The sequence below is a fragment of the Homo sapiens genome, chromosome 18, assembly GCF_000001405.40.
Source record: "Homo sapiens chromosome 18, GRCh38.p14 Primary Assembly".
NCBI lineage: Eukaryota > Metazoa > Chordata > Mammalia > Primates > Hominidae > Homo > Homo sapiens.
Genome location: NC_000018.10, coordinates 41,470,638 through 41,614,816, shown reverse-complemented (window position 1 = coordinate 41,614,816; position 144,179 = coordinate 41,470,638). Strand labels below are relative to the sequence as shown.

The window sequence follows — 144,179 nt, the reverse complement described above, 5'->3', positions numbered from 1 at the left end:
GACTAGAAGTAAGATCAAAACTTAGATCCCCAGGTCCCATTTAGGTTAGATAATTGCTGGTAATGATTTTTGGTACAGGTTCCACTAGAGTAGGTAAAATTAGATCATCAAAAACATAGGGCAATGGGTTATAATCCAAGCAAGACATCTATTTTACAGAGATTTAAAACAAATGGGAAGGTCTCCCAACAAGCTGGAGAAACACCAGGTTGGAGAAGACAAGCAGATGACATGTAAAGTTTCGGTGGATGAGGTGATTGGCAGGCAGGCAGCCAGCACCAGGACATCATTTCTTGGTAGTTAGTGAATCCCAGATCCCTAGGCTACAGGTTCACATGGTTACTCCTGGGAGTGTTGGGAATTATGCAGAGCCACAGCCCTAAAGGATTCAGAGGTATGGGTATATAATAATGACTGGGATCCAATGATCTGACTGAGGCATATCATTGAATAGCAACCTTAAAACAAGGTTAGAATTATCACTAGATATGGGAGCAAGATTGTGTTTCTGGGGAGGAGCAGTGATGGGAGGATGAAGAGATGTGGTTGTCAAGACTGGGACTAGGCAAGACCCCATACCACCTCCTCTCACTCTGTTTTTACAGTCTTGAGGCAGTGAGAATCTCCAACCAAAAGAACTCTGACCAAGGGGAAAGTAATTTCCAGAGGAGGAGGGGGAGAGTGAATGGCACCTAGAAGCCAATGAAAGATGTGTTAGGATCCAGCCTGGAGGAGCCAACTCTAGGAAATGGCATCAGAGAAGAATAGGCTGGGACAGTCCACTGCCATCAACTTCCTGTCCTTCCTCGTAATGCATGCCTCCAACAATTCCTAAGTAATGTGCTTTGTCTTCCTTTCCCTCATTTTTAATTATTTTCTTCTGTTCTTTAGCTTTCTCCATTCTGAGAGTCATATTATAGCTAAATCACAGCAGTTCGCTGTTCTTTTCTTCCTGCCTCATGGCAACCATTTACCTTTCCTTGCACATCTTTGGCCTGACTTCTTCACCACTGACTCACTGACTCCATTACTTATCCTTGAATTGCACCCCCCAGCTTAGGCATTTCAAAATTCAGGGGATGTGGAAAACATGATCTCCACTCAAGTGCAAATGGGCATAATCGTACAAGCCCAGTTGTCTTACAGGCTGTTCTGAAAATCCAGTGAAATATAGATGGGAAAGTTCTCCATAAAATGGAAAGTGCTTTACAAATCTAAGAATGTTTCTCTGGTAAAAATTATTTAGTTAATCAGTGAGTGTTTCCACTTTGCTCTGCATATGGAGACCTCATCATGGACTTGATTTGCTCTGGCCCAGAGGGAGCTTCTCAGCTCCTCTGGAAGGAATCACTCTCCTCCTGGAGCTGCTGACAGAGCCTCAGCTGCAACGGTGGTAGCAGGTGGTGCTCTGATAACGTCGGCTCCAGTTGAGGTACAGGAAAACAGAGCAGCTGAAGACCAAAATCTGAGAGATAACAGGAAATGAAAAATGAAGCAAAGTTATATCTTCTGTTCCCTCATAAAGGCTCCTGTGACAAATGGAATCACAGGCATTACGCAAACTGCCTTGCTGAGCTTCCAAAAGCCTGAGCTATCTTGACGGCAAATATCTGTCCTCTGGTTATCTGTGGGAAAATAATAGGCAAATGATGTATGTATGCATGTGTGTGTGTGTGTGTGTGTGTGTGTGTGTGTTTGCATGTGTGTGTGTTTATGTGTGTGTGAAACAGAGAGAGAGAGGAAGCGTGCAGTTAATCACCAAATACAACTACTAGCTACAGCCTGAAAAAATATCAATCTATATCTCTGTGCTGAAATTTAAATATTTAAATATTTGTTTCATTACCTCATTGCTGAGATAGTGCTACTAACACATGGTAACATTTCCTAAGTTAGTTGTTTGAGTGAAATACAAAAAACTGTGGTATGAATTCAACCACAGGGCCATAAAAGCACACTTTCATTTTTTAACGTCCATTGTGAAGGTAGACACTTTTAATTAAAGATGCTAATATCTAGCATTTTGAAGAACTCTGTGAACTATACTTCATCCATACATTTGATAGCTAACATTAAGTTTGAAATTAATCTTTTCTATCCATATGTATTAATAGAAATATAAATACATAAATGTATAGCCAAGAAAAAATAAACTCTCTGGCTTTCAATTTATTTGAAGGTAAATCATGAAGCAGTTGTATTCTTGAAAGATGCTAGGTGTTCAACTAATATTTGCTAAGTAAATGAATGAAAGTATTCTTAGAAGGGTATGTATGGTGTCAAAGTAAATTCTGTGTGCCTCTTGCCATATGTGTAGGCCAGAATAAATCAAATCAAAATGATGATTTAGAATTTTGAAAGAGAAGTAATTTAGATAGGTCATCATATATAATAAGCAGACTGCTTCTTGATGGGAGGTAGTGGAGGGAAATGGAGGATGCTCTTCCATGCCCTTGCCAGGGGAGTGAGGAGAGTCACCATCAGATCTCTTCAAGCACCATTTAGTAAACTGCTTACCCAGCTGGATGTAAACTTAAATCGACATACAGGAATTTGCATTATGGAATACTTCCAAAATAGCCTATGTATACATTTATTCACTCTACAGCATAGAGAACCTACCTGTGTCTCTGCAGGCACAACTTCACCTGAGCTCTGTGAAGCAACTGAAATATGTGTGTTATTCCATTTTTTTAGTGGTTTATTATGGACTTTCCATCATTGTCTGAACTAGAGCCTATGAGCAGAGGTACCACTGGAGGGGCTGGAAAAACAGGCTGTAACAATTTGGAAAGCAATCTTTAGGTTGAATGAAATTCTGACATCTTTGTGGGGATTTAATAAACCTAAAGAGTTATTTCTCCAAACTAGTTAATCCCTAATTTATCTGCAATTATAAAAGCAAACAAATGTATACAAAAACGGATTATCTCATTTATATGTTTTTAATTTTTTAAGCTCCTTTATTTCCTTTTTGAAAATAGACATACAATACAATTTTAAAGGTGTTAAGCAAGTACCTTACCTTAGACAAGATCATACACCCATTTTACCTGCATGGAGAGAAAAGGTTGTTATTCCAAGAAAAATTATTAGGATGATGTTTCACAGAGCATTAGTGTACCAGTGTAAAATTCTTGAAGACAGACACTTGAAAAACCACTTGATACTGTGTCCACTTACACAATCAAATAAAATAATGTATTTGGCTGAATGACACAAATGATATTGTCTTTACCTAATAGCACAAAATTTATCTTTACAATTCTTAGAAGCTGTGCCCTTCATCTTACATGTAGGTCTGTAAATGCACCTGAGATTTGCAACCTGATGGGAGAAGAAAAAAGGAAAGTTCCTAAGAGAGGCCTCATAGAAAGTTGAGAAGAATACATTCTCATTGGTTATACTCTAGAAAAAATGAAATAAGCCGTCAGTGTGTCCCCAAAGAAACAAAGTGCTTCAGGTATCTGAGAGATGGGAGCCTTTTCAGATTCTGCTCAGGATACAAGTCTTTACTTCCTGAAGAGTTAGTTAGAATGTCTGGGCACTATTGATCTTACAGTAAAAGACTTGACGTCATCTGTAGAGATCTCTGTCTGAATCTATCTTACATTTTTTCTCTTGGGCACTGTCCACAAGGTGTGATCTTCAGTACCAAAATCACCTGAGTATTTCTTATAATGCAATGCCAAACAGACAACTGTGGAGTTAGAATCTTTGGGTACAAAGTTCACCAATCAAAACTTTAAATAAACTTTTAAATGATATTTGAATACATTGGAGTTTGAGACCACTTCTCCAATAGCTTCAAAAGTGAATCTGGGTTTTGATAGGATCTGAACTTGTTTCCAACAATGTAGGCAGTTGAGGAAACAGGACTGTAATACCTCACTGGGAGATAATCCTTTACAAGAGCAGATGGACCTATATTTTTTCAAGTAGGCTGAATGGTGGTTCCAAAAAAGATATGTCCACATCCTACTCCCTAGAACCTGTGAATACCTCATATGGCAAAATAGGTAATTAAGTTGAGGTCTTGAGATGATGATATTAGCTGAATTATTCAGGTGGGTCCTAATGCCATCACAGGCGTCATTCTAAGAGAGAGGCAAGAGGGGAACACAGAAACACAGAGGAGAAGGTGACATGAACGCTGAGCTGGGCGCGATGTGGCCACAAGCCAAGGAATGCAGATAGCCACCCAAAGCTGGAAGATGCAAGAACTGGATTCTTCCTTAGTGTCTCCAGAGGACGTGCAGTCCTGCTTATATCTTGATTGCAGGCTTCTTGACTCCAGAGGTGTGAGAGACTCTATTTATGCCTTAAGCTACGTAGTTTGTGGTAATTTGTTATGGCAGCCACAGAAAACTAATACACTCTTTCTGCTATTTAAACAAAACAAAGACTTCCTCAAAGCTCACATTTTAATAAAAATATCATTAAGCACTTGTCTCTCCAGTAATACAGTGGGCACATGAATCTCAAAGCATGTTCCTGGCCTCACAAATTTTATAAATTTGTTTCTTTGGCTACTGTCAGTCATCCCCATTTAAACACAGTTCCCAAAATGTGGGATATCTTGCCTTTTCTACCTAGGACAGGACCTGACACATAGTAGGTCCTTATAAATTTTAGCTGTATGAATAAATGAAGCAAATGAATTAATGCTTACTTACACATTATAAAATGTGGGGAATAAGAGGAGGAAACATAAATTAATATACTACAGTGGTTAAGATTTTGTTAGTTTTGAATCCTAGAGCTTTGTTTATAAATTATGTTGTCTTTGAGTAAGTTATTTCACATCTCTGCCTTAATTTTTTTATATAATGCATTACTTATAGGTTTGTTAAAAATATTAAATAGGATAATCAATTTAAAGTACTTAGTTGTGTATTGGCTGCACAATGTACAGTTAACTATTACTGTCATGTTATATATGATGGTGAAGGAAGACTTCCAAGGAGGCAATGATTATAGCTCAATGGATGAAAAAGGCAGCCATTTAGAAGAGATATCCAGTTGAGAAAATGGCAGATGTGGAGATCTTAAAGAAGAATTGCATATTTGGGAAACTGGGTGGAGGGCTCCATGAATGAAACACTTAAGATAAAGTGGAAGGTAGCATGAAATAAGATTTGGACAATAAAAAGGATAGCGTGGGTCATGATAGAGAATTTGCATTTGATTCAAAGTGGAATGGGAAATTATTGGAAAGCTTTTGATCTTGAGAGTGACATGATACAATTAATATTGTTTTAAAGAGCAACTTTAAAATATGTGTGGAGAAAATGTGTATTTGAAATACCGCAAAGGAATTGGGAGACCTGTGAGATGGTTCTTATGGTAGCTCTGGGAGAAGTGATGGTGTCTGGGATGAGGATACTGGGTGAGGAAATAAGGAAAGCTCAAAGGATTTAATGTATAGTTTTGTGGAAGGAAGATCAGATGTAAATTCAGAGGGGGGCGGGATGAGGAATGCCACACTCTAAGATTTCTGGCTTGAGAAAATGTGTGGATAGTGATGCCATTTACTGAGATGGGAAAGACTGGGGAAAGAACAATTTTTAGGATAAAACGAAAAATTCTGTCTCAAACACGTTAAGTAGGCAGCAGGATATATGGGTGTGAAACAGAGAAGCCCATACTGAGGATGTAAATTTGGGAAGTATCAAAATATAAATGTCAATTAAAACTGTGAGAATAAAGGAAGAGGGTCTAGAAAAAATAGAAAAGGGGGGTGAAGTGCCAAAGGAACTCCAACACTCTTCTCTTAGGGAGAGGAGGAGAAAACTATAAAAGATAGACAGAACAGCTAGGGAGGAGGGAGGAAAACAATGGGAGGATGATGTCTTGAAGGTCAAGAGAGAAAAAACACAGGAATAAGGAGCTGTGTTCAATGCTGCCACCATAAGGAGCAGTTTCAGTGGAATCAGGGAGAGAAGTCACGCTGGAGTGGATTATAAAATGAAAAAGAGCTCAAAAAAATGGAGACATGACCAGGTGTGATGGCTCACACCTGTAGTTCCAACATTTTTGGAGGTTGAAGTTGAAGTATCAGTTGAGTCCCAGAGTTCAAGTCCACCTTGGGCAACATATGGAGACCCTGTCTTTATGGAAAAAAAAAAAAAAAAAAAAAAAAAAGGGAAAAAATTAGCCAGGCATGGTGGTGCATGCCTGTAGTTCCAGCTACTTGGGAGACTGGGCTGGGAGGGTTACTTGAGCCCATGAGTTCGAGGCTGCAGTGGCTATGATCAATGATTGTGCCACCACACTCCAGCCTGGGTGACAGAGTGAAGCCCTGTCTCTAAAAATCATAAAAAAGAAGTAGAGACAGCATGTCAGACAATTCTTTTCACAGGTTTAGCTGAGAAGAAAAGCAAAGAAAATGTACTGTAGTTTGTAGGAAACTCTAAAGTTATGGGAGGCAGATTTTATTTAATTTTAATTTTATTTTTATTTTTATTTTATTTATTTATTTATTTTTTTTTTTTTGAGACGGAGTCTCGCTCTGTCGCCCAGGCCGGACTGCGGACTGCAGTGGCGCAATCTCGGCTCACTGCAAGCTCCGCTTCCCGGGTTCACGCCATTCTCCTGCCTCAGCCTCCCGAGTAGCTGGGACTACAGGCGCCTGCCACCGCGCCCGGCTAATTTTTTGTATTTTTAGTAGAGACGGGGTTTCACCTTGTTAGCCAGGATGGTCTCGATCTCCTGACCTCATGATCCACCCGCCTCGGCCTCCCAAAGTGCTGGGATTACAGGCGTGAGCCACCGCGCCCGGCCTAATTTTATTTTTAAATGTACGAAGGATTATCTTTATGTGCCCCATACCCCCACCCCACCCCCACACACACACCCAGAGGTGGTGAAGAAGGCAGGGAAAATATGAACAATTTGGTGAAAAGAGAGAAGTTGATGTAGGAGAGAAAGGGGGCAATTGAGAAAGCAAAGCCCTTGAGAAGGTGAGGGGATTTGTGATGCAGAGCACATATGACGAGTCCCCTTGGTAGAGGAGAGAAACTTAATCACCTGAGTTAGAGGAAAAAAATGGCGAGAAGAATATTTATGTAGGAAGGTTGAAAGATTTGGATGTGGGAATGTATGAAAATTCCAGGCTGATGGACCCTAATTTGCTCAACAAAATATAGGGGAGGTTAAAAATAAGAGAGAAATACAAAATAATCTCTCTTTTTCTTTTCTTTTCTTCTTTTCTCTGTCTCTCTCTCTCTTTCTCTCATTTTTTTAAAAAGAGATTAGGTTTTGCTCTGTTACCGAGGCTGGACTGCAGTGGCATGATCACAGCTCACTGCAGCCTTAAACTCCTGGGCTCAAGAGATCCTCCTGCCTCCTGAGTAGCTGGGGCTATAGGCATGTACCACCATGTCCCGCTAATTGTTTCTTTAGTTTTTGTAGAGATGATGTCTCACTATGTTGCCCAGGTGGTCTCCAACTGATGGCTTCAAGCAGTCCTCCCACTTCTCCCTCCCAAGTAGCAAAGAAATCTTTGATGAGAATGAAAGAGTGAGCATTGTAGAGCAGTGAGAATGGCAGATGAGGATGGATATGTGTTTGAAGTTGGTTATCATGATTTCATAGTGAATTGTCTTTCAAGTTATATGACTTATGAGAGTAAAAGGGGAGAGAAGACCATTCAGTTTATCTAGGGTTGGGATTTGGGGAGAAAAATGTGAATTAGGGAAAAAGAAGTGATGGAGTTGGGGCTGTTTGCAAGGAGGTCAGCACAATGAGGAACGATGGACTCTAGGAAGTTTTGGGGGAAAGTAGAAACAGGACGGGTCAGACAGAAAGAAAGCCAAGAGATCAGAAAACTGAATAAAGCAGACTTATTGTTTTTAAGGAACAGTTCAACAGGTGAGTTAGTTTATCAGGAAAGCAGGATATTCCAGGTTGTGATTTAGAAGATTGTTGCCATTTTTGTTGATGACCACTTTTTCTAAGGCCCGATGACCCTCTTTTACTGCTGCCTCTTATACAGGCTGATATGGTTTGGCTGTGTCCTCACCCAAATCTCATCTTGAATTGTAGCTCCCATAATCCTCACCTGTACTGAGAGAAGCCTGGTGGGAGATAATTTAATCATGGGGACAGTTGCCCTCATGCTGTTCTCATGATAGTGAGTTCTCATAAGATCTGATGGTTTTATAAGGGACTTTTCCCCCTTTTGCTTGGCACTTTTCCTTGTTGCCACCCTGTGAAGAAGGTCATGTTTGCTTTCCCCTTTGCCATGTTTGTAAGTTTTCTGAGGCCTCCTCAGCCATGCTGAACTATGAGCCAATTAAACCTCCTTCCTTTATAAATTACCTAGTCTTGGGTGTGTCTTTATTAGCACTATGAGATCGGACTAATACAGATGGTCCCAGGTGTTTGAGGTTTGAGGGGCATCTCTTACAGATTTCATGATGCCGCATTAGAACTTACTGTGCAACCTCCAATGGATGATTCACAATTGCCATCTGACCAGGAGAATATCCCAGAGCCACTTCCTTGGGAAAATGCAAAGGCTACTGGATAAACCATCAACAGAGTCCTCAAGATAGTCTTGAAGGAAGTCTGGTCAAGCATAGAAAATAGAACTTTTATTTTCACTTTCTACCAGCATCACACAAGTGGCTATCACATAGTTGCATCTCTGATCAGGGGAGAATGTTTGTGTAGAGAGTTAGAGTCAATTATGGTTGTGCACGGTCAACATGTTTTCTGCTTCTGGACCTACCTTTATTTCACAGATTGTTTCAGAAATATCCTACCCAAGTCTTCTCCCATCGCCATTTTCTGGCCTTTCCCTTAATTCTCTGGTTCCCAAAACATGCTGTCCACATCCAGGGATAATGCTTGCCTATACATTTCAGAAGAGGGTCTCATTGTCCTGAAAGACCATCCCTCTTCAGTCATTCAGAAGAAACCCATTGCTTGACATTGAATGCAATTTAGTCATATTGGAGCGGAATGGGAGTGGGCTCCAGGCAGAGGAAATGTCTTAAATAAAGCAGAAAGGTGAGAATGGGTAGAGTTAACATGAAAAACTAATGAAATCTCAGAGGTTGGGGTTTCGCATGGGGGCACTATGTGACAAAGGTCTAGTGCGATTGGTTGGAGAGAAATTTTACAGTACCTCGTAAAACTTATAGAGGTCTTATGCTTTATTCTAAGGGTGACAGGAAGCCCCTCCAATTTTCTCTACAAACATCACAAGGAAAAGTGAGGAAGAATTGTCTTACAGTGTCACTTGATACTTTGCTTTTAAATAAAGGCAGCTAAAAAAAAACTGAGATAGAATTTTGACCCATTTATAAAGCTATTCTACCCTTCCTCCCCCCATTCTTCTCATTTCCTCCTTCCACTTTCTCTCCCTTCCCTTTCTTTTCTTTTCTTTTCTTTTCTCTTTTCTTTTCTTTTCTTTTCTTTTCTTTTCTTTTCTTTTCTTTCTCCCTCCGGCTTTCCTTCTCTCTTTCTCTCTGTCTCTCTTTTGTCTTACCTTCTTTCTCCTGCACCACACCAACCCTTCTTTCCTTTTATTCTTTATCACTGCCAGCTACTAAATATCAACCTTCCCCGCCTCCATGGGGAATGTGAGCGGCTGCTCTCTGCTGTCCCCAGAGCCTCAGTGTCCATTCCTCTTTCCCTGCTGACTGAAGTCTGCGTTTTATCGGCCCTGCTATTCTTGGCAAAGAGGCCAATAAAATGGAGATAACAAGTCCCAAATCCCAGTCTGCAGGGAAGCTTTGCCTTGTCAATGAGAGATTAAAAAATAATGGCTGGGTCCTCAGCAATGCTGTCTGCAGCCAACTTTTAAAAGTCCAGATCAGACCATCTGGGCTTTTCTTCTTTATTTTTAAGGCTTTGTTTTCTTTCTTTCCTTTTTCTTTTTCTCTAATCCTCCATAAGGTCTTGAATTTACCTCATTAAGTTGTATGGTTTGGAAATGAAAAGGAAAAAGTAGGTACATGGTTCTTGACTCCTGAATTCAATCATCGAAGAGTCCCCTTTGAGGTCATCAGATTTCAATTAGATTGCACTTTGTCAAAAGCAAATAGAGTAGTTATGTCTTAGAGTTCAAACCTTATGAAAGCTACCTGTTCCCCAGTTCCTTTCCAAGGGCTTGACAGAGGGGTACACACCTGCTGGCCATTTTCCCCACTGTGAATCTAAATTTCTCCAGGGTGCCAGGTCTCATTATTAGCATTTTCTACCCAACCATTTACTCTCTGGATGGGTGAATGCCATCTCCTTTAACAATGCCTGTACCCTTCACTTACGCAGGTGCGTAGAGGATGGCAAATCCTAGAACACATTTCCATAAGCATTTCTATTTCTTTTTGAATTCTTAAAGTTATAAGCTCTGAAAGAGACAGTTGCTCTGTCATCCAGGCTGGAGAGCAGTGGTGCAGTCATGGCTCACTGCAGCCTCAACCTCAACCACCTGGGTTCAAGTGATCCTCCTGCCTCAGCCTCCTGAGAAGCTGAGACTACAGGCATACACCACCACTCCCAGCTAATTTTAAAATTTCGTATAGAAATGGGATCTTGCTATGTTTTCCAGGCTGATCTCAAACTCCTGGGCTCAAATGATCCCTCCTGTCTCAGCTTCCCAAAGTGCTGGGATTACACGCATGAGCAACCAAAACTGGCCTAGGTTTTATTTTTTAATGACTAATCCTCCTGATATGAGTTCAAGAAGAAATAGGGTAGGTGAAAGAAACATTTTCTTATTTGGGGATGAGGATATTAAGGTCTATTTCTTTGCATTGACCAAAAGTCCAGATACACAGATCCTTACTCTCTTTCAGGGCCTAGATTCCTGTCCTTCCCTTTCCTCTCAATTGGTGTAGCCAGGCACAGAGACACAAATACCTACAGAGGCTAGGCAAGAAACAAGAATGATTTAGGAAGGTGGGATCGGACAGCATGAAAGAGTAGTGGAGACTATGGCCAATAGGATACTCTAAGCTTGGCTAATGAGCTGCCACCACCACTCAGCTCCTCTGTGACCATGCAAGATGGCAGACCCCAGCATGAGGCCAGAGCCCCCAAAGTTTTCAAGAGAAGTTAAAAATTCTTGATCAATAGGTGAAATCTCCCAAGTTTTAAATATTCATTTTTTATTTTTAAAACATCATACAGGCTAAACAAAACATGTGTGAATGAGATTTACAGGCTACCATTTTATGATCTTTGATATAGAGCAATACTGATAACCATTCACTGTGTCATTCAGTCACTTATATTATTATTTAAATATTTCATATAGTAAAATTTTCTGTCCCATTTCTAAGTTTCTTAAGGCAGGAAGTGTGTTTTTTCCTTTATACTCTTTAGACTTTTGTTGTAGGATTTTGTATGATTGGACCTAGGACTGATTCCCTGTTTTAAAAAATGTGAAATTAGATGCCTGGAATATACCAGTTTGTATTTGATATTTGTATGGTACATTGAAGGACAGAAAGATGGTGAGATATGGTTTTCCATAGCATCTGACTTTCTCTTGCTTTGTGAATTTTGAAAATTCAGCTCCTAAATATCGCCTGTTTCCAACCAAAGCTCCTTTAAGAGGCATTCCAATGAGTACAAGTTCTGATTTCTTGTCTTGCGGGTCTTCAGGCTTCTATGGCATACTTTCCACTATTGTTTCATAGAACAGCACTTTCCTAGAGCTGTGGTCATTGGGATCTTCCAAAAATCTATTTCATATTCCCAGGCTCATCTTTTTAAGCCCGAGGTGGAATACAGGAAGCTATATCTGGAAAAAGCTCCCTAGGTGATTTTGATGCACCTCTGGTGAGTTGAAAGACAACTGCCCTGATGTACAAACCACAGAGTGGCTTTACCTCCCTCCATTTCCTGCCTTCACTCTGAACTTTTAAACCCTGCTAAATACATTTGTATGCAATAGGATAGTTTAATAATTCAAATAGTAAATAAGACAACATGGGCAGCCTGTGCATGTGTGTGTGTGTGTGTGTGTGTGTGTGTGTGTGTGCATGCGTATACTTTGAATTATTTTCTGGGTCTCAGTCACCTGACAACAGAAATCTGAACATTATATATATATATATATATATTCTTCTTTTCTTCAATTAAGGAAATTAGAATTTGCTTTCCTCCACGCTTGTTTGAGACCTGTTCATTTTTTCCAGGCTCAGCCCTGTTGCTATTTCCACTGCATATCCCGGGTAGCATTATTTTCTGTCTCTTTTGATCTTCTATATCTCTCCTCATTGCTATCCCTCATCCTGCTTTATATCATCAACTATGCCAATTACTTTGCAAGTCGTTTGGGACACATGGAATGTCTTCTAAGTTACTGACATGTCTCTCCCTGCGTTTAACAAAGTGTTTGGCATTATGCAAAATACTCACTAAATACTTGATTGGTGAATGTTTGTATATGATTTTTCTCTTCCCTCCCAAATATGCAGAGACAGCCCATAGTTGCTCACAGGTGCCCGATACGTACTATGAAGACACATCTCCAAGTCACTGGGAAATGGAGATGAGCAGAATTTTTTATGTTCTTTATAAAGAGCTGTGGGGTGCATGACGTTGTGTTACATGGTGAGTCAGCAGCACTGCCCTTGGAACTGAAGTCTCCCAACTTTTAGTTCCATGCTGTTTCCTTATTGCTGGTTATACAAACAATGGCTCTAGTATCAGACTCTCTGGTTCAAATCCTGGCTCCACTATCTTTTTACTTTGAACATTTTACATCTCCTTTCTGTGCCACGGTTTTCTCTTCAGCAAAACATGGCTTGAAAAGTTTCTTATAGAATTTTAGGAAGGATTAAATAAGTTGATGCATATAAAGTGTATAGCATAGAGCCTAGCACTTAGTAAGCACTCAATCAGTGCTTTCCTGGCTTTATCATGCTGTTAGCCAAATTCCCAGTCTCTGAAGTTTCTTCTTTTATTATTATCTCTAACCCTGGGTTCTATCTCAATGCAACTTTCCCTGACAATTCCAAAGCTTAAAATGATAACTGATTACCCCAGAGAGGAAGCCAGATTTCATGGGGTTAAAAGGGTTTAGCCATCAGGATTAGGTGTCCTGAATTAAGTGGCTAATAATGAGGGAGAACGATTCGGGGAAGGGATACCCTTGCTAAAACATTAGACAAGGCTGGCCGCGATGGCTCCATGCCTGTAATCCTAGCACTTTGGGATGCCGAGGCAGGCAGAGCTCTTGAGGTCAGGAGTTTGAGACCAGCCTGACCAACATGGTGCAACCCAGTCTCTACTAAAAATACAAAATCTGCCAGGCGTGGTGGCCCATGCCTGTAATCCCAGCTGCTCGGGAGGCTGAGGTTCAAGAATCGCTTGAACCTGGAAGGTAGAGGTTACAGTGAGCTGAGATTGTGCCACTGCACTCCAGCCTGGGCAACAAGAGTGAAACTTTATTTCAACAAAACAAAACAAAACAAAAACAATTAGACAAAGAGAATGAAATGCAAGATCCAACAGAGACATTGATCAAGTTTAGGGGTCACGTTAAGCAGAAGGGCGGCATATCAAGCCAGGTCAAAGATCAAGATCTCAGATAAATAAAGGAGCTGTATAGACTCAGCAGTCTTCACCTAACCCCTGTGGTCATTCCCTAGTGGGACCACACCCAGAGAACCTCAGAAGGGTCAGATGCGTGGTTTGCTCTGCAGTCTGGTCAATTGTTCCCACAGAAACCTGCCTGTATTGTCAGTACTTATTTAGTAACTGTTAACTTGCTAAATAGTGGCCTCAAGAGTTAAACATTTCCATTGCATGAAAATACAATTCAAACTTTCTCTCATGGCATATAAGACTATATATAGGCCTTGCCTAAATCACTGAAACTCATGTCATGTTGCTTCTTCACAGACAATGCTCTTGTCAGATGTGTGGTTGCCCAGTTCTGGAGCATGCCAACCTCATTGCAACCTCACAGCCCAGCCCTTGCTTCTCTCTGCTGGAGCTCACCCTTCACTATTGCAGTATTTCTGTTTAAACATCTAAAGTAGTTAAAGCCCTCTCCTGGCTGCCAATTTTTTTTTTTTATTTCAATGCCTTCTTTGTTTCTATTATGCAATTGTATTCTGATTTGTAAATATATATATTTTTAATTTGTCTCTTCACATTTATTTTTCAGGTCATCATACTATAATAGAAACCCTGTAACTACAAGCATAGGATCTGTTTTCTTCACCATTGTACTTCCAGGGTCTAGCCTAGCTCTTCGTGCTTATTTATTTATTTATTTATTTATTTATTTTTTGAGACAGAGTTTTGCCCTGTTGCCCAGGCTGGAGTGCATTGGTATGATCCCTGCTGACTGCAGCCTCTGCCTCCCGGGTTCAAGCTATTCTCCTGTCTCAGCCTCCCAAGCAGCTGGGACCACAGGCACGCACCACCACACCCAGCTAATTTTTGTATTTCTTTTTTTAGTAAAGATGGGATTTCACTATTTTGGCCAGGCTGGTCTCGAACTCCTGGCCTCAAGTGATCTGCCTGCCTCGGGCTTCCAAAGTGCTGAGATTACAAGCATGAGCCACTGTCCCTGGCCTGTGTGCTCAATTTTTAATGAAGAGTAAATGAATGAATAATTTGCTCTTCTTTCATCAAGACTGGAAATATAAGCATTGTGTCAGCCAGGAAGCTAAAGAGAAACCATTCAGCTCCAAATCTTAACTACTTTGCCTATTCTAGCTGGCCTGTTTATGATGCACAGACAGTTAGCTGAAGATATCAGCTTTGTTTAAGGGAACACATCCAAGTAAGGCAGAATGAAAAGAGTATTTCTCTTAAAAAAAAAAAAAGCCTAAGAATAAAATAAATATTTTAGAAGAAATGGTAGCAAATTATCTCAATGTTCAACTTTAAAGATCCCTGAAGATCTTTCCCCCTTTGCTAATGGATTAACTCTAATGGCCCACCATAATGTGATAGCAGCAAACTTGTTGGGTGGTAAATATCCAGCCTTCTTTTCTAAAGACACCAGGGGAAGGAAATCATGATCTGAAATGGAGCCGGCAGTTACACTTGCCAGGCTAAGTTTTACAAGGGCCGTCAGGCCTTCTGCTTCAGGGCAGAAGCTGGTCACCAGCTGGGCTCAGTAGAGATTGCTCCAAGCCCCCTGCTCTGACATTGCACAATTATGTGCATTTCAGTAAGGACTTTTACTTTTTTTTTTTTTTTAATACTATTCCACACTGGCTACTCTCAGAGGCAAGATCCTGGGCTGGATGGGCCATTGGTCCGGTTCCACTGGGGCAGTTCTTGTGCCTTGATGGTCTTAAACAACCTTGCTGAGAGATAAATGTGATTCCAAGAGGATTTTGAGATAAATTCCCACAGCTATGAAGATAAAAACATTTGACTCCAGTTTTGATGTAAGCAGCAGCCCCAAATATTTAAAGTCATTTGCTTCATTTATTTTCTCAACTGGATCAGCACATTCTAAAGGATATGACCTGCTTGCCCTAAAGTAATTTTTTTGTTTGGTCTCAGAGAATCTTTACCAAGGTCCTGCAAGAAAATTCCTCTGTAGAAGTGGCCATAGTTAAATTTTCTTCTTTTGTATTTTTATTTTACCCATGAATCTGCTCCCTCCTCCAAATTGTACTGTGTGTTTAAGTTCAAATATCCCTCTGAACACATGATTCTCAGGACGTGCTGATTAATGTGAAAACTAGCATGGAAAAACTAGCTTTTCATTGAATTTTTTTTTTTTTGAGGTGGAGTCTCACTCTGTCGCCCAGGCTGGAGTGCAATGGCAACCTCACTGCAACCTCTGTCTCCAGGGTTCAAGCAATTCTCCTGCCTCAGCCTCCCAAGTAGCTGGGATTACAGGCACCTGCCATCATGCCCGGATAATTTTTGTATTTCTGTATAGACGGGGTTTCACCATGTTGCCCAGGCTAGTCACCTGACCTCGGGTGATCCACCCACCTCAGACTCCCAAAGTGCTGGGATTACAGGCATGAGCCACCATGCCTGGCCCATTTTTATTAGGCAGTTGAGGCCTAAGTGATAACATATTATTAAAATAAACTATAAAAGGTAATTAGTTCTGGATAATCCTGCTTTGAGATCCTAGGTTAATTCAGCAAAATGTGTTGGGTACCTCCTATATGCTAGTGCCAGCAGTGTCTACTACCAGAGATGAGATGTTATTCTAATGTCAAAAGACAGTCATCCACACCTGGATGAAACATACATTCACAGAAAAATGTATACAAAATCATTCATGGCAGCATTATGTAGAATAGCCAGAAAAGGAAATAACTCAAATGTCCATCTAATGAAAAATGGTTGAATAAAATGTGATATATATGTCCAAAAGGAATATTATTTGGCAAAAGAAAAAAATGAAGTACTGTTATGTGCTACAGCATGATGAACCTTGAAAATGTAATGCTAAGTGAAAGAAGTCAGACACAAAGGCACATATTGTATAATTCTGTTTATATAAAATGTCCAGAATAGTCAATCTCATAGTAATAGAAAGTAGGTTAGTGGTTGCCAGGCGCTGAGGGGAAGGAGAATGGTGACTGCTAATGGGTACAGAGTTTCTTTTGAGGAGATAGGAATGTACTGAAATTAAATAGTGATGATGCTTGTACAACTTTGTGAATATACTAAAACCCACTGAATTGTACACTTTAAAAGGGTGAATTTTATGGTAGTATGTAAATTACATCTCAATAAAACTGTTATAAACAATAGGAGAGTCAGTAAGCAAGGAAATAGATAACAGACACATTAGGCAGAGAAATGAGCTCCATTTAACCAGATGGAAAATGACCTAGAGGGAGGTGCTGTTTTAGATTGGCGGGAGGGGTCAGGGAAGGTCTCTCTAAGGAGATAACATTGATAAGAGTCCTGAATGAAGGAAAAGATTTTGCTGTGTGAAAATTCTAGGGCAGATGCATTAGAAAGAAGAAACACGTTTAGCCTATTTGATTCCTGCAAGAAAGCCAGCGTGGCTGGAGAAGAGTGAAGAGGAGAGAGAGAATGATTCAAAATATTCAAAATCCATCTGGAGATGTAGGCAGAGGTCATTCAAATAGAGCCTTGTAGGACATGCTAGGGAGTGTTTCTTTTATTTTAATAAATATATATAAACCACTGGTGAGTTTTAAGCAGTCATGGGATATGAACTTATTTACATTATTTAAAAAATAACAATGTCTGGCTGTGTAGAACAGATTACATGGATTATGAAAGCAGAGATGAGTTAGGATTTATTGCCATATTCTGCAATCAGAGGTGAGGTTGTTGAGGCTAACTTGGGAGCAGGGAAGCCAGAGGTGGATAGATTTGAAAATGTTTGGAGGTGGAGCTGGTAAGACTGAAATAGATTTATGATTCAAAAAGCTATTGGGTGTAATAGAATACTAAGCATATATCCACAAAAATCTGCACAAGATGTTTATAGCACACTATTGCTACTGGCACCAAATGAGAAACTACCCAAACATTCATCAACACTAGCATGACTAACTGCATTATAGGGTATTCACACAATGGAATACTATACCAGCAATGAGAATAAAAGGTGGTGGTGAAGAGTGACAAAAAAAAAAGGGGGAATAAAAGAAGACATCAGAATTCACTCAATATTATTTCATGGGTACACCTTTTGAAAACTGGCTGAGCTAATGCACAATGTTAGAATACGGGTTGCATTTGCACTTGCTGGGATGGTGACAGGAAGAAGGCAAAAAGATGAGCTTCTAGGGTGCTGGTAATGTTTATTCTTTTTTTAACTTGGGTACTAGTTACAGGGGTTGTTCTATTGGAAATTCATCAAGTTGGACACCTGATTTTTTACTTTTATCTATGTGTGTCATTCATCAATATAAAGTTAAATATGGGACCAAGTTGACATATTAGTGTTTGTTACGGACTCATAGACACTTCTGCTTCTGGACTCAAAAGGTACCTGAACTGATATGAATTCATAGCATGTGGAAAATATTGGAGCGTCTGGCTGACATTACCTAATTTTGGTATGACAATAGGATGTGACTACCAATAACCAGTATATCCGCCCCAGCCATCCTGGTCATCTTCTTTGGTACATGTGTTTCAAGGCTTGGGGACCATTTTGTGGATATTTTATAAAAACTCTGATGTGTGAGTGGAATTTTAAATGGCTCAATACCTTTATTTATTAATCTATGCATTAATTTATTTTCTTCTTTCATTCATTTAACAAACAACAATTAGTAATAAATGAGTCTCTAAGATATGTGATGCTATCTTTGTGCTGTGGAGACAGAGATGATTAAGGCATTGCCCTGAATCTCAGCAGAGTCCTGTTTTAATAGGGGTGAGACAGGTAAGTGGATAACTATAATACACAGTGGTGGAGAATAATAAAAATCTGGTGTTGATGCTAATTTGAGATCACAAAGTAATGGTATCTAAATAATTTGAGGCCCTTTTGTCTTCTATAACTCTAGATTTTATATTTGACCTAACTCTGGGTTCAGAAAATGGGCCAACTATTATCCCACTTTACAGATTGAAAACTTTTGAACAAAGAGTGAAAAAATCATCCAAGGACACCAAGCACAGCCAGTGGTTTTTCTCAAAGCTTTTGTCTTATAGTCCTTGCTCCTCTCTGGAGACCAGGAAGCCTTCCCTATAACCCTGAGCACATCATTATCTCCTTGGAAACAAATACACACACACACACACGAAAACCTCTATTGATTGTTTTATCAGTTTCTAGAAGATAAGAATTGGTGCTGACAGTAATTCAAAGTATTAGTGCTTTGTGAGGCAATTCATTGTGCTTGTGGCAAGGCAGTGCTTAGGGAACCCAGGGATTCAGTGAGTTTTATTGTAAACTCTTGGAGTCAATGCAGTGTCCTGTTCTTTATTGGAAACAGATCAGGGCTTTTGGCATTATAAACTATTGCATGCAGTGGAGGTATAGTTTGAGATTCCAATTCCATTTATTATTAAATAAAATAGGAAAGAAATTATGGGTAAGATTGACAACAGCTCTGGGTTTTAAAGCTGCTTGTGTTTGGTATGTATCTTAGAATATTACTACTTTTCTTACTGGAGTCCTAGTGAATTTTTTATCTTCGAGAACAATACTTTTCATATGCTTTCTTAGTTGAGAAACTTTCATCAAACAAATTATAGTAAGAAGTAGAATCATCAACAGGATGGTGAAGTAGAGGTGAAGTGGATGATGAGAAGTCTCTCCTAGAGTTTCATCCTCCCACAGTGGACAAAAAAGTGATAGGAAGGGGCTTCAGAGAAACTGCTAGGGTTTATGAAGCTCAATTCTGAAATCACTGTAAATGTCGTAGATGAACAACAATTTTAAATTTTCTTGGAACTACAAACTTCTCTCTATTAATTCTATATGTTTCATTTGTTCAGTTTATGGAGTCCCAAAGCACTTTCACATACTTTATACTATTAGCTAACTTTTAAAATAGCACATTGATAAATACTTTATACACATTATCTCATTTTATCTGTCTTGGTCTCAGCTGCCCGGGTAGGAGATGATGCCTCAAACCAGGATAGGCTTAGGGCAAAGCCACTGCTCTCCATTCAGTTGCCTTCTATGCCCGCCCTCACAGGCAAAAAGGAAACTCAGGGCACCATTCCACAGGCTGACCCTGTTCCCTCTGACTTACCCTATCATGTTGCTGAGTAGATCTGATAATGGCCATTATAAGTTATTCAGGTTTCCTGATGATCTCTTGCCAGAGCCCCATATACAGGGTGGGGCCCAAGTTGCCTGGCCTCAAAATCATTCTCCTGGAATCAAGCAGCTCGCCTCTTCCCTGGGGAGGAATCCCAGGAGGGGGAGAGCTGATCAAAGGGTTTAACCCTGCTCTTCCTCTTCTCTTCCTTTCACCATCCCCTCTCCCAAAGACACAAGCTTCCCTGGGCCCATGTTCCTATCCCGGAAGGGCTCGCCTTTCACAGGCTCCAGTATCCTGTGCCAGCTGTTACACCAGAGACAACACAACTGAGGAATTCTTGCCAGGAGGCCTTTCCTTCTCCCTCTTCCACTGTGGCTGCTGTGGCCTTCCCTCTCCTTTGACTCTCTGTGCTCCACAGACGTCTAGCTTTCCTAGGAACCTGGCCAGTGATTCTCAAACTGTAATATAAAACCATCACTTATGGAGTGTGTTACAAATGTTGATGACAGGGTGTTCCCATAAAGGGAACACCAGGTTGGAGTGCAGTGGCACAATCATAACTCACTGCAGCCTGGAACTCCCAGGCTTAAGCGATCCTCCTATCTCAGCTTCCTGAGTAGCTGGGACTACAGGTGTCTGCCACCACACCTGACTAATTTTTTTTTTTTTTTTTTTTTTTTATAGAGATGAGGTCTCACAATATTGCCCAGGCTGGTCTCAAGTCCCTGGACTCAAGTGACCCTCCTGCGTTGACCTCCCAAAGTGCTGTTATTACAAGCATGAGCCACGGTGCCCAGCCACCACCAGGTGATTCTTATGTAAATGTTTTTAGGGACACACTTTGAGAAATACTGTTAGGCCCTAAAGAGCCATTGCCATTACATCTATAAATAGCTCTCTCTTTTTTTCTTGTTTGTTTTTTTAATGGAATTTTATTGAATGATGTTATTAACAGAAAAGTATAAACAAACACTGAATTTCATCTAAGAAAAAATAGCCAATTCTGTAAGTGAATTTATATCATACCACTAGACTCACCATTCCAATTTTTGTATTTGGTCCAGGGAGTTGAGATAATTTGATATAATTTATTAAATAATTTCCTTTCTCCTCTCTTCTCTTTGGTGCTATGTAGATGAATTTCATATTTTGGAGCAATCTCGGACTACTTTATAGACAATGTACAAACTAGCACTTTACAGCCTGTGGTTTAACTGTACAAAAAGTATCTTCCATAAGAACAAGTCAAAGTACAGAACAGATTGTAACATTGCACAACTGGGAGGAGGCTCCTGATCAGAATCTAAACCTTCTCTATTAACCACTTCTTCAAATTTGAACATAGACCTAGACCAGCACGTCACCTGGCAATTTGGTTAAATATGTTGACTTGATTTTTAAAGTAGGAAATATAAATCGAATTCAGCTTTCTCTTCTTTAACCAAATGTATGTACTGGAAAAAGGAAAGCTATTCTATGAAGAAGAATAATCATCATAATTAAGGAAATGACCAGATCTTAACATTGTTGCCATGTCTAAATACTTTGGAGTAGAACTCTAAAATCTGAGTGTGCTTGGGTTCACATCCATTCATTGTCATATTCTAAGAGGTTACCAGAAGAAATGTACCCTGTAGCTGCTGCTCAGAGTGACTCACTCTGCTAATAACATAGGAGGATCAAAATTTCAGCCTTAGATTGGAATTTACCCTGTGCTCACACTGTATGTTCTTTTGCCAGAAGTTGGAAAGGCTAAAATTACCATAAGCTTAGTGGATACCATTAAATCCATTGCATTTCTTGTAGATAGAATGTCTTGAAACCATCCAATAGAGCCATAGGAAATTTCCACTGTAAGCAGAGTCTGCAGCTGAGGAACAGTGTTTGCTGAAGTTTTGGTACAGGATCAAGTGTACCTTAACATTCTGCTCCTTAGCCAAATTGCCTGCATTTTCATAAATATCAAGGTAGTGTTGAAAGTGCATTTGATAAGAACTTAGATCCAGAAGGAGTCCATATCCTGCCACTTAGGAAATACGATCTTGAGAACAATTACGTCTGTACTTTAAGACTTCTTTAGAATAGCAGTATTTAAGATAATTGAGTTTTGATTCAATGGAACTAGATTCAAGTGACAATTTCTGCCACCTACTGCCTGTGTGATCTTTAGAAAGTAGCTCAAATTCTTAAAGCTATAGTTTTCTCCTTCATAAAATGGGAATAATAATAGTAGCTACATCACAGCACTGTTGAAATTATTAAGTTAGTTAATATTATCATGTACTCAAAAGATTGCCTAAGAGAGTGCCTAACATAGTGTAATTTTCTATGAAAGTTAGCTAGTGGTGGCTCTTATTTCAATGGTTATTTCTTCCTCTGTTAACCTGGGATAGTAATACCTTCTTGCTTAATTTCTTTCTTAGTTTATATAAGTAAACAATTACAGAAATAAATGGTTTCTGGAAACTAAAGCACTGTATCCTTTTTTTTTCGTTTTAGTATTATTAATATTGAATCTGCTTAGTAGGAGTAGCTTTGTTGCAGATGCTATAGGGCTCTCAAAGACAGATGCACTCATTAGCTCTTCAGTTACACTGGGGCCCAGAACAAAAATATACTGAATACCCAGAAAACAATGGCAAGGGAACATATGACATAAGAATGGCACATAGGTGAATGTCTACATGCTACTGGTGCTAAAGGAACTCACTGTGATCCAAAGCGTATCAGAATGATGTTCTTGGGATGAGGAAAAGGCATGACAGGAGGTCTCAAGACAGACACACAGAAAATAACTAATGCTTCTTATAGGGATTGCTAGAATCCATCTTCTTGGCCTATCCCGGGTCCTGGTGGCAAAATTGTGACATCACTGTCTTAGGGCTTTCCCCCAAAGTTGTTCTCTTTTTTTTTTTTTTTTTCAAGACAGAGTCTCACTCTGTCGCCCAGGTTGTAGTGCAGTGCAGTAGCGCTATCTCGGCTCATGCAACCTTCACCTTCCAGGTTCAAGCGATTCTCCTGCCTCAGCCTCAGGAGTAGCTGAGATTACAGGTGTTTGCCACCACACCCAGCTAATGTTTGTATTTTTAGTAGACATGGGGTTTTACCATGTTGGCCAGGCTGGTCTCGAATTCCTGACCTCAAGTGATCCATCTGCTTTGGCTTCCCAAAATGCTGGGACTACAGGCGTGAGCCACTGCACCTGGCCCAAAGGTGTTCTCTTTTTGTTGGCCCAACCTCCCTGAATCCTCTTACTTTGATGCTTAGAGGGAGTTACCTCGCATTACTAGGAGTTAGTGTGGTGTATCTGGGAGTATTCACAATTTAGACAGTTATCTTTGGGTAAAAAAATTCCAAGGACTGAATAGTTTATAATAACATTTTAGGAAACAATAATAAACAGCACAGAGTATTTTATTGATGCCGTTCAAAATCATAGGCATCCAGTGAGAAATGTGTTGCTAAGGCCACCTTTCCTTAGAATGGAAAGAAAATAAGAACAGGAAGCTTTAGCACTAAGTGGGATTTTACTTTGGGGCCTTTTCTTATTAGTAATCAATAAAGAAGGCAAAATAAGGTTAAAGTTACTCTGTTAAACACACACACACACACACACACACACACACACACACTCACACACACAAAACTGTCATGTAAACTCCAGAAAGCCTTTAGCCATGTGACTCATTGCATTCTGCCTCAGTCAGAATTCATTTTCTTCCGCACCTATATTTGATTTCAATTAAAAAGAAGACAGCTTGCTTAGTCTTTCCCACAAACTGATATGGTGTATACCTGAGTGAACGGGACAATTTTCCTTATAAATTATGTATAAAAATCCTCAACTGCCGCCTCTCTCTTAGAGACTCAAAAGAAAATTCAATTTCTTTTAGCTTAGTTTTTCATGGTTCTTGGGATATTCATTTCAGATTTTCCACTCATTTTTATAAATGTCTTATTTATTCAAGCTCTTCATAGAGGGAAGTAGTGCTGTGCATTGCTGACTTTATTACTCTGGACAGGTTACAATATCTTCTCAGAAGCCAACACACTAATTGATTTTAAAGTTTCTGTAAATGTTGGGAGGACTTCTTGCCACACACTTAAGATGGGGAAGTGTGCATTCTGGGAAGTCTTTCTGGCCTCTGCTGAGTGGTGGGATGTTCTGATTCTAGTCTGTTCTCCATCCTTCATCCTGTGAGTATCTCTGGGTCTTAGCTGGTGTCAGCTATAACATGGTAACTCCTTAACTGCTGGAGCAAGGGATCCCAATACCTCTTTTAGTCCTATAGTATAAACTTTGTTCTAGAAAATGCTTCTGTGGTTCTGTGGAACTCTTTTAGATGTCCATCATGACTCTGTTCATAGCGTTCCTTGACAGACATGCTTTAGTCAGAAAGTTCAGCCACTAAAGTCAGAGATAAGAAGTGTAGCAAATTTCTATCCTTAGCCTGGTGATCAAGTGTCCTTAACCATGATTCCAGGTCATGAGATACTTGAGCAACCTGGAGGAGGGGAGGAACCTTGGGTGGTTGGAGGGCTCTTGTCATGAACATGGGGAACCATACATAGCTCAGTACTTACTGGCCTCTCTTTACCTTAGTCTGTGGTCATAACTGACTTTGCTTCTATTTTCCTCATCACAATACCTTATTTTATTATATTTTCTCCCATTACCAAGCTCCTTAAACATTTTTTAAAACATTCTTATAATTAAGACCCTTTCCTGTTTTTCTTTTCAATATGTTTTAATTTTTTAGGAATTTATGAGATTGATCTTTATATTCGGATGAGTGACAATCTTTGGCTCTGCTATTGCCTAGGTCTCCAGATCTTCTAAACATTTCCAGTCTCAAACATTCATCTTGGGTGACCACTACCACTATTTTTCACTTCAGGACCTTTCATATTTGAACTTCACTGCTACTTAGACCCAAGCCCAATGGAGATGCTGTGCTCCATCTCTATATACATTTTTGGTCTAGAGGTTTCAGAAAACATGACTGATAATTTCACCAAGGTAGCCATGTTATGAATTCCTTTGCTTCCACCTACAACCCTCCGCAAAAACAAACAGATGTAGAGTAGTGGAAATTGAAATACATGTAAATAAGTCTCAGAGAAAATTAAAAATCTGTTCAGTGTGACATTGTTTTTGCCTTTCATGAGAGACGACTCATAATCGTCTTAGCTTACTGGCTAAGAGTCTTTTGTAAACTGCTCAAAATGGAACAAGAGGAAAAGAAACTAATGTAGGGTCTGTGGGGCCAACCTTTCTCTACTGTCAGAATGCCGTAGAGGAAGGGAGAACTGGACGCTGTGCAGATGACCCCAACTTCCGGTCATCAAGTGGGAAACAGCAGGAAGCTGAGCGGAAAGGGAGCCACTCTGCAATCCCTTGAGCACTGATGTTCTCTCATTCTTTTACCTTCTGGTGCTCACTGTGTGGAGAAATTCTGCAGTTATATTCCATAGATTCAGAAGTATGATTCCATATGTCTAAGTCTGTGAATATAAACAGAGTCATAAAAAGAAAACGGGTTATTCTCTTTCCTATGAATGAAAGGAAGAGAAGAAACAATGGGAAATTCAGCATGGAGGCAGTTCGGTCATGTTTCAGGGAAGATTTTCTTGGCAGTGGGGATTTCATGGTGTGAAACCGGGTCTTGCAAGAGCTTTTGGAAAACAACAGAGTACATGGTTCTTCTGCCGGAAGCACTTCATATTTAAAGTCGCTGAAGGCAGAAAAGTAGAGAGATGGATTTCCAAGTGAAGGGCACATCATCTGCAGGCACAAGCAACAGGAACATCACAAACAAAAGCCAGCTCCTGGAATATTCCATTTTGATGGGACCGTCTTTTCTTCTGTTTGTGAGGTTCTATACAGTCTTTCCCGGGTATTGACATGCAAATAATAGTATTTTTAAAAGATTTCTTGGATTTGAATTTGTAAGATTCTCAGAAACAGCCAATGATGAATTATACCCTATTAAAAAAAGAATCCAATGAGACATGCAACTGATATTTGAGGTTAGATGCAGGCCCATTTTGGTTTGCAGGGCCCTCTTCCACAGGGACGCTGTCACAAGGCTCTAGCTTAAACATCTTCCAGCCATTTCCCCAAGTTTCAGCTTCTGTAACATCTCTGATGGATGCATTTTGACTGGAGCAGGAGGCTCAGCAGCATAATGGCACTAACATTTCTCTGCCGCCTTTTGAGTTATAGCTCGGTGGGCTTGCCCTTTCCTATTTCATGGATTTGCTTTCTCCGTTTGTTCTTACTTGATTAGGAAATTGCTGTACACAGAACTTCTCCCTGTCCATAAATATCACCCAAGTTACACAGCATGGGGAGAGAGCTGCTATTGTTTGGTTCACTGACTTTGGGACTTTTTGCAAATTAAAGGATTTGAAAGGATCTAATATGGCTATACTGTCAGATAAATCGTTAGGGTCAAGTTCCCCCTTGGGGATTTTCATTTAAGTTAGTGTAATAGGAGGTGGACTCAGGCATCCAAGGACAGAAATTAGTCCTCTGTTAGTAACCAGATGCCACAGTGTGGGGGATGAACCTCATTTTTGGGTGTGCAACCTTGCTTTGTATTTCAGGATTTCAAATTGTTATGCTCTACTGTGCAACATGGTTTCACTTCCTAGAGGAGTTTAGAAAAGGAATTGCTGTTTGTAGTGGCACTCTGTCATGTGTTTCCTTACTGAAAGATAGCAGGCTTTTGAGATGTAGTTGGATTTCACAGTGATATTTGGAATGGATGAAATTTAGTGAGTCTAATGAAAAAAATGTGTTGCATGTCGTCTGTATTCTCAGGTATGTATTAGGTTTTTTGAAGATGGAAAACATCTCTCTCTCTGAAAGAAAGTTAAAATTTAGTTAGAAACAAAATCATACACACAGGAAACCACAAAGAAGGCAGAAGTATCCACAGAAGTGCTTATCTATATGGTCACAGATGGAAGGGATCACAGGAACACAAGAAACAACACAATTAGGCTGGGGAAGTGGACCCTAAGGAATTAATCATATTTTACACATTTTCTGGCTGATTGGTAGACCATATATTATAGGAAAATAACATTATCCAATCTCTGCAAGCTTTTTTTAATGTATCCTTGACACTAGAACCATTTGAATTTCTCCAGAAATTATATCTTTTCTACAAAAGCTTTTTCTGGAGAAATTTAAATAATTCAATGATCTCTCCTTCCTGAGTATATGATTAGTTTTGAAAAACATACATTTAGGCCTTTGTTTCAGTAAGATAATATGTGCAAAATGTTTTGGAAGACTATTTGATTCCTACCAAATTTTTGTAGCCTTTCTGTTATAATTGATCATTTTCTGCTTGGTACATTATTGATTGTGGCATCATTTTTGTCTATGTTATCAACGCCTATTTATGTTGTTTCTACTAATAGGCCAGTACTTCGCTACTTATAAGGAGGCACACAAAAAAGGCAAAAAAAAAAAAAAAAAAAAAAAAATGTAACCCCTGCTATCAAGGAGCTTGATGGGAATGAGAAAATAATAAATATGAAAATTGTAATAAGTACTTGGCTATTGGGATAAAGTAAAAAGGGCTCTTGGAGACAACAGAAAATAGTAAAAGTTAGAACAGTTAGACAATGAGAAAATTAGGACTTGAGTTGGACTTTGAAATGCTGGTAGAATTTGAGAGGCAGAAAGGATATGACGTGTGTCTCCAGGTGTTGGAAGAACAGCTGGACCTGTCAACAATAATCATTAAGGATCCAGAAGGTACACCAATGAGCATGAAGAAAATAAAAGGAAAAGGAAAAAGAACAGCATGAAAGAAACAAACATTTACTCTTTTGTTTTAACTCTAACAATTAGGAGTTAGGTAGTTATCCTTATTTTACAGAAGGAGCAAACTGTGGCACAAAAATAATAGTGGCAGAGTTGGTTTCATGCCTGAAACTCTATGGCTTCAAAACACTGCTTGCTGATCCCCCAACTCCTCATATTGCCTCCCAAGACATTTTACTGTGCTCTGGAGAATGAAAATCAAAGGTGGTCTCTGACTCAGAGAAATCTTTACTCATTCAACTTGAGAGAAAAGATGCAGACATGGAAAATGAACACACAGGCAACCCATCATGGTCACAACAGGAGGGAAGACAGAATCATGTGCTCAGGGGTCATCAAAAGAGGTGGGAATTGGGTTGGGCAGTAGGGATATGGAGCTTAAAGGATGACATAGGACCAGACTAGATTTTGACAGGTTTTATATCAGACTGAAACTGTGCCCAACACTGGAATTTACGAACCTTAGTAATCTAAGTGTCCTGTCCAAAACAGTAGGTCTTGGCCCCTGCTTCTGGTCTCCCAGTTATGAATCTCAGATAAAACCCAAACAAGTAAGTTTGGGTGTTGTGGAAGATGTGGTAAACTTAGGAAAAATGCACATGCGCAGAAAACAGAAGCTTGAGAGCCTGTTTATCTGTCCTAATCAGGTCTGGGAGAGGAGGGGAATTGCTGTAATGGAAATAAGTAAAATAGGCAGTTTTATGCCCTAAGTATTTATATCATCTATTAAAGATATTGCTATAGTCCCTTTTCAGTGATTTGCTGGGCAGTTAAATTCAGACTTCAGTTCAGTTTAACACCCTGAAGTGGTTGTTTTACACAATTTATGTCGCCAGGATTTCTTTTGAGCTTCAATCCGACCTTCACAGGGTGAGGAAGAGGCTGCAATCTGAGGCCAACTTTGGTCTAGCAGGACCCGTACAGGAAGCTCACTAGACCTGGTTTCTTCATATTGAAGTGTCAACCCCAAGCCTGGGGGCTGCCTTGTAAAGGTTGATTTATTTTGGAGTATTAGACTTGGTTGTGTGTTAATCTGTGAGCATCCACTGTTAGACAGCTTTCTATATGTATATATATATTTTCTCTACAGTTGGTATGTGAACTCACAAAGTTTGGCATCGCATCTTATATCAGATCAACTAGATTAGTTTTTGTTCTCATCGGGCATTCCACAAACAGTTGCTTGGTTTACCCTGTAAAGAGAGGAGAAGTGGAAAGTGGGAGAAAGAAGAAATGTTATGATATCCATGCTTAGATTTTCTTTTGTAATCAATATATTCTGCACATACTATACCACATCCTCCTTTCCTCTCCAAACGCAGGTACCATGCTAATTTCCTTCTATAAAACTTAATTCATATATTATCAATACACTTTTATAGCTTTCCACCTCTTCTCTCTGCCTAGACATTATTTTTCAGTTGTTGAAGATGCATGGACAGCCATTGCTCATGTCTACCTACCTACTCTCATTTCTATTAGGTGATTGCCCTTCCCCATCTCATGGATTATGAGAGGACTGTCACTCATATTACCTCACCACTCCTGGCCTCAGGGATGGGCATTTGATACTTGTGGCAACTCTGTCCATGGTACTCTGCCTACAAGGTGAGTTCCCAGCCATGCAGAGCCAATAGGTGTCCTACGGAGATTCCATTAGACAGACAGAAACCAGAGAGGAAAAATGCTTTGCCGCTGGGATACCAAATAGTGAGGACTGATAGAAACCAGAAGCTGGAAGTGGCCCTCTTTCTTCTGTGAAAAGAGTTGCCTGAGAAAGAAAATAAACTCCCAGGAAAGGAGTGCTGAGACCAGGTGGGAGACAGTGTGACACAAAATGAGAAAAACATTATTTGAGCATTTGGACTGAGGCATGCTTAAAATCAGCACTATACCTGGAGTTTTCATCAACCAATAAATTCCTGGTTTTGTTGGTTGACTGAAAGACTCCTGACCATTTCAAATGTCAGTGTCAAATTTCATCTGCCTTCTCTCTGTAGCCTTCCCTTACCCACTGCCCAGCTTATAAGGTTCCATTCCTTTTCTGGCTTGCTCTTTTGATGTAATTATTATCTATTTATATTGAATATGTTGGTGTTTTCTACATCGTCCTCAAGTTCTTGGACAGTGTTTTCTCAACTTGTCTCTGGCCTGGTTCCTGACATGGGACAGGGTTATATAATAAATGTCCAATAGAGATTTGGCTGCTTAAGTGGTTACGCCATTTCCTGAGAGTGAGGACTAGAAAAGTTAATACTAATTCTGGAGGGTGGGGCTCTGAAATTCTTTCTATGATATGAGGATGGCAAAATCTATCCCCTGTAAGCTCTGGGACATAAACTATGTGAGGCTGTATGATGACAATAGCAATGGTTCCTTACTTTGTATCTTGTGTTCTAGATTTCTTTTTCTCTCCTACACTTTTGCTAATGGGATTCAATGCCCATGACTTTATTATGTACCTAGATCAGATGAGAACACTCTGGTGGCATGCTTCACCCATGGTGACCAAACCCAGTCTCCTAATGGAGTTTTTTAAATCTGGTTCCAGTTGAATCACACTCAGATGAGGTGATTCTAAAATTTAAACATGAATAAAATAAAAACTTGACCCTGTAAACTTATTTGTTTATAATCTAAGGAAAATAATTTTGAAACAGGCATATATTTAGGAGAATATTACAATCTATGTTTGGAAGAGAATTAAAGGCAATAATAAATAAAGACAAAGGCAAGAAGTCCTTTAACAGTACAATCTGAACTGTTTAATTTATTTCTGGTTCATGCACCCTCTGTTTTGTGCATTGATTAATTTGTGTGCAGTTGCAGCTTCAAGTAGATGGTGATCTGCATAGGACAAGAGCCCTGTCTTAGGGTATGTATGCTCCATTGCTGTCTCCTTGCTGTGGTAAACACTCACTGAGTACCTAGCCCAGATCTAGGTATATAGTGGGGACTGGGTGGGGGGCTTGGTCCCAATACACATTTTTAAACTTGCATTTATGTATTTAAAAAAAAAGGGAAAGTTTGAATCAAAGCAATATGGCTGAGTTCTCTAAATTACCTGGGCATCTGTGTCTCTCTTTTCCACACATCCGGAATCTTTTACTTACCCTTTTGAAATGAATTTTTAAAATTCTCCTGTCTATCTCTGCTACATTGCAGGGTGAATGGACCTTAGTTCCCAGGTGGATCCGTGATACTACAGAAGCCCTTTCAATTCTGGTTCCATGTCCCCGGCAAGGTGCACTGTAATTCATCTCATATTTCCAGAAACATGCTTATCCAATGAGCAACCAAAGCTCTTCCTGGGAGCATCATCACATTTGAATGCTCCTTCATGCAAGGCGGATTCAATGGGATGGAAACCAATGTTGAGAATCAGGGTGCCATTCATTTCCTTCTGCCTCATATCCAGTCCAGAAACACCCACAGAGCTAATGCCTTACTTTACTTCCTCTATGCTATGATGCTTATTAATCTTTAAGTGCTAGATTTTGGAGGATAGAAGTGTTGCAGTGGTAGAGTTACCCAAGGTAATCCTGAGGACCTATAAATGAGGTCTTTCATTTGTTTTTCTTTTCCAGGCGGCTCTTGGAAAGACTTTTTAAAATGGTGGGTTGAAATGTCTCTCTTTTTTTGTTTACATCATTGATATATGTTGAACAGAAAGTGGGGCATGGACAAATGCTTTGGAGGCATTTAAAGGCCCCAGAAATGCAGACAGAACTATTTATATAATTCATAGGAAAAAGCAACAATATCATCTAGATTAATTCTTTTTAAGATGGAGTCTTGCTCTGTTGCCCAGAATGTAGTACAGTGGCATGATCTTGGCTCACTGCAACATCTGCGTCCTGGGTTCAAGCAATTCTCCTGCCTCAACCTCCAGAGTATCTGGGATTATAGGCACCCACTACCACGCCCAGCTAATTTTTGTATTTTTAGTAGAGATGGGGTTTCGCCATATTGGTCAGGCTGATCTCGAACTCCTGACCTGAAGTGATCTGCCTGCCTCGGCCTCCAAAAATGCTAGGATTACAGGCATGGGCCACTGCGCCTGACTAGATTAATTCCTTTTTATAATGCATTTTTACTTTTTAATGCATTTTTTTCACTGTAGTTCACCATCATTCTTCCATGTAGTTATATGTTTCAGTAATTTATCTTAAAATTTATTGTTTCAGAGTGCTATCAAGAATGTATATGAATTAGGAGTAATTGTTAGATTATTATATATTGATTAAAACACGAATAAAGAGGTAAGATGGTAAAATAATATAGCATAGTAAGATGGGGTCGAGTAAGTGGACTTTAAGTCAAAGAAGCCACACACAAAAGGCCACATGTTATATAATTTAATTTTTATGAAATGTCTAGAATAGTCAAATCTACAGAGATAGAAAGTAGACTGGCGATTGCCAGGGGCAGGGTGTGGGGAACCTCAGCCAATGAGTATGGAGTTTTCAGGAGGTGACGTATGTTTTAAAATTGATTGTGGTGTTGGTTGCAGAACTTTGTGAATATACTAAAAACCACTTTATTGTCCATGTTAAATAGGCAAAGTTAAGTAGGTAAAGTGTATGGTATGTGTACTAGTTTGTTAAGGCTGCTTTAATAAAATGATGCAGAATGAATGGCTTAAACAACAGAAATTAATTTTCTCACAGTTCTGGAGGCTGGAAGTCCAAAATCAAAGTGTCAACAGGGTTGGTTCCTTCTGAGGCTATGAGGAAAGGATCTGTTCCAGGCTTCTCTCCTTGCCTTGTAGATGGATATATTATTCCAGTATCTTCACATCCTCTTTCCTCTGTAGTTATGTGTGTCCAAATCACTTCTTCTTCTTCTTTTTTTTTTTTTTTTTTAGATGGAGTCTTGCTCTGCCACCCAGGCTGGAGTGCAGTGGTGTGAACTCAGCTCACTGCAACCTCTGCCTCCCGAGTTCAAGCGATTCTCCTGCCTCAGCCTCCTGAGTAGCTGGGGCTACATGTGGGTGCCACCACGCCCAGCTAATTTTTTGTATTTTTAGTAGAGACTGGGTTTCACCATGTTAGCCAGGATGGTCTCGATCTCCTGACATAGTGATCCGCCCACCTTGGCCTCTCAAAGTGCTGGGATTACAGGTGTGAACCACCACGCCTGGCATCTCTTCTTTTTATAAAGACACTAGTCATATTGAATTTTGGCTGTCCCTAATGACCTAAGTTTTAACTTAATCACCTCAGCAAATATCTTATCTCCAAATATGCTCACATTCTAAGGTACTAGGGGTTAGAACTTCAACACATGAATTTGGGAGGAAGGCACAATGAAGCCCAGAGCAGTGTGTGAATTACATCTCAATGAAGTTAGAAAGAAAGAGATGAAAGAAAGAAAGAAAGAAAGAAAGAAAGAAAGAAAGAAAGAAAGAAAGAAAGAAAGAAAGAAAAAAGAAAGGAAGGAAGGAAGGAAAACAAGAAAGAAAGAAAAAAGAAAGAAAGAAGGAAGGAAGGAAGGAAGGGAAAGAGGAAAGAAAGAAAAAGAGAGAAAGAGAGACAAGGAGGGATGTAGGGAAGAAGAAAAGAAGGAAGGAAGGAAAAGAAGGAAGGAAGGGAAGGAAAAAAGAAATTACAGATGTTTTCTTGTGGAAAAAAAAGAAGGAAAAGTAAAGAAAAACAAAAGAAAGAATAAAAGGGAAAGAACGCAAGCAAGGTGTGGAACCAGGCTTCTGGGGTTCAAATCCTGATCCTTTTAATGACTAGTGACATTGGGGATGTTATCAAGACTCTCTATGCCTTATTTTCTACAATAGTAAAATAATGGTAATATTAATATTAGCATCATAGGGTGATTGGGAGGATTAAATGAGTGAATACACATGTTTACAGTATTGCTTGGCACACAGGAAACATTGAGATTATTTTATGCACAATGATATGAAAAGGAAAGTCCGATGGCTAGGACATGGATGTACTTCTTTCCTGGTGGTTAGAAGTTGCTGCTTAGGAAGAGTACTTTTCTTAACCTACTGTTGAAGGACAGAAAATCTAATATCTTCCAAGACCAGTGTAGGGGTGGTAATGCTTTGGGACAATCTATTCATTTATTCAGTCCATATATATTGAGCATCTACTGAGTGAAGACTAAAGACTGCATTCATAACATTTTAAATAGCTTACATTTATAAGATGAGATACTGTACTATTAGTTTTATTTTCTTTTACTCATTAATATTGTTTTGGGATTTACTTTTCTCAGGTTTCAATGGAACACTTAAAGAGTGTTTTGTTTTGTTACAGATAATACGCATAAAGAGGAATCGTTTGTAGTTTTCTGCCTGCATATGTTTTTTAATTAAAATTTAAAAGTTCCTTTCTGATTCTTGACCAGAAGTTTTTCTCTTATGTCTACCAAGTCCTACTTCCTTCCCACAGAAGAACTATGAGGGTTAACAGGGAGGTTTGATATATAAAAACCTCAAGGCAGCCTCTTTGAGTTTACATTCATCAACTCCTTTCCTCAAAACCCAGAGCTATATAGTCCTCACTCTCTTTGTTACAGAAGACCTGCCGTTGTGGCATTGTGCCATTGTAGCATATAGATAAGCTGGCCTCTCCTCACTCCACAAAAGCCATCTGAATCCAGCTTAAAAGTTGAATTCAATTTCTCCTCATTTCCATATATCTTTCCTAAAAGCTTACTGCAAAAATGTCTCTTCTTTCCACCCTCATTTCTGACTCCGATTTTTATTTCAAACACACTCTTATTTCCTTTTTAACAAATTACTCCTAGGTCAAATTTCATAAGAACATATTTTTTGGAATTGTGAAAATGTATATAATGTGGCTACATATACTCTAAGATTTGATTTAAAGAGAATTTCTACTGGATGTTTGACACTATCTGATATTACTCCATACTTATATCTGTTATGTATGTATATATTTTCATTCATTAGTAAATATAAACTAAGTGTCTAATGCTTTGCTTGATATTAGTAGGGGAAGCGAAGGCACATAAAACACTTCCAACTCTTCAGGAGTTTACACTTCAGTAGGTAAAATATGAGAAATATATGTAGTATAGAAGGCAGGTGTGAGAGAGGTACCTTAAATGAGGGATACACACATTTATTTGGAACAAAAAAGAAAACCCGATTTTGTACACAGAATAAAAGCTTATTATGGACTGATCCATCTGATTGTACTTTTGTAAAAATCACTCCTACATCTTCTCTAATTTCCTATTATCTGGAGCATCATCATGGAAGTAATAGGGATGTTAAACCAAACTGTAGGTCTAATGAGAATAGAGATGAAATTATTCTATGGAGTAAAATAAATAAACTAAAATAAACCCGTCTCCTATAAGAGAATGCCCCAGCAGGTAGCTTACTAATGAAAACAATGATTTCCAAGGGGTTATGCATTTTGCAAGTTTTGGCAAAATGCTAGCTTCTCAGAGGGTTTTCATCCGAAGAAGCAAACAATATGATTAGATGACTCCTGCCTTGACTTCACCATCTGAACTTAAAAGAAATGATGAGGACAATTACCCACTCCCCTTGGCACCCCTCCCCAAAAGTGAAAACTTGGTTGGAGTGTGGCACAAGCTTGACATAACTAATTGGGGCAAATATTCAGCACAAGACATGGGAAATTAACCACCAAAGTCTCATTAGCATTAATGGGAATTGCACACAGCTAATTCCCTCCCCATTGTGCGAAATATTTACTTCATAATGTTTATCCTGACATTCTACAACTTCCAGCAGGAAGCAATGATTTAGGTGCATAGGGCTGAAAATTCTGTTGAGTTCTTTGTCAACTCCTTTTATCCTTGCTCATAGATTCAGAGGATGACCTCTGGGTGTCCTCATCAGCTGGACAGCAGCCATGTATATCTCTTAACCCCCACCCCCTTCATGCTCTTTGCTCCAACACTCCCACACAGATACACACTGCAAGAACACATATGGACTTTGTCTTGATATTTTTACCCAGAAGTCAGAATTCCAAACCCAAAATACGAGCCAACTGGAAGGATTGGCTTGCCTGGATTACAGAAATAGGATCTACCAGTACTCTTTCTGCCCCCCCTCTCCATTTTTCACAGACCACCCTACTGAAGTAAGAATGCCTCCTGGCCACAACCTGCCTAAACAATACCAAAGTATCTGTCTTTCTCATTGCAATGGTGTTTCAGGGATCTGTGGAGTGAAATTATCCAGATCTTTAATTTTTTAATTTACCATTTTCCCAGAAAGTGCAAAGACCTTAGATTTAACTCCGTTTACCCCCACCTGTGTGATAACAGTGTTTTGTATATGTGAGACTTCAGGCTACACCATGTTGTTGATGCTAACAATGTGATTTATGGCAAACACCTATTTTGGTATGCCTGAAATTTTGAGCTATATTGTATCCCTTTGGCTTCTGGAAGAACTGAAGACAGAGTGGCTAAGGGAACTTATACAGGCCTTCCATGCATACAGAATAATTTCAGTTACATGAATTTCAAAACTCAAATGAACCCAAATTATAGTATTCAGGGATGCATGCTTGGGAAAAATACTAGAAAAAATATACTAATATGATTACTTTTAAACCAGGCTAGTGGTTACTAGAAGAGGAGGGTAATGGTTGGAAGGGGTCAGAGAGGGCTTTCTTTACCTAGGAGGTGGTAACACATTAATTTTGTGATAAATCATTGATTATTGATAAATCTTATACACTTATTTGGATATTTATTTTTACAATAAAAATTTAAAATGCATACAGTGAAATGCATGGATTCATAGAATTCCCCCTTTCTAGATATTTTATGAAACATGCATTATGAGCATATTACTTTTTGTAACCAGGTATATGCCATATAGAGACTCTCTCTTCGTCTCTTTCCATGTTTGTATGTTATTCTTACATGAGGCAGTGGTGACAGGAACCATTTAATTGTTGAAATAATTATATTTTTAAAAATTATGGTTAAATCAATGGATAGAAACAAACATAAATGACAACTTTTATTCAGTTTTAGAAAAGTTAGTAACAGCAAATTTGTCTTGCCTGGTAGTGGGTTCACCAGAAGCATTAGATACCTCACCCTGCCTTGACTGAAGGAATCCCGCCTTTGCAATGATATGCTGCTTACCACTGTTTCTCTTCCAGATTAGTAAAGGGAGACTTGCTGGCTACAGCCCTGCCAGAAGCACTTATTCTGAAATTGCAATATGAGAAACTATGTCAACACACTGAAAACTTAGACTGGAAAAGGCTCATCTTATTAAAAACATGTTTTCCAACCTTGCTTGGGGGTTATCTAATGAAAAGTCTGACCTTTCACCTATCAGACCCTTGGTGGAATCTCTAGACGGAGTTTACTAAGAGAACACGCCTTCAGCAAGGCTGTGTTACTCAGTAGGCATCAGAATAAGAAGAACAATAATATTTATGCCCTGGCCTCATAAACTGTCTTTACTAAAAAACACCAAAAGACTTTTAAAATTCACTATCTCATCATTCCTCCTCTGGACTCTGGAAAGCAAAAATGGCTTGTTTACCTCATATTTACATGTAAGCAAGGAGAGTGTGGCTCCCAGCAGCCTGTGTGACAGTTTAGACCTTTGTTTAACTGGACTGTGTCACAATCTCCTCAGATAACTGGCAGCTCAGCTCTGAACCAGCCCTTAATGTAAAAGTACTATTTATTCATATATGTATGTATGTATGTATGTATGTGTGTGTGTGTATATATATATTTATATATATAAATATATATAAATATATATAAATATATATAAATATATATATAAATATATATAAATATATATATAAATATATATAAATATATATATAAATATATATATAAATATATATATAAATATATATATAAATATATATAAATATATATATAAATATATATATAAATATATATATCGATATATATATAAATATATATAAATATATATATAAATATATATATCAATATATATCGATATATATAAATATATATATCGATATATATATATGTATAAAACCAACTGTACCCACCTCAAGTTTTAGAAATAAAAAATTATCAAACAAATTAGTTACCGGCAAATGAATGAGAAAACCATTTTTTGCTAAAACACTTTCCAAATAGCTTAGGCCATGTGTTTCCCCTCAACAGTCCTTTGTTTTGACCATTCAGTTTCTGATCTTAAGTTGATGATCTTTCAGGGGGCACTTAAGCTCCATTCAACAAATTTGATTGCATCAGAACACCACACTGAACATTAAATGTCATACCCCCAACCTGTAGATAGCAATGGGGAAGGATTAGAAGATGAGTTCAAATTATAAAATTTCCAGTTTTCATTGTCTTTCTCTTCCAAACCGAGTGAAGAAAACTGCAGTCTCAGTATTGGAGGCAATCTGAGAATCAACCAAATCCCTTTCTTCCCTTCAAAGACCCCTCTGCAGCTCTCTCCTCTGACTTGGCGGCTGCCTCCTTTGTCTGCAGGAGGATACATGCTGCTTTATGAGCCACTAAAAGGATCAAAGTGACCCTGGGCTCATGGAAGATTTATATCATTCAAGCACACATTTATTAAAGGCAGGGATTTGATAAGTTCTTGACTATTCTAGATTAACTATTGCATCAGGTATGTTTGGACTTAACGAAATAAAATAGAAAATGTTGTCATTGACCTTTACACGTACCAGTTTCTACTATTTGATCTGAATTTGGATGATTTGTTACTTACTGTGATATACATTAAGGGTTATTCCTCATTCATCACTTCATATGTATTTCATGTATTGCACTGAAACACATGAGGTGATGAATGAGCAATATGTAATAAAGCATGTATGTATTTATTAAAGTGTGTAGACATGTGGGTGTTCAGACATTTATACATGAACTCTTGTTTATGATATACTAGAATCTAAGTTTTAGAATCAAATACCTGGAACTGGAAGAGAAATCTATTCAATTTTCAATAAATGCTGATCTTATTGTTATTTCACTGGAGACTACATTACCAGTATTCGCTTTTTATGTATTATGAAACTGATGAATAGAGAAGTACGATTATTTATCTAGGGGTTAGGATGTCCTCCCACTGATCTTCCAGGTAGTTTCTTAGGAACAACTGAACTAAAAATGTCCCAGATGATTCCGAGTATCCCTAAGTCAAAGCAGTTTCAGAAACGGGTGAATTAGTGTCTTCTCAGTAAAAGTGGACAGTAATCTGCTTACTAATTTCTAATCCTCCCCATACCTGGGAGCTAGGTCTATGAGCAACCCTTAGGTACCAAATTCATTCAGCAGAATGCCTTTCCCATATCTCTTTTCTGCTACTTGTTGTGTCTTCTGAGCAAGTGGATATGCAGATCAGTGGCAAAACTTGGCCATCATCAGTAGCTCTTGAAAGGGATCAGATCACCCTGCCAGAGAGGCTCTCTAATTGGAGAGTTATGGTAATGCAATTCCTCCCCACCTGCAAGGCAGCTCTTAGCACTCCAAGAAGTGCAGGAGAAAAGAAAGCCAGATTGATGGACAGCCAGTCCCAGCCCAACCTTGCCTGTGTTGGAAAGGCCGAGGTCAGTCATCTGGTGATCCCGTGGCTCCAAATTGGTATCAGTTGCAATCAGTGGTGTTTCAAGACTTTGCCAATTCATGGACTCTGTTGTATTCTTGAAATTTAGGCTCAAGATCTTTCTCAGATAACAAGGATGAAAACAAAAGAAAGGTCATGTTCCACTCAGGACCTGCTGAAGTTACAGTTTTTCTTTGAAATCACAAGGGGTATGAGTATAAGAGGAATTACTCAGGCCTGAGAAGAAAGTGAGACCTGGAAGTGTCCAGACACTTGGAGGGAGGGATTCAGGTCAGTTTTAAGTCGCACTTCTGCTACTGAATAGCTATGAACCAATATATTGAGGGGTCTCAGCTCAGTGGAGTTTCAAATACTAAATAGGCTTTGTTTTTCCAAATGCCGGTTGAATATCCTTCATCCGAAATGCTTGGAACCAAAAGTGTTTAGAATTTTGAATTTTTTTTGTATTTTGGAAAATTTGTATTACACCTACTGGTTGAGCATTCCTAATCTGATAATCCAAACATCAGAAATTTGAAATGCCTCATTGAGCTTCTCCTTTGAGTGTCGTGTTGGCACTCAAAATGTTTAAGATTTTGGAGCATTTCAGATTTCGAATTTTCACTTGAGTGGTACCCAACTTGTACTTCTTTCAACTCTTCTCTGTTTCAACTCCCTTCCCGCTGGGAAGCAGATTCCAAAACTTCATGGTCACTTTGTTATTAAAATTAAATCAGAGCCATTTTAATCCACAGTCTTGACTTTTTTCCCCCACCTTCCCATTAGTAGAGACTTGAACTGTGGCTCTGAGGGACTTTCCTTCTGAGCATGGTCTCCAATTTCATTTCTTGACCAACTCTGGGTCTACCTCTTTTTGGAGTGGGACCTGAGTAAAGGGAATGGAGAAACTGAGATCTTTCAAAGTTGGTCACATACTCAGAGGTGTGGATATCACAGCAGTCTCTCTATAGTTTGTTCTGTGTCTGTAAGTGGCTGTTTGTCTCCGCCAGTGAGGAGACTTATGCACAGATGGCTTATGAGTTTCCTTGGTGCAGGGTCCAGTTCACCCTAGCCCTCCCTATTACTGAATCTGTATCACAGAGTATTATCTTGTTTTTACTTTATTATGACAACGATCCATGTCCCCAGTAGCACTCCTGCTGGGTCTTAGTTTTGGTTGGCCTATGGCTCCCCGGGCAGCCCCACCACTCCCAACTTTTTGTTTTTTGAGATCTGCCTCCCTTTAGAATCAGCTCCAGGAACCACAGAGGAATTCTTTTGAATGCATTACAGGCAAATGGAAACTGGAATGGCACCCTCCACCCTCTTTTTTCCATCTTCAGACTGCTGCAGAAAAGAAGGCACAGGTTGTAATCCCAGCTACTAGGGAGGCTGAGGCAGGAGAATCACTTGAACCCAGGAGGCGTAGGATGTAGTGAGCTAAGATCGTACCATTGCACTCCAGACTGGGCAACAAGAGCAACACTCCATCACACACACAAAAAAGGCACAGCTTTCAATATTCACAGGCCCCAACATTTAAAGCTCTCCAGGAACTGATTCCCTAAATAGACTCCTTTTACTCTGCTCTTCAGCAATGCTAGAGTGAGCCTAGCATGTCACCAGGTTAGGGCTGAAGATGCACACCTCCCTTCTTAAAGTAAGCCATTCTCTATAGCTGATTCTCTCTACACTCCACATACTTCACTTTTTTGAGAGAAGCCACCGCTCTTGATTTAAATTGGGAAATACATCATATCAGAATAAATGTGCTAAGTATCTTCAGAAAAGTCTTTTAAAGGAGTAGTCCTAAGTTTTGCCTGCATCAAAATTCTCGGTTGACCTTATAAAATGAAGACTTCTGCTTAAGTCTCCAGATTAATCAAATCAGAATCTCTGTGTAGCACCTAAGATCTCCATTTTAACAAATCTTATACTAAGAAACTTTGTGGCATAAAGTTTTAAGTAAAAATTGTATAGTTAGGATACCAGTGCACAATTATTTTCCAACTTGAGAACAGGAAACATTGACCGTAGTCTCTCACATTGTATTAGAAACATTTTTGTGCCATTTAAAAAATACTTATGACTAATCAGGGTATATATATATATTACAAAAAATAAGAGTGACCTTTATTTTTTTAAATCTCACTTGCAATTGTTTTCATTACCTTTGTATGGCACTTGTTCTCTATTCTATTTCAATGATTTTTGGCTGTGATTTATTGCTTCCAGACTTGAGTCTCTTTGAATGCAAGAGTAATGCTTTCTTTTATGTATGTATTTAACCATCATTTGTGAAACTTTATAAGAAATTAAGTGATCTCTCTCTCTCTCTCTGTCTTTCTCTTTCTTGTTGTGTAATTATCAACTGAAAAATGAAAATCAAATTTTCTTATTTATTTTGCAAGACAAGCAAGAAGCCCTTTGAGTTCTTGATTTCTAGGGCTTTCTTGACCCTGACGGCAGTTACCAACATTTCTCTCATACATTTCTCATACAGTTACCAACATTTCTCTCTTACATTTCTATCTTTCTTTGTGTGTAATGTACATATGTACATACATGTATATACATATATATACATGTACATTTCTCTCTGTGTGTTTACATATATGTTTACATATATACATATATGTGTATATGTGTGTATATATGTATACATCTATGTATATATGTATATATGCATACATGTATATATGTATATATGTGTGCATGCATGCGTGTATACATGTGTATATATGTATATGCATACATATACAAATGTGTATACATATGTGTATATGTATATATGTATGTATATGTACATGTATTTATGCATATATACACGTGTATATATATGTATATATGTACATACACACAGAGAGATAAATGTACATGTATATATGTATAGACATATAAATACATATATGTATATATGTATATGCATATATGTATATATACATGTACATGTATATATCTGTATGTGTGTGTGCAAATATATTTATATATTTGCAACTCAAGTCAATTTGACTGCAAGCTTTCATCTGCCAAGTTTGGTGGGATCCATTAACAGCCATGTTCTATGCATCAGTTTTACTCTCTGAGGTCCTGATAGGACTGGGTGTTACAAAGTCTGGTAAATGAGGGAAATGTTCTGGTCATCAACCCAAGACCTACATACTGTATATTATGTACAATACATATTATACAAATATATATACACGTATACACACACAGAAAAGAAATTTTATATATATATTATGTATATTTCCCATATTTCCCACATATTTAAGCTGTCTGATGTTTTGCACTTTTTCTTGTAAGGTGGATTATTTTCCTTCTGCTTTTAATATTTTATTTATGAGGAGAATGCCAGTGACAAACTCTTTTAGCTATCGGTTCTCTGAAAATTTATTTACTTGGTCATCATTTCTGGGGCATTATTTGTTCCTCAATGGATATAGAATTATGAATTATTAGGATTTGTTTCACCACCTCGAAGATATCATTTCACTCTCTTTTGACTTTTCTCTGAGAGGGAGAGAGATCAGCTGTTGCTCCTTTGAAGGTAATAGAGTTTGTTTGGCTAGATATTTTAAGATTTTTCTTTTTCTTTTTTTATTTCTTTAACAGTTTACTATGATGTTTTTAGGGTTTATTTCTTTTACTTATCCTTATTGAGGTTTGTAGTAATTGTTGAATTTTATGTGATGTGTTTTTTTGTGTGTTTTTCAGTATTAGAAAATTCTCAGCTATTTTCTCCACAAGTGTTGCTTCTTGTCAATATTATTTCTCTTCTTCCAGGACTCAAGTTGAAAGCATGCATGCCTATCACTGTGTCTTCTATGTCTTTTGTGTTCTATGCTATATTTCCATTTTTTCACCACAGTTTAGTATAATCAAGGTATTTTCTCCTGAGTTATCTTTCATTGCTCTAAATCTCTATCCAACAAAGTCTAACCTTTTGTCAATGCAAATCTTTGAATTATTAATTTTATTATGGGTTTATGTGAAATCACATAAACAAGTAGGCTATGAATTTTATTTCAGTATAAAAATGATGCATTATAAAATATTTGTTACAAATATAATGTATTATTTTTTATAAATAGATGCGTTGGGTTTGATAAGGTTGAGAACCAACATTTAGGTAATTTTTGGAATGAATAAGTAGGGACTGGATTACTGGGGAGATATTAGAGTATCAGAGGAGAGTATGACTTTCTTAAGATTGAGAAAAAAAAACTGGTATTTATTTGTTTTACTAGAGGCATTTGGCCTGCTTACATGCAGCATTTACAGGGTGGAGCAGGTTATTGGATGGGAAATGCTTGGGTCTGATGAGTGCATATGGAGCATGATCACAAGTACTAGAATTATTAGAACAGTATAAGGGGGCCTATAGCCAGCCTTGCGGTGAGGGTTCCAGCTAGCAACAGAACCTTCAGTGAGTACTGAGAGCTTAGGGTGATGACCAGAGCATTTCCCCCATTTCCAAAACTTTGTAATCCCCATGGTCCTATGAGGACCTCAGAGAGTAAAATTGATGCATAGAACATGGCTGCTAATGGAGCTCACTAAACTTGGCAAATGAAAGCTTGAAGCCAAATTGAATTGAGTTGCAAAAATATATAAATGTAATGAAATGTTATAGAATTATTTGATTATTTGTGCCTGCTATATATCCAAACTGTATTTGGGAGGCATGCAGGAGGTATGTAAAATGTGCAGGAATTACCTCTTCTTTCAATGGAACCTAAAGTCCAGTAGGAAGCAGAACTGTCTCTCTTTCTCTCTCTCTCTCTCTCACACACACACACAGACACACACACACGTACACTTACCGTATACACACACTCCATGCAGTTAGTAAGAAACCAGCATGAAACATAGGATAGAGTTGAATATGGGTTGGTTATGGGAAAAAGAAAGCCTCAAGTTTACAAATTGGACTTTGATGTTGTGTTAAAATCCAGTTTGAAATCTTTGTCCAACACCTATGTCATGAGAAGAAAGTGCAGATAGACCTGTTTTTATTAATCTCTGTTTCTATTTCAACACACTTAGTACAGTAGATCCTGACTGAGGGATGAGTAAATGAATGCAGGACTCATCAGACTTCCCATGTTCATGTGGCATAAAGCAATGATCTCTGTTGTAATCTCCATGTTTTATTTAAATTAATAAAGGTAATGATCTAGAATCTTTTTCTTAACCGTAATCAAAGAAAACTTCAGATATTTATAATTGAGGCGAACAAGTAAAAAGGGAAGGAGGAGAATTTAGGCAGTATGGGCAGAAATCACCCCTAATGCCGGGAGAAAAAAACAAATCAAAAGAGAAAGCTTATACATTTATGAGGTTTTCTGGATGTCACACCTAGGCAAGTAATGCTGTATAAAATATTGAACAGCTCTAATGCTGACTGAGGAAATTTATGGAGTCTGAAGTACCTGTCTTAAATCATATCCACCACTTACCTCTGTTTCTCATCCTTTAACCAAGCTTCTCTGAGGCCTTAAGTTGTGCCTGTTTGTTTCTTTGGATTTTGTGCAAAGGCTAAAACGATAAAGAAATAAGGAACACTGGGGGAGAATATTAAATGAAGAAGAAGATAGTAGCCATGAGCAGATGTGTTCAAGCTGCTGTTGGCTAGAGCTGTTTATTTTGGATGCTGAGTTTGTTATCATATGAAGAGAAAGGTACTTTGTTCCTTCATTCCCTCCCATTTGACTCTTCCACTTATTCATTCAACAAATATTTACTTAGCAACACTTAGGCTGCAAATAATGTGCTGAAAGCCATGAGGACTGAAACTTATATAAAACATTCTCCAGCCTTCAAAATCTTTCATTGTATTTGGGAAAAATAAATATTTTATATGAGCAACTAATATATTAAGTTATTATAGATAGGTGCTTAATTAATTGAATTAAAGAAATACTAGAGAAAGAACTTCCTTTTATTCCTGACTTATTTTATTCATTCATTTACTAATTTCAGAATAAAACATATTTATTTATTCAGGAACTGTTATGCACCAGCCTTTACTTAGGCAGTGAAGACTGATTATTTCTAGGGATTCTCATTCTAGTGGAGAAGATTTTTAACAGATAATTGTATAATTTCAGTTAGTGACAAGGCTCTGAAAGAATGAAACTGACTTACCTAGTAGCTCTTGTTGATTGTCTCACATACATCTCAGAACTCATTTTTGCAAATAAGCTACTTCTTCATTTTTTTCCTAACTCATTTAACAATAGCTCTAGTGAGGGAATTTTCCAAGTCAGAAGCAGGGGTCATATGGTCCCCTTCCTCCTCTTTATCCTCCACCTGTAAATTCTGCCAAATCCTGCAAACCCTCTCTTGCCCAGAGGATACATAATTTCCTCTATTCCAAAACAGTCATTTTCTCATGTAGGAGATTTAAGAGTCAACAGGATGGAGATTTATTTTACATGAGACAATCAGTAAATGTATTTTCTGAAAAGGTAACATTGAACTGCAACCTATAACGTTCTTCAGGAAGAACATTCAGCACCTATAATGAAGGTTCTCCGAGAGGAATGAGTTTGGTAGGTCAAAGAGTGATGGAAGAGTAGAGTGTTAGGGGGTCATTCAGGCTGGTTAGTCTGTAGAGAAAGGCAGAGCCTGTTCATGGATTATGTAGGGTCTTGTAGACCAGAGGAAGGAATTTGGATTTGATTTCAAGTGCATGGGGAAGCCAGTAAAGGGCATTAAGAAGAATACAGAATTGGATTAGCCCTTTAACATGCACATTTTGCCAGCAGTGAGGATAGTGATTTGCAGAGAACAAAGAGAAGAAGCAGAAAGATAGGTCAGTTGGTAGTTCAGTAGAGATGGTGGTTGTTTGGATGAGAAAATGGCTTTGTTAGAATAGAAAAAAATATGTATCCTCTGGGCAAGGGAGAGTTTGCAGAATTTGGCATAGTTTCCAGGTGGGAGATAGAGGAGGAAGGAGATAATATGACCCCCACTTCTGGCTTGGACAGCTCCCTGGCTAGAGCTACTGTTAAATGAGTTAGGAAAAAATGAAGAATCAGTTTATTTGCAAAGATGAGTCCTGAGATATATGTGAGACATTCAACAAAAGCTACTAGGTCAGGAGCTTTATATACTTGCTTCAAATTTACCAGAAAGGTCTGATTTGAGATTTAAAATTTTTCCATGGTATAAGCATATCCATTGTATTAAAGTCATGGCAACTGAGTGCTCTTTTAGTAAGAAAGTGTAGCATGGTACAGTAGCTCGAGTCTGTAATCCCAGCACTTTGGGAAGTCAAGGTGGGAGGATCCCTTGAGCCCAGGAGTTTGAGACCAGCCTGGACAATACGATGAAACCCAATGTCTGCAAAAAGTACAAAACATTAGCAGGGCATGGTGGCACACAACTGTAGTCCCAGCTACTCGGGAGGCTGAGGTGGGAGGATTACTTGAGCCTGGGAGATAGAAGCTGCAGTGAGCCATGATTGTGCCACTGCACTATAGCCTGGATGGTGGGAGTGAGACTCTGTCTCCAAAAACAAAAGAAAAAAAAAAGGTGTAGAATAAAAAAACTAAACAACAACAACAAAAGCCAGAAGAGCCCAAAGAGAATGCATGAAGGAGAAGGAACTAGCAGAAGAGCCCAGGAGTTGCAGTGAGGAAAGAGAAAAAATGGAAGGCAGCTTTGTGGAAACTAAGAGAAAGAGCATCTTAAAGATAGAAGACATGCAGAGTATTGTTCCCTGGCCTTTGTGTTTGCTACTTTAAATCCTTGATAGACCCTTAGTTCCTTTTGCTCTTTTTGCTAAATGTCAGTCAATGAAGAGATCATTTGGGAGGCCAAGATGGGAGGATTACTTGAGGTCAGGAGTTTGAGATCAGCCTGGGCAACTTAGTGAGACTCCCATCTCTACAAAAATTCTTTAGAAATGGCTGGATGTGGTGGCACATACCTAAAATCCCAGCCTAGGGAAAAGAGCAAGACCCTTTCCCTAAAAATAGAAAAAGGAAAGAGAGTCATGTCAAAATATGGTGTTGCTGGGAGAACTTCTGCTGTGCTTCTTTAAGGTATCCAGGCAGACAGAGGATGTAAAGATGCACTGGGGTATGACAACCATAGAATAGAGTCTATCTGGATTTGGGAAGTTTCTATAGGCCTCTGGATCCATGACTCAGAGATTGTTTATTAAACTATTCTCTGTGATACTGTACTTCCAGAGCTGCTCTCTGCCTTCTCTCTGTCCTAGGGGCTGACCTCTACGAACTCATCAGTGGGCTTACTTGCCCATGGTTCCATGTTTGATTCATCCAATGGCAAGCCCTAGTGAGAAATTAGAGAATGGGTTTGAGATCATCATTCCCTTATCCCCTTTTGTGGTATTACCTGGGGTTAATTCCATTTCTCTAGCAGAAATCACAGCTGCTTTAAAGGAGTCCATCTCTGTACAACTCTCTTTGTCCAGGTCTGGCACTAGCTCCTTCCTCCATCTCTTCAGGCCTAGGAATGGTAACAGGACCATTGCTAGCCTTGGTGTCCTTTTGGTTTTCTTGTACCTGATCACCACTTTTGAAAATAATTTTTCTATTAAATCTTCCTCAATTTATTCTGACTTAAATGTGCCATCTATTACTAATTTGACATCAAACAAGACAGAAGTTATGATTCAACTGGGACAATCCAACATGAATGAAGCTTATGTCACAGATTCCAGGTAACATAGGAACTCAGAAAAGGGGAAGGGAGGTAAAGGTGGTAAGGTTTGGGAGGTCAGGAAAAGAAGGCTTGGGTGAAGGGTGAGCTGAAACTGAACACTAGGAGATGGTTGGTAGGGAGATGGTATTAAACAGATATGGAAAAAAAGGATCTGGCTTAATGGCAAGGAGACAAACAGGAGCATGAACAGCAGGTGGATTTAAGTGCACTATTTTAAGAAGTAAAATTTTAGGCCCATTCAAGATAACATTTCTAACCTGGCTTTTTCAGACTGCACAGACTGTGGTAAAATAAAATATTTATTTAATTTTATTTCCCAACCTCTAATCCTTTTCACTACATATAAGTTTATACTCCTGAGTAGAGTCAGGTAGTGGGGTTGAGGGAGGTGCTGCTATATAGCTTCAGGATGGTTCTGGTCACCAGAAACACCAAACAGGTGATTAGAGTTTGGGAAATTTCAGCTTCATGCCCTGACCTCCAGAGAGGAGAAGGGAGCTGGAGATTGGGTTATAAAAACTCTTAACAATGGAATTTAAGGAGTTTCTAGGTTGGTGAACATATTGAGGTGCTGAGAGGGTGGCATACCTAGAGAGGGAATGGCAGCTCTGTGCCCCCCAGCCCTATATTTTGCCCTATGTGTCTTTCCATTTGGTTGTTTCTGAGTTGTGTCCTTTATAATAAACCAGTAAACATAAGTAAAGCACTTCCCCAAATTCTGTGAGTCATTAGCGAACTACTGAACCTGTGGAAGGATCATGAGAACCCCCAAATTTGTAGTCAGCTGGGGGAAAGTATTGGTCACCTGGGCTTGTGGCTGGCAGTAAGGGCAGTGTTGTGGGACTTCTCTCTTAAACTTGTGGGACCTAACAGTAACTGACGTTATCTGACATTAGATAATGTCAGAATTAAATTGAATTATTGGACACCCAATTGGTGTTGGGGAATTGGTTGTTAATATTGGAAAAAGCCACACACCAAGACAAACCAATCACAACACCTTTCGGTTTGCAGCAAAGTACTCTGGATCGAAAACAGTCACAAGGCCCAATGGTGTGGAGTTTGCCCATGCATCTTCCCAGTGGCTCTTAATAAGAAATCCATTTCCAGAATCAGCAGCATGACCCAGCCTACATTACTCTGGTCAGGCCAGTTATGGTCCAGCCCTCCTTGGGACACCCTACAATGAAGGGACAAGACTGCCTTGTGGGTCAGTCACTGCATGGCACAGGAATACAGTAGGGAGTCTCTGGAAGTTTAATGAGGACAAACATTGCAAGTTTTCTCTCTTCTTTCTTTCTTTGTAAACTGAAAGGACTTTCACTAATGCTCCATAAAAACTGGTTTAATATACAGTTATTACAAAACTTCAGATTTTTGACAGATTAAGTGCTATTAAATCACCCTAGTGTGAAGGCACTAAAAGGTCACAAGATGAATTAGTTCAGGCCATCTTCTCTCAGTCTTCAGCAAGTAGCTTCTTTCAGAACTGCCTCCTCCCGCCAAGAAAAAGAAAGAAGAATAAGAGAAAAAAGAACTGAAAATTATGACCCTCTAAATGTCTTCAGGATGAGAGGTGGTGAAGAATGGCTCTGCCTTGTTATGGGAGGCAGGTGGGTTTTTATCAGCTTGGAGGACAATTTTCTACTTTATTTTTTCCCCTTTTGGTTGACTGTGATCCATAATGTTGCATTTTGCCCTTTAGGAAGGATTTTCCAGTTGACAGACTCAACAGCCATATCCTATCCCAGTGTTTGGGAAAAAAAGGCAGAAGAAAGGATGTCAACTGGATTCAATATTTTTAACAATACTGTCACAATTGTATTTTAGGATTTATTTTTTTCCTGTGTTTTTGCCAGAACTAAACCTCAAATTCATATAGCAGATTTCTTCTCTCATGAATGCAGTTTTGAAGGTTCTGATAAAAATTATGTATACATATATATGCATCCCATACTTTAAGGATTCCTGGTAAGAAGGAAGTATATGGGATACTGTTACTGAAGTGTGGCAGCACTGATCAAGGATTACTACAGCCATGGTAGTTGCTGTAATTTGAAAACAGTAGCAGTGTTTGTTTATTTATTTATTTATTTGTTTATTTTGCTTTTTCACTTGCCTTTTTCACTTGCCTGAATAATCCATTTACAGAAAAACATCAGAGAGAAAAAAAGAAACAAAAGCCAGTCTGAAGAAATGGTTACATTATTTTCTACAATGGCAATTTCAGAAGTTGTTTTTCTTCATGCAGGTAAAAATGATACACAATTTTAGGTTTTCTCTTTGTCTTTAACTAACCTAGCTGATCTCTCGGTCAGTCGGCATTCCTGTATGGGTCTAGGCAGGGCTCTGTTAACACTGAGGCCCTGGCTTAATAGCTTAGCAATAACTACACTGGTGGTTGTGGGAGACCTTCGGCATACTGTGATCATGCATACACGTTTCATAATTGACCTGCTCCCATTAGGCTGTCCACATTTAACAGTGATGATTCTAAGAAAGTCACAACTTAGAAGTGGTGAATCTAGTGCCCAGATCTGTGTCTTCTGATGTACTTAGTGATGCTCGACTGAATGGATTGCTCAGATTCTTCTTAATTTTTATTTCTTTTGCACTTAGTGTCCATGTAGTAACTGTTTCTCTGACATTACAGTGGGGGGGGGGGGGAATAACAGTGTCACATTTATTTACATGAGTTCTTCACTTTTTTTTTTTATTCTGAATGTCTTATCAATAACATAAGAGGTGAGACCATCTGAGGGTTTCTCTTCAAAGAAAGTTTCAGTGAGTAATTGTCCCTGATGGTGAGCTATAGCTATAGACTATTCCTTTTCTTCAAAGCATTGCTTTAGCCAGTTCAGTAAGAGAAGTTCAAGAAGTATAACTATCATTTTTTAACTTTGAACAAAAGTGGTTCAATGAAACCTAATATACTTAACCTTAATTATTTGGCCAAACCTTCAAGAACCATCAAAGAAAATTAAAGAGGATAAAGGAAAAATACAGAAGGCTGAAGAAATGTACTTATACTTGAGGCTTTATATCAATTTCATCTTCATTATTTGCTGTCAGTTCCCAGATATTCTTAAACCTCTGTTTTGACCTTGACTAGAATCTGAAGAGCAGCATCTTCTGGACCCAGGTAAGTGTGATCAAGTGTGTGGCCTGGAGGACACAGTGGGTTCAATGTGTCTGGCCTTCCCAGGGAGTTCTGACTGGTGAGGACAGGAGCCTCACAGAGGCCTCAGCTCTGCTCCTAGCTGCAGCATCCTTGGGATCTTGTCACAAGCAGAGTCCTCAGGACTCGCCCCTGTGGCTAGGGCCACGGGAGGACCTGTGCTGTAATTTCCTCTGCTCGGTGTTGACACTTGCTTCTGGATTCCTGCAGTGCTCACTCCTGGTGGGCTGTGCATTGTGACCTTTCTTCCTTACATTGTCGCAAAGGCAGAGAGATGAAGACCCTGCTGGGCTCAGTGACTGGATAGTACTTGCTACCAAAAGGAAGGCACCCTGCTTTACACATGGAAGACTTTCTTCTTTCATTTTTTTTTCTTTCTTCCATCAGAAATCCCCTTATTCCGTGTCTTCTCTTGCTGACTCCTAATGATGTTCTAAATCAGCTCAGATACCTCATCCAGGATCCCCACCTACCTGCCCTGGAGATTTCCTGCTTCCTACTTTGTCAGTGGGACTATCATTTCTGCAATGAACAGATCATGTCACTTATTTGGAGGTAGCGTTTTGTAGCAGGGAAGTCAATATATTTGGGTTCTAACTGGTTAGCTTTGTAATCCTTGAAAATTCACATTGTTCTCCTTGTGAAAAGTAAGCCCTCAACTAATAAAACACCTTAATACATTGTTAAAAACATAGACTCACACTTTTATCCTTGTATCACCTTTCCTTCAAATATTAACCCACAACCCAATTCTTCTATAATTCTTCTATTTAGCCTATCTTCTTCCAAATGCTTACATGTTCATAATTTGGATTTCTCAGTGGGCACTTACTTATATTAATTTACTTACAATTATTCTGTTATTGAAGTGTTCTATCTTTTCATTTGTGCTCTGAGCACAAATATAGGGTGTCAGAGTAGGGTGTCAGTTGTAAGCCTAAAACCTGGACTGTTTCTTGATGATAACAGGCGTATGATGAATGCTTGTTCTTGCTGTTAAACTCTACTTTTATCTTAGATATGCTTCCGATGCTCATTTCATTATAGTTTCCCTCAAGGAGATAATATCTATCTATTTTTACATGTGTCCTCTTTCTCAAATTGTGAATTATTCTTTGTATCTTTCCTAGTGCATAATCTGTTGCCTAGTCCTGAGTAAAGGATCAAATAAACTTGCTAATAAACTTATCTCCATGGGTTTTTGTTTCAAGCATCAAACAAGATAATGCTTGTGAAAGTGATTTGCAACAAAAGAAGTAAAATGTAAATGTATGGGATTAATTCTGTGATTCAATGAGCCCAGTCCCAGACCAGCGTGTGATTTGGTGGCGATGATTTAAATCTCATAGGTCAATATGCAACAAATCCTTCTTAGATGCACTCTCCTTTAAAATGCACAATATTACAGTGGTTTGTAATCTGAAGTTTCCTGGTTTTAAAAAAAGTACATTTTTAGTTGAGTGTGTGTCATGCTCTGGGGCCCTACACATCTAAATATTTAACAGGATTGCTTTATATGCTCTTTTGCTGATTTTGCCGATATGTGATTTGGTTTTTGCCCAGTGGGTCCCTGGGCTTTTCATCATCCAGTGCATATATTGGCTGCAGAGTGCCTGGGCAGCAAGAATAGAGGGGTTGCTGAGGCATCCAATGCAATCAGAATGTTATTTAGAAAAGCTGGCTTGCTAGCCAAGCCTTGCACGCATCTTTTATTACACTGTATCTTTGTGACATATTATTTCTGCTTCACAAGGTCACCTGACCCTGAATGGGACCTGTGGTCCATTAATAACACAGCTGGGTGATGGCTGCAGCATGAGTTAGGACTAGACACAGAGAAGGATGAGTCTTCAAAAGTCCCAGCTCACCTGGGCTGAGTTCTCACATTCCTTTTCTATTCCTTAGCTCCCCCTGTTCCCTGTTAATTGGTGTGCGAGGAGAGAAAGAATGGGCAGGGGATGGTATAATCAAAAGCTTCTTTCCATAATTGAGAAGGTGGGAGTGGGGTTGAGACTTATAAAAAGTAGGTAGAATCCGTTACTTGCCTGTGAATCCTAAGACAAGATTTCATGTCCTAGCCTCACCTCTGGTGCAAAGTTTGTTAGAGAGTGTTCCTTGTCCTCTTCATCTGGCTGTTTCTTCTCACTGGCCAGCTCTCAGCCCAAAGCTCAGAATTCAATGAAGCATGTATGTATTCTTGATGTTTGATTCCCATCTGTATTAGTCTATTTTTATGCTGGTATAAAAAACTGTCCAAGACTGGGTAATTTATAAAGGAAAGAGGTTTAATTGACTCACAGTTCAGCCTGGCTGGGGAGGCCTCAGGAAACTTAGAATCATGGTGGAAGGCAAAGGGGGAGCAAGTCACCTTCTTCACAAAGCAGCAGGAAGGAGAAGTGCCAAGCGAAGTGGGGAGAGCCCCTTATAAAACCATCAGATCTTGTGAGAACTCACTCACTATAATGAGAATAGCATGGGGGAAACAACATCCATGATTCAGTTACCTCCACCTGGTCTCTCCCTTGACATGTGGAGATTATGGGGATTACACGGATTATAATTCAAGATGAGATTTGGGTGGGGACATAAAGCCTAACCTATGGCAGTCTAAACAGGGGACAATTTATTCTTTGACTGTTCACTCAACGGGCATTATTCAGCATCTACTACGGGTCAGGCAATGTTTTTGTTGCTAAAAAAAACAGCATCAGACAAGACAGAGGTGGTCCTTCTCTCATGAAAATTATGTTCTAGTGGAGTCACACAGACATAATCCAAAAAATAGGTAAAGACCAAAACACAAAATATTAAGTAATGATAAATGCTATGATGAAAATATGGGAAGGTGAATAGAAGGTAATTTAGATGGGAGGTGGAGGGAGAGGACCCCTCTTAGGAAGAGACATTAAACTGAGAACTGAGTGACAGGTACCAACAACGTGAAGGTCCTCAGAATGTGGCTGGGAAAGGCGCTAGGCCCCAGTGAGTTTGCTCTGTTTTTGGAACAGTCTGAAGTTGTTTCTGGAAAGCAAAGGCTAGAGAGGGAGCATGCATTGAGGTCAAGTCAGAGAAGTGGGCAGCACCAGATTTCACACACATTTCTGGGTTAGAGTAACGAAATAGAATTTTATTTTATGGTAAAGAAAAGTTGCTGATGAACTGTAGCAGAGAGAGGACATGTTTTGATTTACATTATTTTAAAAATCACTTCTTATTTTTCTTTGTAGTTTTGCCACCCTTGTATATGCTTCTAAGCCAGATAGTTTTATCTTTTGACTTTTATGAATAGAATTGTATTGTACAAGTATTTTGGTGTGTTGTCTGTTCAACATTAGGTTTGTGAGAAAAAATAGGGGGAATTATTTGATATGTCAGGATAGTGGTTACCTTTATCAGGAAAGGAAAGAGTGGCATGGGAACTTTTGAGGTGCTGTAAAAGACTTACTGTATTTTCTTAACTGGAGTTGCAGTTACAATGGTGCTTGTTTCATATCTACATGCTAAATAGCATAATAGGTGTATAAATATTTCTGAATGTGTTTTCCAAATAAATATCCTGAAAATCACTACATTTAGTAACTTTTTCAGCCAAGTTTAAATATGAAATTAAAAACAATTTTCCAGGAAGGACTAATTATCCTTCCTCTCACAGTATGCTTATCAGAGAAACAAAGAGGAAAGATAGAGAAAGGAGAAAGGTTTCTAATTGGTTGGCAGATGTGCAGAAAGTTTAGGTGTGGTGTAGGGGACAAAACCCTGAGACACAGTGACAATTATGCTGAGAAGTCAGGAGAACATGGACTCAGCCTTAGCTTGGTCACTAGCTAGCTTAGTGACTTGAACAACTCATCTCCTCCTTCTGAGCTGTTTCAACATTTCTGAATGGAGAGATGACCTGTCACATTGCTTGGCACTTGGTAGGTAATGAATACACATTTGTCTACTTGGATACCTTGATTCTAATAGACCCAAACACTAAATTCCTCTCCACATATCCAGCCTCTAGATTCATTTACTCAGCAGTCTAGGCTGGGATACCTCACTTTTAGTGCATTTCGTTTCTACCTCAAGAATAACAGTTATTACAATCTGACCTGATAATCAACTGTGTACACATCCACAAAATCCCAATAACCCAGCACAGCCATCTGCTCATGCTCAGCAAATAATTTCTAATGCAAGGGCCCTCTCTTTCAGAAGTAAAGATTCTATTAGGTGAGTTCAGCTGAAATAAAAGTAAATATCATTGATACATGCTTATTGCTTATTTTCATACATATATGAAAATATATATGAAATATGAATATATAGGAAAATGTGAATACATATATATATATATATATATTTAACATGATTTAGAGTGATTTAGATAGAAGTGGGTTCAAATCCTGGCTGTAGCTGGTAGCTGAGCAATCTGGGTCTAACTCACCTCTCAAGGTTTCTATTTCTTCAGTTATGTAACTAGAGCAGAAGTACCCACCTTGTGGCTTTGTGACAATCAGTGAGCCCAGCACAGTGGTAGGCACATAGCAGGCCCTCAGCCCCCAGTGGTTTACTCTCTGATCTATATCTCTACAGGTATCCTGAAATCAAATCAAGGGTTACAAGTTGATCAGGCCAAACATCTTGACTGTCAGATCATTTTCATCATCAGCATCGTGGTGATAAACCAAAATGTCATTTGCACCTCGGGATAGGATGCACAGAGAGGACCAGTGCATAAAAATAATATGATATGACTTTCCTTTCAGAATTTGTTTCACTAGGTGACAATATCATGCTTCTTTCATAGCACTGGGCTGAAAAGTAACAGTACTTTTTTTTTTTTTCAAAATTATATTTTCCTGACCAAGTGGCTGCATTCTGTCAGGCAGGGCAGCTGCTGACAGTTAGACAAGGAAAAGAGAGGAATTATGCAGACGTTTGGCAGTGTAAATGTTAGAACAACTCAACTGTATGTGTGTTCAGGAGAGTTCAGCAGCTTAGGTGAATGCAACTCCAGGAAATAAAATGACAGTTTCTCTTAACCATTATGCTAATGGACAGGGTAGGTGGGGGATTTCTCTGTGTTAGAGCAGGCACTTGGGAGACAAAATGCCTGGGCTCAGATCCCACTCCCAACAATGTCTCCCACTGTGATCTTGGGCAAGTTGCTGAACTTCACTGTACTTTAGTTCTATTTCTCCATCTAAAAACCCAAGCTAATAATAGTTGCCTTCGCTGCAGGGGTGGTAAAAAGATTAATGAATTAATGAGCAGAATGTGCCGTGGAGGGAAGGAGAGCGGTAGAAATGTGATCATTTCCCCAAATCTTTGATTTGCACGGAGTCTGCCACAGTAGCTTTTCTAAATGTTGTGCTCATTCCCCTCTTCTTCTCAGATAATGGACCGTCCAACCCAGTTCTGCTGCCAAGAGATAGGGATGCTCTTGTCCAGGACGCGATGAGGTTTTTCATGGCCCGTAAGCCTGGGTGCCATGTTAAAGTGATAAGGAGAAAGATCCTGAGTCATAGAATGATGGAAATTGGGGAAAGATATGAATGATGAGAGAGTCTTAGCTTTAAAATAAATAGCTTAACCACCTTTCCAATTTTACAGTTTTATTTTAGAGAACAATAAACAGTGACGAGTGGGAATATTTTTTACAAAATGAATGTTACAATTCAGAAAATAGAAAATAATTTAAATAAAATCTCATTTTCAAATTTATTCATGACGTATTATACCAAAAGGCAGTATGTTTTTATATATATTAAGGTGCAGGATAAGACGACTCCCCTACTCCAGTGCTTTGCCTGGCTTCCTGCCCCCAGCAGAGGTCAGTGATAGAAAAAAAAAAAAAATAGCAACACAACATTATGTGTAGATAAAAGCATCAGATACTTTAATACAATCTTAGATTTGGGAAAACAAAAATAAAGTCCAACCACCAACAAACAAAAGTCCAATTTTAAGACCAAGGAGTAAAAAAATCCTGTCAAAATAGCCAGGAAAAGAAAAGTAATGTATGTTATATACAGTATCTCATTTATTGGTCTTAACAGAAGAAAGTAAATGTATGATCTTACTTTTTAAAAATAGAGAGACCGAGATTCATGGATATTGATGGTCTTGTTCAGGATCTCAAACCTAGCAGTGGTGAGCAGGCATTAAACCCAAGCCTCAAGTCATTCCAATATCTATGTTTCAACTATTCCCCAGATTTCTAAAGTAAAGCGGGATTGTAGCTTAGGAAAAAAATTATCTGACAGATACCATATGTATTTATAGGCCAGGTTGCAAATAAATCCAAGCATTCCTTCATTCATCTAACCACCCACATATTTGATGAACACCATTGATACATAATACTGTGAAAAGTGCTGGTTCATAGAACTGAGCCAAAGTAAAGAAGACTATGTATTAGGTTGGTGTAATGGCAAAAACTGCAATCACTTTTGTACCAAGCTATGTTTTACCTGGATCTAGCAGGCAGGACACAGAATTGCAAAGGTGAAAGGGTCATCAGAACCCAAGCCAGCAGAATTGGGCCCTGACCCTACAGTTGTGGATGCTTGTCCTTTGCCGGATATAGTGTTTCGGGGACCTGAAGCTTTGATCTCTGACAGAAGCTTCCAGAGCAACCCAGCCCCATTTGTGATAGACATGCCAAGATAATATTGGAGGAAAGGGCTAAAATATTATACTCTACTGTATCTCTGTTACTATTTCTTTATCACATGTGAAGTATAACCAACTGCAGTCTAGTGGAAGAAAGCTGTAAGGAGACTTAGTTTTACTCATACTCTAGCTAGGAAATCATTCTGGTCTCATTCACACTGTTAATTGATCACCTACAATTAAACACATCTGAATACCTTAGTCCTTCTGTCATTTGCAAATGGACCAGGAGATAGCAAACCCCAAAAGGTAATGTAAGAGCCATAAAACACACAGATTGCCAATGTCTCAGTTTTTTCACAAACAAGCTCTGTGTCCTGTACCTACATGGTTTCCACTGTCATTTTGGATAATCGTAGGATATATTTGTGTATGGTGAAATAAAGGGAAATGGACACTTCTGCTTCTATGTATCTGAATAAAATAAGTATCAGGAGGTCCCAACAGCCCTTATTTCCCAAAATGATGAATGCAGATGACTTAATAGCCTTCCTTCAAAATAAAACCTTATCAGTGTGCAAGTTGGTAACACTTCTCAAATTCAGAGCAACTATTAGCTGTTCCATCTGACTCACTCTCACACAATTTGTTTTACATTTATACTTTATATCACAAAACAAATTTGAAATTTATGTCAAAGGGTGTGTCTTATGTATGAAATTTATGTCAAAGGGTGTGTCTTATGTATCTTTTTTTCTTTTTAACTCTCCTGTATGCTATTTACATAGAAAATAGTGCTTGAAATATTTTTATTTTTCATACAATTAATGACTACCTGATACTGAGGCCTAGTTTCCTGTGAAATTCTGATTCCAGTGACGTTTGTCTTTGGTGTTCTTTCATCTTGCAATCAAGTGCCAATCCTTCTTCACAGAATTCTTCCAACACAGTCCTGGTTGCCAAAGTGTTTTGATCAGGTCAGTATTGCATTCTACTGTGAAAGCAATCCTAATCATCATCTTAGCCTCTTTCATATCAAAAGTGACAGTGGCGGACTCATTTATCTATTCATTCATCCATTCATTGTTTCATTCAACAACTAATTATTAAGTACCTCCTATTATATGTAGTTAGTGCTGGCTAGTCTAGCTAAATACTGGGGATTCAATGGTGTATAAGAAACAGAATAATTGCTGCCCTAATAAAGCTTATGTTCCAGTGGCTGAGGCTGATCTGAAACATGCAAAATATCCATAAACAAGACCATTCCTTATGGGCTGAGCACCATGAGTGAAATAGGGAGAAACAGGTAAGAGACTGAGGCAGTCACACATTTCTCTTTAAGGAGATGACACTTAAGCTGACAAAAGGTTTGCCATACAATGATATAAGGAAAAATCACAGCCCAAACCTCAGATTTTGGAGGAAAATGAAAAAGGTGGGTAGAGTCAAAGTGTAATTCATGAAGAAGGTGTTTCATTAGAGATGAATTTGTCTAAACCAGTAGGAATTACAGCATGTAAACCTTGCAAGAGATGGTGAGGGGTTTTTATAATAAGGACCAGCGAAGGTCAATAGAAAGATTTAAGCAAGAGTATGAGAGGATTGGATTTATAGCTTTAAAAGATGTCTCCGGCTGCTGTTCCCATGGGATCATTTTTTTCTAATTTGTGTTATAAGAACTAATGGTAAACAGAAAATTCAGTTTACAGAAATTTTCTTTAAGGCCAGATTTTAGAAACAGTCAGAGAATCTTAGCGGAAATATTTAACAAGCTCACAATAGCCTGCATTCCAGATATATGTATCCTAAAAATATCTGTATTCCATGCATGTCGATGTTTGACTTTGAGCACGCCACAAACTCTGTGGTCCTTAAAAATGAAGAAGTTTGAATGAGATGATGTCTAAGATCTCATTCAGCTCTAGTATTTTATGACCATGAAATTAGTGCATTAGAAACTGATTACAATCTAAGAAACTATGAAATAACCCTTCTCTTCAATCTTGTGAGTGAAATGATCAGAGATATTACTACTATTCATGATGATCAACGTGTGTCCAGCATTTTATAGTCTGCTAAAGATACACACATTGTACCATTTGAAATCACATAACTCTAAGAAACAGGTATTATTATTTCTATTTTACCAATGAGGAAATTGACATTCAGAGGAATTGTTTTCCATAAAGAAGATCAACATCTAGCTAGTGACAGAATCAAGACAAGATTAGAAATGTACTGTATAGGCAAATCGAGAAAATGACACTTTATATTTTTATTGTGGATTTTGATGGCTACATAGGTTTATTTAGAAGTTCACTCTTAATAGTTTTTAGCAATTATACAATGGCCTCTTTCTCTGCTTACTTATTAACATTTATTCAGAAGGTTCTTAGGATTAGAACCTCTGCCCTTTCTTAAAATTCAAAACATAAAAAAACATGAAATTAAGACAGCTTTAATAAACCTACACTGTTGATCAAGGTCTAATATACTCATTCCCTGCTGTTAATATTAAAGTTATTCATGAAATTATTTAGACACTTGCCAAGTATTTATTGCTTACTCTTTAGAGATATAGCCTTGAGTGTAGAAAAGAGGTGCATATGTATCTTTTTTGAAACTTTATTTTGTTTGAGGGGCTCTCCAGGCCCTCTCTGCCTGTATATGTTGGCATGTGCATGCACAGACACACCCTCCTGCCATCCTCCTCCTCACAGACTCTGTAAGCCAAATGATAACAAAGGCCTACCATCATCTTCTCTGTGACAGTGGCATTGCCAGTTGAGGTTGGAGGAATTTTTCTGTATATTTTTCTATTATCCCTTCCCATTTCTTCCTTCTAGTTGTGCTTTTAAAATTTTGACTGTATATCTTAGCTGCTCTTTGGATACTAATGTGTTGTGTTCTAATTACTGCATAAATGCAAAATTGCTTTTATCATGTATATCACATATATCATTATGTATATGATAAATTCAAACTTTCAGAAATCAAGCAAACAAGCAGCTTCATATAAAATCATATAAGGATTGGGTCCAATTATACTAGAATCACTCAGAAGAAATATTTCAAAGACAAACCTGTTGAAATGGCTTACTTTTTGACAGCCCTTTCTGGAACTTCAGCGATTTCTCCCCCACCCCTTTTCCCTTTCCTTCCTTTATGTCAGACTGGGCCATGTTTGAAATTCCTGAACCCACCACGTGCATGCTGTCTTTATATATACACTCATCTCTCCTGAGGAAAGATTTCAACTTCATGGCAAGACTGAAGAAAGCATGTCAGAATGCTGTCGGAGAGAGAACCTTCTTTTCTACAACTGTTTTTGGATGCCGGCCAAAATTTTCCCTTTCTGGCTTTAACTCATGACACTATCTCCCCATGGAGTAGAAGGGATATTTTAGCAACTGGCAGGTTTTAACAGTGCCCCTCAATGCCAGCATGGGCAGTCCAGAATTCAGAGCACTGACTCTGTCTTCATGCCGATATTAGATAAGCATGCCGTTTTAAGACAACGGTGGGCATCTTTTCTTTTGAGACTATCTGGGGAGATTTTTTTTTTATTTTATAAAGGGTTTTATATAAGACATCAAATAGTTATGAGGAACGTGGCTGTGCTTTTTATAACACAAGAAAGGTTAAGAGCAGAAATTTTTATAGACACTGTAAGAACTTTCAAGGGACTAAAAGGCTCAGTGGACTCTGAAGACAGATTTCACCTTCAGGAAGAGAATTCAAGTTCACCTGAGGAATCAACAAGTTACAAGGGTTGGGATGCCCAGCTCCGTCCCTGTTGTTGCTTGGATTCTACCTCTGAAATCTACTTAGCAACTAATTGAAAGAGGATTGTTTCAGGGGAAAAGGTTTTGTAACAGCATAGCATACAGTGTACTCGTGTCTGGGAATGGGCAAACAGTAAGGTTTAGGCTCTGGATTTACTGGAAATAAAAGTGTTATTTTATTTTGGCATTTCTGTGTCCCAAACCAAAGGGAAATGTGCCATGTGTCTGCATAGAGATACTTCCTTGAAGAAGACTTTTTCCCTGGATTATCTATTCTAATGTAGGCTGAAGACTGCTTAGGTTGCATTGTGGGTCACATTTAGGAGATAAATACTAGACAGATACAATTTCCTGAGGCAAGTGAAAGAGCTAGGTACAAAGAGAAAACTAGCTCCAAGAGGAAGAATTGATTGGGAAAGCAAGTGGTATAGAAATGAAAGAGAGGGAATGGACACCTGCCATATGAAAATAAAGATTGAGATAAGTCAAATCAAATTGTGTACAACTGACTGGAATGTCTATTTCAATAAGAACACATTCTTAGAAGTTGAGAAGTAAATATTAATCGTATAATTTGAACTCAGCCTCTGTCCAGGAAGAAGTCAATTAAAGTATAATAATTATTTAGCCTGAGACTTTGGCCAAATAAGTAATCTGTGTGTTTGGCTAAGACTCAAGCAAAGAATGAATTAAATGAACTAAACTGAAATTACTGCTTATTTTATTCTTAGAAGTTTTATTCTAGAGGATGATTCATTTATTGAGAGATACCAGAGTCTCTAAACTACAAGTCTAAGAGTTTGATACGATTTGTCTTCCACTACCCAACCTTAGATACAAAGACATCCAGACTAAAAAAACAAAACAAAACAAACAAGAAAAAACAAACAAAAAAACAATCCTGCATGGCTTGGATTTCTCTTTGGAAGGTGGAGAGCTTGTAGAAAGGATACATTTCCTGCACCTGTATGAAAGAAACTCTCTGCACACAAGCATTGCTTTATGATTTTGACTTTACCAATGATGTTCCACAATCCCAAGTCTTTAACCTTCTTCTCTGTGTGTGTGTGTGTTGTTTTTTCACAAGCTCTTCAAGGACATGGACGACTTTAATTTCCAGCATAAGACAAACCCTAATAATTCCTACTCATATTGATCCCTTCCTACTTTTCAAGGTTCTTTTAGTTAACCAATCTATATGTATTCTGTCCCTGGATGTTGTACTGTAGCAACTCTTTTCATCTGAACCAGAAGTTACTTATTTAGTTTGATATCTCCAGCAATAGAAACCCCACAAACTTTGTTGGTAGACATCTCACTCGCTTGTCCCATATTAAACATATTGCCTACTAATATTTGGAATTTTCAAAATTTTTAATAAGATTACTATATAACTATTTAGAACAATAAAATATAGAAAAATAACAATTTATAACTATTTCCACTTATAACTATTTAAAAATGAATATATGTATTCAAGCTTTTTCCTATATATGTGTTTTCCGAAGGTTTGTCTCAGTTTCTGTATATGTGTGTATACACACATGTAATTAATCTATTTATAGAACCACATATATAAGCATTCTTAATAAAATCTAATCTTTATTTTTTATTACAATATAAACAAATATTTTAACAAAGATAAATTTATATGTGTAGATGAGTTTATACTCCATTTTTAAAATTCAAATTAAATCAAATAAATACTTGTAGACTAAATTTTCTTCTGTCACTACAAATTTAAAGCATATCAGTAAATATTCTAAAAGAATGTATTTTTAATGTAATTTAACTAGTTTTTCTCTTAGCACATAGGATGCTTCCATTTTTTTGTGTTTTGCTACTGTGTATAATGCTATGATAACCACCTTTTAGATGGATTTGACATGTAAAGTGCCTTTTGCATTAGGTTTCATTTTATTATGGCTGAGACTGAATATTGTAATTCAGTTTTCAGTTTATTTGAATTCTTTTAGGCTATTGTCTGTTTATGTCCTTCATTTCCTTCATCTACTTTTCTATTCTTTTCTTTTGTGAAATGTCTGTAAATGTCTTTTACTCATTTTAAAAAATTACAATTGGTTTGTAAAACCACAATTTATATTAAATATTTTCTTATTTATTTATTTATTTATTTATTTATTTATTTATTTATTTTAGACAGAGTCTTGGTCTGCCCCCAGGCTGGAGCATGCAGTGGCACAATCTTGGCTTACTGCAACCTCTGCCTCCTGGGTTCAAGCCATTCCCTTGCCTCAGCCTCCTGCGTAGCTGGGACTACAGGCGCATGACACCACACCTGGCTAATTTTTTGTATTTTTTAGTAGATGTGGGATTTCACCATGTTGATCAGGATGGTTTCGATCTCCTGACCTCATGATCCACCTGCTTCGGCTTCCCAAAGTGCTGGGATTACAGGTGTGAGCCACCGTGCCCGGCCTATCATTTGTTTTTAATTTGGTTTAGGATGTTTGTTGAGTTTCAGAGCTGTTCTATTTTTGATACAAACATATTGATTATTTCTCACACCCCCAAATGGATTTCTTTCATAAATTTGATGTTTAGAAACATTTTTCCTATCATGGGAAAATATTGATATTTTGTTCTGGCTTGTTGTTTTATTAAAAAGAAAAGTTTAACACTTTGATATACATAGAGTTTTTCTAATTCACATTCTTAATGCCATTTTTTAAAAAAATATTTTATTTTGCTACTGATTTATAGTGTTCTTTTTATTCTAAAATTATTGCTATTACTGTTTATGTGCAAATTATTGCTATTATTGTTTCTGTGCAGTTTTTTTGTTTTGTTGTTTTGCTTTCTGGAAAGAAATCTTTGCCACCCAAAATACTTGTCAACCAAAGGTATGGCTTTATCAACTTGAGCAGGGGGCAAATCTTTTGGGATCTACACTTCAGCCTCAAGTGCATGTGCCTAGCTCCTGCTCTGTTATTCTTGGAGACAGGTTGTCATTCAAGGCTCTTTGACTTTCTCCGCTGCTAGTTCACTGATACTCTTAGGTATATGAAAATCTGCACATTATAAGAAGCCTTGGTTCCAAGATTTCTCATTTTCTCTCCCCCACTCACCCATCCATGTCAACATTTTACTTGTAAATGGACTATTTCTGTCCATTAAGTTGCCAATTGCCATTGCCTGTAGTTATTCTTGAAACTTCTCCCCAGCCCCTTCTACTTCTCTTCCACTCCCCAGTTTTCTAATTAGTCTGGATCTTTTACTCATAAGCCAAGGACCAATTAGGAAAAAAATAAATAGCATTCTGACCCATCTATCTCTTTTTCATGGCACATAGTGAAGAGCTGTGCTTTTCAATGGTAGCCAGTAGCTCAATGTGGCTACTGAGAACTTGAAATGTGCCTAGTCTGAATTGAGATGTCTTTAAAGTATAAAATACCAACTAGATTTATTTTTAAATGTAAAATATTTTATTCAACTTATATATTGATTATGTCTTGAGGTTTATAGTATTTTAGACATATTAAACTAATAAAAGCATATTCTTAAAATTAATTTTACTTGTTTCTTTTTAATTTTTTAATGTGACTACTACAAAATCTAAAATTTTATTTGTGACTTGCATTTGTGGATTATATTGGATAGCAGTGAATAGAAGTTGTACTGTTTTCAGTTTTATTACCATGGCTGTGCCCTTGCAATTAAGAAAATGTCTTTCCATGTTCTGAAAATAGATTGGCTGTCAGGTTTTTGTTAGTATGTGTCCTGATTTTTTATAAATTGATGCTTACAGAAAACTTTTTCTTCAATTATACTCTCTTTAATGCTAATTTCTGTTGCATTAGTTATACAGTGTGGCTATGCGATGCTGCTTCTCTCTGTTACTAACCTGGTAGTTAGTATATTTGTTGTGGTGTGTGTGTGTGTGTGAATGCATTCTTTCAGCATACATTGGCAGTGAAGAGGAGGGTGTCTTTAAATCTTTTTCAACTGGATGTCAAGCAATTGTGTAAAAATGTAGATTTCTTGACATGACATTTACTCTGAACAATGTATATATTCTCTTCCTACACATCACTAGGTGGACATAAGATAGTCTTTGAAGCCAGAGAGTCCTGATATGAAACATGACACTTTCGAGTTTTGTGGTCATTAAGTAAATTATTTACTTTTTCTTAGCCTCAGTTAACCCATCTCTAATATGGGTTAATCTTAATTTTATTGGAGGGTCCCATAACTCTCATGATGCCTAGCCTAGACCTCTCTCCTTTCTTGCTTTTCTTCTCTGTATTCATGCATTTAGACATGCTTAGTACAAGACGAGTTGACAGCAATGATGTATTAGATGGTGGGGGTGGAAGTTGAGTGACTTACTTAGGAGTGCTCTAGTGCCTGTTAGACTACGACCCAATTCCAAATGCAACTGTCAGAATTTTACATATTTTAATGCAATAGATTACAGAAAATAACGATTCAGCATGCCAACCTTGGCATCAGAAATCCCTACAGCCCTGAGGGTGATGCCAATCCCTTCAGAAGATATGAGGAATGGATTTGCCTTAAGCTTCCTTCTCGAAAGAGGCCAAATTTCAAAGCTTTTAATTTTCGCCAAATAGAGAAAAGATGCTATGAGTCTTTTATATACCCTCATAGAAAATAGAATTTCAGCAAGACATTTGATAAATTGTCGCAAATGTGAGACCAATAAGTGCCTTAAACAAAAATGGCAGTCTCCCTGCCAAAGGTGCAATGTGTATGGAAACGATTGTCAGGCTGCTCATGGCAGGCTGTCATGGCAAGTGGCCATGTTGGAATGAGGAAATAAGTAATGACGGATGAACGGTAAAATGTTCTGACTGGGTGGATAACACCCCAGAAGGTCTAATATTCTTCTTGCCCATCCAAAACCCAGTACTTTAAGTCCTGCCAAGTTTTCTGGAAATCTCTGAGTTAATAATTTTGGGCTATTTATTAATGTCTATCAAGTTACAGAATGTCAGCAAAATGAACATAGGGGTGGGGAGACTGTTCTTTATGTCAGGTTGAAAAAAAAACTTATTAATTTTGAGTTCTAAAAATCTCCTTGCTGATTAATACTTTAAAGGAGAGTAATGCTTCCAATATCGGATGGTGTTAATGCAGAAGCAGAAATTGCTGCTTTCTTGTATTGAAATATTTTTGTTCTTTCTTTATTTACTATTGTTTATTATCTCTTTCTCACTATTTTAGCTCTAGGCTCTCAGGATTAAATCCCACACCAAGTCCAAAGTCTAAGGGATTTACACAGGAAGATAACTAATCTAGGTAGCTCAACGGTCTGCACACGCTGCATTCAGTGTGAAAGCAATAAAAAGTTAGGAAAAAGTGAAGGAAATTTTGGGGTTGGGGTTTAAATATGCTACAAAACAGCCCCAAATTATTATCTATTAAGTGAATAATAAAGTTTAATATATGCAATGCACTCATGGATTTGCAGTATTTACATGCATACACACCTACATATGGGTACACACCCTCTTCTCCAGGGCTAGTCTTACACATAAGGCAGTTTATACAATTGTCACTTTGGTCTGATTTGAGGGCCACTTTTTCCAAATGATGTTCTCCACTAGTCTGTTACTGAGGTTAGAAATTGTGCTTTATTGTGAGAAGCAACCAGCATAGTAGACGCAGCATGAGCTTTTGAGCTGAGCAGAACTGGCTGTGAATCCTATCTGTGGATTATTAGCTGGGTGATCCTGTGACTCAGTTACCTCTCTTGTAAAATGGGGGAAATAACTGACCTGGCAAGGTTTGAGTTTAAACAATTCATTAAAAGGACTATTCCTACTGTATGGTAGTAGCTCAAAAAATTATAGTTTATAGTTCTGTTTTCACTGATAGATTGTAAACAGCTATGCAAAGGGTCCATTGAGCCCCGCCAGTCATTCACCATATGTGAATAGATGTATTTGATTCCTTTAGCCTTCTGTGTTGCTGAGCCTGAGTTTGGCCATGTGCAAAGGAGGATAAAGAAAGGGCATCAGCACAGATGTCCTTGTGAGACCAGACCCAAGATAGTCACTATAGGATTGGACACACGACACTGGTCTCTGTATATCAGCATGACAGATGTGAGATTAGTAACTTACTTTCTGCATGTGTTCCCACCCATGTCAGAAATCAGATTTCTTATACTGTGGCTGACATAGGTGAAGACTGGGATGCAAATTAATGGTCAACATCCTCAAACTTCTGAAGTCCTATCCCTTTGGTAATACTTGCCCCTGCCTAGTTACCTGGGATAGTTATATTTATTTTTCCTTCCACCATTCAAATTTGTTTATAGATAAAAGTCTGAGAGTTTTATATTTACCCTTAGCATGCATAAAAATTGCATGTTATAAAAGATGCTCTTCTTTAATTCCAAAACAGAATAATCTTTCTGAGAAAATTCAGACACATACAACATGTAGACTTTGTTGGATTGCAGGAGACTTCACAATATCTCCTAGCATGCTGCTGAAATCCTCCACCCAATGTAGTTTATGTGTGACACTGCCTTTGTCACTGATAAATTCTCAACAGGTAATAATTTTTATTCCGATTTTTCATAGAAATTTTGAAGGATAGTTCTTAGTAGACAAGAAGGATGTGGATAAATGCAGAAATGGGCCCCACTTTACAAGAAGACCAAAAGATTTTAAATATGACAGCTAAGTGGAGAAAGAGTACTTATCAAGGGAGTATTTTATTGTATTAAAACACAGGAAACATGAATATCAATAACATATATATATAAAAGAAAGGTACATTTTGAGGGTTGCTATGTATGCTCATGAATATTTGGAGATAATTTTTATCTAGTGTTTTTGCAGGCAAAAAAAGAATACATTAAATATATAGAATTAGAGGAACATCTTAGGTAACAAGTTTTTTGAATATGCATAAATGGTGTAATAAGGATAAAGGGAAAGAGATTTTATAACATTACATTCTTGTTACCATAGGAGAGTTATGAGGATGCGTGATAGAGTTTGGGAGGAAGCTGAGGTAATAACTAAAGATATAAGGGGAAGAGTTTACCTTTTGGATGATAGGAAGGGTTTTGTATTTATGTTTTAATCTGGGTCATGGGCCTGGCACTTGCCTATCACTTCTTGCACTGGCCTGGTCTCAATCAGTGTCACTATACCCAGTGTTCACGATTGTACAGTGCTTTTCTCTCCAGATTGACAATGTCCCAGAAGTTTCAGTCATTTTCTGGGGGCATCTAAACCTGTAAGGAACTTCTCCTGACTGGTAAGTTAGTCTTTGGGAAAATCAAGAGAGACCCGGGGATAAGCCAACAAAACTTTCAGTTTCTGTGTTTGAAACTGCCCACATCAGTTCAGGTGTGAAAACCTTTGGTTGCACATGTCCCACATAGTTCAAGCTATCACTGTCCTGCTCCTGTACTACAGGACATGTGTTTACCTTATGTAAATCTTTAATAAGCAGATTAATTCATTTCCTTAATGTACCCTTTAGACATCTTTTCACTTTCTAAAACACATTTAAAAAATCATTTTCACTAAAGATATATATTTACCTAGTTTAAAAAGCCAAGGAGCCAGGTGTGATGGCTGGCACCTACAGATTGAGGCAGGAGGATCAATGCACTCTAGAGACTGAGGCAGGAGGATGGCTTGAGGCCTGGAGTTTGAAACCAGCCTGGGCAACATAGCAAGACCTCATCTGTAAAATAATTTTTGTTTTAAATTAGCTGGGCATGGTGGCACATGCTTGTAGTACCAGCTACTCAGGTGGCTGAGGCAGGAGGTTGGCTTTGGCCCAGGAGTTAGAGGCTGCAGTGAGCTATGATTGCACTGTTGCACTCCAGCCTGAGCAGCAGAGTGAGGCCTTGTTTCTTAACACATGAATAAATAAATAAACTTTAAAAAAGTCAAATAGGTTTTTTTCTTACTTAATAAAGTATCTCCTCATCTCCAATTTCTGCTTCCCCAAAGTAATATTTTTAACAGTTTTAACTGTATCTTTTAATGTTCATTTTAACTTTTAGAGATGTCATTTTTATTCTGTTATTTCTAAAATCTCCAGCTAAATATATTATTTTCTGATGTCTCCTTTGGAAAATGAACTTTTTTTATGTACTTCTCTTTGTATACACACATCAGCCCAGACTATTCTCTTTTCCAATTCTCCCAGTATAAGTAAGCCATATTTTTGAAATCATTATGTAATAGTTACTTCGTTATGACTTTGTAAACATTACTCATTGCTGAGCCATGTGGTATACTAGTTTTGTTTCCTTTCTTCGACATCTTCTTTCAATTTTTGTTTGTTTCTACTTAATAATTTTTTATTGGCTTCATTTTTATGTATCAATGAATCATTGCCAAATTATCTGAAAGTTGTGGAAATCTTTCAGTCAATTCAACTGAGTCAGGTAGTCCTTTTTCTGTTTGGTAGTTTTTTGTCTGTTTGTTTTTAAATATTTGTGCTTCTGGATTGATACTGAAATTTTCATTTTGTTATGATATTTAAAATGTTTAAGATCTCTTTTCCTCTTTTTTCTCCCTCCTTTCCCCCTCTGTTCTTCATTGCTAGGAGATATTCCATGTGGGCCTTCATCCTACTCTACTATTCAGGCTCCTAGTTTTCTATGCTTGCTATCATTCTGAAATCTGTCTTCATGAGAACTTGTGTTTGAATATTTCCTTATTCTCCTCCTTACACTTGATCAATAATATATTCTAGATTGACAATCATTCTCCTCAAGATTTAGCAAAGGTGTGTTACTGTAGAGAAGTTGAATGTCATTGTAACTCCTGAACTTATGTATTAATTAGCACATTTGCCTCTGCATAAGCACTTGTAGGGTCATCACTTTGTCCATGGTGTTGTGAAATTTTGTTATAATATGCTTCGATGGGAGTCTTTTATTTTTAGTCCATTGTACTGGCATGCAATGGTTCCTATGGTTCCTTTTAATTGCTTTTTAGAAACTAGTATTCTTTGTCTAAGACATTCTAAAACCCTTTTGTATAATTCTGTATTATCAGATTTTTTGTTTGTTTCATTGTGTTTAGATATCTGTGCTTCCAGATTTATATCTAAATGTTTCATTTTGTTATGATACCTAAATTTTTTGAGATCTCTTTTTCTGACCTTTCTGTGTTCCCTTTTAATAAGCTTCCCATGTGTTTTATTTAGGCACTATTTATTCATTTATTCAACACTCACTTCTTTGCACTCTGTACAATCAGGGAACTATTCATTGAGAAGCTCAATTTTAAGCAAAGCCTTTACAGAATTAGGAAAATAAGCCATGCAAATAACCAGAGGAAACACTTGCCAATGAATGGATTTAGCAAAGGTCCCAGTATGAGTTGGTATGAATAGTGGGCTAGGTTATTTGGGCCAATCCTCTCTCTCAAATAACCAAACATTCTGGATAAACACATTTTTAAATATCCTTGAGAAGCAAAAAAAGAGCTGACATGAGGAAAAAGAATTACGGTTTTGAAATACCACTTTCCAGTAAAAAGAACCAGATGGCTTTGGAGAGTGAAAAGAATATAGGTCTAAGGCTGGGAATGTGTAAGATGAGCCTGGAACACCTTACCAAATCAAAAAGCAGAGACTTCCACCTTATGTCAGATAAAGTCAAAGGCCAACTGGAAGAGGTTTTGAGCACTGATAACAATAGCAATTGTGACTGAGGGTAACAAATTAATGACATATAATTCTATGTGTTTATAATGATATTTGAAAAAAAAAAACCTCATGGATTATTTTGGAGAATGCTAGAGAACCAACTTATTATTGTAAAAATTGCTTGGTAGAGGTAAAAGTGAAATACTTATTATGCCTTTCTTCTACAAAGGTATCTCAGGGAATGAATATTTGATAAAAAGAAGTTTCTCTTCATAGAAGTATTCCAGTTAATAAAATGATGAAGAAATTGCAGAATTAGAATATTCTGTAACCCTAAATGAAATATACACTTAGTTCTAGTGATTAAGCAGTGATTTTCAAGGCTTAAAATGTCACGAAAAGATAGACAACCAGACAATATGTCCCTGCTGATGGAAGTACTTGTAACCCACTACAGAAAATTCTTGCCTAAATATTGAGCCTAAGTTTTAGTAACTCTCTAAATACAATTAGCAATTAATAAGAATTATCAGGAATAAATAAATATGTTTAATGATACCACAGAGGTACAAAATCCAGACTGTGAAATACTCTATAGGAAAATAAACCAATAGCTGCCAAAATACATTGCAAGGGAGGTAAAAAGGGAGAGAAAGAGAGAAAGGAAAGGAACCCTATAGATGAAGGGTTTAGTCAATATGATGAAAATAATAATATCACAATTTGAATCCTTACTTGAGCAACCCATAAATAAACTGAAATGAAATAAATGATACAATTAGGAAAATTCAAAATCTGACTGAATTTTGATGATATAAATGATAATAATTTTTTGGTGTGATAGTTATACAGTAGTTATGTACTTTTTAAAGTAGTAAGTTTTTAGAGACTTGTCGTAAAATATTTACAGATGACATGCTATTAATCTAGGAATTATTTCAAATAATCTGGAATAGAGAGTAGGTGATGTTTTAGAGGTAAAAAAATGGCAATATATTGATAATTTTTAAAGCTAGCTGGTAAGTACACAAGGTTCACTATATTACTGTCTTTACTTTGATATGTGTCTCTGTTTTGTTTTTGTTTTTTGTTTTTGTTTTTTTTGAGACAAGCTTTTGTTCTGTCACCCAGGCTGAAGTGCAGTGGAGTGATCATAGTTCACTGCAGCCATGGCCTCTCAGGGTCAAGTGACCTGCCTGCCTCAGCCTTCCATGTAGTTGGGCTTACAGGCAAGTATCACCATGCCTGGCTACTTTTTTTACTTTGTAGAGATGAGGGTCTTTCTATGTTGCCCAGGCTGGTCTTGAACTCCTGAGCTCAAGGAATTCTCTCTCCTCAGCCTCCCAAAGTGCTGAGATTACAGGCTTGAGCTACCATGCCTGGACAATGTCTCTAATTTTTCATAATCATTGTTTTTCTTTCAAAGGGTGTTCAACTTTATTTTTTTTAACCTCTGAGAATGTTAATTATAATGATTTTTAAAGAAAGTTTTATTCTCCCAGAAGTTTTCTGCTATCTTCTATTTCCTTTAATTATTTCTGTTTGAGTGTTGGTTTTGGCCTTTACCTTTTCCGGTGAAGGCTGTGCTCTGCTTGCTGGTAACTCCAGGCTATCTGCTCATATCTAGAGCTGTCAAGACTGTGTGTAGATGGAGCTTACTAGTAGTGAACTCTACTGTAAGTTCCAAAGCAGGTCTTGAGCCCTATCTGCCAAAATCTATATATATGCATATATATTTCCTCTGGGATTTGTGAATTTCCTCCAAAAGTATCTTCCAATCTCTTTTTCTGAAGGTAGTAAAAGAGATGAGTTTGAGGGGATATAACCCTGATTGCCAGTGTTCTGGAAGCTAGGATAGGGACCTCAGTTTTCAGTATATAGACTTTCACTTACTCTGTCTTTGTTTTCAACATGAACCCTCACTCTTAGCTGGGACTGGTATTCCTGAATACAAAGCACACAGCTTCCACCGCTTTAGAGTTAGTTTTTAGTCTTTTTTTCTAAGAGCCAGGAGGCAGAAGTCTCTGAATGTTATTTCTAGCAAAGAAAATGCTCTTAGAATTTTAGAATCTTAGGACTAGAAATGTTTTTATATCTAGTCGAGCAAACCCTCTCATTATATTTCTTTTCTAACCAACTAGAATGTTCATAGCCCGTGTTTAGCAATTAAGCCTCACTTCACTGTTTTTTATATTCTCATCCTTTCTTTCTGGCATCCACAAGGGCAGAATTTCCCAGATTTTCCTTCTCTTGTCTCCCCCAAACCTAATGCATAAGTCATTTATTAAATGATTAGTTTTGCTTGGACCTGAGGGTAGTTATCTTCTGAAATTATTGCTCAGGCGTTGGAAGGATGGACCTCCTAAAGGCCTGGTTTTTCACAACCTGTTGTTCTATTGCTCCCCTTCTTTGGGCAGGAAGGAGTACTTCTTAGTAATTGTCCTTTTAAGCTCAACTTGTAGCTTTGAATTTACCCTAAACCTCTATCTTTTCTTCTTTGTAATGTTAAGTCTTTTGTATGCTTATTAATTTTTGATACTCATTATGTAAGTCACCAATTTTATTTTGTCAGTACGTTTCTGCAATTTACCTTGGCACACAGTTCATCCCCTGCACACTGTCATCTATTTCTCTCTCATCTCAGATCTGTGTTTTTATGTGAGGATTGGCTGGTGTCTAGAAGATCGAATGCCAGCTTCTGCAATATCTCTTGAAAGCAGCCCTCCCAATATGTCTCTTATCTTTTCAAATATGTAATTTAATAATATGTTCCTTCTTTTTTATCTCTCTCACTGAAATGATACCTTTAGAACATAATTAATACTTTACATTTGCACGGTGCTTTTGAGCTCTTCAAAGCATAGTTCATCTATTATCACATTGTGTTTTATTTTTTATAACATCCCAGAGAGTAGTGGAACATGCTCTTGTTATTCTCATTCAGAGATGCAAAAGTACAGGCAGAGAAAGGTAAGGTGATTTCCCTCAAGGTCATGCAAGAAATTAGTAGGAGACTTGGAACAAAAATTCTACCTTTCTGATTCCTAGTGTCATCCTCTTTTCTTTATCTGCCTCTTCTACCTCACAACATAGTTGCTCACCTTCAGCATTCAGATTCCACTCAGAGACTGAGTGGTACAGCCGTCACTACCCCAGAGTCCACTGCCTTGTTGCTTTCCTGTTGAGTTATTTCTTCATTTATCATCCTATTGTGGCACCTACTGTGGCTCTAGACTCACATGTGGGAAGAAGACCTTTTAAACCTGCCATAAATCAGACACATTTTACCTTGCTGTTGTCTGTGGTCTTTGAAAAATCTATGTTTTAGTTAAGACATTTTTCTTAGGCAAGTAAAGGTCTCTTCTCACTTTAATGAAAACATTAGGCTCTATTCTGTGTCATCTGATTTTTCCTGTGTGACGAGGTCCATTTGCAGAGTTAAGTGGGTCTGCCCAACTACTGATAAGATGCATCAACTTCTATTACATCACCCCTCACTCAATTAGGACCCCACCCTCTCTTCTTCTAAAGTGTTACATTTCCAGAAATGTATGGAATCAGCCTGCATCAGCAATAAAACACTGCATAGATTCATCGAAGCTCCCTCTATGTTTTTCTTCATCTGTCTCTGTCCCATTTACCTGGAAGAAAAGCAAGAGTCAACACACCGATTCTGTTACCTCAATGAGAGAAAAATAACTGTATTTCTCAAGAGAAGGTCAGTCTGGCAGTAAGACAAATACCCAGGATTTTGAGAGGGTGTAGTGCCATCAGATACTCATGTCTATCCTTAGGCAGTTCACTCCTCGTTCCCTAATGGTACTCAGTCTGGGCACTGGTGATATTTAAGTTTCCCAGTGAGCTGTGGTAGCTATATCTAGGTTGTCAAGGGCAGCTCAGGTTTGAGAAAATGCTTTTAGGGAGTGTGAGTTTAATTAGGTGGGGGGTAATTTAGGCCCAAATGTTGCTTTGTGCTGAAATGCTCATATAAGTTCTGCTCTTGATTATTTGATTACTTGCCTTCATTCCCTGCCTCTGTAACCCATCAACTTAGAAAAAAATAACAGCTGTGTAAGTTTATCCTTAAAGGCAACGAGCCCATGGAAATTTCTGTACTTTTTGAGGACAACAGGAGATGAAATAGAAGTAGTATTGTATGTTGGAACATCTCTTGTATGAACAGCTTTGTGGTAAACAATACGAATGGTAGAATAAAATTGGGTTTTTACTTAAAGAGTTTACAAACAAGTAGTAAGACAAGAGAAATGGGTACAGTGTAGTATATGCAAACATTTTGTAGACCAGTGCTAGTCTAAACCAGGACCAACTGGTGCAGGGTTCAAATGCAGGTGGTCAGGTTGCAGAGTGGAAAGATTGTGTATGGCAGAAGAAGTCAAGACTGCTTTGTGGAGGAAGTACCTTAGTGTTGTCTTTGAGAAATTGTCACATTTGGATAGACAGAGAGCAAAGAGAGAGCATTCATGGGCGGGGTAGTGACAAAATCAACGGCATGGAGGCAGGGAGAACTGCGACATTGCAGACTATGGGGAAATGACTTATATGAGGAAGCAGTCAGCTCATGTGGGACCTTAAAAACCTCTGGAAATGAAGCCTCCCAGGACCTTTTCAAAGATCTTTCCTTTAAGTCTCAGCGGATGACAGCCAATTTTCAGAGAGCCCTATTTGAGTGCCAAACTTGGAAAATGACATTCAGCTGACATTTAACAATTTGCACACATTTTGCAAGGGCTTTCTTTTTCATGTGTGAAACCAAACTGAGAGAAGACAAAATAAGATTGTATGGCAACCCCTGATATGAGATTAAATCAGAGCATTGTTTCAGTTAAAACATCCTTCCTTCTAATGTTATGGCTGAGAGCAATTGACTCTGATTAATTTTAGGGCCAGAGATAGCATCCTCTGAATTCTGATCTAGATTAGACATCAGACTTCCTGTGTGGTTATGGAGTGGACATTCCTCCTGCTGTTTTTACAGTCTCATGGGTAAGGGCCATCCATGGGACCTAAGGGTTCTACCAGAGAGTTTACTAGGTATACTTTTTAAAAAATGTTTACGTGTTCGACATTAGGCAGTTGTTTAAATGGTGTGCATTTGCATATAACTCACAGATCTAAAACCAGAAAATAATGTAGACATCATCTTTTTCAGTGTCCCAGTTACAACGATAAGGAGACACCCATTCATGAAGGCAAGGTGCTTCACCAATGAGTCAGGTTGAGATGTGGAGCCAGTGTTGGCTTCTGACTGAATGTTCCCTGCTCTTTCCAGAGTATGTGTGCATGTGTGTGTGTATGCATGTGTCTGTGTGTTCATGCATGCAGGCTTACACATACATACAAAATAACCAAAAGTATTTAAAATTACTCAAAATAGCAGAAATTTCAAACCTCACATTTGTTATGTATCTGTAAAGGCCCACAGGGAATAGCTGCTGTGGAAGTTTGATGCAATGTTTCAAACCAGTAAAGAGATAAGGAACTTAAGTACATTCAGAAAGAAAAGATTTCTTCTTGACTTTTAATTACATTATATGGATGTTACTTTGGAGACATTATTTGTTGACCATGATTACTTCTCCTCTACTCTGTTTCATTTTCTTCTTCCTTTATTTAACCTGAAAAAAATCATTACGTGCATCCAAATCCATAATAAATTGTGATTTGACCATGCTAAGGTAGCAGATGGTAACTTCTAGGCAGTCCTGATCTAGTTTACTGGTAATTGTTAAATAGTGGTTCTCAAATATTGGCAACTGGCTTGGAGACAACCTGGAGACTACATTTTTTTCCCCATGTACAAATTAATTTCACCTTAATGACATTAATTTCATTTAACAAAATGACTCTTGCCATTCACTTAGGAGATTACAGAATGTAAGTTGGGTAAGATAAGGCCAGGTCATTCGAGGGAATAAACTTTGTTTAGGTTCATACTTGTTTCAAGGGGCCCTTAATGGATTTTACAGAGGCTTTAGATAAATAAAGCTGCATCCGTTTTCATGAGGAATTCAGAAGCTGGTGGGGAAAGACAGGCATTTCACAAATAGCGCTACTAAGTGCCACAAGTCTCTTTTGAATGAGATGAAGAATACATAAGCCTGTAATGGAGGGGCACAGTGTGGATAGCCACACAAGAGAGAGAATTTGATTTGACTGGGGCACTAGATGCAGCTTCAAAAAAGGCATGGTATTTAAGGCAAACTATTAAGAACTGGAAAATGGCAGAAGGGTATTCCAAGGGAATATTTTGGGGCAATGATGTGGGAGTGTGCAGGTCAAGTTCTGAGAATAGCAAGAATTTCAGAGAGCTGCAAGAACGAAGTTTATATTGCATGGTTAGGCTGACAGGTTGGTGAATTGGAGTGATGGATGATCTTTGATGAAAGTAGGTTGCTTTTGGATTTACATTGCAGAGATTGGGAAGCACTGAGGCACGAGGGGCAGAGTCAGTGGCTTAGAATCATAGAACACTGGGGCTGGGGGGTGTCAGACAAGCTTGGACACTCTGAGCGGCATGTGGTAATTCCCTTCTCTTTTTGTTCCTTGTGCCTCTACCATAGCCCAAGAGTTGATGGAGAGAGAAAGATTTAAACGTTTCATTCCTTATTATGAGTATTTTTTCCCTTTAATACTTTCATGAGGGAATATAATAAAGATTAAATTGTTTTCTTAAGTTATTTTGCTTGCCAGATGCTATTGTGTGTGTGTTTTTTTTTGTGTGTGTGTTTGTCTTTGTTTTTGTTTTCTTTTTGCACAGTACCACATCAGAATTGAGCCATCAATTGGCTGGGCACTATATAGGCATCACATATAATTATGTTTGGTTTCCTACTGCTTTTTCTATTTTCCTCATTAAAAATATCTCCCATGCACAAGTATGTTTATTGCAGCACTGTTCACAATAGCAAAGACTTGGAACCAACCCAAATGCCCATTGATGATAGACTGGATAAAGAAAATGTGGCACATATACACCATGGAATACTATGCAGCCATAAAAAGGATGAGTTCATGCCTTTTGCAGGGACATGGATGAAGCTGGAAACCATCATTCTCAGCAAACTTACACAAGAACAGAAAACCAAACACCACATGTTCTCTCACTCACAAGTGGGAGTTGGACAATGAGAACACTTGGACACAGGGAGGGGAACGTCATACACAGGGGCCTGTCAGGGGTTGCGGGGCTAGGGGAGGGATAGCATTAGGAGAAATACCTAATGTAGATGAAGGGTTGATGGGTGCAGCAAACCACCATGGCACATGTATACCTATGTAACAAACCTACATGTTCTACATATGTACCCCAGAACATAAAGTATAGCAATAAAAAAAGTAGCAAAAAGAAAAATGTCTGCAGGCTTTCAAGATGCTATCCTGTGTAAGAATTCTTACTTTCATCTTCACTTATAAGTAACTTTAGGAACTTGATATTCTACAATTTCATCTTACATTTTTGAAATACTGTAGGCAACACAGCACACCATAATACTTTTTTTATATTTCCCATAATTTGATTCATATTTTTGTTAAACTTCCACTTACTTTTCTGAAGTTGTCCAGAAAATGAAGTGATTAGTAACTTTTCAAATGATGGGGAGCAAGATCTGGCTTGTTACAATTGGCCACAAGTGCACAAAGCCACACTAGACAGAATTGGTCACTTTGCTATAGCAACTGTGGGTATATTTTTGTTCTCTGTTTATGTACCTGTTTTCTTTGGGTCCTAATTCGTGGCCTTCATTCTCAGTCATAATTGGGAACATCCCCACTTTGTTTGATGATATCTTCTCTAGTGCTTCCAGGTGTGTTGCTCTTGGATCTTTTCATTTGGAGAATGAATCTTGGTATGTATTTCTTGTTTCACTGTTTGACTCTGCTCCACTTCCTGCTATGCCAGGAAACACTACATTATCTAAATACTTCTTCTTTGCTTCAAGAATGCAGAATACATTATCTTCCTTCTTTACTTCCTCCCTCAATCTCTGCTTTCCTGGTTTACTACCTTCAATATATATAGAGTCCCTTTAATGCACAAAATAGTACAAAGATCCCTGGAGAACTGGGGAAGAAAAGCACTCTGGTCTTTAATTTAGGACACTTTAGGTTTAATTTCAGTTTTGTCACTAATTCACTATATAAACTTCACTAATTCTCTTGACTTTAGGGGCTAAATATCAATACCTATAAAATAAAACATTTGGACCAGATTAAATTAGGGCCCTTCTAAGGGTAACTATCTTTGGAGATATATATATATATATGTAGTCTTTATACTTGTCTACCCTGAAGTCACTTACTGCCAGTGTTGCCACTTAATTGCTTGAGAGGTCTCTTTAATCCTATTGACTTATCTCTTTTCTATCATTTCATATAGCTTCTTTCTCTTTTCGTCCGGCAGAATGTCTCCATGGTAGGTGACAGGAAAATCCTTTTTGGGATACTAATAGACAAGCCAATCACATAGGTGATTGTGAATTTAGGGGATAGTTTCTCAGACCTAGAAGTAGGAAGAGTCAAAGGATGAATATGGTATTCACAGAGCTCTTAGGGCCAGTAAAATTACCTGCCAGATAACGTTGGTAGAGGGAATAAAGACAGGGCTGTAAGCAGTAGGAACTAGGTAAGTGTGAACAACTGAACAAAGAAGGTACAAGGTGAGAGAGCTTGATATAATTGCTGCACATTTGTCGGTGAGCTGGACACACCTTTTATTGTTGCTGATTTATTAGGTAGTTATGATAATGGATGTTTCTTAGACAGAATTTGTTTGTTTAGGCTGTAGCCAGACTGATAGGACTCTGAAATAAAAGCAAAGCATGGTAGTAGATTTTTTTTCTTTTGATCATATTGTAGGCTATACCTTAAATCTATCTGATTTCCCTTCATCCTCCTACACGCTGTGAAAGCAGAAAGTTAAATTGAAATATCACAAGTTTCCTTTGATTTTCTCTTCCAATTGGCTTGGCTGGAAAGCTTTAGGTTATAATCCGTAACACTTAGCTCTTATTTTGTATGCATGTTTGTGACACAATTTGAAAAAATAAAATGCCACTTAAGACTGGGATGGGCGACTGTGTTTTTCCAGTCGACCTTCATGGGTTCTGAGTTTAGAGCTAAACTCGAGCCTGTCTGTGTTCCAGTCCAATTATGCCAGTGAAACGTGATTTCATTGTTCAAAAGGAAATGGCTTCTTTTTTTTAAAGGCCCTTAGACATCAAATAATTTCCTCAAAAAATAAATTGCAAATAAGTCACACCAATACAGAATTAACTCTCCCTGAAATAAATTTGAGTTCCACAATTAAAGAAGAAAGAATTCGTCAACAAATTTAGCAAAGAATTTAAGAAGTCAATCAATAGCATGTATTGACTTCTTATTGTATGCCCCATCCTGTCATAACATCATGTGAGAGGCAAGAGGGCTAGAAGCCTGCAGTCTTTCTCTAAACCATCTTATGACCATTATGTTTATACATAAAACCCTTCAAGGTATCATCCCGCCTACTCCAAAATTCTGTATCTTGAGGATTCTCCGAGCACAACTCTCAACAGTAAAAATAAAAATTCTGACACAGATAGCCCAGTTCCAAATGTAAGGCATTATTCTCAAATCAGAATACTTTGTTTCATATTTGGGAAAATAATTAATAGGATGGGAAAACAAGAAAACTGGCTTTCAAGAGGGAGAGAGGCAGGTAGTTAAATATCAGTTAGGAAATTGGCCAATGCATGTGAAGATAAGGACTAAATTTATTCTTCAGTCCAATGGAACAGGTGTGGAAACAATACAAAATGCCAACAGGGCCTCTAAGGAGATGGCAGAGCAGTTGGTTCTACACATTCTAGCCTGACATGTTTATGTCTATGGAAGGGTAAGGAGACGAGTAGGGAAGTAAAAAATCCAATAAAGGCAGTCTTTCTCTTGCCTTTCATCTTCCAGGCACACCTAGGCGAAGACTCATGGATAATGCCAGAGTAGCAGTTCTCCATGTAAGCTACGCTTAAAATAACAAAGAGGCAGAATGAAGGAGAAGTGAAGTGGGTGGGATCTGGAGCCAGGCTGTCTAAATTTAAACCCTAGATTTGCATCATACTAATCACACAACCTTGGGACATTTACTTAACCAATTTGTAACAAGGACCAAATATTGCAATGTATTCCATCGAATAGTTTGCAGAATTGAATACATTATTTCACTGGACATACCCTGAAGAGTGCCCAGCACATAGTCAGTACTCAGGAATGTTGTTAGTAATTGTTATGACTGTGGTGTCCACTGGTTGGTGTAGTTTGAGAAAATCTTAATTACTTATATGTTGGATAAAGCAATTCTAGTATATGATTTCAGAGATAAGAAGCAAGTTTGTCCAACAACACTTAAAATTTCATCTCTACCAGATCATCCATCTTTTAGAGCATTGAAATGGTAACAGAACTCATCAAGTCATGATTTCAGGAAAGATTCAAAATGTAAATTATCTGCCATTATATTTTAAGCCATGAATAACGTATTTGTTCCTGGATTAGATTTTGATAAAGGAAGAGCAGAAGATACTAGGAGAAACAGAGAGTAGAAATGGGGCATAGAGTTTGGAGAAAGCAGTTTTATGGAAATGGAGAAACAGTTCCTACTGCCAAGGCTTGAGGCCATAACACGAACCTTACTGACCTTGCGACTTTGCCATCAGGTGCTCTGAACTCAGATGTGACTATTAATAACACTTACAGTAACACATAAAAGAAAGTGTTTTATGGAATTGAAAGCTGAAAGTGTTGAAAAATAAATTGTTTACCCCCATTTTTTCTTTCCTTAAATCTTCAGTTTCCAAATGTGTTTGGCAATTTTTCTTTTTATGCTGTTGTTGCTTTACATTTTGCCAGTGGTTTGTGCATGTACTGAATATTTATAGAGAAACTCAATACACCATAGATCTTGTAAGTGCCTCGAGGGCAGGACCTGGGTTAATAAAGTCATAAAATTATTCATAACCATTCTGGGTGAGAGCCATATACTATTACAAAACTATATGAATGTTAATAAAAGGCATAGAAAAAGACCTAAATCACAGATCACTGAAGCCAAAATCGTGGTCATAGGAGGTTTTAGAGTTCAGATCAACCTGAAATCTTGTTTCAGAAGATAAGATTGTTTTATATACTGGTCAGGCTAGGTTACTCTATGGGAAGCAAAAATCTCTGTGGTTTAGAACAAAGTTAACTTTTCATTTACATTAAAAGTCCATCAGGTGTCAGCCAAGAGCTCTGCTTCATATCATTTTATCCTGGGACGCAGGCTCCTAGGGAGCCCACATTGGCAGCATCGTCATTGCCAGAGTGGAGCAAAAGAGATAGTCACAGATCCTGCACTGGCTTTTAAGCCTGGAAGTGACACACATCACTTCCGCTCATATTTGTTGAAGCAAGTGCTATACATATGCTTAATTTAAAATAGGGTAGACAAGTGCAATTCTACCATGGCGCCTGTATGGTGGACTCTAAAATATTTGGGGAGTACTACTAATGGCCATCAGAGCTGAGATCACAAAAACATTTTCTTGCTGGATTATCCGTGTGTACTCAGGGTTTTGGCAAAATAATTAAGCCTGCATTGGTTGGATGTTAACAGCTTCATAAAGAGTATAATATGACATAAAGAACGTTGATATTCATCTACTGAGCATCTACTACATGCCAGGAAAAAGTAAGTCCCAGCCACTATTGGTAAGCAAGACATATAAAATACTTCATTTAATAGTTTTATGGCACATTGTCAATTGAGCATGCTTTCATGAAAGTGGCTGAAACCAAAAAAGTGTGATTTTCTTCAAGTAACAAGAAGTCTGGAAATTGGTGTTTGTTGGTATTAATTTGGCTGTCAATCATGTCATCAAGGACTCATGCACTTATAGTCTTTGTGCTCTGTGCCATTCTTAGCATGTTGGCCATTTTTTTCTCACCCTTGATCCTTCTGGGTCATAAGATAGTTACTGTAGTTGTATGAACACTTTACTGAAAACCAGAGGAAGAGGGAGGGTGGTAGTATTAGCCACATCTGTCTCCCTTGTCAGAAAAACAAAAGCCTCCCTAGAAATCCTCCATGTTTCACCCTTATATCCTACCTATCATATAGGGTTCACATTCTCTCTCTAGTCAAATCACTGGCAAATAAAAAAGAACTTATTAAAAATGAGTTAATTGGGAGGCTGAGGCAGGTGGATCACCTGAGGTCAGGAGTTTGAGACCAGCCTGACCAACATGGAGAAACCCTGTCTCTACTAAAAATACAAAATTAGCTGGGCGTGGTGAAATATGCCTGTAATCTCAGCTACTCAGGAGGCTGAGGCAGGAGAATTGATTGAACCCAGGAGGCGGAGGTTGCGGTAAGCTGAGATCGTGCCATTGGACTCCAGCCTGGGCAACAAGAGTGAAACTCTGCCTCAAAAAAAAAATGGGTTAAACATTTACAATTAATTTTCTGGAATCAGTGAAACACTTTCTGCATTTAAAATAAAATTGAGGATTATTGTAAGCAGAGATGAAGGGGTACGGCTTTTGTATTATTAAAACATAGAGTGAATGGTATCAGCCTCCATGATTAAATGTCATAATAGTGGTACAGCTGTTAGGCACTGTGAAAAGGCAGAGAAGAGAAGTCAGTGTCAGCTTGTGTGGTCTGGAACAACTTCTTCATTATGTCCTCAGTTTGAGTACAACACTCAGCATTTGCAGAGGGACAATTACTTGAAGGAGTGATGTAATAATTTGCTATGGCTTTCATAACAAAGTGCAATAGACTGGGTAGCTTTAACAATAGAAATTTATTCTCTCACAGTTCTGGAGGTTAGAAGTCCAAGATCCAGGTCAGCAGGATTGATTCCTTCTGAACACTGTGAGGGAAATCTGCTCTATGTCTGTCTTTTAGCTTCTGGTGTTTGCTGGACATCTTTGGTGTTCCTTGGCTCATAGATGCATCACCCTATTTTTGCGTTGATGATCACATGGTGTTCTTTCTCTATGGATGTCTGTCTCTAAATTTCCCTTTTTGATAAGGACAATAGTTATGTTGGACTAAGGCCCACCTTAATTACTTCATTTTTACTTGGTTACCTCCGTTAAGGCCCTATCTCCAAATATGGTTACAATCAGAGGTACTGGGGATTAGAACTTCAAAGGGTAAATTATGGAGGAAGAGATTTCAACCCACAACAGCAGAGAACAGCATAAACAAAGCATCTGAGGCACAAAAATACACTTCATGTGAAATTGCCACCAAGTGATATCAAAGTATACAAGGTGAAGAGGAAACACGGGGACAAATACAAAAGGGTCTTGAAAGCAGGTACACTGGTTTACTTACTGGATGCAGCAGGCAATAAAACTTGAACAGAAGAATAAGTTGGTGGAAGAAGAAGGAAAATGAGAGGGATCAGGTGTCAAAGAGATAGATTTTTAGGTTAATATGTGATGATGAAGACCTAGAGCAGTGTCAATAGAATGGAAACTGAGGACAAGCAACAGACATGAGAGGCATTTGCAAAGTATAAAAGTTAGGATTTAGTGATAAATAGCATAAACTGGAAAAATGAAAGAGCAGTAAAACATGACATCGAGGAAACATACCAAACTGTTACCATGCTTAGCTGTGGGCATTTGAGGAAGGAATGGGAGAGGAGCCTACGGAAGGGAGAAATTTTCACTTTTAATTCCACACATTCTTTATTAGTGCTTTAAAAAATTAAACAGGGAGTATCTAGTATCTACATTTTTTTAATTTCAGGAAATTTGTGGATTTTTTAAATCTGATGATGTTTTATATTGCACATATTGAATTGAGATAATTCTGAGACATCTGAGTGGAGGTGCCTCATTGGAATTAAAAGACTTGGGGTCACATAGGAATCATTCACGTAGAAGTGATAGGTACAGTAAAATACTCATAGCAGCGTGGTGGTGATTATTTAGATGCTCGAATAATAATGGCAATTATTGAGTGCCTACCAGGTGCCAGAAACTTTATATGTATTGTCTTATCTAATCCTCACAATTACTTTACGAGAGATATATTATTTCTGCTTTATAAATGAGAAATCTGAATCTTTGAGACATTAAGCAATTTTCCGGGGATCATATAGCATGTAAGGGTTGGGAGAGCCAGCTTTCAAACCCATCCCTATCAGACTGAAAAGTTTATGTGCTGCAACTCCACTCTTCTTGAGGATAATTACTTCATCTGTGGATAATGAATTCCTGCCATGGGGCAGCGTATTAGGAATCACATAGGAGATAAAACTTAGCTGTTTTCTACAGGTGGGTGGAAAATTACATTCCCTCCTCTTTATGTGACACAGGCCAGATGAGGGGCATGCAGAATATGAGATGTCTGACAGGAGGAAATTATCACCCATTAAGCTACAAAAGTTCCACTCAAATCAAAGATGAAATTACTCTAGAATGATGAGAGGGACTTCCCTGACAGACATAGTAAAGTTACTGGGCACAACCTCTAAATTCTCCACACTGGATCTGTTAATTCAGCATTTCCTGATATTTGGGGAGAAATATTGCGCAATACTATGCCAAAGCTATTTTGAGCAAGAATAAGCACTTTGTAATGAGCATGTAAATTTCTCATTTCAATAAAAATACCATTGCTCTATACAAAGAGATGGAGAGCTAGGCTAAATTTGCTACTCTTTTGGAATGGACATAGTAGAAAGGAACTAAAGAATTATTCTGTTTTGGAGTTTCGAACAAAGTAGAAACTTCACGTCCTATCAATAAATGGATCAGTGTTGACTAAAGAAATGAAAAATAAAATGAAGTTTAAAATTCTCTGTAGTCATAAATTTTAATTTTGCCTAAATGTGTAGATGAAATTCTTAAAGAATTATTATTTTGAGGTAAATAATTCTTGTCCATTTTTGTCTACATTGAACAAATCCCTTGAAATTTCCTTGTCAGACACATTTATATTCATTGTGGGTTGAAGGGAAAAAGCAGACCCACACGTAACACTTGCAGGGCTGGTGAACACACACTAATGGAAGTTTTCATACCACATATCTGAATATTAAAAAACTATAACTCAATAAAAAAACTGGTAAATAAATTAAAGACCAGGAGGAGCTTCAGATCTGAATGCGGAATTCACAGGTTCTTAGGATCCATGCAGAATGTGATGCGTGGGAGACCTGGCCATGGGCCCTGGTTTTCAGTCTTTGACCAAGGATCTGTTCTTCCCATCCCCAGCTCTATTCAGCATTACAGTTGTTTGCATTACACATGTTCGTGCTTACATGTGTGGACACTTCATTCTGCATATCCAAGCCCCATTCACAGCATTTGGCCAGTGGGGACATGAGGTGCACCCTGGAATTACGGTTGGCTCTTGGAAGAAGAGACCTGAGGAAGAGGCATTTGCAAACCTTGGAAATGCGTTCGGAGAAATTAGGTTAACAAATTTCTGGGTTCTGTGTATCCCAAGGTGGTGTTAGAAGGGATGTTACTAGGATGAGAATTAGAAACCAGATACCCGGTTAGCCTGATTCTCCCAATTATTTGCTTGTCACCTTTAAACATTTACAGGCAACCTAAACAGGATTATTTGTTCCACTAAACCATTGGTACAATGTGGAAGAAGAAATTATAGAAATTCACTTGAAATTGTATAGATAATGATACTTTTCAAATGCAAGAGAGCAGGGTTGCTTTAGGGGATTTATGGTAGAGAATTATCTCAATTCTCAGTCTTGAGTGTATGGACACAGTGGAAATGAATATTCTGTAGTTAAACATTCTACAATAAAAGAAAGGATGTAACCACAATGCTACTATTTTCAAGCTATATATTTATTTCTTTTCATCATGATTTTATAGAAAAGGATGTGAATAAAAGAATACATTTATGCTCAATTAGTTTTTATTTTTCAGCCACAGTTTTTGCTGAAATAAAGAACAAAACCACAATGAGATACCATCTCACACCATTTGGAACAGCTATTATTAAAAAGTCAAAAAATAACAGATGCTGGCGAGGCTGGGGAGAAAAGGGAACACTTACACACTGTTGATGGGAATGTAAATTAGTTCAACCACTGTAGAAAGCAACTTAGAGATTTCTCAAAGAACTTAAAACAGAGCTACCATTTAACCCATCAATCCCACTACTGGGTATATTCTCAATGAAAATAAATAGTAGTACCAAAAAGACACATGTACTCAGATATTCATCACAGCAATATTCACAATAGCAAAGATATTGAATCAACCTAGGTGCCCGTCAATGATGGCCTGAATAAAGAATGTGGTATATACACATCATGGAATACTATGCAGCCATAAAAAAGAATGAAATCATGTCCTTTGCAGCAACATGGATGCAGCTAGAGGCCATTATCCTAAGTGAACTAACAGGAATGGAAAACCAAATACCACAAGTTCTCACTTACAAGTGGGAGCTAAGCACTGGTTACACATGGACAAAAAGATAAAAACAATAGAAACTGGGGATTACAAGAGGAAAAAGAGTTGGAGGAGGAGATAGGAAGGGCTAAAAAATTACCTTTGGGGTACTATGCTTACGATTTGGGTGGTGGGATCATTCAGACTCCACACTTCAGCATTGCAAAATTTGCCCATGTAACCAACGTGCACATGTACCCCCAGAAAACTAAAAGAAACATTGAAATTCTTTTTAAAAAGAACACCTTTCTAGTCTGCCTTAGCAAACACATATTGTGCTGCTGTCTGCATCTGGGAAGTTCTTGGAAGAATGGGATTTTTTGAGTCAAATATTCATCCTTGTTCTGCCATTGAGTCACTCATGGCTTTTGGAAGATCGTTTACCTTCTTTGTGACTGGTTTTCATTTTAAAATGAGACTGTACATCTTATTTTCACATAAGTAGGTAGAATGCCAGGTCTGTGTTAAACATAAGGGAGACCCTGGGACTGGAGATATGCTAGAAATACTCACAGAAGAGGAATCAGCTCAGGAGAAGTTGAAAGATAGTGGAGTCAAAGATACAGCGGAATTTTATGTTACAGGGTACGTGCCATATTTACAATCCTCATCCTTTTTCTTGTGTTGATAAGTGTGGGCAGAGGCAGAAGATATACATCAAGTTAGAATGTGAGGCTTGAAGGAGGATATTAGTAGACACTTGCTACATGAAAATGAGGAGCAAAGGTAGATGCAAGGAATCCTAGAAAGAAATTGGAAATTCCCAAGATAAGAAATTTTCTTGGCTCTATCTGTGTAGATTAAATTAATGATTAACATGTATTTTAATAATTGTGCATACTAGTAATTTACCATTCTTTATCATATTTGATGTTCCTAAGCCAAATAAAAGCCAGTTTAGATGAATACTAAGCATGTAGTTTAGAAATGTTAAAGTTTGGTGGAGAGGACAGTGTTAAAAAGCTTAATCTGAAAAGTTTCAGAGTTGTCTCTAGGACAATAGACAACACAGTCTGTGGCTCTAACAACTGAGAAAGAATACTTGATGCTTCCAAAAATAATGTAAAATTGCTTTTGAAGGTCCTGTGATTTTGTTCAGCCTTGATTTGGGTCCTGTTGAATGCAGGCCAGATGGGACAAACTGATAAAAACTAAACAGCAGATGTCGGTAGATATCCTGGCAGCTGTTTGATATCCAACCACATGAATTATCAAAATAAAGCCTTATCTTCAGGGATACTGACAAGAATGGAAATATTTTGGAATAGTGCTATAACAGTGGATTCTGCTGTGAAGAAGGATTGAAGTTAAAAGTTTCCTAGGGCAAAACATGGATTTATTTGTTGGGAAAAAAGAATTTTAAGGGCTCCAATGTGGTACTGAATATAACTACTGTAAGAATTTAATGTGTTTTGGCTAAAGAAAGATTTAAATTTTCTTTTCCCAGAGTAATTTTGTGCTGCAGGGATTTCCTGTGATCTGCAGAGCTGTCTATAAACAAATTTTGTATTTTTCACTTCAAAATATTTTTAAATAACAATTGTTGCAATCATCAAATTGATTTTTGAATTAAAATGGGTTTGATATTTTTCAATATTCATTTTTCTTCCTTGACACAGATATCGTTCACTTCTTTGGAAAGGCAAACTTACAAGATACAATCTGAATCACTGAAGAGTTCTTTCCTATTTTTTTTTTTACATACTATCTAAAATCATTCTCAGTAAATGCTCTGATGGACGTATTTCTATTCTTGAAGGCTCTCTTGGTCATAGGACACTTAGACCATTGCTTACATCATCTCTTTCAGGAATGTTTTCACATCAACTCTCCCCTATTTATCCCATTGTCCTTCAGAGATATGGATATGAGAGGCATTCCTCCACAGAAGAGGCTTAACCACTTTGGCCCTTGAGATCTTTACTTGATCAAAACTTCTACAAGCGTGCTGGCATGCTGGAGTCAGCTAGAATTGGATTGCCAGAGCCTGTTGTGTGCACCTGTCCCCAACTCTGTCCAGTGACCTCAGGTTGGTGGCTTGAAATTGACCAGTGTAGGAATATTTACACCATGAAAATTGGCAAATGCTGCTAATCTGGTTATTCCACCCCTGCCTCAGCCCCTGCCAAAGAGTCAGTTGTTAAACATTTATCAGCACATGATTTGACAGTAAACATACCAATAATTTGTTATTTATTATTTACTTCTTTGAGTTGCCAGAAAATTGCTCACATCTATATGTTTTACTTCCTAGCAAGATTGTTGAGCATTTGAGAGCAGGATCCTTTCCTTATATTTATATTTCTAAGCATGCCTCAGATAGTGTTATAGAGCATTGCATATGGACTTAATACATATCAACTTATCAAGACACTGTCAAACTTTAACGAGGAATGGGGATTTCTTTTTCTCAGTAGCACTAGATTGAACTTGCCATATGTCTCCAGGAAACATGACTTCTTAAACAAACAATATAATCACCAGTTAGCTCTTTAAATATGCATAAATAGATGAACCAAGCAATTAAACTATAAGCCAGGTAAACAATACTGGGAACTCAAAATAAATACTGCCTCAATTCAAATTCTGCTCAAATATTGTATCATGCCAAGGCCCAAATAATAGAGTAGACATGGATCACAGAGTTGAATAGTAAAGAAGCTACTCCTAATTATCAGTGTTACAGAGAGGTCAATCATAAGTATTAGGCTAGAAGGGATGCTTGAAATTAACTCCTTATTTTCTTTGAGATTATGGAGGCCCAGAGTGGAGATGTACAGAATTGAGACTAATTCTCTTACTTCTGCCTCCCAACTGAATTTTCTGTCAGTAATTCTACTTTAACCCTGTGTGTAGCCATTTCCTTTTTCAGTTACGAATTTGAGGGGAACATTTTCTGGTGTCTGCCAAACTTAATGGAAACTCTTTTTTTCCATTACATTTTAGTAACACTGTCTTAATGATGCCATTATCTGGCAGAACCTAAGGCACAATTTTTCCTAAATGGGCAGTAAGTCATGCCACTGTTACTCAGGACTACTTTTTTTAAAGAGACAGGGTCACACTCTGTCATTCAGGTTGAAGGACAGTGGCATAATCATAGCTCACTGCAGACTTGAACTCCTGGGCTCAAGCTATCTTCCTTCCTCAGCCTCCCAAGTAGCTGAGATCACAGGAATGAGCCACTGCACCCGGCTCTATGCCAATGTTATTTAGAGTCAAGCACATCAGTTGGGAATTACGAGTCTTGAGTTCTAGACTCTGCCACTTACTCTTAGTATGAACACATGCTCATATATACTTGGACACCAATTCCGTTTATCTTTGAGATATTATGAGGATCAATCATAAGAGTGAATATAAATTGCTTTGAAAAGCAAAAATATATGATTAATATTAGAAAGAAAATTATCTAACTTTGTAAGAGAAAGCAGGGACCTAACAATATTTATATTTTATTTTCTTATCTGTCTGCTTTTAAACCCAATCTGCAGTTAGGTCATAAGTCGATTAAAAGAATTGGATGAAGAGCATATATACCATGTTCCATTCATGTAATAAGAAAGAGATGTGGTCATTCAGATTAATTTCCTTGACCTCTAGCTAGAGGCAAAACCAATGATGCAATAACAAGAAATATATAATTAAATAATGAAATGTACAGTAGAGATTATAAGAACTTTAGGAGTTTAAAGAAAGTGGAGATGTATGAATACAGCAACAGAGATGGGGGCAAGTCTCCATGGATTAGGAGGAATGTAACTGGGACCTTAAAGATGGTGCACACTTTTGACATCTGAGTGGAAGGTCTTTCAAAAGGGAGAAGCACAAATTCTGACCTTCTCAGATGGGCTCCTTCTCAAGAGACTTCAATTTAAAACCAAACTGTTTTGGAAAAGTTTACACTTGCTTTTGTGAAGTCACTTTGGGCTCACCCTAAATGAGCATCTGAGCCATATGTGGCTTATGCCTTTTTCAATATGTCTTGACTCCCAGCTGTGTCAGAAGAAAATAAATAAATAGTGGAAGAAGTAGACTTCCCTTTCAGTTAATTCCTTGGCTAAAATGATGACATTGGAAACTCGGTAAGACAATCTTCCCTTATCCTGAAATTGCAGAGGCCGCCAAAGCAAACCAAAATAGAAAAACAAAGGGCACATCAACATAATGTACATATTGTGGGGATTCTTGAAGGTCAGAGCCTGATCTTTTACTTTTTAGTGACATATAATGCCAATATTTGTTAGATTTTACTGAAGACTAAAGCTCAGACAAAAAAAATTGCATTGCATGACATTTGTTTTCTGTCCTATAGCATTAAATATCCTATTGTTATAAACAACCAACTTTGATGATTAAATGGTTGGGATTATTTTTTTTCATAAAGCACTGTCTGGAACATATTTATAATGAATCACAAGGAGACAGTCCAACATTCCGAACTACAATGAGTCTTCTTTCAAACTCTACCATTAAATAATTAGATAAACAACTAAGTTACAATTATTATTTTTTCTCTTTGTAATATCACATGACATTTGATCCAAAAAGGAACTCTGTTCTCTCTGAAAAGATGTGTTCTTTAGCTCTCACAAATATCAAAGTTGTAAGATTCTCAGTTGTACTGGACATTTGTTTCTCAGTCAGAACAGAGTGTGCTGTAATGATTCGTAAGGAGATGGTGCTAAACCTGAAGCCAATAGGGAGACTCTGTTAGCCAAATGCCCATTTTCTATTTATCATTATTATTATTATTATTATTATTATTATTATTATTTTCCTTGAGATAGGATCTCACTCTGTTACCCAGGCTGGAGTGCAATGGCATGATCTTGGCTCACTGCAACCTCAGCCTCCCACGTTCAAGTGATTCTCATGCCTCAGCCTCCTGAGTAGCTGGGATTACAGGTGTGTACCACTATGTCCAGCTAATTTATGTTATTTTTAGTTGGTCTCAAACTCCTGGCCTCAAGTGTTCCGCCTGCCTCGGCCTCCCAATGTGCTGGGATTACAGGCATGAGCCACCGCATTCAGCCCTTTGCAAATACCCATATTCTGAAACCAAGTATTGACTTGGGTTTGTTTATGGCTGGTATCTTTATTCAAAGAAATCCAAACATATGGATGGAATTGTATCAGGAATCTATAGGCAGTAAGCCCATTCAGTTGGAAACTAGCTTTGAGTGCTAACTTGCAATGCAGTTAGAATGCTGGGGATAAGGTAACACTGGCTGGGGGAAACTGACAAAATTTGGGCATAGACAATGAAAAATGTGGTCAATAGCTGTGGGTACATCCAGACTTATACCAGTGGATGAAGACAGGCTTCCTAATCTTCTCCCTCCTGTTTAGCTTCCAGTCCTTGTTGACTCCAACTGACCACCACTAGTAACTAAGTATCACTGGCAGACTACCACCAGGAGTGGAGTGAGTGCTGTTAACCCAGCAGAACAAGCTGTATTCATGCAGCACCAACTGTGCTGATGACATGGTGAAGACGATGGGGCTGACAGGCACATAACACACACACACACACACACACACACACACACACACACACAAAATATTGTAAAACACTCCCTGAATGTAAAAGCATAATGCTCCCTGAACTTAAAGAAAAATAAGACATTGGCCTAAATGTTTTCAGACTGTGAGTATACCAAATTAGCAAAAAATAAACAATCTAGGAAGATATTTTCAGCTTTTTCTTTGATTTCTCATGCTTCTGTCTACACTGCTGTTTTTCCCTGAGACTCTCTGCATATCCCAGTTTGGGAAAAAAACCTTGCCAGAGTTTATTTGGAAAACCCATGCTGTACCCATCTGAATTTTATTTTGGTGTAGTGTAAGATGTCAACCTAACTTTATATTTCTTTTGTATGTTCAGCCTCCTTTCACAGAGACTGAATTTCAATCAGCTGCTCTCAGTTGACAATGATAAAATTATCTCTATATGGGCAAATGCGTGCTCTTTGTCGAAAAAGAAAGCTTCAGCTTCATGTTCCAGGTGAGTTAATTAGGCAATGTATGAATGCTAATATCTCTTTCACATATTTTGCTTAAGATCTGTCTTAGGACTCTCGTCTGGCCCATATGGTTTTCCAAGGGCAGAAGGGCCTCTTTTTGATGAGAGGCAGTTTTCAGTAACTCTTAAAGTGATAACAGCAAAGGAGAGGAGAGAGAAGAGTAAGACAAATCGAAACATTCTTCAATTGCTTCTTGGCCTTTTGGCTAAGCTCAAGCTCAAAACAGGTCTTCAAGGAGAAAATACATCACAAAGAAAAGGATGTTTTATTTCTTACCTTGTCCTAGAAAAATTTCCATAAACTCTATTGGCTTAATTCTGTAAACTTGACCAATATCAGAGTGCTTCCTACCAAGGAGGGTAGCTGATGAGCGTGACCATGGTACATCCTAGAAGAATGTGTGATGAAGAAGCTTTCACCGTGTAAAAGAGTTGAAAATTATTCAAGGAGACATTATGGTCTTGGCCATAATTTAAGAACCAGTTTAAAATAATTTTTATATAGAACTTAGAGTCTAATTTCTCAGCACAATTCTTCTTCCCTCCTGAGTGTGGGCTGCTGGAGTGTCAGTTCCAAATTCTTATGCATGAGTAATCTTAGCATATTCAGTAATATATTCCTCTTATGAGAAAGTAATCAAGTACAATATAACTGATGACTTTCTTGATTCAGTAATCAGTAATTTGTGATCAATTTTACCTGATGGTGACAGCTTGGTGTATAAGTTAGTGCTAATGTATATTACTGCATTTCATTTCTGTGGAGCCTGTCAGCTGAGCAAAGGAGGGAAACTCAGGATGGAGAACTCCTCCCCCTCCATCCATAAGTGGCACACCACTGGCCTCCTGGTGTTATTAAAGGAAAATTGGAAAAGTTTCCAGAAGATTAAGCAGAAAGCTTACAACTTGCACAAGACTCTCAATTTTCCAGTGGCTCTGACAGAAGGATAAATCTTCGGCTGTTTTAACTAAAATGTAAGCAAACCCAATGTCTAACTACAGTAAACAAAATTTATTATGATTCGGACGTGGCAGTGGTGTTTACATCTAGGTTGACAAAATTGCCAATGTGTGAGACCCTTAGTTAAGAAAAATGTAGCACACTGTTTCTTATCCATCAGGCAAAGGAAAGAGGGATTTTTTTTTCAGCTGTGGACATACAAAGTGACTTTGAAGAGTATGCTTTGGTTATGTATGCACATGTAACCTAACCCAACTTTAAACATAAGCAATGTAAATATCTGACTATATGGTAGGATTTGCATGAAACTCTGCCCTAAAATAAATTCTCAAATTACATACAGCTAATGTATTTTCCCCCTTTTATTCTATTATTGGGCTGGAAATTATTATCAGGGTGAGGTTTATTAAACCATTTTTACCCATAATGCCTGGCCTGAAAATAGTTACTCATATATTTTCTGTCACAGGAAGAAGAACCTTAAGGAGACAGGTCAAATAATAGGTTTAAAATATCGGTTAAAAAAAAAAAAAAAGGCAGCCAGACTACCAGGCTGTTTGGACCATGCTTCTGTGCAGTGGAAAGGCCTCTGCAGACTCGGGGAGATCAGGGTGTAAAGGAATTAATGTTAATTGGAAGCCCTTCTATGTATTTCACATTTTGACTGATCTACAAATAGTATTTGATTGAATTCAAAAATTCGTCAGGCACACCAAACTAGCAACATTTAAACCTGAGTTTCAAGGATGCTCCTTGCACATGGCTCTTGTGCCACTGTGGCACGGAACTTTTAGCCATGTAGCCATTTGTATTGTAGAACAATGTCTAATGGATCAAGGAGTGGTTGGAGAATCCGAGAGTTCTTTAGTGTGGTTCAAATGCGAAGATTTCTTGGGCAATGTAAAGCCCTTATTCTCTCCGGTAAAACCTCAAGTTTTTGCTGGTGATGGATGAGATCTTTTCACAAGGAAAGTTTAATTTTGTAATTAGAAAAATGTTAAAAATCCCACTTGAGAGCTTTATTATCATAATTTAAGGTAATAATTATGTATATTTTTCTAATATGAGAAACTTTGCTAAGAAGTGTTTGAGGGAAGAGACTTCGAAATTAGAAAGAGGAAAAATATTTTAAAAAGGTAGACCGAAAAGATAAAATGGGAGTAGATATTTCATTTTTCTCACCAGACCTTATACTGGCACTAACGGCAAGTGGTGTTTCATGTCTCCAAACTCATCTTACTTTGAATTGGAGCCCAAATCCCTATGGGCAAAAAATTTGATTCTGGATGGAACTTTCTCTAGTCCTGGCTCCAAGCTCTCAGTCACCAGAAAGTTTCTAATCTTTGTTTGGAAAGATAATGTTTATAAACAATCAGAGGAAGTTCTACCATATGCAATGGAGAATATATTGTTATACCAAAGAGAAAATAACAAGGTACGGAACTTGTACAATGCAGGCAGCATACTTCCAAACACATATTTTAGTTCTTAGAATTCAATCACAGATTAGGACTGAGCTTTCCATTCACTTGACTTCTTCCTGTTGGCTACTTCAATATTTACATTATCATAATTTTACTCGTGTACATTCTGTATTACCATAACTGTATACACCGGTGTTGTGTAATGTAGAACATATACCTACTTGCCCTAAAGACTAATAACTGCTCAGTCACAGCATAATTTCACGAGAATTTATTTATGTATTAGATATATGTGTGAAATATTCTATTTTTGATTAGGAATCTATTTATTTCATCTTACTCTAGATTGCTTTTCCTAAAATGTGTCTTATTTTATATGTATATACATTATTTCCCCTATTTTTGCTATCAAGTCATGAACTTTAACAAAGGAATTGTCTAAACAACTGTTGTGTGCTATATATAATTTGTTGCATTTTTGTGTTAACTTATACTTAATATTTTTCTTTTTGTTTTTGTATACTAATTTTCGATTTTGGTTTCTCTTTCTATGTAGGCTTCCAATTCACATATTTACTTATCTTCCTAGGCTATAACTCACTCTTCCAATGGTTACAATTACTTCCCAACATTTTTATTTACTAATTTTTCTAGAGTTGTGGTTTTATTTTATTACTAAAACAGGGCACTTATTTAAATATCTTAAAAAATTAATGATTTCAGCCTACTCCCTTTAGCTCCTACCTTTATCTCTCCTTCAATATCAAAGATCATTGTTCTACTTTTAGATTCATCATTTATGGAGCTAACTTATTGACAATTTAGTTAACTTAAATTTTATGAAATCTTAGACCTCATATTAAAAATGAAGTAGACCTTTTACCAGATTGAGCTGCTTACAATAATCCACATTGTTAATTTCTTTGAACTGCCTACCTGGAATATTTTTACCTATCTGTAGTCTTGGCTCCAACTTGCAAGATTTAAAATTAACAACAGCTTAAACACATGTACCAAATTCCCTCAACTCTGTTACCATTGATAATAAAACACATATTGATTTGATAATAGTTTTTCTGTAAAATACATAAACACACACACACTGCATATCTTCAGAATATACACACACTACACATACCCATATTCACACAGAAGAGTCTATTTTTTACACAAATAGCTTTTTCCTCATTATCTCAAACAGAATGTAAGCCTTTTTCACATTCTGATTCTTAATATTTTTCTGAAGCACTTCTGGTCAATTGCAAATATGCTATCAATATGACAAGCTAATTTCCAAAACCCAAACTTAAAATATTAATCTTATTATCATTTTTAAAGACATATCAAATGATTTAATGCACATTTACTATTTACCATATTTAAATGTTCACTTTCAATTTTCTCTAATTAAAATAATACTACTTGAAGTTAAATAGCTACTCTTAAATATCAACTGAAAGTTTTTGATTGATAGATGGTTAATGCCTCAGGGAGAGTTCTTTAAAATACTTTGTCAGTTCACAGTAACCTTTCCTAAATCTGAAAAACTTCTGATGTAAGTCAAGTGATTTGGCAATTTTCATTGTCTGAAGTTGAATTGTCTATCTTGTGATATGCAATAATTTTCAAATTCAGTATTGCATCATTATAAATTTCATAAAAGGTTTTGTAAGCAACTTCACATAGCACAACTATTGTAACAACTAATGCAGATAATTCAGATAATAACAAAATCTGTTCAATTTTTCTATGTGTTCTGCTTGTTATAAAGAAATGCCTAGGCACTCTGGCTATGCAGATAGGGTAGGCTATAAACTCTGGGTTGGTAGTCAAATTTCTAACATTTTCTTACATGTGTAATTGGGACAATAAGACCTATTCTACAGGGAATAAATGGAAAAATGAAAAGTGCTCTCAGCATGGTGCATGCTATAAAGTAAGTTCTTACTACATGATAGATTTGAAAGAATAATAGCAATAGTGCCAAAATAATCTTGAATATTTGTAAACACTAGAGATTTATATATTTTTTCAAGGTGTATTGGTTTTACGTGTAATAATAGCTAATCTCTACAGTAGCTGTATAAGCAGGAGAAGAATGGACACCATCCATTGAATAAAGTAGAATCTGAAACTCACAAAATTACTGATTTACTCATGCCCCAAGGGCTGATACATTGAGAGCTGGGAATAGACCCCATATCCCATGTCTGGGGCCGAGCTTTACACTGCCCTGTTGCCCCTCCAGTTAGCCCTAAAGAACCTAATCACATTCATATGAAACGAAGACTTTTCCTTACATTTTCCTAACTAAAGGGAAAACACGGGCTGTTTAGAAATATTTTATGCAATTTGAACTGGAACCCACAGGAGTAGACTGAAACTCATGTCAATGTTTGCTGCTTTTAACCTTGATAGGGACGGTCAAGTTGGTATCCATCGTGAAGCTAAATGAATATCTGGACAGGAGTCAGACAAAGGGAAGGAGAATCCAGGGGAAGATGAAGCAGCTGCAGGCCTGTCTGCTACCCTATATCCGGGGAAGAGCCAGAAAGTAAGTGACAACATGGATAAGGTACAAAGTAGCTACTCCTTTACTTTCACACTGAAATATTGCCCCCTCCACTTAAAAAAAAAAGTAGAAGAAGAAAAAGAAAGAACGTTTCTTTTGGCTCACTCTAACCAGAGACATACGAGAAAACTATTTATGGCAAATGAAGTTCAGCCTATCCAAGTTGGCACATTACAAAGCTGCCACAGAGAGCATAGAAAATGGTGAATATTTATAAATGTACCCTTATATGGGTACAAATGCAATGGCAGGGCAGGAAAGTTATGTACACAGGAGAAAGTGCAAGCTGAGCTTCGAAAATCCCTCTGATTCATTGTTTTATTTATTCAGTAATACTTTCTTAGGTACCTACTCCGTATAAGGCACTGTGCTAGATAGAAATTTTAAATATATAATTAATTAAGTCATCATTAATTCACTAAACAAATATTTAAGCTCAACATTAGATGGTTCTGGGAATAGTGGAACAAGATACCGTTCTTTTCCTTCTCATACATTACAACATTACATCAAATAATGTTCATGTGAGATACGTGACACTGTTATCTTCATTTTCCTGGTTGGAAGACTGAAGCTTTCGAGTGATTAAATAACTTACTTTTGATCATCCAGCCAACAAGTGGCAACATCAAAACTTGAACCCAGCTCTGTCCGAGACCAAAATCATTGTTCTAAATATTTATGTGGGGCTGCCTCCATTTTGTAATTTATGAACATTTCTGTCTCATCCACTAAACTTTAAACTCCTTTAAGGCCAATGCATATCTTATATTTATTGTGTTATACTCTTTCCCCAGTGCCTGCCAGAGTACAATATATAACCATCAAACCGACTTTTTCTGTATAATAACTGTTAGACATGAATATACTGTGAACTTCCTCAACGTTCTTATCCCAGGTATTTCTTGAGCCCTTCCTAGTCAGGCTCTGTTCTAGGTGCTATGGTGGATACTATACATGAAGAACTTCTTTTGTCAAAGAAGCTGTCAAAATGCTGGAGAGATAAAGTTAAACAGGTTTCTTCACAACAAGACTTCTTAGACCCTTGAATATGTTAGTAAGTTTTGGGGCTATAAGGGATATAGTGTGCAATATTTTTTCAACTTGCTTGATCAAAGGCCACTTTCCCTTCTTAGTATGCACCATGAATTGTCAGTGCCACTCTAAATATACAATTTCCATAACTTTGCACAGAATCCATATGTAAAGAATCTGGCAGAAAATATAGTGAAACTTCTAACAATGAAATAGATGTCTAAATATAGTTCACTTAGAATCACATCTTCAACCCTGATCTTGATGCCTCCACACTGGGAAGAGATTTTGTCCCTAAAATGATACCTCCCTTTTCAGGACCCGATATCCCAACAATTTCTCAAATACTTAGTTTTTTATGTTGTCAAATAATTCCTTTAGCTAATAAAGATGGAGAAGTCATAAACCCTACCCCAAAACAATTTTTTTCTAAAATCTAAAATAATGTAATTTTAATAAGTTTAATGTACCTTAACAAATGTTGTTGGAGCAATGTGTGGACAAGTTTCACTTAATCACCTAAGTGACTATATGCAAGGCAACCCTCTTGCAACACAACCCACTGTAAGAAGACAGCACTATATATTTGATCCAGCATGCTACCAGTGCTACAGCTAAAAAAAAAAAAAAAACTGGAAGAATATTCTCTGCTGCTGAAGAACCGGAAACATTATCACCACAAGGAGCAAAACAGCCCATGGCTTTGGAGCCACACCAATAAAACCCTACCCCTTACTGGGTATATGACCTTAGCAAGATTTATGATTTCCCTAAACTGCATTAACCAAAGTAACGTTAGCGAGTTATGTTTGTCCAGGGGATGGTCCTTTTTCTGAGATAAAGTGATGGGGATCACTAAGGCCGAAGAAAAATAAGAAATTCAGCTTGAGTCTTTACAGTAGATTTGTGTGTATGTGTGTGTGTGTGTGTGTGTATGCTACATACTAAGCACACAGCAGCATTTTTTCTTGGCAAACACTGATATGATATCCTAATTGTCTCAATTTTAGTAAGGAACATAGCTGCTATGTAAGAGTTATTTTACATATAGTTTTGTTCCCCTAATCCTTCCTTAACTGTGATATATATGAAATATATTATATACATGTAATATGATATATGTGATTGGCATTTATCAATGGATATTGATGTATGTGATATATGTAGTATAATTATCCCCATTTTGAAGGTGAGGAGACAAAGGCTAAGGAATTTTCCCATGATGACACAATTAGTAGGTTGAAGAATCAGGATCGAAAACCACGTTATTTTTTTTTCCTCCAAAGAACATGATTTCTATTGTATCCCCATTCTCTTCACATTAACTAACATTAGTGACTCACTTTACTTGAGTTTGTTTTTTGTTGTTGTTAAAGAAAACGCACCAACTAGATGATTTCTACAATGTCCTTTCTACAATGTCCTTTCAGTTTAAACACTCGTTGAAGAGAAAAGTAATTCCCTTTAGTCACAGCATCTCCTGTGAGGCTGAAAAAAAATATTTTTATTATCTATCAATTCACTCCCCCACTTTTATGATTATTATTTTTTTCCGTATGCCTAGGCCTCCTGGGTCCAGCATCCCTGTCTTCTTGTCAACTTTTCAAGTAAAGTAATGCATTTCATTACATTTTGGATGCCACACCAGTTTAATCCCATTGATAGAGGGCTATGCAATCAAGCTGACAGTTGGATGATGATTTGAATCGTCCTGACTCATTACTTTGTGAAGGATTTGGCATGCCAATCAATGGGGAATGATGTGCCGTGCCTTGAAGAATGACAGTAATCCATTTTCCACCAATTGACCTGATGAGTCCTTGACAGACTCACAAGTTATAGGGCCAAAGCCAAACATGATTTGGCACATGCCTCCCAGCACTGCCATTTTGCAGACCCTTGGGGTATTTATCAAAACTGTAGCCTTCTTGTCTTCTGCTGTCATCGGCCACACATCTTCAGGAGGTAGTCCAGCTTAATAGGCTTTTGCAGGTGAGTAATGGGCAACTTTCTTGACCTCACCTGATATACTTATCCAAAGTATATCTGTAAAGAAATAAATTGAACCTCCTAATTACTCCCACCCATGCTGGCACATGTAAATTTATACATCTGAGTGAGAGCTGTCTTTCAAAGTAGTCATCCTGGGAGTAGATATATCTATTCTAATGAGGTTGTCAACATTCAACAGGCATTTGAAATTTCTCTTTTAAAATTTTCTTCAGAACCGGTGTTTAATTACCAGTACTTTCAAAGGACACCTGTTTCGAGGTCACAGTTGTAGTCTCAGCTTGATCATGTTCATGTTCGTCTAATTCTCCTTTTCCTGTTTCTCAAAACGAGTCATTTTTAGGGCATTAAGAATATTCCTAAGAAGTATTTTTTGGTCCAAATGCAAGTCCAAAAGGAGCTTCAGAAATTTTTCTAATACCCGCCCTTTGGATTAAGAGTCTGTGTTTCTAAGGTAGTTAGTTTGAAAGCATTGATATGACCAATTTAATGTATAATTTTCATATTTTTAAGTCATAGTAACTTTTTTGATATAGGATGTTAAGCATTGTCAAATTGCCTAAAAAACTTTATAAGCTACATATTTCCTGTGTCCCATTGCCTTATTTGCAGAATACTCTGGAACATATTACCTTGCCATGAACAATAACATCTACATGTTTTCTACAAAGCCATTGACAGCTATCCCTGCACACTACAGATGTAAGATTTGAGTGTTGCTTTCTAGATATACTCACCAGCCAAAGACAATGGGATTTCTCATAAGAAAAAGCTGAGATTTACTAAAAAAACAAAAACAAACAAATAAAAACAGTATCTCTGACCAAATAGCCTAAAGAAAATTTCACCATTTCTCAAACTGTGTCTATGTCTGCTGGACTTTCAATATGAATAAATGATTAGGAATCACTTGACATTTGAAGATCTTAAAATAAAAGAGACCAAAACAGAGAAGAAACAGATACAAAGAAACATTGAGAAACTGGTAATAATGGTTACTTCAGGAGAAAGGAACGGTTGCTAAGAGAAAAAGATAGGAGGGTAACATTTCACTACATAGATTTTTTGTATTTTGTTTAGACTGACAGCTTTATACAATTGACATACAATAAACCTGCACATATTTCAAGTATGCAGTTTGGCATTTGTATGAATCCATTAAACTATCACCTCAATCACGATAAGAAACATATCTATCACCCTTAAAAGTTTCCTCATGCCCTTTTATAATTCTTCTCCTCTACGCTCATATCATTCCCAAGCAATCACTGGTCTGTTTTTTTTTCACTATTAATTACTTTTTAATTTTTAGAGTTTTATCTAAATAGAATTATATAGTAGGAACTCTTCCTCATCTAACTTCCTTCAGTCGGTATAATTATGCTGCTATTTATGTAGGTGTTGTATTTATCAATTGTTTACTCATTTTTATTGTGGAATGGTATTTTATAATATAGCTATACCACAATTTTTTTATCCAATCACCTGTTGATGGATATTTGGGTTGTTTCACATTTTGGGCTCTTAAAAATAGAGCTTTTGTGAAGATTGATGTACAAATCTTTGTATGGACATATGCTTTTATTTTTCCTAGCATAAATACCAAGAGGCAGAATGGCTAAACTAAATGGTAGATGTATGTTTAACTCTTCAGAAAATACTAAATTATTTTTTAAGGTGGTAATACCATTTTAGACTTCTACCGATGGTGTATGAGAGTTCTACTTGCTCCATATCCATACAACACTGGAAATGATAAGTCCTTTTAATATTAGCATTTCTAATAAGCATGTAGAAATACATTAAAAAATTTTATTTTCATAATAACTAATGATGCAGAGCATTTTTCATGTGTTTATTTATCATCCGCATATCTTTTTTGAAGTACCTCCTTAAATATTTTGTTTATTTTAAAAAATAACATTTTTTGTTTTCTTCTTACAATTTTCTCAGAGTTCTGTATATATTTTCGGTATGAGCCTTTATCAGGGATAAGATTTAAAAATATTTTCTCCCAGTTTTTAAAACAGCAAAAGTTTTTAACTTTGATGAAGTTGAATTTATTAACTTTTCCTGATTGTGCTTTTGCTGTCATGTTTAAGAAACTGTCCCGTAAGCCAGGATCACAAAGGCTTTTTTCTGTGTTTACTTCAGGAAGTTTTAAAACTTTAAGTTGCACATTTAAGTTTATAATACATTTTTAGCTAATTAGAGTTATGGATCCAAGTACATCATTTTATTTTTGCATATAAATATCCATTTGTTCCACCCTGATTTGTTGAAAAGACAATCTCTTTCTAAAGTATGATCTTTGCACCTTTGTCAAAAAGTTCGTTTTATAGATATGTGAAGTTTGAATTTTAGGCTGTGTTCCTTTGGACTATTTAGCTCTGTTGTTGCCAAAACCCCACTGTCTTGACTATTGTGGTTTTATAACATGTTTTAAAGTTAAGAAACGTTAAAACCCCACTGTCTTGATTATTGTGGCTTTATAACATGTTTTAAAATCAAGAAATGTTAGTCCTCTAAGTTAAGTCTTCTTTTAAAAGTTTTTTTGGGCATTCTAGGTCTTTTGCATTTCTACATGAATTTTAGGTCAGCTTTCTATTTTCTAAAAATCCCTGCTGGGATTTTGATTGGGATTGCATTGAATCTATAGAACAATTTTAGGAAAATTTACATCCTAATATTATTCATTCATCTGACCCATAAACATGGTATATATTTCCACTTATTTAGGTTAATTTCTCTTAGTAATTTTTTTTTAATTTTCAGCATACATGTTTTGTCAGCTTTATTTCTAAGTATTCATATTTTATGTTATAATAAATGTTATTGCTTTATATTTCAATGTTGATGGTTTGTAACTAGTACATGAAAACACAATTGATTTGTACATATTGATGTTGTATCATTCAACATTGCTAAACTCACTTATTCTAGTTGCTCTTTTGAGATATCACTGAAGTTTCTATGTAAATGATAATGTTGTGTGCAAATAAAAACAGTTTTATGTCTTCCGTGTCAATCTGGATGTCTTTCATACCTTATTCTTGCTGTATTAAACTAGCTAGAACCTTCAGTATAATGTTGAATAAAGGTGGTGAGAGGGAACTTCCTTATCATATTCCTAATCTTAGGGAGAAGTATTTAGTCTTTTACCACTATCGTGTTAGCTGTAGGCTTATAGTAGATGTTTTTTATTAGCTTCAGGAAATTCCATTCTATTCCTAGTTTGCTGACAGTTTTAATCAGAAATAGATTTTGCCACATGCTTTTTTCGGTGGCTACTCATATGATCATGTTATTTTTCTTATTTTCTTAATATGGTGGATTACAGTAATTGATTCTTTGGTGCTAAAACAAATGTGGAATTTCTGAAATAAACCCCACTTGGTCATGATAATATTGTGTATGTGTGTACGTGTGTGTGTGTATGGTGTGTGTATATAACTTACAGTATGCTATATGTAGTATAGTACTACATATATATGCGTACGTGTGTATATATATATGGTGTGTGTATCTATATTATATATATAAATATGGTATGTGTATACACACCATATACACACAAACACACAATATTATCATAGCCAAATGAGGGTTATTTCAGGAATTCCAAATTTGTTTTAACACTAAACAAATGTGTGTGTGAGAGAGACAAAGAGAGAGATGAATTTTATTTGCTGAAATTGTGTTTAGCGATAACCCTATGATCCTATTTGTGTGTGTGTGTGTGTGTGTGTGTGTGTGTGTGTGTGTGTGTGTGTGTCTATAGTATTCTTTCATGCAATCTCTTTGTCAGATTTTGGTATCTATACAAACTCTTGTGAAATCACTTCTATCATTCCTGGTATTTGTAATAGTTTGCCTGTACTTTTTCCTGTTGAATCTGGACAAAGTTATAAGTTTTTATATATCTCAAAATACACACACACAATAGTTTTTAGTTTCATTTATTTCTCTAGTTTTTCTCTTTCACTGCTTTCTGCTCTGATCTTTATTATTTCCTTTATTCTTTTTAATCTGCATTTATTTTTACTTCTTTTTCTGCTTTTTTTAAGGAGGGGGATGAGATCATTGATCTGATGTTTTTCTCTTTTCTCATGTAGGCGTGTAGTGCTACAAATTTTCCCCTAAGTACTGCTTTACTGGCATTATACAAATTCCATGTCTTTCTATTTTCATTCAATTCAAAATACTTCCTCATTTCCCCTTTGATTTTTTCTCTGATACATAGGTTATTTAGATGTATATTAATTAGTTTTCAAGTATTTGAAAAGATTTTCCAGATATCATTCTGTTATTTAATTCTAATTTAATTTCATTGTAATCTGAGAACATTTTTGTGTGTGACTTAAATCCTTTTAAATGTATTAAGATTAGAATAATATACATCTTAGTAAATGTTCCATGTGCACTGGAAAATAATGCTTATTCTTCTGTTGTTCAGTAGAGTGTCTTATAAATATCATTTGGTCAGGTGGATTGACTGTGCTGTTCTATATACTTACTGGTTTTCTGTCCACTTGTTTTACCAATCAGGACAGAGAGGTATTAAAATTTCTAATTATATGGAGATTTTTATATTTCTCCTTGTGATTGTATTAGTTCTGCTCCATGAATTTTCTAAGCTCTGTTTTCAGTTACATAAATATTTACAATTGTTATTTTTTTGATGACTTAACTCTGTCATTATAAATATGATATTAAACCCTAGTAATACTCTTTGCCCTAAAATCTAATTTATTTTATGTAAATATAACTACTCTAGAGTATTTTTTAATAGTGTTAGTTTGTATATCTTATCCCATCCTTTTACTTTTAACCTATTTCCTTCTTTTATTTAGAATACACTTACAAGCAGCATATAGATGAGTCTTTCCTTCTTTCTTTTAAATCTAATCACAATCTCTGACTTCCAATTTGTGTGTTTAGAACATTTACATGTAATATGATTATTGATCTCTAATTTTGCTTTTTGCGTTCTATTTGTCCCATGTGTTCTTTCTTTCCTTTTCCTCTTTGTCTGACTTCTTTTCCATTATGTAAAGATGATTTACTTTATTGTCATTGTTGGCTTGTTATTTATTATTCTTTGTTCTGTTATTTTGGTGGTTGTGCTAGTTTTCAGAGAATATATTTTAATCTATCACAGATGCTCTTCAAATGGTATTTTACAATTCACAAATAGTACTAGAATGTTTCAATAATATACCTGTGTTTCTCACATCTCAGTTTCTGTGTTATGGTCATGGACTTTATATTGTTATAAACCTCTCAGTTTTGGTACTAGGGTTATGCATTATGCTTTATTTTACATTATTGTTATTTTTGTTTGTACAACAAACTTCATTCTATCTTATAAAATGATTTAAATATTAAGAAAAAATTTTGCATATTGATTTATGTAGTTAGATTTCTGATGCTATTCATTCCTATTTAGAGATTAGTATTTCTGTTTGACATCATTTTCCCTCCTTCTGGGTAAGTTTTCTTAACATTGCTTATAATAAAGGTCTGTTGGTGATAAATTATTTCAGCTTTTATGTGACTTAAAAAGATTTTAATTTAGTCTGGGAGACCTATACTTTGACTATTTGGTTCAGAAAAAGAGAAAAATAATGGAAGATAAAAAATTATCACATACACTGTTTGATTTTATGTTGAGTGGGTTCATCATGTGTTTATTGCATTAGAAAAACAAGTGTTCATACCAAGAACAAGGAGAAGGTTTCAGAAGCTTCCAAAAACAAACAAAATAACAGTTTTTATATAAAGGATTAGGAATCAGAATGTTGTAAGGCTATTAAACATTCACTCTGGAAGCTAGAAGATAAAAAAAAAGCCCTTTAAAATTCTATATCTAGCAAAATTAACAATTTTGTGTGAACATAGAATAAAGCAAGTGTTAGCAAATATTTGCTTCGTAAAGGTCCAGATAATAAATGTTGTAGATTTTATCATCTAAATGTTCTTTATTGCAATTTCTCAAATCTTCCATTGTGGCATAATATATAATAAGTAAACAAATGGATGTGGCTGTATTCTAATAAAACCTTATTCACTAAAATGGGAGGATTTTAGCCTACAGCCTATAGTTGGCTGACCCATGGAATAAAGATATTTTCAAGTAAGCAAAATCACAGGAAAAAAAATGTTGCTTTTTTTGTATCTTTTTCTGAAAAGTTATTGCATAAATATACCCATGAAAATTAGGGTTGACACCAAGTTTTTAAAAATAACAGGAAATAGAGGATTCCATACAGGAGAAAAACCAACAGAACTCCCAGGCTGATGGTGAAGGAGAATATCAGGATGATAACATTGCCACTGGCCTAGAGAACAACCAGTTTAGACTAGAGCAGGAAGATGGAAAGCCCTAGGAGAATTATACATAAATAAGAAAAGAAACTTGTAGAATACCCAATGTGTTTAAACATAGTAAGACAAGATTTCAGTTTCTGTTGGAGAGTTCAGCATAAATTAATAACAGGTGTATAGGACATTAAGCAACTGAAAATAATCAGATAAGTATTAACTCCTGGATAAACATAAAGTTCTACAAGAAAGAATATCTAATCATACACAAAATGGGTTCCACTGTAAGTAATATTTATCCAATAATAATATACAAACACTGACTATTGATTTAACCAAAGTTATGATAGCCTGTTGAGAGGATGAGAAAAGTAGAAATATGTGTGTTTCTGTGCATGTGGGGAAATGACAAAGAGAGCGAGAGTCTCATCTTCCGCAGCAGGAACTAAACAGATAACAATAAAACCTGAAAAAAATAGAATAAACACGTTATTTAGGCATAGGGAGGGAAGAATATTCAGAAAAAAATGTAACATTGGAAAATAAAGATAATTACTTCTGGAAATGAGAATTTAGAGTGCAAATGGATAAGGCTAAACACTGTTATTTTCTTCACAATTTTTGAGAAACCTTGCTTATTAAACTTTGTACGTATATACTCTGATTATTAAACTTTGTACATATATGTTTTATACAAATAAAAATTAAATCAAAATAAGAACTTGCTAAACTTTCATGAAAGAAGAGAACACAGAGCTCTAAATGGATAATTGTCTTTATGAGAGTAAATATTTAACGTGGAAATTGTTATTCTTGTACCCAATAAAAATAAGAAAAACCATAATGTTGATGATAATGACTAACATGTTTGAACATATATTACGTTTCAGAGTGGTGCTAAGCACTTTACTTAAATTATCTTAATTCAGCTACCCTAGTATTATTTTCTATTTTGTTTTGTTAAGTAAACCAAGACTTAGAGATGATAAATAAGTCTTCAGGACCTATAGCCAGAAATAACAGGGGAGGGTTGAAGCGAAGTCCCTCTGATCCATAATTTGAGGCCTCTCTGATCCCATAGTGAGCACCTCAATCTGTGAGCTAATAGTCTTTTTTAGAATTATTCAACTTCAATTATTGATCAAAATTGCATCAGTTGCTTAAAACCAGTTTCTTCATCCATTCCCTACAGTAATAATATTTTAAAATATTCCAAGAACTTGACAATATTTCTTTTTCTCATCTCTGTTCTAATTTGTACCACTTTATTGCAATTTTTCCCTTGAGTTTGGATTGAAATTCTTGATTTTGTTCGGAGTTTTCGGAAAGTACATTAGAAGGAAATGCAAACTAAACATCCAAGCAAAGGCTTGCATTTTCCTTTTTCATGTTAGGAAAAGTATGAAGACATAGGACAGCAAACGGGGAAGTGTCTATTGAGGTCGGAATGTGGAGAAGGAGATGAACTGGAGAAGAGGGAAACCAACACAAAGAAAGACACAGAGAAGGCAGAGGGAGACAAAAATAGCAGGCACAGAGACAAACGAAAAAAAGGCAGATAGAGATAGGGTTGCCAACACGAAGAGAGTAAGGGGGCCAAGAGGTTGCAGCAATTCATACATTTTAGGTATTTTGGCTGAAAACAGCTCTAAGTCTATGGACTATTGTGTTATCAGTGTTACTATATTCTGAAACAATGAAAATAATACCATATGTTTTTCTCCCCTGATTTGGAGTTTATTATACAACTTTGTCTTTGCAAAGTGGTGAAACCAGGACTACATTATATACTCTGACTGCACGTCTTAAAATGTTCTGCAAAGCAAATATAGGATTACCTTCCATTGTGTCATTTGAATATTATAACATTCTCATGAATAAGATAAATTGGGAATGACAGAAGAATTTACTAAAATCTTTGCATAGCCAGTTAACCAGGCAAAGATCTGTCACTTGTCAAATTTTATAGATTTATTCATTTTTCCCCCATATCCCTCCTCCTACCCAAGATCTAAATTGTAAAGATTCATCTGGCACTAGAACCTTCAATGACAGGAGCCACAAGCTTCTATCCTTTTATTAAAAAATCTTGGTGTTATATTTTTAACTGAATTTCATATACTAGGAATGGGACAGTCAGACCCTTTTATTGCTTTACTGATCTCTTGCATTATATTCTCTCTCCAAAAAGACTCCTGTGGCCTAAACTCCTCTTCTTTCAACTCTTTAGATACAGCATCAGAGACAACACAGGATGTCTGATTTTATATAAAAGATATTAAATGGGTACAAAAAGATTGCAAGGTTATAAATCAATCTAGACTTTAGGATATATTGGCTATGGGTATATTACCAAGGTTTCATGTAATCAGCATGTGGATGGAATCGTGAAACTTTTAGCCCATTGAGGATTCAAATAATATGTTATTGTTACTACTGAGATTTTATGAGATCACAAAATAATTTTATAGAAATACTAGCTGCAGGCTACATAAATATGCTGTGTGTCATCATCCACATTCACATAGTCTGTCCAAGTATCCTGTTTTGTTTCCGTAAACCCACTTTAATCACACGACTCTCTTACTAAAATTTTCCTTGAATTCCCTTTGTTTATCAAAAAAAGTAAAACTCCCAGGCTTCTGTCCTCTGACCTACCTATTCCCACTTTATTCTTCTCTTCCTTAACTTTCTACTCCAAGGAGACTTTATTACTACTCAATTTCCAAACTGAAAAATTTAAAACAGTATCCAAAACAATCACTAACAAACAATAGAAACAAAGCCCCTTTATGCTCTTACACTTACACATGTGTTCATCTTACCATGTCTTTTCACCAGTCCCCACACACTCTCCAGAGCTTGGACCTGAATTTCACCTGGGCCATGAGTCATCTCTCTGTAGGATGGATATAAAAGAGTTTCATGAGCGATAAGGAAACCTGGACAATTTTCCACGTAATCAAACAGCCCATGTTTGGATTCTGACACAGTTTGGATATTTTGGCCCTTCCAAATCTCATGTTGAAATGTGATCCCCAGTGTTGGAGGTAGAGCCTACTGGGAGTGTTTGGGTTATGGGGATGGATCTCTCATGAATGGATTGATGCCCTCCCCATGGTAATGAGTTACCATAAAATCTGGTTGTTAAAAAGAGCGTGGCACCCCTTCCCTCTCTCTCTCTTGTTTCCTCTGGCCATGTGACACTCCTGGCTCTCCCTCTACCTTTTGTTATGATTGTAAACTTTCTAAGGCCCAACCAGAAGCAGATGCTGGTGTCATGCTTCTTGTGCAGTCTGCAAAACTTTAGGCCACATACAGCTCTTTTCTTTATAAATTACCCAGACTCAGGTATTTCTTTATAACAATGCAAAATGGACTAACAGATTCTGAAAGAGTGAGATAGATTATTGAGAATATTTGTTGTCGGGAAACTTGGGCACCTAACCTTCTTGACATAAGAAACTCTCCCACATCACACTGATCACAATCCATGCTAAGATTTCTTTATTTAGGGTTTCTCATCTTAACAGTGTCAACAAATTTCAGAAGGCATCTTCAATTAGAAATAAAACTTGAGAAAGCATACACACACCTCCTGGGTCCCTCCTGGGACAACCTCCTGGGTCACTTAACAGATCCATTTGTTTAATATTAGTCATATTTATCAGCTTCTGACAACTCTGTGAGGGCAATATTTGTTAAGATTTCTTTGTTAGATTTTTAATGGGCTTAATCTCCCAACAGTATTTAAACAACTAGAGGGACCAGGCTATGTTGATCACATGGCATTTTGAAGCCTCTGTTTTCACTCCAGGTACATTTTAGTTTGGCTTAAAAGCAAATATTAAACCCTAGGGAGGCAGTTTGAGATAGAAAGTGGCCTAGGATTGGGATAAACAATGATCACTTTCAGGGATGGTATGAGGTTCAAGAATAGTATGAGGGATGGTGACAGGGATTAGGAACAGGTGTGATTTAAACATGAGGCAAGGGTCATAAGTACATGTCACACACAAGGTTAATTAGGTAATTACACATATTTTACTTTTATTATTTGACTATTTTAAATGAAATACAAAAAAAATTATATCAATAACAATGTCTAGCTTTGGAACATGTCCCAGCTTCTTTAACTCCCCTTGAAAATAACTACTTCTAATAACCTGTATTACATGCGTATTAACTGGCTGACTGAAAGACCGTAGAGAAGAACCAATTCTTCTGTCATATACATAGCTAAGGATTCATTGCTTTGAATTACCTTTGTATTCTGGTTGAATGGTGTAATTGCTCAGCTATAGTTAATGCATCGCAGCATCATTCATACACTATTCTCAAACTACTCTGAGGCCAGGTGCAAAGGTAACAGTAACTGTGAAAATAATTAAGGAAACCCTAATGGAATAATCTTCCTAGGCCATTAAGACATCTGAAAATGGGGCAACCATATGATGTACATAATGAGAACATTGTGCCTCTCCATTGACATGCAGGTTGGTAGGTGCAGGCCTGGCTTTCTCCACGTCTCTTAGCTCATTGTTTCATTTGTTTCTGAGCATTTATTTGTGGATCTGTTCCAATCTTTATCCCCTCCTTAAGAAATCCAAGTAAAAATTGTCTTGCATGGCTTGATTTCATTTGGTGTCAGTGGGATCTAGGGTCTGGGAACTATTTTCAGGAAATCTAAAATTTCTCAGATTGTAGCTTCTGTTGCTTTGTAGAAACTGAATTAAAGATCAGTTGGGATTCAGCATGTAGGAGGTTCTTAGCGGAATTTCAAGATCATTTGCTTTACTAGTTACTGGTATGTTTTTGACCCCTTTGTGTGAATTGAAAAATATGGCTTCTCCCTGTGGGTACATGGCTGGTAGAGTGGTAAATGCTTTCTTGAGAATAAAAAGGCGCTATGTCTTTCTGATAGTTACTCACGTACACCAGGTGCACAGCTTGGTGACTCACCACTCACTGTTCTGGCTTTACTCTGGTGTGGCACACAACCTGCACAATCATATATGGCACCCCTGTTTGGTTAGTACAAAGTTATAGTCATTAGTCACAGAATCTTGGTAATTTATTACCGTATACAATGTATGTAACTTGATTTATACAAACACTAATATATTGTTTAGTCACATAAATATGTGTTCATTTTGGTAAGGCATGCCCCCAAGCTTCTAGAAATACTTGTAACAGAGTTATAATTATTAGCTCCAGCAGGGGGGTTGTAATGCCATGGAAAAGGCAGCCATCAGTGGTTCTTTGGGGAAATACCAGAATCAACCTAAAGAGAAGCAAACAAATATGAAATTTACTTTTAAAAAAGTGGATTTATGGTGATAGTCTAATGGGAATAGAAATTGAAGACATAGTTTTAAACATGTCTGCCTACTATCCTCTAGCAAACAGTTTGCTTAATCTAGTATGCTTGATCATATAAGCCAACTGATGGTTTCTTCATGTTCTGTCAACCACTTACCATTAACCACTGAGTTCTGAAGTCACTTATGAGTGACTGCTTAGTGTTGAGCAATAAAGGGTATTCAAACAAAGTAGAAAATAGGTCTTTTTCCTTGAAGTATTTGTATCTGATTGAACACAAGATAACACAAGTCCTATTATAACTGAGAGTTAGATTGCACTTTATTCTTGATGCAGTTGTTAGAAACTAGGGAGAGAAAATTCCTGTGTGCTAAGTTTTTGGGTGTCTGAAAGAACATTTGAATGATTATTTAATCTGTTTTTATTGTTGCTAGTTGCTGACCATAGAGAGTTACATTGTCCAGCTTTTCCTCCACGAAATGGAGCAGCAACAAAAGGCCAGATCATTCAACCTATGCTTCCTCAAGTCTGATAACATTAGCGTTTCTCTCAGATATCAGTTCAAGTAAGGAGTTGCCAATAGAAGCAAAGGTAAGATATCAAGTTATTTCTCCAGGTGTGTGTGTGTGTGTGTGTAAGGTGCCTTAGAGACTGCAGCATTTTATACCATCATTTCAGAAATAAGGACACAGAGGCCTTGGAGAGAGGAATTGATTTGCCCAAGGTCGCACATTTTAGCCTTCAACTTATGGAAATTATTATTACTATTGATAAAATGCAACTCAGGACTGTATCAAAGGGCCTGAACTCTGCACTAAACTTTCTTCTTTTCCGTTTCAATATCATCATAATCTGCCACTCTTTACTGTGGTGCCTCAGGAAGAAGCAAGGGAGTCTTAAAAACCACCTAGCTCTCCAGATTCAATTGGCAGGTTAATCGAAAACAATTTTTTTATAGCACAATAAAGGACCTGGGAACAGTGGAACATTAATATTTGTTTCCCAAAGAGTGGACCCTAAGAGAATAAAGCTGCAAGCAATCGAATTACGGTACTCATAGTGTGAGGGATGCATTTTGCATTGCTTCATTTTATGCTACCATTAATCAGACAGCCAAGAGCAAAGGCTGCCTCACCAACCACTGTCAGGGCACCCCGAGAGGAACGCCACCCCCACATCCTGAGGAAGGGAAGCAGCTTTCCTAAGTATCTTCTGTGATTACAATATAGTTTTCATGATGCATTCTTAATAAAACAAAAGGTGGCCTTCTGACAAAAATATCATCTGGTTTTTATAATGTAAAATACAGCAATTTTATCAGCATTAACACTGATTGGCTGCCATTAGCCCCTTGCCTTCTAATAAAATTTATGATACCTTTCAGGAGCCCAATTTGATAGAAACTGAAGTGATTGCACCCTGCTTAGATATCTCTTTGGCATCTATTCCAACAATAATGCGGTAATTTTATGCATGAAATAGCACAATTGGCATAAATAGTTATAATACTAGGTGCTGTCTAAGGAAACTGGCTGGTGGAAAATTAGAAAGCGCTTCACACTTTTGAAACAGGTAATTAGGATTTTTCTTCGTGCTCATACAAGGCAGACTGGAGTTTCATTTTATATTTCATGTTTCATTAAAATATAGGTGTTAAAAATAAATGTTGAATTTAAGACTGCATATATTATGAAATTAAAGGTATAGTACATGGTAGGGGGTGTGAAGTGTGCAACGGGACCTTGGAGTGTTGTATTTAGTTACAGTGGGAATATTTTTAAAAATAGTTTGGACAGGTAATAGAGCCTAGTTTCAAGCATGTTACTGTGAAAAGGATTGATTTAGAAGTAAGTTGCATTAAATCACCAGATCTGTAGCCCAAGAAGCAGTATGCTGCCTTAATTTAAACTCTAACTGAGGATGATCTTTTAATTGGCAGGCAAAGGTAGGCTTTGGGTCATGGGGGATTCACTGTGCAGTTTTGAACTTTGCAATGGGCTCAACAGTTCCCTGTCTATTCCACATTTCCATTCTGACCTTGGCTGCTCATTCAGACCTGAGCCAACCCCCAGTGGAACCTTTTTGATTCTCTTGAACTGTGCTGTGGTTTTGGGAGGCGGGCAAAACTCTGTAATGACACCATTGTATTAACCTCCACTTATGACCCAGCCAAGGGCAGACTTTTAAGTTTTCCCAGCTGTGTCATTAAGTTTGTTGCTCTGGCTCCACTGACATGACACCATCACAATCCCAGCCACAGACTAATGACTGCAGTTGTGAAGGCAGCATGTTATAGAAGAGAGTACATAGGGCTAAGGGTCCAGAACACCAGATTTTGTCTTCTTGTTTTCCCATAATTACCCATGTGGCATTAGGCATGGCCTTGAACCTTTGTGTGTCTCAGTTTCCCCACCCATAAAATGGGAATTGTGCCCTCATTCCTTTTCTTAGAAGTTTGTTGTGGAAAAAAAAAAAAAAAACAGATTGCAAAACAAATAGAAAAGAAAAGGCAAAATATGGCACTCCACAGATGTAGAGTGTATTGCAATGTTTTGATGAAACTCTACTTTGTCCAGAAATCATTCATTGACTACTCAGGAACAAATGGGTTTCATGGAAAGAAAGGCCAGTTTGTGGGGCAAATTAGACTAAACTCTGTGCTGGTAGAACTGCTTTCCAAGAATGCTGTCACTGCTATAGTTTTTAATGCTTCAAATCTCAACTCCCTCCCTCCATTCGCCATAGCTCAACCATGTTCCAGGAGTGTATTCCAATCAGCTTGTTTTTTCTTAACTGGTTAAAGGAATGTTGCTCATTCACCTGCCCCAACTCACATATTAACAATTGTTTAACTGGGATTAGATAAAAGGAAAGCTGACTTACAGATGAACCAAGAGGGAGCTATTTATGCCACAGCCCCCAGCCCAGTAACTTTATGTTTCTGATCTCCTGCAAAATTTTTTTATAAAAAAAGCTTAGCCAGGAACTAGTAGAAAGAATAAAGTAAAGATGGTGTAAGAAATATATGGATAGGCAAGTACCAAGGCTGAGACCTTAGGAAGAATGGTGAGGTGTGGGTAAATGGAGGAGATAATCAGCAGATAAAAGCTCAGATGGTCAGAAACATATAGAACTATAATGCCATCTCCAAAGTATTGCATGCATACAAATGACGTTCAATCCGTTGAATATAATGGAGACACACTATTTCAAAAATTAAGTTCTTCTTTCTTGAGCTTTAAAAGTATACACATTTACCCAAATGAATTAAAAACATGCACACAAATATTTATATCAAAAGTGTACATGATTTCCAAAACTTGGAAGTAACCAAGATTTACTTCCATGGGTTAGTGCATAAATTAACTGTGATACATATATACTATGGAATATTATTCAGCAACAGAAATAAATGAGCTATCAAACCACAGAAAGACATGGAGGAAACTTAAATCCAGGTGGCTAAGTGAAAGAAGCCAATATGAAAAGGCTACATTCTATATGATTTCAAATATATGACATTCAGGAAAAGGCAAGGCTGCAGAGACAGTAAAAAGATCAGCTAGGTGCAGTGGCTCACGCCACTTTGGGAGGCTGAGGCAGGTGGATTATCTGAGGTCAGGAGTTCAAGACCAGCCTGGGCAACATGGTGAAACCCCATCTCTCCTAAAAGTACAAAAAATTAACTGGGCGTGGTGGCACGTGCCTGTAGTCCCAGCTACTCAGGAGGCTAAGGCAGGAGAATTGCTTGAACCCAGGAGGCAGAGGTTGCAGTGAGCCAAGATTGCACCACTGCACTCCAGCCTGGGTGGTAGAGCGAGACTCAGTCTCAAAAAAAAAAAAAAAAAAAAAAAAAGAAAGGAAGAAAGAAAGGAAAAAAAAAAAAAAGATCAGTGGTTGCCAGAGGTCTGGGGAGAGGGAGGGAGAGATAGGCAGATTGAAGGAGATGTTTAGGGCAATGAAAGTATACTATATGATACCACAAAGTTGGATACATGTCATCATACTATATGTTTGTCAAAATCCATAGAATGTAAAATGCAGAAAGTGAATTAAGTAAATGATAGACTTGAGTTAATAATAGTGTACCAATATCAATTTATCAATTATAACATATGTACCACAACGATGTGTGATATTAATACTAGAAGCAGAAGAAGCAGGGGAAGAGATTAGAGACTATAAGGAAACTGTACATTCTACCCAATTTTTCCATAAACCTAAAACATCTAAAAAAGTTAAAGCCTATTATTTGTTTATTTGTTTAGAGACAGGGTGTCTGTATGTTGCCCAGGCTGGAGTGCAGTGGCTATTCATAGGAGCCATCACAGCGCACTGCAGCCTTAAATTCCTGGGCTCAATAATCCTCCTGCCTCAACCTCCTGACTAACTGACACTAGGGGTGCACAGCACCAGGCCTGAATATTTTTTTAAAGTCCATGCAAATTAAAGAGAATGGTGGTTTTATATAAGAAAAATATTTTCCTTACAATTTTTGCAGATATGAGAGCAAACTGTGTCAGTGATTTAGAAAGGTATTACAAAATACTCTCACAATTTAAGATGTATGAGAATGATACCACAGAAAGAGCAACTGCATTTATTGTGAGTAAGTAAAATTGCAAGGTCTCTGGCAGTTATTCTAATTTTCAATAGAAAATCATAAAGCAGGGGAAAAATTCAGCATTGATATAAAATCTCACTGCAAATTCTGTTCATTATTTCTATCATATATTCTAGTGATTGCAGTGTAAAGACATGGCCTCTTAATGTAATAATATATTCACATTCTCAAGCAATTCTAGAAACAATGTCTAGTCTACCAGAAAGGTGATTATGCAAAGGGAATTGGGGACAATGCTATATTTCTTAATCTTTATTTCAACACTATGTTCTAGATAGGCATTTCTTCATGTTATACTTATTGTGCATCCATCATTAAGGCAACTTGCCCAAAAAAATTTAAGAGAATTTTTACAAAAGGCATTGAGACTAACATGTCCCTCTTCTCTTTATCTTTTATACTTCCAATAGGACTATCTTTCTAAATCACAAAGCCGATCATATACCTTCTCCCATGTTGTGGAAGGAATTTATGGTCGCCAGGAGGGAATGTCATATAAGAAACATGTCAGCCTTTTTTCCTCACATCCTTTCACTCACTCCTCCCTGAAGGTGGATAGGGAATGGTTCAATGACTGGTGAAAGTGAGAGCTGGCCAGGCGCGGTGGCTCATGCCTGTAATGCCGGCACTTTGGGAGGCCGAGGTGGGTGAATCACCTGAGGTCAGAGTTTGAGACCAGCGTGGCCAACGTGGTAAAACTTTGTCTGTACTAAAAAACAAACAAACAACAACAACAAAAAACCTTAGCCTGGCATGGTGGCACACACCTGTAATCCCAGCTACTTGGAAGGCTGAGGCAGGAGAGTCGCTTGAACCCAGGAGGTGGAGGTTTCAGTGAGCTGAGATCATGCCACTGCACTCCAGCCTGGGCAACAGAGTAAGACTCTGTCAAAAAAAAAAAAAAAAGAAAGAAAGAAAGAAAGAAGGAAAGAAAAAGAAAGAAAGGAAGGAAGGAAGGAGGAGAAAAGAAAAAAAGAATAGAAAAGAAAAGAAAAGAAAAAAGAGAGAGCCTACATCTCAGATCTTTCTTTTTCCCATTTTAGGATCTGGCTGGCTGCAGGATTGCATAGACTTATCAGTTTCTGTTCTCCTGCATTAAGAAACTTTAAGTGGAATTAGTTTGTTTGATTCACACAGTATCTACAGCATCTGGAACCTGGCACATAGTAGGTTCTCAATATTTGTTAGATAAATAAATGGGTAATCACACCAGTGTGAAGGACAGTAATTTTAGATAAGTGTATCAAATCCTGAAGACAAATATTCCTCCTGGGGTGGGCTGAGTTGAGCTCTAGACAAAAAGGGAAAGTAGTAGGAAGCCTGCTTATGACCATCCATGTGAGCCACATTCTCTCATCCAATCTTGTCAAATGTAAAATGGATACTGGTTCATCTATAATACTTGACTCCTTTCTTTTTTTTTCAATTTGATTTATAACTTGCAGAAGAGAGGATCATGATATACTTGTGTTCCCACATACCAACATTAATTTCCTGCTTGAAACAATAATCTATAGCAAAAAGTTTAAATTTGTTAGGGTGATAATCAATGAATTTTGTAACATTTACATAATTATTATGTAGGAAAAAAACTAGAGCTAGGTTGGGTAACTGAGAAACTCAAACAATTAAGGATAAGTGAATAAACAGAAGAAGATTCATAAGAAATATATAGAGAGTTGACACATTTCAACTAAACATACACGATAAAACCTTTTGATCAAAAATATTTATATGATATAGCAAAATATTGACATAAAATTTCAATTATATATGCTATTCTTACATATTTTGCATAGACTTTTCACCTTTTATGAATTTTAAACATCATTATGTCTGACTTATTTTTTACAGTTTCAAAACAGTTCAGTTTAAGCCCAGATATCTGGTGACCTGTCCACATGGTTGTATCTACAACATGAATTTTAGCTCTAGCGAAGAAACATACTTTCATAATTCCAATAAATTAGTGCAGAATATGCTTTTTGAAGAAGCAGACTCATTCCATTGGGAAATGCTTTCTAGATATCTCAAATCCAGAAAGTTACTACACACACTCTAAAGTATACATTAAGGAACATAAGAGTTTACTAAAGATTGTCTGTTTTATTTCATCTAGATGTAGTCATCACACTGGTTCACTTTAAAAATTAGCGATGTGCCTTGCCTTATGCTTTGAAGAAAGATAAATTGATCAAAAGAAGAAGGAATTTCCACAGCAAAAATCAGAAATTCTTGCCACATAAATTTCAGAGAGCAAGCAACATACAGATTTGCTTTAGGAGTCAGTTTTTGCCAAAGAGCAAAGTTCCCATGTATGACTGGAGAGAGAGAAAGAGAGAGAGAGACAACCACAATAACAACTTCATTTTAGCTTGAAAAATCATTAGTTCATTTATTTAATGAATGCTTTGCATGCTTATTGGGAGGAACAGTGTGACCAGGAAAAGAATCTAAAACAAACTTACTTAGGTTTGAGAATTTGCTTTGTAAATGGTTTATTTGACAACTTATTTACCCTTTTTTCAACATACCGTTTCCCCATTATATAAACTGGGGATAATAATGACTATATCATCTATGGTAAACATTAAATATGATACTATACAAAGAATCCAATGTACATTGTGTACCTTGAATACAATGTATGCAGAAAATCATGTTTTATCTTCTTTCCTCATTTAACTCTTTCCTATCTTCATGTTCTGAGTGTTAGGGGACCAGAGATGAGCCAGATATTTTATTGGCCTTAAGAGTTGACAATTTAGTGAAAGAGTCAGGTAATTCAAAAGCAAAACACACTCATCAATGTCGTAGGTGCTATGTATAGGATCTGGTATGAAAATATGACTCTGCCTGGAGCTTCCAGAGACGAATTCACACAGGAGGTATTGCAGAGGTAATGAAATACACTGAGGCAGGGGAGAGAGAACATGCTAAGGCCAAGAAACTACAAGTGGGTTAATATAATTAGATCATAAGTCATTACGGATGAGTAGTAGTTCATTAGTTCATTAGATGGAGCTGGGAAGATAGACTTGAGCCATGCCATGTGATGACCTACAGTGTCATGCTAGAGGCCACAGAATTTTCTCTGTGAGTGATGGAGATTCACAAAAGCCTGTAAACGGAGATTAGCTGGGTCAGATGCATTTTAAAAAGAGCACTTTAGTGACTGTGTGAAAAGTAGAATAATAACTGATTAGGAATCAATTGAATTAGTTTAGGAAACTTTCTTAACAAGAGAAATGAAGATAAGGACCAAAAAAATGGAAAGACATTTAAAAGACATAAGAAACAGCTATATGAATTGGAAATACCATGAGGGGTGACACACAAATACACTCTTCATCAAAGCAAAAAATAAAAAGTCTTGAGGATTGGATGTGATGATGGAAGCACATGGACATTGTACTTCAGTGCTCCACCTCCCAACAATTACCAAAGCCACAAGCAGAGATGGTTATACTTCTGCAACAGCTGCCTCTTTTGCTAAAGGGGAAGCTTTGGTATTATTCATGCTTCACTAGGAGACTTCTATGTGGAATGCCATCAGACAAACCCTACCAAGTTAAAAAAAAAGTGGGGGTGGTGGGGAGGTTATGAAGAGAAAAGTTTTCAGACTGTTCTCTAGAAATATACGGTGATACAGGTCTGAACATTCATGGAAGCAGAGTGTACACATGATTTGGTTTCTTCTTCTAATATAATTAATGTATACTGGGGACTGGTTAATTAGTTTTTCTCTGTCATGTCTTCCTTGGTGATATCTAGAGGAGTTTGCTACTTGACATAAATCCACTGGTGTAGACAATCGTGACTCTTCTCTCCATATGACTGGACTTCCCTCTGCCTTGGTCCTCCCTTTTTTGATCTGTCACACAAAATGATCTAACTTCCCCTTCTACTCACCCAGTTGGCCTGAAGATTGGATGAAAAGGTGCACTCAGCATATTAAGAAGACCCTCACACATTAGCTATCCAGAACAGATATTTTTCTCTCAGAATGACTTCCAGTTGTTATTTTCTATAATCTCAAATGTTAAATTCGTATATTTCACTTATAATCAGAATTCAACATCCTAGAAGTACTAATGAGATGTGCAAATACTCCTATTTAATGTTACACTTCACTCAATCTTTTCTTATCAGAATAACTTTTGAGGCATTGTTGTTGTTTGTGGCTGGTGCCTTTTATGGCCTCCATGTACATAAGCTTTGCCCCAGAAACAAGTAAAGGAAAGTTATTCCTTTACTTTGTTCTAGGGCAAAGTAAAATGCTAAAGTAAAATACTACTAATATTTTACTAAAGTAAAATACTACTAATATTTCAAATAATATTAGAGTCTTTCTAACTCTAGGATCAGAAATAATCATAAGTAGTTTTTAATGCCTTAGAAGAACTGTGCTTCTTCAGTTTTTAGGTTCTAAACACAATGTGAGAAACTAAGAGACATAGGAATGTAGGTGTGGTTTCTGCCCACAAGGAACTTTATATTTTAGATGGGATAAAACTCCATATATGTAAAGCACCTATATAATAACACTCAACACTGCATGATCAACTGCTGGATTATGTGGATATATGCTAAATAAAAACACATACAGTGAAAATTAATACATCTTGAACTACTCTATAACAGAAGGATGTTCAACTACAACTTGCAAAACAAAACTGTTCAGAGATTAGAAGAAACCATTCATTCACTCATTCATTGAAAAAACCAATATTTACTACCAGGTGACAAAGACTGTTCTATGCACTGACATGCAATGATAAATGAGCTAGAAAAATCTCCTGACCTATTGGGGTTTATAGACTACAAAGAAGAAAATAAACAAATGATTGTGTAATGTTGTTTGCGATGATGATGTGAGGTAAAGAGGGAAGTCATGAATGACACTTAACTTTAGAACTAACTGAATTCTGGAACCATTTGTGAAAATGGGGAAGAACCAGATTTAGATTGGAGCACAAGGTGGTAAAAAGAGGTCTCAAAACTTCTGTATTCAACTATTAGTTTAGCTTGATGTTTATTTGTCATTCAACTCCAGAGCTGAATGGAAAAGCTAAGGTAAGAAATACCAGTGTGAAAGTGTTAGTGGACAGATGATGCTTTTTTTTTTTTTTTGAGATGGAGTCTCGCTCTGTCACCCAGGCTGGAGTACAGTGGCGGGATCTTGGCTCACTGTAAGCTCCACCTCCTGGGTTCACACCATTCTCCTGCCTCAGCCTCCTGAGTAGCTGGGACTACAGATGCCGGCCACCACGCCCAGCTAGTTTTTTGTATTTTTAGTAGAGACGGGGTTTCACCATGTTAGCCAGGATGGTCTTGATCTCCTGACCTTGTGATCCTCCTCCTCGGCCTCCAAAAGTGCTGGGATTACAGGCGTGAGCCACCACACCCAGCCCAGATGATTCTTAAAACCATGAACTTGGTGGCACTCCAATGCACAAAGTGATAATTCAGAAAAGATGACAAGACAAGATAAGTCAAGACAAGACAAGACAAGAGAAAAGTCAAGATAATAGAAGTCTAACACCAGTTGGGACGATGAAGACAAATCATCTTCTGTCTGGGAAAGCAGCCAGTGAGTTAGGATGTATAACTGGAGGGGAAGGTATCTCCAAAGCCAAGTTAATACAGTGTTTCAAGGATGAGGGAATGATTAACTGTGCCAAATGCTGCTACAGAGTAGAGGAAGATTAGAACTGAGAATTCACTAATGGGTTCAACTACATGGAGGTTTTTGGTGACTTCACAAGAACAGTGTTATTGGAGTGACTGGATGAAAACTTGACTGGAATGGCTTCAAAAATAAAATTGGAGTTTAAGAAATGAAAAGAATGGGTATAAGCAACTATTTCCAGCAGTTTTCCTACAATGAGAAGAAGAAATATGTATGAGTGAAATGAAGGGCCACAGAAATTGTTAAAATGAGAGGTATTACAACTAGTACTTAGACTGACAAGAACAAACAGTGGAGTGATTGATGATGCAGTTAAAGAGGGATAAGTAAAGTTGCAGGAACAAAGCCCTTTGAGTATTTTAGAGACAATGGGATCCAGTGTGGGAGAGGAATATTTGGATTTCAGTGAAGGTAAGAAAAATGTAGCCACTGTAACAAAAGAAAAGCATTGTAAAATGAGAGTGGAGATATATTGGTGGGTTTGGTAATGGGAGATGAGGATGTTACTCTCTTCCGATTTCTTTGTTTTCTCACAGAAATGAAAGTTGAAGTCATCAACGGAGAAAGGAGGGTGAAGATATGTTAAAAGTTTGAGAAAAAAGGAAAAGTTTTTAAGGTGTTCTAGAAGAGATTTGGAGAGTGGAGGAACTAGGAATATATAGAAAGACTGCAGAAACATTTTAAGAGCCCACAGGAGATGGAGTGTTATAAACTTAAAGTGAAAGCAATCAGCATTATCATATTTTTCCCAATCCATGTTCCCTAGCTTTAGGGGACACGTGGGATAGTTGAGAAAAGGAGTTTCACCAAGGAGAGACCGGAGGGCAAGAGAATGAGTAAGTAATTGACTCTGGAGTCAAAGCTGGGAAAGGAGAGAAGAAAAAAAATGGCTCTTTGATAATGAAAGAGTGATGGGCTATGAATTAGGGACCAATGTTGATGGACTGTTGGCTGGAGATAGTGGCATAAATGTGTGAGGGATTTGTTAAATAGGAATACAAGTGAAATTTTGGAGGAAATGACATTACTGGTGGGTCAAAGTTTAGGGTGTGATATGAGAGTGGGAGGCTTTATTGAAGTGGGAAACTCATATAAACAGTTTTTGTGTAGTTTTAGAATGGTTATAATTTGCAAACGTAGGTGTGAGTAAACATGGGACTCCATTGATTAAGCCAAAATCTTTATTTGAAGAAGAAGAAAAAAATATTTTAATGGAGGCAGTTACACTTGACCTTAACACCCGAGTAATAACACTGGCATAAAAAGAATGGTTATTTCTATTCCCAATTTCTTAGTAAAACCAGTAGACAAAAAGTACCTGACATCAAATAATATATAAACTTGATGAAACATATTTTAAATAATTGCTTTGTTTTCTACTGTGACTTGCTAGTCTAATGTCATTTTAAGTATTAGAAAGCATCTGGTTTGCTACATATTGCTGTAAGTGAATACACCCTTGTTTCTAGTAATACTCTTGTTTTTGAAGTTCTATTGCCAATGCAAAATCATAAATAAGAATACTTATGTGCTAGTTAGGAAGATGCACCAAAGCCCTGAATTTCAAAGAAAAATGTAACAAATCAACAGTGAGAGGAAATACTTCAGGAATGAGCAAGAAAGTTATCAACTTGTATATCTAATTCTTTCTTTAAAAAATATTTTAATATGTTGACATATTTAGTTATATTATTAAAAAGGTCTTGCTTGAGAGAGGATTTTCACATAAACCCAAGGACTCCTCCCCTTCTTTATGCCCATTTTAAAATCTGGGCCATTGTGTCATAAGATTTCAACACAGATTCTCCCTCGCCCCCTTTACCTGCTGGCACGGCAATGGAAGAACTCCAGAGTATCAGACTGGTGCTCATGCATTATAAAGTAAGGACAGGTGAAGTTACCCAGATGTGGAATCTCTACTTGCCAGAGGCTACTGATGACATTTTATCCCAGACGAGTCTTGAGTACAGTTCCATAAAAACAAGAACATATGCTGGAGATAAAATAATATTAATTAATAGAATTTAAAAATAGCTAACAATTGTGATAATTCAAATATTGTATCCTTGTAAGGTTATTTTAAAATGTCATTTCTCTATTCACTTAAAGAAATTAGTTTTAGTCGTTTGAGAAACCGTAATGAATCTGAAAGAGCTAGTTTGGCTGCCAGGGTAAATACTTAATTAGGCTGTCCTGCCAGGTGTTTCTGAGCAGACTTACTCTGGCGAATTGCAATGAGACAAGCTCCACTGATCTCAAAGGTGATGGTGGCCCAAGTGAGGACAGTTGATTATCTTGGTCTACATTCCTCAAATGTGTCAAGATTGCATGATGAGACTAGCCTACTGATGGAATTAGACTCCCAGGAGTTGCTATCCTTAAATCAAGGGGCATCTTATTTGAAGAGAAGGAATATGTGCCTGAGACCAGGTCTTTCACCATCTGTTCAGTTCCTAGTTATACACAGGATTTTAAGGCAAACACAATTCTTAATTTCACTAAATATATGTTTGAATTTAACTATAGAAAGGCTAGGTTTTTGTTTGTTTAGCCAAAAGTGTTTTTTTAAGGTAAAAGAAGGGAGAGGTAAATAATGTAATGTAATGTATGTGTCTGTGTGTGTGTAAACACATTCTATATACCAGCCACTCATAAGTGGTTCCCACACATTATCTCATTTAAGAAGCTTCTTCATAGTTTGTGCTAGAAATAATCAGAAATATTGATAACTCTCTGCATTTCCATTCACTGAGAAACTTTTATCAGGAAGTAAGACATAAACACATTTGAGTTTTGTCAGAAAGTGAAACATAACACATTTACCAGAGAAAAGCATGATAGAATTAATCAAGTATAAGAATCATCTATAGGCTATAAGTCATGTATGTATGGCAAATTCAAAGAAGAAATATATATTTGGGTTGTAACTGATAAGGACTTACATTAAGAAAAACATGAGTCTTGAACTAGCGGAATTTTTTTATAAATTTAAAAGGTGGTTCCCGGCTATGTGGAGGGGAGGAATACATGTACAAGAACTGAAATCATGAAGATTTGAATCCAAGGATAAAGAAATAATCTATTTCAGCCTCTGGAGCTTCTGGGCAACTCAGAAGAGGACCTACCACTCTAGTCCTGTGATCCATAGAGGTTACATTTGTTCTAGTATAATTCACAGGCTGATTAAGAAGACGGGTCTTCATTTGACCCAGCAATCTCATTAGTGGGTATATACCCAAAAGATTATAATAATTATTCTGCTATAAAAACACATGCACACATATGTTTATTTCAGCACTATTTACTATAGCAAAGACTTGGAACTAACCCAAATGCCCATCAATGATAGACTGGGTAAAGAAAATATGGCACATACACCATGGAATATTATGCAGCCATAAAAAATGAGTTCATGTCCTTTGCAGGGACATGGATAAAGCTGGAAACCATCGTCCTCAGCAAACAAACACAGGAGCAGAAATTCAAACGCCTCATGTTCTCACTCATAAGTAGGAGTTGAACAATGAGAACACACGGACACAGGGAGGTAAACATTACACACTGGGGCCTGTTGGGTGGGAGGGGGGCAAGGAGAGGGAGAGCATTAGGACAAATACCTAATGCATGTGGGGCTTAAAACATAGATGATGAGTTCATAGGTGCAGCAAACCACCATGGCACATATATACCTATATAACAAACCTGCACGTTCAGCTCATGTATCCCAGAACTTAAAGTTAAAAAAAGTAAAAAAGACTAGTCTTATACAAAGAAAAATCTTATCTACCGTTGGGATGACATTTTACTAGACACACATGCAATGTTTCTATTCTGAGATTTTTTAAAATATGAGCAACCTTGGGAAGGGGATTGGTTAAGTCTGTAATCTCAGAGTAAACTAGTTTCTAAAACCACATTCCTTCTTGGTGGAAAAATAGCTGCATGAGTGAATTGGGTGTATGCTTTATGTGGGTGCCGAAACTCAGGACTCAGGTGGCCCTGCCTGGCTTTACAACCCAGTTCTGCCATTTAACTAGTTCCGTGTGTCTGGGAAAATTTGTCAACAACTTCAGGTCAAGGTAAAAATTGTAGCCAATTTCAAGGTGGATTTGTAAGAATCAAAGAGGTGTTCTGTGAAAAGTGTAGTTCCTAGAACATAATAAGCAATCTCTAGATATTTGCTATTATTATTATTTTGAGAAGCAATAGAGTGTTAGAGAAAGAACAGTGAGGAGCATAAGGACTTCAGGCATCAGAAGTGTACCAAGGATGCTGGAACAAAAGGAAAAAAAAAAGCACCTTGGCTAATTTTGTAATTTTTCACTGACTGATCCTGCAGAGTAACTCAGGTAAGTGTTTTTGCAAATAGGCCATAAGATTTCCTACTGGCATAATCTTTTGCAAATTAGTGACTGTAATATTCTTCACTGTCTGTATTCTAGAATGCCTCCTGTTCCTTTAGTGCCTTCTTTCTCCATCATGGCTCTCTGATCATTTTTGGAAAGTGATGTGCCCAGTGCCTATTTCATCAGGCCCAAAGCCACCACTCCATGAAGCCAGGGCTTGCATGCTGCCCTGGGCCTGGGGACAATGGGAGTAGATTGCTGGCTATCTGAGTAGTACTTACTGAGTTATTTCCCCATGTAGAATCATCAGTCACATGCTGGCAGATGACCTCAGCATGGCCAGGGAAGTTCACACCAATTTATTAGCAAAAGGAATGAAGCCAGAATGAAGCTGATGGTTTAGGTATTGTTCAGCCTCGTCAGGAATTTCAATACATTATTGTTGGGGCAATATAGTCAACATGTCTATTTTGAGATCAGTTTCCTTCTTGTTCCCCCCAAATAAGTTTCTAGTGAATTTGAGACTACAGAACATCCCTGGGGTTCTTCCTGGTTTTTCTGGCCCAGGCAGCAGGATATTGTGTTTTTCCCATTACAGGTGTGAGGAAAATGTTGGAGTTTACTTTTCCTCATCACAAGGTGAGACAACTCAAACCAGTTGGATATATTTCTTTAAAAAGCAAGAGTATTTTATTTTAAGATAATTGTTTTAGTATGTGTCCATTTACTTAAATAAAAATCTTATTTCGAAGTGTCTTAATAATGCTACTAGGAATATCTCATTTTTTGGTAGAAAAAAATATTAAACAATTAACAATCTTTTTAGGGCGTTTTTTTTAATATGAATTTTAGATGAGTTATTTAATCTCTTAACTGAGTTTGTTAAAAAAAAATGTCTAAACAATATTTATCTGGCCAAATTTCAAGTTAAATTTTGTTCTAGGAGGTCCCCTGTCTTTGAAGGATTTGCATACAGGTTAAGGAGAGAAGAATAACAAACATAAAATCATTAGAGAACTGAAAAGGAAAATTTTAATTTATTACAAATTTGTGTACCATACGAACGATAATTAGGCTAAGAGGATACAGGTGGGAGGGATTAATGTCAACTGAGTAGCCAGCTATGGTTTCACAGAGGGTACGAAATTAAACTGGGCTTTGCCAGATGGACTGACCATGGATCGACACGAAAAACACAGAAGGGCAATCAATTTAGAGACAACAGCATAAGCAAAGATGGAAGGGTGGGAAGGAGTTGGGTAATGTTAATTCAGCCATTCAGCAGTATGGGGGAGACCACATCCAGACTAGGAGAACATTCCATCCGTTGTAATCCTAAATATTCTTTATGTGCTTTACAAAGTACTTTAAAAATGTAAGGAGATGGGCCGGGCACAGCGACTCACACCTGTAATCCTCGCACTTTGGGAGGCCGAGGCGAGCAGATCACCTGAGGTCAGGAGTTCGAGACCAGCCTGGCCAACATGGTGAAACCTCCTCTCTACTAAAAATACAAAAATTAGCCAGGCATGAGGACAGGTGCCTGTAGTCCCATCTACTTGGGAGGCAGAGGCAGGAGAATCGTTTGAATCTGGGAGGCAGAGGTTGCAGTGAGCCGAGACCGCGGCACTGCACTCCAGCCTGGGCAACAAGAGCGAAACTCCATCTCAACAACAACAACAACAACAACAACAACAACGACAACAAAGTAAGGAGATGGTTTGGCAAACAGTGGTAAGCACAGGGTCAAACTCTCCTGGACTTAAATTCCAGGGGTGCCATTTACCAGCTGCATGACCTTGGCCAAGTATTTAAACCTCTTTATTTCAGTTTACCCACTTGTAAAATGGCAAAAATGGCACCCTGATCTCATAAGAATGTGGAAAGTGAAAAAGTAAATGTCACTGAGACATAGTGCTTGCTATACAGAAGAGAACTCATGAGTGGTTGCTAGCATTATGGTTGCCTTTGCTGCTATTATTTTTAGTATTGCAGTAGTGCTCTGACCTTTGGAATAAGATTAGGTTGATAAGTAGTATGGAAACATAGTCTCAAACACAAGGTAGGGAGATTATGTTTAAGGTGACCATATATCCCTGTTACATGAAGCATTTTCCATTTACACCTGTGGTCTTGACATAAATATTAAGTGCACCTTTTTTTACTCTCAAATATGTCCTGGTTTGGGCAATAAATTATATGGTCATGCCTTTTATAACTGATGCAGGAACATAAGGAGCAGCGTAGGTTTTTGAGCAGGGGAAATGCTGGGATGGAAGTGGTGCTTTAGTGAGATTTCTATGGCCACGACATCCAGGGGGCTTAGAGGGTGAATGCCAGGAGAGCAGCAAAGATGCTCTTATGGATAGCAATGGAGACCCACAACACAAAGATAGTTATAGGAGAAGAGAGTTCCTGATAAATCCTAGTAAGAAAAGCAGGAGGAAAGGAGTACCCTCTTCCTAAATCTGACCCTTGACCCCTCATATTCCTCACTTAGTTCTCAAGCCCTTCTTAGCAAAATTCCTGTGCAGACCCACAACCCATGATTGATGGAAACCCCTATGATCAGGGGGCCAATCTAGTCCATCCTGAGGAGGGGAGGTGAGGCTCCCAATCACTCTGACTTGATCTGGCGTAAACTACTCAGACAGTGTAAGAAACAGTTGTGCAATGTAAACAGTTGTGCTTTCCTGGGCATTTATAATTGCCCCTTGTTCAAACTGTTCTGATGATTTATGGTAGATGGCCCTGTGTCATGCTCCAAACTTGGGCTTGTCCTCTTTTATATGTGGCAGCAGGCCAGTCTCAAAGAGAGTAAACCTTTCTAGTGAAGGTGAATAATTTAGCTAAAACAAACAAACAAATGAAACCATTATATAAAAGAAAAAGAGCAGAAGGCATATACTGGGAGTTTCTGGTAGTTGGGGAGATGGTTTTTAGCTAACCACAGTGATGACTGACAGTAGGGGAGCAGAAACTGGACTGAGCAGGGCAGAATTCTCTGCACAGCGGGGACAAACTCCAAGAGGGTGAAGAACAGGTCCTGAGTTTGGGCACTTGCTGAGGCAGACAGACAGGAGAGGACCTGTGATTCTTGGAGAGGGACTTTAGGAATGATGTAACTATGTCTGGGTATCTATGTGGTTTTGTGCTACGGGACTGCACTGTAAACCTTCCTCTGTCTCCCAAATGTAATTACTAGAACAGAACGTTCTGCACTGTTGCCTGATGTTTTTGGTGCCTGGGCATTTTATCTGGCACTATGGGGAGTAACTGGGTCATGTGTCTAAGTGAGACAGTGAGAATTTGGGGTCAGTTGTGTTCAAATCAGGTGCAGCCGACTCTAAGCTACACTTATATGTACCAGACTGTGATGAAATCTAGACCAAAAGAAAATATGAAGTAAAAGTTCTGTTTTGAATATTATGTTTCAAATATTTTTTGCACAGACTTTTGACCAGTCAAGTCTGAAGGAGAGTCATCTTGTCTGAATAAGGCAGTTCTTTGGGAGTGTTATCATGAAAGCGCCAAACAAATTAAGCCTATAAACATTTAATTGCTGAAAACGAGCTCTTAATTTAAAGAAGATCCAAAGTGAACCATTTGGTAAATCAGGGAATCTTTTGTAATGCAAATAAACCCTCCCCTGTGCCATTATCTTATCTTGTAAGTTTCTGAATTGGGAAAATGCTGGGCCCACCTGTACTGCATAGTGAGAAAACCCAGCATAATAGATAGTAAGCCTTAGGAATATTTCAACCCTAGCAGCATGGTTCACTGTTGTCTATGACATGTTGTTAAATTATTGATACCCAACCAGGCTTTGGGACATAGGCTTTGTTGTTCTGAGCTAACAAAGCCACCTGAGAGAAAGCCATAATGGAGAGCAGGGACTTAGCTGTGATGGGGTGATGCTTCCGGGCAGCGAATCCTTCCCATAACAGGAGAGGGCTACAAATTATTTGGACTGACCACTCTTGCAAAAAGGAAGAGAAAATAGGTGCATTAATGAAATTCTTACAACAGATGGCAAACTGTCCTTGGATTCTCCGGTGGGGGAAAAGGGAAAAAAGAAAACTTTCAAAAAATATTTTATATGAGTTTATCACACTGAATCCACTTACTCTGAGGACTCACAGAGAGCTGTGTAAGAGACATTCACTTAAATTATTTAACAGAAGATGACAGAAAAGAATTAAAGAAAGAAATTTTCCTATCTCAAGTTAAAACAACAATCTACTCTCAATCCACGGGTAAATCTCTGGGTCCAGATGGCTGCCCAACAGAATTTTAGCAAACATTTGGAGAGATAATAAGGCCTGTAACAGTAGATAATTACTCACTTATATATGGCTCAGTGCCCCCTCATCTACATTAGTTTCTATAGCAGGTTTTTTGCCAAAAGAAAGAAAGCAGACCCCAGCTCTATTTTCTCATTTGTAACATTCTCTTGCTTCACTCTGTGCAGATGCCAGGAATCATCGTTTTTATTTCAGTGTCCTTACGAAGACCTTTGAGCACAATGGAACGATGAGGCAACATTAAATATTACTGGAATGGGGTATGAAAGCAGCTACTAGAAAATCCTGCAAGAAAAATAGGTAAAGATCCAGTTTAGTTGTCAAACACATCATCCAACTGATGGATAGGTTTAAGTGGGGGGAGGTCCCATTTGCCCTTCTTCTTCACTTCCACCACTGTCTTTCCCAAGAGAAGACATAAAAGATGGCATTTGGGGAACATGTAGGATTGAACATTCACTCAGAGTATAAAGAGCAAAGGTTGTGGACATTTTCGACAGCAACAAGTTTATAGTCATTTTCCCGGGGGCTAAGTGAAGCCCAGTTAGTTTAACCAGAGTCTGTGTTCTAAAGCTTTGAAGCAAAAGTAAGGCTCCAAACTATAGGCTTCACTGACCAGATGGGCTATGAAAGTCTCTACAAATTATAGATGCTTCAGAGAGACTATAATCCTTAGCTCTTATAGATTTTTTTTTTTGCCCCTCTGTGGAGCATTTTACAAAGATGAGCTAATTAATCCTCTAACCAACCCCGTAATTCAGAATAAGTGATTTTTCCCATTTTACAGATGGAGAAACTGAGTGCTAAGAGTCTTGCCTTTTAGCTGTCAACAGTTTGAAGATGAAACAAATCTGGAACAGCTGGTAAATACTAAGTCATTTCCACCTCAGTCAGGCAAATATGTCTACCAGTTTTCTGTTAACTAGATTGTGACACCCATGCACTCAAAGCACACTCGTATTTATTGATTAATGCAATGGTAATAGCCATTTATTGAGTTCTTAATATGTCCTGCACTGCACATAATGTTGGAGTGATCAGTCTTATCGTTCTTCAGAATGGCAGCTCTCATTCTTGGCTCATTCATATTAGAATATACCCGGGAGACTTTAAAAATCCTGATGCCTACTTCCCAGATCAAATAAACAGAATTTCTGTGGAGTGGGTTCCAGGCATGAGTCCCCTTCCCCAGGTAATTAGAATATGCAACCTAATTTAAGAACATTTTTGCTAAGAAGGCTATAAAGGAGAAATACAAAAATGGAAGGATATCCAGAGTTAATAATAGGCTGTTGTTTTATTTTATTTTGTTTTTAGATGAAATGGACTTGAGTTATAGGATGACTAGAAAGGGCCAGTAGAGAAGAAACAAAAAGTAAACAGAAGAGAAAGGATCATTATTGAAACATGTTCCCAGAGGAAATGAGACAATGAGGATTTTCACTTTCTCTTTTATGTCTCTTTTGCACACTTACAGATTTCTATTGTGGCAGCTATTACCCATTTTTGTTATGCATCTGTCTCTTCCCAGACTATAAATTATTTAAGGTGTGAGTCGGAGACCTAGGCATTTCTTATGGCCAGAACCTTAAGCAATGTCTGGGATATAGCAGATATAACAGACTCTCAGCTATTGCGTGAATTAAGGAATGAGCTTGAGAAATACTTTTAAGTATTTTCTTCCTGGAAAAGAGACTCCAACTGTCTTTTGTACAGTGCTTGAAACTCATACCATTAATCACTCTTTGAGACTAAAGCTCTGATAACCTGAGTGAAGAATTGGTTACAAGGACGTTACAATGCACCATGCTACCTTCAGCCATTTGTGCTTCTGCATAAATTGTTTTGACCGATTAGCCAATCAGTCACCAACAAGACCCAAAAGGAATGAGAATCTAAACAGATTGTCACCATTTGGTGGGTTTGAACACCAAGAGGATAGAGCCTAGAGCATTGTGGTCTGCTTTAAGACTTCTGAGAGGCAATAAGGTAAGGTCTGAAAAACCAAGAGTCGGGATAAACAAGTCAATTGTGTATACATGGAGGTGGGATGAATAAAGAGGAGGAGGGGTTGATGGAAGAAAACTGCACCCAAAATTATCGTGTGTCAAAGGCTGGCTGTGGAGCCGATCTTACAACCTCAAATAATGTGATCATACTATCACTCAGCATAATTTGTGCCCCCCAGTTTTGTATGTCTAGGCTGCTTAGGAAATTGATGAATAACAGAAGATGCCACTTATCACTGAGATGAACCAAGTCATCCCAGAGGGAGTACTATTTGAAGATGTGTGGAACATTCTGTGAATATAGAAAAGGATCCCATACCATGATTCAATTCATGACTGTGGCTAGTAGAGATCCACATTTCATGTTTTGCTATCCATGGGATTTAAATCTGCTGTCACTCTCCTTCCTATGCAGCTTAGATTGCTTGACCTAACATTACAATTAAACCTTACATAAATGCTAAATCCTTCTGCCCCTCTGTTCTATATTGCTTGTATCTGGGACAAATCCAAACCTTGGATAAAACTATTGCCAGGAAATATCATGTTTTCCTGGAAAAATATCACATAACAGTGTGATTCCATTGTGAATTTATGATTGCTAACCTCATCTGAGTTCCAATAACAAGACTAACCAATAATTCTAGTATGTTGTTCTGGTCAATTTCTTTCCAATATTTACAATGGCTATTTCAAACCTATTCCATTTTCATTAATCTTCTGGCTCTCCCCATCTGCCCCTGTCAATTCTCAGCAGATGATCTTATTCTTCACAGGAGAAATTGAAGCTGTCATATGGGAGCTCTTGTATCTTTTCATCTTTCTAGCTACACCCATTCTTTTATCTCTATAACTTGTTTAAAAAGGCGAGTTATACATCTTATTTTAATACCAATTCCTTTCTAGATATTTAGGAACGATATATTTCTGCTCACCAATCCCTTCGTTGGTACTTCCACAAGACTCTTTTATAGGATCATCCCAATTAGCAGTTAACAAACTCTAGTCTCTCATAAATAAAATTATACTCTCAACTCCACCCCTATTCCCACTCCCCAGTATTGCCCTATATTTCTGCTTACTTGAAAATTAAAATTTTAAAAAGTTTTTTATGCTGTTTCAATGTCTCTATTTCCCTTGAACTGTATTTTATTTTACTATGGTCAGAAAACTTAACATGTGATCTACACTCAAAAGTGTAGAACATTATTGTTGGTTTTAAGTACAATGTTGTATAAGCAATCTGTAGGGTTTATTCATCTTGTTTGACTGAAACTTCATGTCCATTGATTATTAACTCCCCATTTTCCTCTCTCCAGCACTTAGAAACTACCATTCCAATACCTGATTCCATGAATGTGTTTTATTAGATACCTCATATAAGTGATATCATGCAGTATTTGTTTTGTGTGTGTGTGTGTGTATATGACTTGCTTATTTCACTTAGCATATTGTCTTCAAGGCTTACCCATGTTGTCATATACTCCAGAATGTCCTTCTTTTGTACATCTGAATAGTACATATTTCACTGTATGTATGTATCCTATCTTCGTTACCCTTCATCCCATCATCTGTCCAAGGACATTTAGGTTGCTTCCATATCTTGACTATTGTGACGAACTCTTGAACTCATTTTCATCAGGCTCACATCAAAATTGCCACTATTCCAGTATATGCCTTGGTCATCAAAGCCTACCATATCATGAAGTCAACTTTGTCTTATTTTTTATTTTTTGTTCTTCTCAGCAAAATGAAACATTTTTAGCTTCTTCCCCTTGAAACTTTCTTCTTTTCATTGACATCAACACCATACTTCTCTGTATTTTCTGTATTTACTCCTACTTCTCTGGACATTTCTTAGTTTTGTCTTTAAATATTGTAATTATTTAATGTTCAGTCTTAACTCTTCCCCTCTATTTAACCTTATTCTCTATCACCAGGCAATTGTACTCAATTACAGAGATTTTTCTTTTCTTTTCTTTTCCTTCCTTCCTTCCTCCCTCCCTTCCTTCCTTCCTCCCTTGCTTCCTTCCTCCCTCCCTTCCTCCCTCCCTCCCTCTCTCTCTCTTTCTTTCTTTCTTTTTTCTCTCTTTCTTTCTTTGTCTCTTTCTTTTTTCCTCTGAGACGGAGTTTTGCTCTTGTTGCCCAGGCTGGAGTGCAATGGCACAATCTCAGCTCACTGCAACCTCTGTCTCCCGGGTTCAAGAGATTCTCCTGCCTTGGCCTCCCAAGTAGCTGGGATTACAGGCATGTGCCACCACACCTGGCTAATTTTTGTATTTTTAGTAGAGACGAGGTTTCACCATGTTGATCAGGCTGGTCTCAAACTCCTGACCTCAGGTGATCCACCTGCCTCGGCCTCCCAAAGTGCTGGGATTACAGGCGTGAGCCATTGTTCCCTTATGATTCAAATTTGCATCTCTATTCATGTACCCATATATTCAACTATAACATTTTTATTTGGTTATTATCTAGGTGCCTAAAAATCCTTGCAAAACAATTTATGATGTCCTACTGACAATATGCCCATCTTCAATGATTTTCTGCTTTCTTTTCCTATACCTTCTATTTATTTTTCTTGGTATTACCATTGATTGGAAACTCCAAAAGAATGAATAGAAGAAGTGATAGTGGACATCTCCACCTTATCCGTGACTTGAATTAAAACGCTTCTAAAATATCACCATTAAATATGATGATAGTTATTTAGTAGCTGACACTGCTAGTTTCCTATGCAGTATTCATTACCCCCCTTCCATCTTACTAATAGGTAATTGATTTTGAAAAGGGCAGCACTATGTCCAGATTTTAAAAAAAATCTTACTTTTTCAAACTCCATTGCAGCTAAAATACCAGTACTAGATAATGACATGCAAATTTAAGGTTTCTGGGAAATCTTTTTACATTCTTGACATAGGCACTGCCCCTCCCCTCTTCCACTTTCTTCTTCTTGCCTAGAATGCAGATATGATACCTCTAAGAGAAGCAGCCATCTTTTGCATCAAAGATTATATAACAGAAAAGTAGAAGAGGCTGGAGACTCTGATGTCATGCTTGTGTTGCCATGCGGTCCTGAACTGCTGCTTCTCAAAGCATGGAACAAGTGAGGATTTTCTTATGTAAGCCCTTTCTGATAGGATTTTGATTGTTCTTTGCTGAAAACAAACCTAACTCATATGTACCTGTGGTAGGCAGAATAATGGCCTCCCAAATGTATTCACATTCTAATCTCTAGAAGATGTGGATATATTAAAATACATGGAAAAAGAGAATTAAAGTTACCAGTGGAATTAAGATTGCTAACCTTAGAATTTAAAATAGATACATTATCCTGGATTATCCAGAGGGGTCTAATGTTATCACAAGGGTCTTTGAAAGTGGAAAAGGGAGTTAGAAGAGAAGATAAGAGTGACGGAGTGTGAGGACTTAACCAGCCATTACCGGCATTGAAGATGGAAGAAGGAGCCACATGTTAAGAAAAGGGGCAGCCTCTAGCAACTAAAAAATGCAATGTAGATATTCTCCTAAAGCCTCTAGAAGAAACACAGCCATGTCAACAACTTGACTTCAGCCCAGTGAGACCTGTACCAAACTTTTAACACAAAAAACTGTAAGATAATAAAGGTGTATGGTTTTAAGCCAATATATTTGTCATAATTTGTTATAGCAGCTCTAAAAAAAAATCTAATACAGTACTCTTTGTGAGCTTTAGAAACCTGAAACTTCTGTTGGCTGAGTGTTTTATCATAGGCAAATGTAAAATTAAATCAAACGTTTTTCTGATTTAACCGGGAAATAAGTATTATGAGAAGATCCTATTTTTTCTTTCTTCTTTTAATTATTAATATGCTGAATTACATTAGGATTACTTTAATACGTTTCTGATTTAAACAATCATTGCATTCCTAGGATAAACAATGCATGAACCTGATGCTAAAATTGGTTTACTGTTTTTTATAAGTTGGTCAATATTTTCATCAATACTGTTGGTCTGCAATTATTATTTCTTATACTTGCCCTTGATAATTTTAGAATTAAAGTGAAACTAACTTTGGAAAATGAGTTGGTAACCTTAATCACAAGTCCTAGACTGAAATATTCAGAAAATAATATTATTTGGTTATTTAAGAGTTTGGCAAAACTTGACCATATATTAATCTATAACTGGTTTCCTTTTGAAAGAGAGGAAAATTTTATTACAAGGTACATATTTTAATGGTTATTAAATTTTTATTGATATACTTTGGTAATTTAGATATTGTTTTAGAAAATTATTTATTGTATCTGATTTATGTACCACTCTTTTGATTTTCTTTCTTTTTTTTTTTTTGAGATGGAGTCTCGCCCTGTCGCCCAGGCTAGAGTGCAGTGGTGCGATCTTATCTAACTGCCAGCTCCGCCTCCCAGGTTCATGCCATTCTCCTGCCTCAGACTCCCGAGTAGCTGGGACTATAGGTGCCCGCCACCACGCACAACTAATTTTTTTTTTGTATTGTTAGTAGAGACGGGGTTTCACCGTGTTAGCCAGGATGGTCTCGATCTCCTGACCTCGTGATCTGCCTGCCTCGGCCTCCCAAAGTGCTGGGATTACAGGCGTGAGCCACCGCGCCCAGCCATTGTTTTGATTTTCAAAATCCTTACTATGTTTGCATTTTTATTCTCTTTTCTAATCATAATTTATAGACATATTTCCTTTCTTTATCTCTCTTCTCCATCTTTCTGTGTTTTTTTAAATCAGACTTGCTGAGATAGTCCTAAAAATTGCCTTTACTTTCACTAATTTTTGTCTTATTTTCTTTAATTTGCTGCTTTTTATTGTTTTGTTTCCTTTATCTTTTTTAAAAAAAAAAATTTGTTTTTTTCTATGACATCTAAGTTCAACATAAATCATTTACTTCCAATCTTTAATTTCTTTCTTTTTTCTTTCTAAATTACTGTCTAGAAAGCTAAACTTCCCACTAGTCCTGTGTTAGTTGTAACTCCCAAATTTGATTACCTCATGCTTTTATTATCATTCACTTCTAAATATTTTATAATTCACATTGCTGCAATTTCCTCTTTGACACATGAGCTGTTTTGGAGGTCACCTTTAAATACATACTCACACATCTACAGATGATTTTTTTGTATATGATATTAGGTGGGAAATCCAAAAACAGTTTTTTCAGTGTATAGCCAATTTTGAAAAACTCCATTTAATAAATACTGTAGGGCCACAGCTGTCCATTTGTATGCCAGGGAACTTTTTTCATAAATGCATGAGTCAATTATGGGGTTATAACCTCACTTCTTTTGTCAATTTGTTTCTGCCTATGCCAGTGCTTTATGGACTTATCTCTATAGGTTTACCATAAAACTTGATGTTGGATAGTGCTAATTCTCTCTTCTTACTCTTTTTCAAAGCAGTCTTGGTTATTTTTGGCTCTTTATTGTTTCATACATATTTTTAAATTTATAATTTATCAAATCTATTTATAAATTAAGGAAATAATTGACAATGTTACAATACTAATCTTTTCCTTCCTTGAACACAGTATCTCTTCACTTCAGCCTTTCTTTAATGACTATAAATAAATAAAATATAATTTTCTAAGTACAGGTTTGCTTATCTTTTGTTAGATTCATTCTTGGTTACTTGGTGCTCTTTTATGATATTGTCTTCTTTTTAGTTATATTTTCTGGAGTATGAAATTGCAGCTGACTTCTGTTTGGTTATCTTATTATCTAGCAATCTTGCTAAACTCCCATATGATTCTAAAATTTATTCATAGTTTATTTAAATTTTTAATATAAAGTCACGTATCATTTACATTAATGAGATTTTGATTATTCTTTTCTGAACTTTAAGCTTTTTATTTTGTTTCAATCACACTAGCTAGGATCTCCCATACAAAGTCAAGCAGTTGAACTGATAAAAGTGAGTGTATTATCTCATTTCTAATTCTTCTAACATTTCCTGTTTAAAATAATGCTAATAATACTAATAATAGAGAATTTTGTTCCCTTCCTAGTTTGCTGGAAACTTTTAACAGTAATTTATATTTAATTTTATTAAGTGTTTTATGAAATTATTGAAACAATTATATGGATATTCCCTTTTAATCTATTAATATGTGTTTCTAAAGTAAACCCACATTGGCAATTATGCTTTCTACATGATAGCAGATTCTGTTGGATAATATTTTGTCTAGAATTTTTGCATCTGAATTCGTGAGTGAAATGGATTTTTTTTCCTTGTTATAATATCTTAGCCTTGTTTTACCTGTTTGTCTCTCTGTGCTGCATTTTGGGAACGGATTTTTAAAAATATTCTCTTCAACTCTAAATATTATTGTTGTACCACAATTATGATTGTAGCCCATCTTGAATTGCCATTACCAATAAAATATTTATATCAATAGGAATATTTGATCATGCAAGATTTTCTAGTTGTTTCTTTTATTTATCCGCATTTTATTTTATTATAGCTTATTTTAAAAATAATTTCTTCTTCTAAAATAAAGTTATTTTATCAGTTATATCCTTACTCATATAAAACATAATTATCTTAAATTCTTCATCTGACTATAACATTGGTTTTAAGTGAGGAAGTCGTTCTTCTAGTCAGTTTTTTTTTCTTTTGACTTTCTTACTTGGTATTTGATGTTTTCATTTGTTTTGAAATTTGGGGTTATAGGTGTATGTTGTGTGGAGATTATTTTTCTCTAGTTCTCTTTCTATTCTGTGCTCGTCTCTCACTCCTAGTGGTTTTGCAACTACCTCCACTAGTTTTCAAGATCCAGGTCTCATAAGTGCAAGCATCTGAGAATCATAATCCAGGTTTAATTTTATTCATTTTTAATTAAACATAGAACAAAATTTCTTGTTTTTGGTATACAGTGAAGATTCTGACAAATGCATGTAATCCTGAAATTACCACTATAATCAAGAAACAAAACTGCTCTATCAACATTCCTCATCAACACATCATGTATGAAATTCCCCTGTGCTACCTTTTGTAGTGACATCCTCCACATCCTTCTCCCATTTCTACCATTCAGCCCCTGGGAACCACTGATGTATTCTCCATTCCTACAGTTGTGGCTTTTTCAGAATGTCATATACATGAAATCATAAAGTGTGCAGCCTTTTGAATCTGGATTCCTTACTTGGCATCATGTATTCGAATGTTATGCACGTAGTGGCATGTGTCAATAGTTTAGTCCTTTTAATTGTTAAGCAATATTCCACTGTATGAATGGACCACAGCTTATCTGTTTCACCATTGAGAGTTATTTGGTGTGATTCGATTTTTTGGCAATTACCTATAAAGCAGCTATAAACATTCTCTATAGGTAAGCAAATTGGTTTTCATTTCTCTTAATAGAAATCAGAATAGAAAGTTGTTTCATGTAGCCTATTTTCATGAATGTGGTAAAGTCATCCTGTACTTTCAAACAAAGAGCCTGAATTCAGTCACTTTCCAAAATGCAGTGTTTTTGGTCTCCTTTGCCCAGAGAAGCAGAATCCCTGGCCACCACCACCTGTTTTTAAATCTGGGGTAAGATGACCTTCAGGTTTAGCCCCTTCTTTTAAATTATTCTTTTAATTAAACAAAATGACCTTATTTTCAATTTTTATTTCTGGATTGTGGAAATATTTCCTTTATTTGTTTCCAAGTTATGTTTTTGTGGTTTTCCCATTCTATATTTTGCCCATAATTAAAATGTGGCAAAGCAGAAGAAGTGATCAGAGTACAAACTCAGAGTCATCTTGAAGAAGAAACACCTGGAGTTTCCAGACAATTCTGCCTCTGCAAATGGCATCATCATTCATCCAGCTAAGCAAATCAAAGAATCAAGGGCTATTCCTGATGTCTCCTTTGCCCTCAGCTTTCTTATAAAATCAAATGCAACATCTTATTAATTCTTACCTTGGGACTATCTCTCAAACCCTTCCGCTCCTCTCCATTTATAACCTCCACTCTGGTTCAAACTCCCAGGGAAGCTGCTATAGCTTCCTGTGTGGTCTCTCCCCCATTTATTCTTCCCTTCTTTCTGCCTAACCTATTCCTCACAATGAAGCCAGAGAGCGCTTTCTAAAGGCACGTATATAATCCGATTACTCCTTGTTGCAAATATTCTTGGGGCTACCATTAACCATAGTTTATAAACAAATTAAGCCTGTGGGCTCTATTAGTTTCCTATTTCATTAACGTTTTTCCTCCACCCTGTATGTTTTGTTTATACCAACCTCTCAATGCTTCGTAGAAATGATACTTGTCTCACTTTAGGACCATTGCAAGTGTTAGTCCATCTTCTTGAAGTGCTTTTCCTCTCCCTTGTTAAACTCCCTTTTATGTATAATGTCTACCAAGACTTAGTAGAAAACCTTCAAGTCAGCCTTCCCTCACTCTCCAAACTCCTTCAAGTCCTGTCACATACTCATTATACTTTGTAACTTATAGTAATTCTTTAATTTATTATTAAATGTCTACCTTTCTTGTCTTGGTTATTGCACCAGCACCTCTAACTTGCAAGTAGTAACTTCTCATCAAAGACTTTTGTGTGAACAAATAAGTAGCTACAAAAAAACTTTATATACAGAAGGAGTCATTTAAGTGGTGTGATTTGATGGATGCCAAGTATTTTCCTCTCTTCAAATATCTCAACTACTGATATCTGAAAGTTTATCAATCTTCGCTGCTTTTGATTACCCACTGACCTGTCCAGACTCCTCATTTAAAAAGTAATTCCTTCTAGTAACACTAATACATGATGCCCTTAACACTTTAGTGTAATGAGATTATTAGATCACCTTCATTCCCATGAGATAGAGGTATTATATAACATATATAACATTGGAGGTAATTTTCCAGGTTAAGATCTTGCAAAGTTGAAGTGGTCAGGTAAAACTAAAACTGCACTGCCTAGTTCTTTCCCAAAGGGTATACATAGCAAATGCACAAAGTAGTGTTTATTGCAATAGCTTAATTCATATCCAAAAGTAGTCATCACAATTTAGTTGAGTTGAGTGGCAATGGTGTCTCTGAAGTCTTAAACAATGAGCTGTTCATTCAGAGTGAATTCATGTCATTGCTACAAGTGTCCATATAGAGCCTAAAACTGTTTCATTTAGCTTACTTTTGGGGTTGACCGGATAGTTGCCTTCTACGACCCCATCAATTTGGCCTATAACTTGAAAGAGAATTCTATCCTGCTAGCTAAAGTTGCTCGGAGTGACCAGTGAGATTGTTCCACAGCATGTATATTATAAAACAAATATTAGGCAGATAGCTTATAATGACTTTTTAATATTTATTTATTCATTTATTTTATAATAAGCAGACATTGGGACAAGAAACTTCTGAAAATATTTATAGTTCTCTGAAAGAAGGTGTCTTCCCTTCCTTCTGGGAGTTAAGGAATGTTTTGACAAGGAAGAAAGATGGGTGAATAAGAGTGTATTGTATTAATAACTAACATTAATTGAATATAGAATATGTACTAGGGGCTGTAAAAAGCTCTTTATATTGGATTATGGTATTTAATCCTCAACCTTATGAGCCTGATGCTATTAATGCCTCTATTTTATAAATGAAGAAATTATGTCACAGAAGGTTAAATAATTTATTCAAGGTCAACTTGCCAAGTGAGCATTAAACCCCCAGAGTGATCCTCTCCCTAGGTGCAGAGCAAAGTTCCAAGGGGCTTGGTATGCAGCCAGTCTCAGATGATTCTATTGTGGTTGGCTGCCAGAATCAAGCTTGCTGTGAAAACACTGATTGAAGAAAAAATAGTCCACACAGCTATGGCTATGGGTCCTGTGCATGAACTGAGAAGAAAGCAAAGCAGCATAAAGATGTAGAGTGAAACTTTTGCTGCAGCTCCTCTGAATACGGCCATCTGCACCAGAGCATGGATGAGGTGGTCAAGGTTCTAACGCTGAAGATGGGGAAAATAAAAACCTATCTTTTATTCTTTAGGAAACCTATTTTTCAGATTAAGACAACATTTGGAAACAATGTCTAAAAGGATAAAAGATAAGTTGTATTTTCTATAATGCAAGGAAGCATATTTAAGAATCAGAATTTAACCCAAGAGCTAACTACATGCTTCT

The 144,179-nt window shown here is 37.3% G+C and overlaps 2 long non-coding RNA genes across 2 annotated transcripts; one reads left to right on the top strand and one right to left on the bottom strand.

The window, feature by feature from the left end:
- The first annotated feature begins 94,139 nt into the window (after positions 1-94,139).
- Positions 94,140-134,546, top strand: KC6 (keratoconus gene 6). The gene is made up of 6 exons (NR_002838.2): positions 94,140-94,433; positions 98,262-98,397; positions 113,541-113,697; positions 132,240-132,372; positions 132,860-132,935; positions 133,550-134,546. It is a non-coding gene; the product is annotated as a keratoconus gene 6 (long non-coding RNA).
- On the bottom strand, positions 107,118-110,683 carry LOC105372083 (uncharacterized). Its single transcript, XR_001753428.2, has 2 exons — positions 110,610-110,683; positions 107,118-108,250 (listed from the first exon to the last, which is right to left on the bottom strand). It is a non-coding gene; the product is annotated as an uncharacterized LOC105372083 (long non-coding RNA).
- Positions 134,547-144,179: the final 9,633 nt, after the last annotated feature.